Raw genomic sequence first — 144,179 nt, forward strand, 5'->3', positions numbered from 1 at the left:
TCCTAATCGCACACTCTAAGATGAAGAGCTCAGCAGTGCTTTGTTCAAATGGGGTTAAGCTCTAGATGTTGGGTATTATCTCCTTGCCCGTGGTCTTCTGGGTCCTTAGCTAGTCAGCCTTTCCTTTTCTAACAGCCGACCTCTTCACACTGTGGAATTTTCTGCTGCCTTGCACGTCATTTTTTATTGTGGATATTAATTTTGTTGACATTTCCTATCCCCAGATTTCAAAGCTCTTTGGAATGGAGACATGATTTGATTCAGATGTAGGAGCAGTGCCATTGAGGAACACTGCCGTTGGCAGCTCTACCTCTACTTCAGGAGTAGCTCGCGTTTTGCACCATCTTCCTCTCATAGAATGATACAGCACAGGAGGAGGCCATTCGGCCCATCGTGCCTGTGCCGGCTCTTTGAAAGAGCTCTCCATTTAGTCCCACTCCCCCCCCCCCCCCCCCTCCTGCTCTTTCCTCGTAGCCCTGCAAATGTTTCCCCATAACGTACAGATATTTTACTGTCTTAAACCTTTCACTACGAGGCTCGACGCTGATAAAGTTCCATGTATATTCAGGCAAACAAAATTGCTTCATTTTTACAAGACAAGCGATTTACCCACTAGCAAAGGGTGGGCAAAACAAAATGTTAGATAGGGGTCGAGAACGTTCTGGGGTAGTGCGCCAATGACGCTATATCAACTTATATTTGAAGGTAGTTTGAGATTGTTGATGCAGGGCAGGGTGTGTACATGCTGAGGAAAACATGTCCTTTCTTTCGAATATTGATCTTTCCCTAAAGTCAACATAATAAAGGCACAATACGGCAAGGGAAAAGCATCTCCAAACTTGCAACTGCAAGGATTAAAAAAAAAAAATCTGATCATATGTATTCAGACAGGTATACACTGAAATGGTGTTTCAATCAGTAAGGGTTTACTAAGGATCCAACTCATACAAGGTTTCGACTCTTGACTACTTCTTCTCTTTCCCTCTTGTGAATCACCGATTCTGGGAAACAGAGCAGGGATACAGAAGTTGAACACTCCCTCTTAGCCAGGTGTGGATTCATGCTTACTGACTTATAAAACTCTCGCGTACCTAACACAAGGTTCGCACCGAGGAAGGGCACCAGCCAAGAGTATTTTTTTGGGGGGTGGGAAGGGAATAATGGGGAAATTATTTCAGGTTCAGTACAAAATCTGGTAGAGTACTGGGGGAATGGGTAGTAACTGCACCAGAAAACACGGGGTGCTCCACAGGGGTGGCAAAATCTAGTCTCCGTGGACATCAAATGTGCGTGCAATCTTTCTTTCTCTGCCCTTCTGAATTTTCAATTTGACCAAGTTCTCCTAGTCTACAACCCCAAAATGATCGGAGTATTTTAGCTCTACCTCTTCCACCTAGAAGGACAAGGGCAGCAGGCGCATGGGAACACCACCTCCTCCAAGTTCCCCTCCAAGTCACACACCATCCTGACTTGGAAATATATCGGCCGATCCTTCATCGTCGCTGGGTCAAAATCCTGGAACTCCCTCCCTACCAGCACTGTGGGAGCAACTTCACCACACGGACTGCAGCGGTTCAAGGCGGCGGCTCACCACCACCTTCTCAAGGGCAACTAGGGATGGGCAATAAATGCCGGCCTTGCCAGCGACGCCCACATCCCAGGAAAGATTTTCTTTTTAAATCTACCAAAAGAAAAACCGGGTAAACATTTGGAATCCTACGTTTGGGCCTGTTTGAACTCTGTTCCCATTGGAATTCAAATCCCTGGAAAGAAAGAATGGAGCCTTTATGTTGGGCCTTTCATATCCTCAGGATATCCCAAAGGGCTTTACAGCCAATCAAATACTTCTAAAGTGTAGTCACTGTTGTAATGTGGCAACCAAATTGCGCACAGCAAGCTCCCACAAACAGCAATGTGATAAATAATTTTAGTGATGTTGATTGAAGGATAAATATTGGCCAGGACACCGGGGATAACTCCCCTGCGCTTCTTCAAAATAGTGTCATTGGATCTTTTACATCCACCTGAGAGGACAGACAGGGCCTCGTTTTAACGTCTCATCTGAAAGACAGCGCCTCTGACAATGCAGCACTCCCTCAGCAGTGCACTGGAGTGTCAAATTAGATTTTTGTGCTCAAGTCTCTGGAGTGGGACTCGAACTCACAACCTTCTGACTCAGAGGCGAGGGTGCTGCCCACTGAGCCACGGCGGACACATCAGAACCTTGGTTCTTATTAATATTTGATTGAAGGTCCATGTCTTTTTTTAATCCTCATTACTGAAAGCAAACAGCATGGAATCAGAAAACAAAGAAAAAGGCATAAAATGAGCTAAACTGTGAACAACTTTTTAAGGTTTAATCTCATAAGAAATTAAAATACATTATATATTTTATTACGGAATAGAGTCAATTGCCATTCCTCCATTGGCACAGAACTGCACTTAAACAAACTACATTCCAGTCGGTTTTAACCTGGATTTGTGTTTGTATAGCTCCCTAGATTTTATAGTTCGATTAAAAAAAAGTTACATTACATGGATGGGATTCCTTAAAGCAATGTTAACACAATGAATACAATATCTTATCTGTCACTACCAAATAAGACTAACATTCAGAAATTGCTTCAACAGACAGAACCTAATGCTACATCGACGTGACCAGAACGGACTGAATGAAAGGAGGGGGGGGGAGGAAATCTGAGCATACACACATTTATTTTTCACACAAAGGCACAGCAATTAAAAAGTGGAATACAAGGACAGCTCGTTATTGCTAGGTATACAGACTATTCGAATAAGATAATTACACTGGCGTTTTCGTATTTAGATAGGCATCTGAAGTACAGTACGTGCGCGGTGGACATCTGGTTTTCCCACGCGGGAGTATTGTAACATTCTCTGGTGGTCACGCTCGAGTCCCACCAGCGAAACGCTCGTTAGTGACATTCTTCCTTTCCGTCTGAGTGACGCTAATTACAGTCAGTCAGCGAGATCAGAGGGAGCCTTTGCGCAGCTCATCGCTTGGATTCAATGGGTGGTCATTTTGGTTGCACACAATGGGCTCATTATTCAAATAGCTACAAAGCTCAGAAACACAAGAGTCACCGAAACACACGTTTAAGTTAGTAGCCTGTCATCGTCATCACCACGGCAAGGTCTGTGGAAAGAAGTTATCCATCAATAACGGCACCTTTTAGCAAAGCACATCCACAGGTTAATAATGAGGCAGAAATACGATGCATCAGCTTCACTTAGTAAATACCAATCAGTACGTTTAAAGCATTGAGGATCTGGTTAAGTACATTTGTGTGGAGAGGATCAAAAGATTTTCTTGTAAAATTAGTCTTGGCCATCTTTAATGACATGAAAGGTTGTACACTATAACTGATTGGGCAAAGCGGATTACACATCATAGAATCATAGAATCTCACAACACAGGAGGCGGCCATTCGGCCCATCGTGCCTGTGGCGGCTCTTTGAAAGAGCTCTCCAATTAGTCCCACTCCCCCCCTGCTCTTCTCCCCAGAGCCCTGCAATTATTTCATAAGAACATAAGAAATAGGAGCAGGAGTAGGCCAATCGGCCCCTCGAGCCTGCTCCGCCATTCAATAAGATCATGGCTGATCTGATCCTAACTGCCAATCCACTATCACAGAACCATCTCCTGCATCTAACAGAATTAGACACACGAAATAGGAGCAGGATCAGGCTACACGGCCCCTGGGCCCGCTCCGCTACACACAAGGCCATGACCGATCCGAACCTAGACTCATGTCCAAATTCCTGCCTGCTCCCCGTAACCCTTAATTCCCTTTACTTCTAGGAAACTGTCTATTTCTGTTTTAAATTTATGTAATGATGTAGCTTCTACAGCTTTTTGGGGCAGCATATTCCATGGACCTACCACCCTCTGAGTGAAGTAGTTCCTCCTCATCTCAGTTTTGAAAGAGCAGCCCCTTATTCTAAGACTATGCCCCCTAGTTCTAGTTTCACCCATCATCGGGAACATCTTCCCCGCATCCACCCGATCCAACCCCTTCACAATCTTATATGTTTCAATAAGATCGCCTCTCATTCTTCTGAACTCCAATGAGTAGAGTCCCAATCTACTCAACCTCTCCTCATATGTCCATCCCCTCATCCCCGGGATTAACCGAGTGAACCTTCTTTGTACTGACTCGAGAGCAAGTATGTCCTTTCTTAAGTATGGACACCAAAACTGTACGCAGTATTCCAGGTGCGGTCTCACCAATACCTTGTACAACTGAAGCAATACCTCCCTATTTTTATATTCTATCCCCCTAGCAATGAAAGCCAACATTCCATTGGCCTTCTTAATCACTTGCTGCACCTGCATACTAACCTTTTGAGTTTCGTGCACCAGGACCCCCAGATCCCTTTGTACTTCAAATAGTCATCCAATTCCCTTTTGAAAGTTACTATTGAATCTGCTCCCACCGCCCTTTCAGGCAGCGCATTCCAGATCATGACAACTTGCTGCGGGAAAAAAAAAATGTTGCCTCTGGCTCTTTTGCCAAAACATTTTCAATCAGTGTCCCCTGGTTACCGACCCTTCTGCCACTGGAAACAGTTTCTCCTTATTTACTCTATAAACACCATTCATGATTTTGAACACCTCTATTAAATCTCTTCTCAACCTTCTCTGCTCTAAGGAGAACAGCCCCAGCTTCACGAGTGGCTCCGCACCACCGAAGTCCCTCATCCCTGGGACAATACCAGTAAATCTCTTCCGCACCCTCTCCAAGGCCTTGACATAAAGTTATATTTATCACCTCTAATTTTGTAACATTTTCTCGGCGTCTACTCCGGCAAACCCTCAATGAGAGGAATTTCCAGGATTTTTCCACCCCCCCCCCCCCCCCCGCCATGAATTAGCCCTGCGTATTTTTTTGGTCATTGCCTCGTCCGAAAGACAGCATGGCTGCTAGTGATTGGTTACATCATTACTGGATGGGACAGGCTCGATGGACCGAGGCGGTCAGTTCCTGTCCTACACTTGCGTGTGTTCTTGTAATATTCATGGCTTTCAAAAAAAAAATCTGGAATTTGAAACTAGTACTGTCATTTTATTTACCCTTCGTTACCTTACTGTGTGCAACATTATGTGCCTAATTGTGACTACACAGCTCTCCTCCCCACTGATTAGCTCTTCTGATTGCACTTTGGCTGTTTAAATGTTATGTTCCACAACAGCATGAAGAAGTGCCTGAATACAGCTTATTAATGGTGCTCATCGTCATAAGGCATTCTCTAATGTCTGTCAATCACAATCAGCCCGTACTGCCAATGCGAATCTGCAGCAAGACTGGAATTAAAATAGACGACTTAATCAATGTGAATTACGATAATGCCCAACAGCTCTCCAGCTCAAAATGACACTCGGTCTGAACCAGGTCAGTGGAAGCTGTCCAATTTGCAGAGCCCGGCTCTTCAAAGCCATTTGTGGAATCCAAACTGGGCCAATTCTGATTGCTTCCACAAATTGATCCTGTTCCTCCGCCTTTTCTGAAGGCAGGGTCTTAAGGCTGAGCCAGGGCTCTATTCGAGCCGATCACTCTGAAACGCGTGGCTATCCTTCATGTGCCAAGCTCGGAAGTGAGTGCCGGCAGCTGATCGCCCATCGAGTGCATCGCAGACCAACCTGATCCTGTTTTCACACACGTTCACACATGTGCGTACTTTCCAACAGGCACGAGGAGGAAGGACACCGACTGATTTTCCCGTTTCCTAGGGAGGGGGACGCTGATGGCAATTGTGAACCATCGCGCAGGCACCTTGGCCGAGATAAGCGAACACAGCACAGATTACAAGCCAAGGGGTGGGAACTTCTGCGAGTCATCTCCTCCCAAGGCACATCAAGGGTTTATATTACTAACTGCAGCCACAGCATCATAGACTGATACGGCTTTGATAGAGTAAATAAGGAGAAACTGTTTCCAGTGGAAGGAGGGTCGGTAAGCAGAGGACACAGAACCAGAGGGGAGATGAGGTACACACCCGTAGGGGCCTCGCAAGTGCCGGTTTCAGGTATGCCAAGCGCATGCACTAAAAACCGACATTTCCGATCTGTCGCGAATCCTCTTGACAGATCGGACGCCTGCCCTGGAGAAGGGCCTCTGGGGGTGGAGTGTTCCGCTTTCTGCACAACCTCTGCCCGTTGAAAACCTTTAAAAATCTTACGCCTGGTAAAAGTAGACATAAGGCCTGCTTTTACCAGCATAAGAGTTTAAAAAAGTAAAAAAAAAACGTTATTTTTCCACTCATTTGTTTTGACTCTTTGTTGGCCGGCGCGGACACGATGGGCCGAAATGGCCTCCTTCCGTGCTGTAACTTTCTATGATTCTATGGTTTATAATTTAAAAATACTTTTAAAAAAAAGCTGAGTTTATTTTTAGCCCCGTAAAAAACTTTAATAATTTTTTTCAAAAAATTAAATTTGTTTAAAATATTTAATTTAATGTAATCTTAACTAATTTTAAATACGTGATTTAAAAAAAAATGTATTTAATGTTTAACTTTTTTGAGCGATCCCTGTTCATACTTTTGACAGATCCGTGTGTAGAGACCCGTCAAAAGTGTCAAGGGGATTCCCTTCTTTGATTGGTTCCCCATGGCCCACGTGATCCCAGGGACACTTGCGAACCGCCTGCTCCCCTGGGATACCTGGGCTTCTGCACGCGTGGACCAGGAGAGGCCCAGGATCGGAAGTGTCGGGACCGCCGGAGCCAGCAGGTAAGTCCATAGATTTTTTCCAGATCGGAGGCCTCCGCCCGCAGGAAGCCTCCGATCGGAAAATCCGGCCCACTGCTTCTGATCTCACAGTTTTTTCCCTCTCGTGGACCGCAAGCTCAAGTGGCCAGAAGGTCACACCCGTCTGGCTGGATCTGCAAACCTCATCTCGCCCGACAGTACCTGCTCAACCTCGGTGTTATCCTGTAGGCTTTCAGAAAGCTCTGCAAACCGGTCTGTGGAAATCCATTCAGCTGGTATTTCTGTAACATGAAACCGGAGTGAGGAGTTAGCAAATGAGATCTTGCTCTTAAATATTTGCAGACGAAAATCACAGCACCGGTGGTCACAGAACAAGCAATCGTGTGGCGATTGTGCAGCACTTCCTAATCAGCACTCGGGCCTTAATGGGATCAGAGATGAAGAACTTCAGTTTTATGCGGAGATAGTCGAGAATTTTCGTTAGAGCAGAAAAGGTTCAGGGGAGATTTAAAGGGGGTGTTGAAAATCACGAGGGGTTTTGATCAGAATAAGTAAGGAGAGGCTGTTTCCACTGGCAGGAGGGTCAGTAACCGGAGGACACGGATTTAAGGTAATTGCCAAAGCAACCAGAGGGGGAGATGAGGAGAATTTATTTTTACGCAGCGAGTTGTTGTGATCTGGAATGCACTGCCTGAAAGGGCGGTGGAGGCAGACTCAAACGTGGCTTTCAAAAGGGAACTGGATAAATAGTTGAAGGGGTAATATTTACAGGGCTGTGGGGAAAGAGCGGGGAGTGGGACTAATTGGTTAGCTCATTCAAAGAGCCGGCACAGGCACGATGGGCCGAATGGCCTCCTCCAGTGCTGGATCATTCTATGATCGTCTAAAAAGAACAAGATGGTAATTAGATGCAGTTGAGCATAGAATACGGTCAGTCTCTTCTTCTATGAACTTTCACCTCTAATTCTGTGGGGGTGGGTGGAGGGGTTGCAGGGATGGGGCTCCTCTCTTGGCCCAATAAGGCAGTACACACCTGAGCGCTCCAGTCCAGGAAAACCCCAGCTTCGATACCTGGACTGTACCCAGTTAGATTGTTTGAGTCATGGTGCTGGGGAGGGGCACTGCAATTGGTATCAGCATTCTCGAGATATACCGGCCAGGTCTCCCCCTCCAGCCCGAGATATACCGGCCAGGTCTCCCCCCGCAGCCCGAAATATACCGGCCAGGTCTCCCCCTCCAGCCCGAGATATACTGGCCAGGTCTCCCCCTCCAGCCCGAGATACACCGGCCAGGTCTCCCCCTCCAGCCCGAGATACACCGGCCAGGTCTCCCCCTCCAGCCCGAGATATACCGGCCAGGTCTCCCCCCTCCAGCCCGAGATATACCGGCCAGGTCTCCCCCCCCAGCCCGAGATATACCGGCCAGGTCTCCCCCTCCAGCCCGAGATACACCGGCCAGGTCTCGCCCTCCAGCCCGAGATATACCGGCCAGGTCTCCCCCTCCAGCCCGAGATACACCGGCCAGGTCTCCCCCTCCAGCCCGAGATATACCGGCCAGGTCTCCCCCTCCAGCCCGAGATATACCAGCCAGGTCTCCCCCTCCAGCCCGAGATACACTGGCCAGGTCTCGCCCTCCAGCCCGAGATATACCGGCCAGGTCTCCCCCTCCAGCCCGAGATATACCGGCCAGGTCTCCCCCTCCAGCCCGAGATACACTGGCCAGGTCTCGCCCTCCAGCCCGAGATATACCGGCCAGGTCTCCCCCTCCAGCCCGAGATACACTGGCCAGGTCTCGCCCTCCAGCCCGAGATATACCGGCCAGGTCTCCCCCTCCAGCCCGAGATCACAGAATCACAGAATCACAGAAACCCCACAGTGCAGATAGAGGCCATTTTGGCCCATCGAGCCTGCACCGACACATATCCCACCCGATCCCCGTAACCCCTACACCAACACATATCCCACCCTAGCCCCGTAACCCCGCGTATTTAATCCCCCTAACACTAAGGGTCAATTTATCATAGCCAATCAACCTAACTCGCACATCTTTGGACTGTGGGAGGAAACCGGAGCACCCGGAGGAAACCCACGCAAACACGGGGAGAATGTGCAAACTCCACACAGACAGTCGCCCGAGGCCGGATTCGAACCCGGGTCCCTGGCGCTGTGAGGCTACAGTGCTAACCACTATGCCACCGTGCAGCCCGAGATACACTGGCCAGGTCTCCTCCTCCAGCCCGAGATACACTGGCCAGGTCTCCCCCTCCAGCCCGAGATATACCGGCCAGGTCTCCCCCTCCAGCCCGAGATATACCGGCCAGGTCTCCCCCTCCAGCCCGAGATACACTGGCCAGGTCTCCCCCTCCAGCCCGAGATATACTGGCCAGGTCTCCCCCTCCAGCCCTAGATATACCGGCCAGGTCTCCCCCTCCAGCCCGAGATACACTGGCCAGGTCTCCCCCTCCAGCCCGAGATATACTGGCCAGGTCTCCCCCTCCAGCCCGAGATATACCGGCCAGGTCTCGCCCTCCAGCCCGAGATATACCGGCCAGGTCTCCCCCTCCAGCCCGAGATATACCGGCCAGGTCTCCCCCTCCAGCCTGAGATACACTGGCCAGGTCTCCCCCTCCAGCCCGAGATATACCGGCCAGGTCTCCCCCTCCAGCCTGAGATACACTGGCCAGGTCTCCCCCTCCAGCCCGAGATATACCGGCCAGGTCTCCCCCTCCAGCCCGAGATATACTGGCCAGGACACCCTCTCCAGCCCGAGATATACCGGCCAGGGCTCCCCCTCCAGCCCGAGATATACCGGCCAGGTCTCCCCCTCCAGCCCGAGATACACTGGCCAGGTCTCCCCCTCCAGCCCGAGATATACCGGCCAGGTCTCCCCCTCCAGCCTGAGATACACTGGCCAGGTCTCCCCCTCCAGCCCGAGATATACCGGCCAGGTCTCCCCCTCCAGCCTGAGATACACTGGCCAGGTCTCCCCCTCCAGCCCGAGATATACCGGCCAGGTCTCCCCCTCCAGCCTGAGATACACTGGCCAGGTCTCCCCCTCCAGCCTGAGATACACTGGCCAGGACACCCTCTCCAGCCCGAGATATACCGGCCAGGTCTCCCCCTCCAGCCCAAGATATACCGGCCAGGTCTCCCCCTCCAGCCCGAGATACACTGGCCAGGTCTCCCCCTCCAGCCCGAGATATACCGGCCAGGTCTCCCCCTCCAGCCCGAGATATACCGGCCAGGTCTCCCCCTCCAGCCCGAGATACACTGGCCAGGTCTCCCCCTCCAGCCCGAGATACACTGGCCAGGTCTCCCCCTCCAGCCCGAGATACACTGGCCAGGTCTCCCCCTCCAGCCCGAGATACACTGGCCAGGTCTCCCCCTCCAGCCCGAGATACACTGGCCAGGTCTCCCCCTCCAGCCCGAGATACACTGGCCAGGTCTCCCCCTCCAGCCCGAGATATACCAGCCAGGTCTCCCTCTCCTGGTCAGTGTTCTATTGAATGCAAGATGAGGACAGGGTTGGGGTTGACTGTGCTGCCCCCACATGATCACTTTGCAGGATGACACTCTCCGTTTAGGCCTGTATGTGAAGAATGGACATTTGTGTGAGGTACCAGGGGCCACCTTCCAAATATACTCTAGCAAGAACAATACCTTTGGGAGAAGGTGGAGGGGCGGCGGGGGAGGGGAAGAGGAGGGGCGGCGGGGGAGGGGCGGCGGGGGAGGGGAGAGGAGGGACGGCGGGGGAGGGGAGAGGAGTGGGGGGTTGCGGAAAGAGGTGCGAGAGCCGGAATGAAGCCGTCGCAGGTGATTCGCTGGCTACAACTGGCTAGATAAGAATGGAATCAGGCACGGGCAGTCCCACCCAGCTGGACAATGGAGGAGAGACGTTGGAGGAGGATGGAGTGGTCAATCATGTCAAAGGCTGCAGACAGGTCGAGAGGGTCGAGGAGGGAAAGTTTACCACGGTCACCGTCACTCAGGATGTCATCTTTGATTTTGGCAAGTGCTGTGGCAGAGACGGAAACCTGATTGGAGGGATTCAAATATGGAGCTGTGGTAAAGATGGGCACGGATTTGGGAGGCGACAACACGTTCAAGGACTTTGGAGAGGAAAGGGAGGTTGGAGATTGGACGGTAGTTTGCAAGGACGGAGGGGTCAAAGGTGGGTTTTTTGAGGAGGGGGTGATGGTAGATTTGAAGGAGAGTGGGACAGTACCTGAGGAGAGGGAACAGTCTACAATATCAGCTGGCGTGGGGGGCAGACAGAGAATTGGGTGGTCAGCAATTTAGTAGGAATAGGGTTGAGGGAGCAGGAGGTGGGTCTCATGGACAAGATGAGCTCAGAGAGGGCATGAGGGGTGATGGGAGAGAAACTAGAGAAAGAGACGAGTTCCGGGCTAGGGCAGGGAGAACCTTTGAGGAAGTCTAGCTCGGTGGGCATGGGGAAGGGAAGGAAGCAGCAGAGGCAACTGACCGGATAGTCTCAAGCTTAGTGACATGAGCTCCTCGCACTTGTTGTTGGAGGTGGCGGCGGCAGGGGAGAGTGGTTTAAGAAGCCAGTCTGTAGTGGAGAGTTGGATTACCTTTGCATTTCAGAATGATCCTGGAATTCTCCTTCTTCTTAGGCAGTCCCTCAGAACCGAGGATGACTTTCCTGGAATAGTGAGCAGTTTTGGCAGAGAATGGCAGGACCCGACAGTGCTTTGTGTGATCCAGCCAGAGCTGGCGGTGAATGGTTAAACGAGTTGTCCACCATCAACGTTCAAGTCTGCGTCCCTTAGACTTAAAGGAAGCAGAGATGGGGGCCGTACCAGGGGGAGTGGCCAAGGTGAGAGAGTAATGGGGACAAGGTTCATCAAAGGTGAGTTTGTGACTGAGCACCTCCAGATTTGCAAAGTGGTGGTGGGGAGGGTGCGGGGGATACGGGGGGAGGAGGGAGAGTCACAGCAGAACTCAATCCTGAACTCATCAGGCTCCCTTTCCAGCAAGGATCAGCAATAGCAACCAACAGAGGGAATCTTGTCCCAATTTCCCTTTCCTAGCCCAGTGACATTGAGACCCGCTTTCTCAGCACAGATGGGGAATTGAACCTGCGACCCGACCGTCCGTATAGTTCACATACTAGCTTTACCAACTCGGCCACCAGGGAGCTTGCCCTGGGCTACTCTTGAGCAACACTCGGGGTAAGGTCGTCAACTCTCCAGGATTGGCCTGGAGTCTCCAGGAATTGAAGATTAATCTCCTGGACGATACCGCGAGCAAACCCAGGAGCCTGTTCACTTTCCGATTGGTGCGGAAAGGCGGTGCGCAGCCAGGATAGATGTGGTGGTGGGCCAATGGCGGGAGCGTGAGGGTGGAACGTTTGGCGGTGGGAGGTCGTGTGCGAAAACCTCCTGGAACACCTCCAACCGGTGTTGGCAACCCGGAACTCAGAGGCCGGCTCGACTGTTCGGCTGATTAAAAATAAGTCCGCTCAGAAGGTTGGCTGCCCTCTCGACTAAGGAATGGAACAGGTAAGACCCATGGGGCTGGTGATGAGAGTGTGGGGGGGGGGGGGGGGGGGGAGAGGGGGGAAACAAGTCAATTGTAAAAAGGCAAAAAAGCAGCATTTAACAAGTATCAGGGCAAGGGTTCATCCAGGAGAGCTTTCCACAACTTTTTAATATCTTTCTCCAGAGCTGGGAGCTAAATTCCTGAAGGTTTGAAAAATGCTACTTTGTAAAAAGGAACACAAGCGGAAGTTGTGAAAAGATAGTTTCCCTAACCCAAATTATTTTTAACGAGAAATGGCCCTTATTTGGTGAAACATGGTAGGATGCTGTGCAGTCCCCAAAGGCACTTCCTACTAGCACAGAGGGAACGATATGGCAAACAGTCAAGATACTTTACATAGAGTCAGAGCCCTGTTCCTGGGACTAGGGACAGGGTCACTGGCAAGGCTTGGAAGCTAAGCAGAGCCAGGCCTGGTTAGTACCTGGAGGGGTGACCATCAGGGAAGATCAGGTGCAGAAGGTTACGGAAGGAGCCCCAAGGAGGGGCGGTTGGTGAGAAGGTCACGGAAGGAGCCCCGGGAGGGGCGGCTGGTGAGCAGGCCCGGGCGTTGGGCTGAAGATTGTCGGACAGGAGGAATGGTGGAAATGGAATGGCGGCGCGCACAGACGCAGCGGCTTTGCTTCTCCCAGGACGGTGCTATTTACATTTAATGTTAATGTTATTTGTACTGGACTCATGGGAGCTTGCAAGATCACATTTCGTTGTGCATTGTACAATGAAAATAAAGTTGAATGATTATTATAACGGCACAGAAGGAGGCTATTCGGCCCATCAAGTCTGGCCGGCTCTCTGTAGAGCAATCCACTCAGTCCCATTCCCCCGCTCTATCCCCGTAGCCCTGCAAGTTTATTTCCCTCAAGTGCCTATCCCGTCTCCCCTTGAAAACATTCAGTGTCTCCGCTTCCACCACTTCCGTCGGCAGCGAGTTCCAGGTCCTCACCACTCACTGCGTAAAAAAGTTTTTCCTCACACCCTCCCTGTATCTCTTGCCCAAAACCTTAAATCTGTGTCCCCTAGTCCTTGTACCATCAACTAGTGGGAACAGCCTTTCCCCGTCTAGCCTATCCAAAACCCGTCATAATCTTGTACACCTCTATCAAATCAGCCCTCAGCCTCCTTTGCGCTAATGAAAACAAATCCAGCTTCTCCAACCTGTCCTTGTAGCCAAGATTCCCCATTCTGGTAAATCTCCTCTGCACCCTCTCAAGGGCTTTCACATCCTTCCTAAAGTGTGGAGACCAGAACTGGACAGAATACTCCAGTTGTGGCCGAACCAGCGCTTTATAAAGGTTCAGCATAACTTCTCTACTTTTGTACTCAATACCTCTATTTATGAAACCCAAGATCCCATTAACTTAAAAAGATTCCAATAACTTAAAGTAGAATAAAATGATTTTGCGCCAACAAAAAATGGAACACACTACTGGCCCACCATTGACCATTTGGTTTTATATTGGAGCACTTACCTTAATTGTTTCATAAGTGTCAGTAATGAGGGCAATAAAGAGGCTGAGCACCATGTAAATGAAGAGACTGATGAAGGAGTACAGGTAGATCCTGCTGAACAGCCACAGCAAGTTACTTTTCTCTTGGATTTCTGCGAATGTTGCAAACATGTCATCGCCGTTGATCAGAGAAAAAAGACATTCAGCGACAGCGCTCAAATTTTCAAACTGAAAGGGGAAAAAAAAAAATCATGAAACAAAACGGGCAATTTCAACACGACTCGCGTCCATTAATCAGGATGGGCGACTCTCAAGAGTACAGCAGACACACCCAGCCTGCTTTCCGATTGGTGTGTGCCAACCACAGGGTACGATTGGTTGCATGCCTGGCAGAGACGTCACAACAAACCCCGATTGGAAGCTCAAGTTAAATTAACTCAAGCTTACAGATTTAACTGGTTACAAAGATTAAGCTGAGCCAGCCAACGCAACGATAAACATGTTGAAAAATACATCATTTCAAACCTTAAATTCTAGCCAACAAGCTGATATCCTGAGTCCTGGGAGACGTCCAAGGCTGACGTTAAGAATGAATAGTCAGAGAACACTGCCAGATGATTACAGGTAATCTTTCTAACTGCCCTTTATCACACCTCAGCAGAGAGATAATCACAGCAATCAGAGGTGTGACTGGTGTCCAAACAGATCAGTCAGGAAAACATTACAGCTCCGAAAGCTTGTGATTTCAAATAAAGTTGTTGGACTATAACCTGGTGTTGTGTGACTTCTCACGTTAAGAATGAAGACCCATTTGGAGGAGTTGGCTGGCCTTGAGCAATGCCGCAGCAGGGCGAACTAGTTTCCCCCCCCTTCCCCCAAACCAACACATTCATTGGTACAGCTTACAACACTGCTCACGTTTCCCACATTCCAACAGTGACCACACTTCAAAAGTACTTCATTGGCTGTAAAGCGCTTTGGGACATCCCGAGGTAAATGCAAGTCTTTTCCATGAATCGCTAGCTTATTTCTGGCTGGATTTCTTTGCCGTGTTCTTACTTAAACGGTGAATACTGGATGTCGCTAAAGGAATTGGTCTTTCAACTCTTCAAGGACTTTCTCTGTGACTTCGACCCGTCACCCCTTCCCCCGGCACAGAGAGCTGCTACTCGCTGGGGAGTGAGCAGAAACAAATGTGGAAACGGGCGTGATTTATACCAATTTCTGGGCGCGAGGTCTCACACTTAATCTGTGTCGGAATCGCCGCCACGATATGGGTCCATATCCCTGGCGGCTGCCCGAAATCAGCATTGATCAATTTACAGGAAACTTTTGTTTAACCGGAGGTTAAAAGTCCGGAAAGCTCTATCTACCGGCAAAATTCAGGAGCCGTTTTCTATAAGTTTTTTTACTTCTCGTTGCTTTTTTTTTCCCCCTCAGTCAGGCTCTGCAAGGTCTGTAGCTAAGCAACAGCTTCAGCTAGAGATGCTTGCAGCTGCAGCCGACTGTTTTGAAGCTGTTGCTAAGCAACAGGGTTTGTTAATTCAAACGGAGCGGAAAAGCTCTATATGTTTCAACATTAGCGCTGGTTTATACGGCAGTTTTGATCTAACGGCACCAGCTCGGTCCCGTCAGTGCCGGATACCAGAAAGTTTCCTGTAAATAGCAAAGAAGGGTCTTGCACCTATTTCAGGACCCGTCTGCCTCAAAAACTAGGCGCAGCACACACATCGCTATCGCTAACTAGTTTCTGCAGTTCAAAGCAGCCTAAACAGCGATCCTCATAGGGACTGCCAAAGAAATGGTAGAGAAAGGTTTTTACTTCCCCTTCCGTGGAGTGTGAAGGAACAGATGTGCCCCTCCCAGCTCCACAGCACGACTGAAAGTCACTACTGGCCATATTTGGCCTTCCTGTATCTCACTCCGCAATGTGTTAGAGCTTGCGATGTAAATTCAGGGCATGCAGCTCCCTGCACACAATGAGAATTCTCGGCCTCAGTCCCTTTGTTCCATATTCGCCCACCAATGAAAAGGATCTTTCACTGTTTACCCACAATAAGGACCCTGGGTTTCACTCACCCCTTTACTGACTGCTCCTCCCTCAGTGCCGCTCCCACTCGCCCCTTTACTGACTGCTCCTCTCTCAGTGTCACTCCCACTCGCCCCTTTACTGACTGCTCCTCCCTCAGGGCCGCTCCCACTCGCCCCTTTACTGACTGCTCCTCCCTCAGTGCCTCTCCCACTCGGCCCTTTACTGACTGCTCCTCCCTCAGTGTCGCTCCCACTCGCCCCTTTACTGACTGCTCCTCTCTCAGTGTCAATCCCACTCGCCCCTTTACTGACTGCTCCTCCCTCAGGGCCGCTCCCACTCACCCCTTTACTGACTGCTCCTCCTTCAGGGCCGCTCCCACTCGCCCCTTTACTGACTGCTCCTCCCTCAGTGTCACTCCCACTCGCCCCTTTACTGACTGCTCCTCCCTCAGTGTCGCTCCCACTCGCCCCTTTACTGACTGCTCCTCCCTCAGTGTCAATCCCACTCGCCCCTTTACGGACTGCTCCTCCCTCAGTGTCACTCCCACTCGCCCCTTTACTGACTGCTCCTCCCTCAGGGCTGCTCCCACTCACCCCTTTACTGACTGCTCCTCCCTCAGGGCCGCTCCCACTCGCCCCTTTACTGACTGCTCCTCCTTCAGTGCCGCTCCCACTCTCCCCTTTACTGACTGCTCCTCCCTCAGTGTCGCTCCCACTCGCCCCTTTACTGACTGCTCCTCCCTCAGTGTCGCTCCCACTCGCCCCTTCACTGACTGCTCCTCCCTCAGTGTCGCTCCCACTCACCCCTTCACTGACTGCTCCTCCCTCAGTGTCACTCCCACTCGCCCCTTTACTGACTGCTCCTCCCTCAGTGTCGCTCCCACTCGCCCCTTTACTGACTGCTCCTCCCTCAGTGCCGCTCCCACTCGCCCCTTTACTGACTGCTCCTCCCTCAGTGTCACTCCCACTCGCCCCTTTACTGACTGCTCCTCCCTCAGTGTCTCTCCCACTCGCCCCTTTACTGACTGCTCCTCCCTCAGTGCCGCTCCCACTCGCCCCTTTACTGACTGCTCCTCTGTCACTCCCACTCGCCCCTTTACTGACTGCTCCTCCCTCAGTGCCACTCCCACTCGCCCCTTTACTGACTGCTCCTCTCAGTGTCGCTCCCACTCGCCCCTTTACTGTGTGGAAAATTCGACTGGCATGTTTGCCTACTTTACAACAAGTGACTGCACTTCGAAAGTAATTTATTGGCTGTGAAGTCCGGATTATATGGTTGGAGTCGCCAGGAACTGAGGATTTATCTCCAGGACACTGCTGGGAGCAAAAACCCAGGAGAAAAATCATAGGGGCATCAAAAATAAATGGTGTTTTTTTTTCATTTTCTAATAAACTTCTGTTTCTTAGCGATAAAAGTATTGGCGATGGGACCAAAAATACTGTTTGACTGACAGGCAAGAATCATCCAATTGGATAACAAAGAGTCTTCTCGCTTTCCAGTTGAGCCAGGATGGCGAGGTCGGGCAACCAATGGCGGGAGCCGGAGGCAGGAAGTCACCTGATGGAACCTCCAGGAATACGTCCAATCAGAGTTAGCGACCACTGCTCGAGGACGAGACAGGCGCGATATAAATGCAAGATTTTTCATCGCCCAAAGCTGTCTCTAAGCACAAAGCAACAGTAAAGTTTATTTTATATTCAAATAAGTAGGTATAAAAATGCTCCAAACTGTAAAACAAAATCGTAAACGTTTCTCTTAATGGCAACGATTCGTTGCCCTGTTGCTGCTAGACTTGAGGCCTCATTTCCTGTAACAACACTGTCCTCTGCTGGAGAGTCACACCATTTTCTTTCAGCATTATAGAATCACAGAATGATTCAGCACAGAAGGAAGCCCCATCTACCCTGGCCCACATGTATCCCTCAACTAAAATAGAATGAAAGAAATTGCATTTCTATAGCGCCTTTCACGACCTCAGGACATCCCAAAGCTCTTTACAGCCAATGAAATACTTTACAAGTGTAGTCACTGTTGTAATGTAGGAAACCCAGCAACCAATTTGCACACAGCAAGGCCCCACAAACAGCAATGAGATAATCGCCAGAGAATCTGTTTTAGTGATGTTGGTTGAGGGATCGATATTGGCCAGGTTATCGGGATAAATACCCTGCTCTTCTTCAAAGTAGTGGCCGTGGGATCCACAGCCCACAGAAGAATGCCTGTGGCGGCTCTTTGAACGAGCTCTCCAATTAGTCCCACTCTCTCCTGCTCTTTCCCCAGAGCCCCGCAAATGTTTCCCCTACAAGTATTTATCTAATTCCCTTTTTGAAAGTTATTATTGAATCTGCTTCCACCGCCCTTTCAGGCAGCGCGTTCCAGATCACAACAACTCACTGTGTCAAAAAAAAATTATCTTCACCTCCCCTCTGATTCTTTTGCCAATTACAGGAAACTTTCGTTTAAACAGCACCTAAATATCCAAGATTCTCTATTAACCGGCAAAATTCATACTCCGAAAAAAACACCTCAATAACCGGAAATGTTGCCGAGTCCGAGTCTCCCGCGGTGGCCGAGTTAGTCAGTGGGGGTAGTTCTCCAAACTGCCACGACTCGGCTTCTTGGCGCTGTCGGAAGTCGGAACACCTCAATACCCCTGTAACAGGAGTCTGACTCTCCTGCGGTGTAGGTGAGTACCCAATTACTGTATACTGCACATTTCTTGATTTTTGTTTGTTAAAAATAGCCTCGGTAGATAACCCTCTCCGTCATCCGGAATTTTTAATCAACCGGCACCATCCCGGTCCCGTCGGTGCCGGATACCAAAGAGTTTCCTGTATCTTCAATCTGTGTCCCTCTGGTTACCGACCCTCCTGCCACTGGAAACAGTTTCTCCTTATTTACTCGATCAAAACCCCTCACAATTTTGAACATCTCTATTAAATCTCCCCTTAACCTTCTCGGAGGAGAACAACCCCGGCTTCTCCAGTCTCGCTCCACTCTTGCAGCAAAGAGGTGGCCTGGTAGAACAATCCATTGTCTAGTCAACGTACTGTGACAAGGAAATAAAACCAGAGCATTCCAGAAATAAGCAGCAGCTCTCTCGAAAGAAATAAAGGAACGGATTTTAAATTCACCGCGATGTTACGTTGGCGGTGATTACCTTCGAGTGGTAAGGCCCCAATACGATCCAGCCACAGAACATGTAGCCCAGGTAAATCATGCCGGCACAGCAACAAAAGCGTAACACTTTCGGAAAAGCTGCTTGCATCGTTAAAATGAGCACCTGTGAACAGGTAAAAGCAGCATTAATCCAGGATTCATTCGGTCACCGGATAGAAATTTCCGCAACGTCACTGGGGTCCAGTTCCCGCCAGTAGCATCGGCGCAATCGGCCGGACCAGCACGAAAGATCGGGGAATTTTAAACGGGGAATTTTAAACGGGGAATTTTAAACGGGGAATTTTAAACGCGAGTCAGTCAGTTACAGCCAAAACCAACTTGCGTTCGTGTTTTCCCGCCATCTTTTCCATCTGGATCAAGATTTGATTTGCCCGGATCATGCCCCGCCCACAAAACTGGCAAGGCCCCGCATATGGAAATTGCGAGATTCCGCCGGTTCGGGAAGGCTCTTCAAATCGCGCTCATTTTCTGAGGCCCGCAGGCGCCAGTCGGCACCTTTCAAAGTTTCCTCATATCAAAAAATATTTAATTTACCAAGAAACTGACAAGTGCGCACCCGTGAAACTACTAAACGGTTCAGTATAAATGTTTTGTCATTCTCAGTGATTTTAAATCAGGTTACTCACAGGTGGAGGATTAGATGCTCTTATTAAAAATGGGTGGGGGCAAAATTCAGTTGCTTTGCGCCTCCCGTTAGCGCCCTGCCCTAAGAGGGCGCTAACGGGGCACGGTGCCGCTAATGCCTCCCGTGAAATTCAGCAGGAGGTTAGAGGCGGCGGTAACCGGTAGCACCCCACGGCGATGACGTCATCACCGTGCGCAGCGCCCCGGCTGCAAACTTGGGTAACACCCCGTCTTACCATCGGACACTATGTCCGACAGGGTCAGGGGGGCGTAGGTGCGGCAATAACTAAATGGGAGGTGCCGGGCGGCCATTTTTGTTGCTGGCCGCCTGCCAGCACCTGCCTCCTATGCTGACCGTTATTGACTGCCGGGCTCTTTTGCCGGCACCCTGACCCCTGGTGGCCCAGCAGAACCCCGGGTCATGCTACGCAAGGCCCCTCCCCTTTAATACTGCGATATTCCCTGGTAGCACCCCAAGAGGGAGGGGGAGTGCTTCCAGTAGCGCCCTGCCTCCCTCTTGGGCATGGGGATGCTAACTTTTTCAGGGCGTTAAAAGTAGCGCCCCGAGGGGGCACGACTTAATTTTTCCCCGTTATGTTTGGTAATAAACCCATTTTCAGCTCTATTAATAAACCTGCACCAGCTTATCGCTCTTAAACACATCAAGGAATACTTTTAATGGAAAGAAAAGAAACAATGTTGTCTCTTACCCTGCCCGACTGCACGTGGAGGGTTTTATGTTTGTGATTGTGCAAATGAATTTGAATCCTAACCTAAGCAGCACAATTTCCCGATTGTCCCCAAAGTGGAAACTCTACCCCATTGTTCTGTAGCGATCCTTACATTGTATTTCTGGAAATAGCCCAGGTATCTTATGACTCCAACCCAGGCAAACAGGGTAGAGGTGCCCAGGAAAATGCTGCAAACATCGTATGTTGTGAGGTTCTGAAATCAAAAAACAGGGAGTTATTTTACACCTGAGAAAAGAAACTAAATGGGGTAAGAAGAGCGACGGGATCTCGGGACACAGGTGAACAAATCATTAAACGCAGCAGCGCAGGTCAGCAAAGCAATTCAAAATACTAACCAAGCACTGGGATTTATTTCTAGGATTCAAAAGTAGGGAAGTTATGTTTAAGTTGTCTAGGACCCTGGTCAGGCCGCACTTGGAATACTGTGCACAGTTCTGGTCTCCACACTATAAGAAGCATCGGAGAAAGTGCAAAAAAGATTTACATGGATGACACCAGAACTGAGAGATTACAGCTATCGGGAAAGATTGAACAGGTCGGGGCTTTTTTCTTTAGAAAAGAGAAGACTTCGAGGTGAACTGATAGAGGTCTTTAAAGTCATGAATGGGTTGGACAGGCTAGATGCGGAGAGAATCCAAAATCAGGGGCCATAAATACAAAATAGTTACTAATAAATCCAATAAGGAGAAATGTCTTTACTCAGAGAGTGGTTAGAATGTGACACTCGCTACCACAGGACGCGGTTGAGGCAAATAGCTTAGATGCTTTCAAAATGAAACTAGGCAAGTACATGAGCAAAAAGGGAAAAGAAAGATATGCTGAAAGGCTGAGCTGAGGTCAATGGGATGGGAGGAGACTTGTGTGGATTATAAACAGAGTTGGGCCGAATGGCCTGATTCTGTGCTGTATATCCTATGCAATCTAAGTCATTCTATGTAATATACCGAGTCTTGTTCTGGTCACCAAGGAACAAGAGATATTCAAGCGCTGGGGGCAGTGCAGACAAGAGTCACAAGGCTGATCCCCAGCGTCAGTCGGCTGAGTTGTGTGGAGACACTTGGGCTCTTCAGCCTGGAGACGAGGCGTGCGCGAGGTGCTCTTGTAGAGGTGTACGAGATGGTCAAGGGTATAGAAAAAGTTAACTCAGAATGTTACTTCAAATCAAACTGCGGGGGCACAAGGGGACACCGGTTCGGACTAGTAAAAGACTGATATCAGGAAATACTTCAAACAAAAAGAAAAGTATTGCATTTATATAGCACCTTTCACGGCCACCGGACTTACAGCTTTACAGCCAATGAAGTACTTTTTGAAGTGTAGTTACTGTTGCAATGTAGGAAACGCGGCAGCCAATTTGTGCACAGCAAGCTCCCACAAACAGCAATGTGATAGTGAACAGATAATTAGGTTTAGTGATGTTGATTGAGGAATAAATATCGGCTGAATACTCGGAGATCCGGCACGGCAAGAGAGCCCCAGGTGGGCAGAGGAAACGCTTCAAGGACACCCTCAAAGCCTCCTTGAAAAAGTGTAACATCCCCACCGACACCTGGGAATCCCTGGCCCAAGACCGCACAAAGTGGAGGAGAAGCATCCGGCAAGGTACCGAACACCTCAAGTCTCTTCGCCGGGAGCAAGCAGAAGCCAAGCGCAAGGAGCGCACGTCAACCCAAGCACCCCACCCACCCACCCCTTCAACCACCGTCTGCCCCACCTGTGACAGAGACTAGGTCCTGAAATTGGACTCATCAGTCACCTGAGAACTCATTTTTAATGTGGAAGCAAGTCATCCTCGGTTCCGAGGGACTGCCTAAGAAGAAGAAATATCGGCCAGGACACCGGGGCTAACTCTCCTGCTCTTCTTCAAAATAGTGCAATGGAATCTTTTACGTCCATGACAGAGCAGACAGGGCCTCGGTTTAACATCGCATCTGAAAGACGGCACCTCTGACAGTGCAGCTCTCCCTCAGTACTGCCCCGCTCCCTCAGTACTGCCCCTCCGACAGTGCAGCACTCCCTCAGTACTGCCCCTCCGACAGTGCAGCACTCCCTCAGTACAGCCCCTCCGACAGTGCAGCACTCCCTCAGTACTGCCCCTCCGACAGTGCAGCACTCCCTCCGACAGTGCAGCACTCCCTCAGTACTGCCCCTCCGACAGTGCAGCACTCCCTCAGTGCTGCCCCTCCGACAGTGCAGCACTCCCTCAGTACTGCCCCTCCGACAGTGCAGCACTCCCTCAGTACTGCCCCTCCGACAGTGCAGCACTCCCTCAGTACAGCCCCTCCGACAGTGCAGCACTCCCTCAGTACTGCCCCTCCGACAGTGCAGCACTCCCTCCGACAGTGCAGCACTCCCTCAGTACTGCCCCTCCGACAGTGCAGCACTCCCTCAGTGCTGCCCCTCCGACAGTGCAGCACTCCCTCAGTACTGCCCCTCCGACAGTGCAGCACTCCCTCAGTACTGCCCCTCCGACAGTGCAGCACTCCCTCAGTACAGCCCCTCCGACAGTGCAGCACTCCCTCAGTACTGCCCCTCCGACAGTGCAGCACTCCCTCCGACAGTGCAGCACTCCCTCAGTACTGCCCCTCCGACAGTGCAGCACTCCCTCAGTACTGCCCCTCCGACAGTGCAGCACTCCCTCAGTACAGCCCCTCCGACAGTGCAGCACTCCCTCAGTACTGCCCCTCCGACAGTGCAGCACTCCCTCAGTACTGCCCCTCCGACAGTGCAGCACTCCCTCAGTACTGCGTTCATTTTTGTGCTGATGCCCCGGGAGTGGGACTTGAACCCACGACCTTCTGACTCCGAGGCGAGGTTGCAACAACTGAGCCACAGCTGACACCATGAGTGATTGTGTGGAATAAACTTCTAGATAGAGTAGCAGAAGCAAACACCCTGGAATCAGTTAACAATTGGACAAGCCACCCTTTGAGATCGATCACCATTTCGCTGAATCACTATGGAACATTTTATTGGCCGTGTGTGGAACCTACGCCTCAGTTCCGTTGGGGCTATCAGGTGACATACTGGGCAGAATTTCCAAAGAAGCCCGCGAACTCCTCCAGACACCTCCCCCCACTTAATGTGGGGGATGGAGCGGGCAGACAATCCATTCTCTCCTCCTCACTCCCACTGGAATTCCATAGCCTCCCCGCCACAGCCCCCCCCCCGCCATTTTCTAGCCTTCCCCACTCCCACAGGAGTTACATTGGAAAGGCATCTGTTCCCAGAGTGAAATTCTGCGTTTGGTCTCCCCAATGTAGAGGAGACCACATCGTGAGCAGCGAATACAGTATACTAGATTGCAAGTAGTACAAGTAAATCGCTGTTTCACCTGGAAGGGGTGTTTGGGGCCCTGGACAGTGGGAAGGGGGGAGGTATAGGGGCAGGTGTTGCATCTTTATCCACACTTTTGGTTTGTGCCTTTCCCTTGTTTCCCTCTCTCTCCCACATGGCAGCTGTCTCTCACTGCCAGCGCATTTCACACTTCATCTCGAGCCATTGTCTGTTTCTTTACCTGTCCTATTACCATCTCGTCTCACCTTGAATATCTCTTAATGTCTCTTCTTTCATCCCCTCCCCCATTTCCCAGCCCCCAAACTGGCCTTTGTTTCATTTCCTGCCTTTCCTCTCAGTCCTGACGAAGGGTTTCGACCCGAAACGTTGACTATTTCTCTCTCCACGGATGTTGCCTGGCCGGCTGAGTTTTTCCAGCATTTTCTGTTGTTACAATGTAAACTCAATCTACTTCTGCACTTGTTATTTATTTGGATTTTTTTTAAAACAGGCATTAAGCCTTTGACTTTATTCATATCCTTCACTGAGGGTGTGAGTGACTTAAATGAGCTGTGAACAAATATATAGTGTTGAAAAGATTTTTGTTGGAGCTCTCGAACTAATCATTGATGGCGGATCCCCCAGCTGCCCTTTCCCTGCTCTCCGGAACCCCTTCCTTAAACCCCCTTTGCCTCTCTCCATCTTTAAAAACCTTCTCAAAGCCCAATGTTTTGACCAGGCTTTTGGTTGTTCTAATCTCTCCCTCACGGTTCAGCATCAATTCCTATATCTATTTATATTCCTCTCCCACCCCCAGCCTCCCCCCCCTGTGAAACATCAATATCACAGAACCATACAGTACAGAAGGAGGCCATTCGGCCCATTGTGCTGTCCAATCAGTCCCACTCCCCCTGCCCTTTCCCCGTAGCCCTGCAAATTTTTCACTTTTAAGTATTTATCCAATTCCCTTTTGAAAGTTACTATTGAATCTGCTTCCACCGCCCTTTCAGGCAGCGCATTCCAGATCACAACAACTCGCTGCGTGAAAAAAAATTCTCCTCATCCCCTAGCTTTTTTGCCAATTATTTTAAATCTGTGTCCTATGATTACCGACCCTCCTGCCACTGGAAACAGTTTCTCCCGATCTACTCTATCAAAACCCCTCATAATTTTGAACAGCTCTATCAAATCTCCCCTTAACCTTCTCTGCTCTAAGGAGAACAATCCCAGCTTCTCCAGTCTCTCCACATAACTGAAGTCCCTCATCCCTGGTACCATTCTGGTAAATCTCCTCTGCACCCTCTCCAAGGCCTTGACATCCTTCCTAAAGTGCGGTGTCCAGAATTGGACACAATAACCTAGCTGAGGCCTAACCAGTGATTTATAAAGGTTCAGCATGACTTCCTTGCTTGTATAGGCTGTGCCCTGTGGCAATGGCAAGGTGTTGTTCATCTTCCGATTAGGCACTTTGCAGCCTTCCGGACTCAATATCGAGTTCAACAATTTCAGATCATAACCTCGGCCCCTATTACATTTTTACTTATATTTTTTTTCCCACCCCTTTTGTTTTGGGTCTTCCCTTCCACCCCCCCTTTTCCCTTTTTTTTCTCTCTCCCACATGGCAGCTGTCTCCCATCCTGCCAGTACACTTCACACCTAATCTGAGCTGTCTTTTGTCTCCACTAGTCCTATCACCATCTCGTCTGGTTTTGAATACCTCTTAATGTCTCTTTACTTCTTTTGTTCTCTCCCAGCCCTGCCTTCGATCTATTTCATTTCCTTTCCAGTTTTGAAAAAGGGTTCGACCCGAAACGTCGACTCTAATTTCTCTGCACGGATGTTGCCTGGCCTGCTGAGTTTTTCCAGCATTTTCTGTTGTTATTTCGGATTTCCAGCATCTGCAGTATTTTGCTATTGTGCTGTTGTTTATCCTTTTGCATATTTAAACAACGGAGGTCCAAGATGAGGCCATAACATCCTGTGCTTTTGAGAATTACAAAGTATCAGGACTGAGGTCTTCAACATTCCTGGCCTAATATGGTGCTTTAAGAAACAGGAGCAGGAGTCGGCCAATCAGCCCTTCGAGCCAATGAGATCAGGGCTGATCTTCGACCTCAACTCCACTTTCCTGCACTATCCCCATATCCCTTGGTTCCCTTAGTGCCCCAAAAATCTATCGATCTCAGCCTTGAATATACTCAACGACTGAGCCTCCACAGCCCTCTGGGGTAGAGAATTCCAAAGATTCACCACCCTCTGAGTGAAGAAATTTCACCTCAGCTCAGCCCTAAATGGCCAACCCCTTATCCAGAGTCTGTGACCCCTAGTTCTAGACTCTCCAGCCAGGGGGAAACAACGTCCCTGCATCTACCCTGTCAAGCAGCCCCTCATGAATTTTATACGTTTCAATCAGATCACCTCTCATTCTGCTAAAGTCTTTCTGACTCAGCGGAGCAGTGGAACTCTTTAGTTTCAAAGAAAAGACCAGTTTCGCAGGAGAATTTCTTGGCAGATCTGAAGAAATGGTGTTGCAGTTGAGGCAAGGATTTCTTTCAAACTACCTTTGTTACCTCTGTATCTGACTGACAGATGTTACATAGAAACATAGAAGATAGGAGCAGGAGTAGGCCATTCAGCCCCTCGAGCCTGCTCCGCCATTCAATGCGATCATGGCTGATTATCCAAATTCAGTACCCTGTCCCTGCCTTCTCCCCATATCCCTTGATCCCTTTAGCCTTAAGAAATATATCTAACTCCTTTTTGAATATATTTAATGAACTGGCCTCCACCGCCTTCTGTGGTAGAGAGTTCCACAGGTTCACCACTCTCTGGGTGAAGAAATTCCTCCTCATTTCTGTCCTAAATGGCCTACCCTTTATCCTTAGACTGTGTCCCCTGGTTCTGGACTCCCCAACCATCGGGAACATCCTTCCTGCATCTAGTCTGTCCAGTCCTGTTAGAATTTTATAAGTTTCAATGAGATCACCTCTCATTCTTCTAAACTTCAGCGACTTTAAGCCCAATCGACCCAATCTCTCCTCATACGTCATTCCTGCCACCCCAGGTATCAGCCTGGTGAATCTTCGCTGAACTCCTTCCATGGCAAGAACATCCTTCCTCAGATAAGGCGACCAAAATGGCACACAATACTCAAGATGTGGTCTCACCAAGGCCTTGTACAACTGCAGCAAGACATCCTTGTTCCTGTACTCAAACCCTCTCGCTACGAAGGCCAACATATCATTTGCCTTCTTAACCGCCTGCTGCACCTGCATGCTTACCTTCAGCGACTGGTGCACAAGGACACCCAGGTCTCGTTGCACTTCCCCTTCTCCCAATCTATTGCCATTTAGATAATAATCTGCCTTCCTGTTTTTGCCACCAAAGTGGATAACCTCACATTTATCCACGTTATAGTGCATCTGCCATGTTTCTGCCCAATCACTCAACCTGTCCAAATCATACTGGAGTTTCTCGACATCTTCTTAGAATCATAGAATCTCACAGCACAGAAGGAGGCCATTCGGCCCATTGTGCCTGCACTGGCTCTCTGAAAGAGCTCTCCAATTAGTCCCACTCCCCCCTGCCCTTTCCCCATTGCCTTGCAATTTTTTTCCCCTTTGAGTATTTATCCAATTCCCTTTTGAACGTTATTATTTGATCTGCTTCTTTCCCAAAACCAGGGAAAGGAATGACTGACACTCACTGCTGAAGTGTTATGACAGAGACACTCGAGAGTTAAGGCTTCTTCTGTCTGCCTTGCTGGAACCCCCCATTAGACCCAGCTAAAAAAAACACTAAAACAATCACTTTGACTTCGTGAAAGAAAATTTGTTTTGCCTTACTGGGTTAGCAGCCTGCCCCTTTAAGAACAATTCAGCACCTATGGACCATTTGGAGTGTTCATTTTAGGATACACTGAGCTTTTTTTTTCCCAGTGTTTCATCATCTCTTCAACTTATTCCCCAAAAGAGGACAAAACGGTTTAACCTGAGGTATCTCAAGAAGGCTTGAGATAGACACGAGTAAGTCTAGTTGGCAAAGGATAGGTGACAGAGAACCCTCCCCACATTAAAAGCATCTTTCAAGTAGTTTGATAGTCTGCCAGATACCATCCGCCAGTGGAAAGATGTTTGTCCAGACTTTGCTGGAGCGAGGCATCTCGCAGTGGGCCCGGTTAGTTAGACTGTTTCCTGCACCCTGCAGCTCAATTTTTTTTGCTCTGCAAATGCGATGCGAGCGGATAATGGTGCGGCACGAGCAATGGGGCATCTGGGACCTTGGTGAGCGACGGGATCGACAGCATATCGCCTGGGAGGAGAGGGTTGTCCTATGAGGAGAGATTGAGTCTGTACTCTCTGGAGTTTAGAAGAATGAGAGGTGATCTCATTGAAACATACAAGATTCTGAGGGGGATTGATGAGGGAAGATGCTGAGAGGTTGTTTCCCCCTGGCTGGAGAGTCTAGAACTAGGGGTCACAGTCTCAGGATAAGGGGTCGGCCATTTAAGACTGAGATGAGGAGGAATTTCTTCACTCAGAGAGTTGTGAATCTTTGGAATTCCCTGCCCCAGAGGGCAGTGAATGCTGAGTCTTTGAGTATATTCAAGGCTGAGATCGATAGATTTTTGGACTCTAGGGGAATCAAGGGATATGGGGATCGAGCAGGAAAGTGGAGTTGAGGTTGAAGATCAGCCATGATCTTATTGAATGGCGGAACAGGCTTGAGGGGCCATGTGGCCGACTCCTGCTCCTAATTCTTATGTTCTTAACCAATGAGACTCAAGCGATATAAACAGAAGGAGGACTGAGAACTGTTAGCGAAGGGTTAATCAAGTTGCTGGCTAATTTGCACATTAATAACGGCAAGCGTCCTTCAGAACATAAGAAACAGGAGCAGGAGTAGGCCATTCAGCCCATTCGAGCCTGCGCCGCCATTCAATGAGATCATGGCTGATCTTCTGCCTCAACTCCATTCACCGGCCCTATCGCCATATCCCTTGATGCCCTTACTAGTCAGAAATCTATCGACTTCCGTTTGGAATATACCCAATGACTGAGCCTCCACAGCAAATTCTGGCCCATGGTCTCTCACTGGAGCTTGGCCATCCGAGAAACTGATTGAAACTTGAGGCCAGAGCATATGGATACAGCGTACCCAATGTATCGCTACTTGTGAAGTACCCCAGAAAGACTATTCTCTTGCCCCAGTCATAGAAACATAGAAGATAGGAGCAGGAGTAGGCCATTCAACCCCTCGAGCCTGCTCTGCCATTCAATGCGATCATGGCTGATCATCCAATTTCAGTACCCGGTCCCTGCTTTCTCCCCATACCCCTTGATCCCTTTAGCCTTAAGAAATATATCCAACTCCTTCTTGAATATATTTAATGAATTGGCCTCTACTGCCTTCTGTGGTAGAGAATTCCACAGGTTCACCACTCTTCGGGTGAAGAAATTCCTCTCATTTCTGTCCTAAATGGCCTACCCCTTATCTTTAGACTGTAACCCCTGGTTCTGGACTCCCTGACCATCGGGAACATCCTTCCTGCATCTAGTCTGTCCAGTCCTGTCAGAATTTTATAAGTTTCAATAAGATCCCCTCTCATTCTTCTAAACTCCAGCGAGTATAAGCCCAATCGTCCCAATCTCTCCTTATACGTCATTCCTGCCATCCCAGGTATCAGCCTGGTGAATCTTCGCTGAACTCCTTCCATGGCAAGAACATCCTTCTTCAGATAAGGCGACCAAAACTGCACACAATACTCAAGATGTGGTCTCACCAAGGCCCTGTACAACTGCAGCAAGACATCCTTGTTCCTGTACTCGAACCCTCTCATTACGAAGGCCAACGTACCATTTGCCTTCTTAACTGCCTGCTGCACCTGCATGCTTACCTTCAGCGACTGGTGCGCAAGGACACCCAGGTCTCGTTGCACTTCCCCTTCTCCCAATCTATTGCCATTCAGATAATAAGTCATCCAATTCTGTACCTGAGCCACTGTCACGTTCCAGTTAGTGGCAATACCATCAGTAGAGCCATGAAATACCCTACCCTCTGGTCTCGGGCACAGGGTGGTGTGTGTGGCCCAGAGAACAGGGGTGAATTTAGAGACCCTCACAAAAAGACGGCAAATACTCCCAGGTGTCGGGTTAGTCTGAAGAAAGACGCCACCGGGAAAAGGTGCGCCGCCTCCTGTATAACCCGTGACATTATTCCGTTCCTACCTTTGACGTTATTTCCATTTTCATGATGGAGCCAGTGACAGTCATTAGGTCGCTGATGATGATCAGGATGTACCAGCCATTCAAAAACTCCAAATGATCAGATAAGCACACGCTCTGGTTGTATCTCTTCAGGAAGAAAGTGACAAATCTCTGCAACGATAAAACAAAAGTTACTGTCAATCCTCACTGCATCACAACAACAACTTGCACTTATATAGCACCTTCAGCGGGGTAAAACGGGAGCGATTATCAAACAAAATTTGACATCGAGCTTTTGGTCACCTGACCTAATAACTCAATGTGTTTTGGTGTAAAATTTTGTTTGATATCGCTCCTGTGAAGCGACTTGGGATGTTTTACTACATTCAAAGGGTGGTAGAAGTTTGGAACTTAAGGGATATGGGCCAAAGGCGGTTATATGGAGTTAGGTCACAGATCAGCCATGATCTCATTGAATGGTAGAACAGGCTCGAGGGGCTGAATGGCTTCCTCCTGTTCCTATGTTTCTATGCTCCTAAAGGAGCTATATAAATGCAGGTTATTGTTGTTGTTAATGGCGCTATATAAATGCACAAGTTGCTATTGCTAAAGGTGCTCGATAGCACCTAGAAGGGCAAGGGCAGCAGGCGCACAGGAACACTACCTTCGCCAAGCTCCCCTCCGAGTCACACACCAGCCTGACTTGGAAATATATCGGCCGTTCCTTCATCGTCGCTGGGTCAAAATCCTGGAACTCACGACCTGACAGCACTGTGGGAGCACCTTCACCACACGGACTGCAGCGGTTCAAGAAGGTGCTGGTGGGCCTTCGTCTTGAACTGCTGCTGCAGTCCGTGTGATGAGGTTGCTCCCACAGAGCAGCATTCTTGCTGCCAATTGCTGATCTTTGGTTTGTCAGCTCTACAGGCTGAAGAACTGAGTAACAACTCATTTCAAATCAGTCGGGAGTTTACAGTATGAAACAAACATAGAAACATAGGAGCAGGAGTCGGCCATTCGAGCCTGTTCCGCCATTCAATATCATCATGGCTGATCCTCTATCTCAATACCATATTCCCGCTCTCTCCCCATACCCCTTGATGCCTTTTGTGTCTAGAAATGTATCTATCTCCTTCTTTAATATATTCAGTGACTTGTCCTCCACAGCCTTCTGTGGTAGAGAATTCCACAGGTTCACCACTCTCTGAGTGAAGAAATTTCTCCTCATCTCAGTCCTAAATGTCCTATCCCGTATCCTGAGACTGTGACCCCTCGTTCTAGACCCCCCAGCCAGGGGAAACCTCCTCCCTGCATCCAGTCTGTCTAGCCCTGTCAGAATTTTATACGTTTCAATGAGATCCCCTCTCATTCTTCTAAACTCTAGTGAATACAGGCCTAGTCGACCCAATCTCTCCTCATTCGACAGTCCTGCCATCCCAGGAATCAGTCTGGTGAACCTTCGCTGCACTCCCTCTATGGCAAGTATATCCTTTCTTAGGTAAGGAGACCAAAACTGCACACAGTACTCCAGATGTGGTCCCACCAAGGTCCTGTACAACTGTAGTAAGACATCCTTGGCTCCTGTACTCAAATCCTCTTGCAATGAAGGCCAGACTAGATGCAGGAAGGATGTTCCCGATGGCGGGGGAGTCCAGAACCAGGGGTCACAGTCTAAAGATAAGGGGTAAGCCATTTAGGACTGAGATGAGGAGGAATTTCTTCACCCAGAGAGTGGTGAACCTGTGGAATTCTCTACCACAGAAGGCAGTTGAGGCCAATTCATTAAATATATTCAAGAAGGAGTTAGATATATTTCTTAAGGCTAAAGGGATCAAGGGATATGGGGAGAAGGCAGGGACAGGGTACTGAATTTGGATGATCAGCCATGATCTCATTAAATGGCGGAGCAGGCTCAAGGGGCCGAATGGCCTACTCCTGCTCCTATCTTCTATGCCATTTGCCTTCCTAACTGCTTGGCCCAATCAATGCCAACAGCCAGCTCCTTTGATCGTTTTATTCTACTGTACAGTATGTTGTGAAAACGTGGTGCAACTCCAAAGCCAGACACTAAAGGAAAACGCTACAGAACGGATTTGTCGGAACATTTAAGTCAACTAATAGTCAAAAGAAGCTTCTAAGGCAAAGAGCCGCTGTATATCAAAAGATGCAGGTCATACATACCTTATGCAGCCGCATGCCAAGGATAATAGATCGGGTACAAAGGACAAGCGACATCAAGCAGACCAGCATGACACAGGCATCGAAGATCAGGATGTAGTGAGTGTTCTTTGAGACTGGAAACAAAAACCCCAATATAAATGCCTCGCCATAAGATACTTGTGTGTTGAGGTTATACAACCCAAGGCTCTTTGAGGATTGCAGTGCTATTTTCATTCTCCGCCGTGTATGCTGCACAAGCTCTAAGAGTACAGTAGTGTAGTGGTTATGGTGCTCGACTAGCAGCCTAGAGGCTGCGAGTTCAAATCCCATCATGGCAGGACAGATCAGCAACTTGGCATAAACCGCCAACAGGATCACTAATGTCCTTCAGGAATAGGAACCTGCCAATTGTACTTGGTCTGCCCTGCACGTGACTCCAATGCATTTCACTCTTTATGCCCTCTGAGGCGGTCCTGCAAGTCAAGTCAACTAAGGCATCCAACATGACCTTGCCACATGACCTTGCCACATGACCCAGATCCCGAGCACAAACAAAACCAACATCAATCCAGCCCCAGCTTCCAAGGACCAACACAAGTATTTATGGACATTGTGGGAAACTTAACCTTGTCAAAGTAGCATCTGTGGGGATTTTTCCCCTAATGGCAGTTCCTGATGGCACACGAAGATGATGAACTCTTGGTGTCTTTGGTATCCAGCAGCCATAATCTAACCCTTTCAGCCCCGGTGTCATTCTGGTGAATCAGCGCCGCACCCCCTCCAATACAGGAAACTTTTTTTTAATCCGGCACCGACGGGACCGACGTGGTGCCGGATCATCAAAAATTCCGGATAACCGAAAGCTATAGTAAAAGATACGGAGCTAAGAGCTCCGTATAAAGCAACAAACCCTGTTAGGTTCAGAACAATGGCCACAAGTTCCAAGTGTCTCTGTAGCTTAGCAACAGCTGCAGCCACACCCTTGCACAGCAACAGATGGAGGAAGGCAAGTAATAAAACTTACCTGAACCTACTCCTGAATTTTGCCGGTTAACCGAGATTTCTGGTTATTTAGGTGCCGGTAAATCGAAAGTTTCCTGTATATCCTTCCTGAGGTGCGGGGCCCAGAACTGGACGCCATGCTCCAGATGGGGTCCAACCAGAACTCCGTACAGCTATAACATAACTAGCACCCCTTTATATTCCAGTCCTCTTGAGATAAAGGCCAACATTATATTAGCCTTTTTAATTATTTTGTACCTGTCCAATAGCTTTTAGTGATTTCTGCACTTGGACACCTAAATCTCTCTGCTCATCCACAGTTCCTAGCTTCTCGCCATTTAGAAAATATTCTGATCTATCTTTCTTAGGTCCAATGTGGATGGCCTCACATTGAACTCCATCTGCCACAGTTTTGCCCACACACTTAATCCATCAATGTCCCTTTGCAACTTCCTGCTCCCACCTACACTATTTACTGTGCCTCCTAACTTGGTGAGAGGGTTTCTTATCCCTTCCCCTCCCCTTCTTGTTTGGTAGCAGTTAAGTCAACTACTAATGAAACATTTGATGAATGAGAAACAGTTGTTGGAGTTTAAGCACTTCATTATGCTCCGACAAGGAATGGAAATAGTTCTGTATCGTTTGTGATGGATATTCTCATGGGCTAAGTGCAGCAGCTATTGGTATAAAGTGCATGATATACTGGTATACTAGCACTTCTGAAATGGGGCTTCCCCACCTCTTCTTCACTTTTACATTTTGGCCTCGGTTTTAACTGACCTGTGGAGTCGGGATTGGAGGCGTGCGGGGGGTTAAAGCCCCGAATTCGGGGGTCCCGACACCATCCCGCCCAAAACCCGCCTGCATGTAAGTTTCAAAGGAGGCGGGTACCCGCCCCACACTGGGACCCGCCTACCCGAGCGGGAAGGGGATTAGTGACAATTAACTGCCTGTTAACAGGTAGTTAACAGGCAGTTTTTAGCCTAATCCCTATTTTTAATCTTGAACTGTGGGATTCCCGACGGCTCCAAACCACGCCAAGTTGGAGGAGTCGGGCCGTCGGGTTGAAGGACTTGGAGGGGTCGAGATGTCAGTGTTCAGGTGAGTGATGGGTGCATGAGTGCAAAGGTAAGTGTGTTAGGTGTGTCTAAAGTGTGTAAAGAAGGTTAAATTACCTGTACTTACCTTTTCAACCTTCCTTCCTCTAAGTTTCCGGAGTCCATCATCTAACCGGCACAGAAAGCAGAATGGCTGCGAACTGTCAAAAGTGACAGCCTTCAGCTTTCTGTGCCGGAGAGATTTCTAACTGAGTCTGTGTAGAAAGACTCATGTTAGAAGTAAGACTGTCAGTGTTTGACAGCTTCAAACAGCTGTGAAACGCTGATATTTCATCTGTCAAAACCTCTTGACAGATGAAATTTCAGTCTGTGACGTCACCTGTCACCTGGGCGGGCTCAACAAGGTCAATAAAGTTTAAATCGCATGGATTGGCCACATCTCGATGGAGGCGGGACTACAAACCCGAAAGTTGTAGTCCCACCTCCTTCCTGACTTCCGAGTGAAAAATCACCCCCATGTGTTAGTTCCAGGACAGCAAAGCCAGAATGACCGCCGTACATCACTCTCCCACTTTGACATGGTCCCCTTGCTGCTTCTTCTCCTCCAGGCCCATTGGACTGAAACTCAGCAAATGGATGTCCATTCTCTGTGGTGACCTCCCACAGGCAGTGGAGGCAAACGATTCTCCTGGAGTTGTGGGTCTGTGGGCTAGGGGTTGCCAACTCTGCTTGGACGTATTCCTGGAGGTATCGTCACGTGACTCTCCCGCCTCCAGCCGCCCTGCCCCGCCCCCAACATTGGTGGCCTGACACAAGCATCCTCATTGGGCGCCATCTTCCCACAGCCAATCAGAAAACGAATAGACTCTTCATTACCTGATTGGCTGGCCATCAAGAAGCATCCAAACAGCCTTGTTTCCTCATCTCCAATATTTTTATAACTAATAAATCAAAGTGTTCAAAGAAAATGTAAAAAGAAAATGTTTTAATGCCCCTAGTAAATCTTTCTCCCGGGATGCTCCCAGCGGTGTCCTGGAGATTAAGTGGAGGAGAAGCATCTGGGAAGGTGTCGAACACCTCGAGTCTCTTCGCCGGGAGCAAGCGGAAGCCAAGCGCAGGCAGCGCAAGGAGCGCACGTCAACCCAAGCACCCCACCCACCCGCCCCTTCAACCACCATCTGCCCCACCTGTGACAAGAGACTGTAGGTCCCGCATTGGACTCATCAGTCACCTGAGAACTCATTTTTAATGTGGGAGCAAGTCATCCTCGGTTCCGAGGGACTGCCTAAGAAGACGAAGGAGGAGATTAAAGCACCACCGGGTTGCATTCATAACCTGGTAGTCAGTCTTTTGGTCAGAATTTCAACACAACTGAGAGATTATTCAAAGCAATCCACAACTAATCCCGCTGCCCCGCTCTCTCCCCATGGCTCGGGATCTTCCTCTGCTGCAAATATTTATCCAATTTTTCCCTTAAAAGATGCAAATGGTGTTGGATACGTAGGGCACTCACACACCGTTAACTACACACTAGATGGCCCCCTGATGGGAGGAAACACATTGTAGCAATGTTTCCAAAGGTCTTTCTTGTACTGCTTTTGTTGCCCTTTGACGGGAATATTCCAGAGGGTTATTATCATAACAGCTGGAGTGTGTCTTCAGACATAACTCTGCCCCAACCATTGCACGTGGCAAACCATTCCATGCTCCAACAAGCTTCAGATGTGCTGCAGACCCTCTCCCAACAGGAGGAGTTCAATAGGCTGCCAACCTTCACAGTTTGCTTTACAACTAACCTATGCCATACCTAGAACAAGTGATTCAACAAAGTATGACACCCAATAAACATCTACAGTTACCCCGTACAATTTTGGATCAGTATTCCCGAGGTCATCGACAGTTCCTGGGTTTGGAATGGATATCAGCGAAGACAAATTACTTGCCTTATCTTTGTCCAACTTCGGAGTGTTTGACACAGGTCATGTTTATATCCAAGTCCAAGTCCCTGGCTGGGGGAGTCTAGAACCAGGGGTCATAGTCTCAGAATCAGAGGTCGGATGAGGAGAAATTTCTTCACTCAGAGGGTGGTGAATCTTTGGAATTCTCTACCCCAGAGGGCTGTGGAGGCTCAGTCATTGAGTATATTCAAGGCTGAGACTGATAGATTTTTGAATATTAAGGGAATCAAGGGATATGGAGATCGGGCAGGAAAGTGGAGATGAGGAAGATCAACCATGATCTTATTGAATGGCGGAGCAGGCTCGAGGGGCCAAATGGCCGACTCCTGCTCCTAATTCTTATGCTCTTAAATCATGCCCACTGTATACTTAGTTTCCATCAAAATAATGTTACGTACGGGATCCAGTGATTGCCCAGTCTTTGCACTCCCTGATCGCAGTGTCACTGTCCAAACTTATTTTAATGATTCCACTGTGGGCTGCATTGTCGAAGGTAATCTGCAGTTGGGGGGAAAATAAGCTATTAGATATTACCAATTGCTTACTGATCACAACGATTTCAGAACATGGCTCCTGGGAAACCTTCTACCAAGCGCCCCCACTTATCCACAGGCAGTGTTTTGGGTGCACGAACAAGGAAGCATTGAAAGCAGAAAGTTCATTCGGCCCATTGAGCCTGTCCCTTCCACCCAATCATGGACTCTGTCCCATCTGCTTGATCTCCTGAGGCCAAGTTCTACCTGAAGTTAATTCAACAAAAACTCCAAATATTTATCCATCGCCCCACCCCCCCACACACCCAGTCCATCATCTCCAATACTTAACCCTGGTTGGATGCCCTTCACAGATATCCCTTCCCCCTCTCAGCCCCCAGTTCCACCAGCACAGGAGCCAACATGGCCCATGAAATTCTTTTCCTTCCTCCTGCTTCTTCTACCCTCGCCTGCTGAACGCAGCGACCTCTTCCCGGGGTACACTTTGACATGGGTCATCCTCCGGCACCCCTCCTGGGTGGCCATCTTTCAAGTGTTGAGCTTTGCCAGCAAGTTATCAGCAGGCTATTTGACCATGGGCATCTTTGAGACACCAATTCCATTCTCATCCTACGCACATTCAGCAGACACACGTGGCAGAGGGATAGGCCCATGATATATCTGATCGTTTCAGTCTCTACTAATCCCCACCAGCTACTTAATTTTTTGCAGGGGGTTGATTGACATATTATCATGGGCTCCACATCCGTTGCTTGGAGGGGAAGGGCTTTGATCACTGTGAACCTGTGTCCTCTATTTCTAGGCTCACATGGAGACTTCTTATTCTACTAAACTATTCAGAACGGGTGTCTAAATGCATCAGTAGATATACAGGAAACTCTCGTTTAAACGGCACCTAAATATCCGGAATTCTCTATTAACTGGCAAAATTCATACTCCAAAAACAACACCTCAATAACCGGCAATGTGTCCGAGTCCGAGTCTCCCGCGGTGGCAGAGTTAGTCAGTGGGGGTAGTTCTCCAAACTGCCACTGCTCGGCTTCTTGGCGCTGTCGGAAGTCCGAACACCTCAATAACAGGAGTCTGACTCTCCTGCGGTGTAGGTGAGTACCCAATTACTGTATACTACATATTTCTTGATTTTTTAAATTTTGTTTGTTAAAAATAGCCTCGGTAGTTAACCCTCTCCGGCATCCGGAATTTTTAATCAACCGGCACCATCCCGGTCCCGTCGGTGCCGGATACCAAAGAGTTTCCTGTAAGTATTTTTTAAAATTTGCTTTAAATATACGGAGCAAAACAGAGACAGGGAGATGGAGAGCAAAAGACTGTGGGAGATATAGATAGAGATAGAAATAGGTTGAGATGGAGAGATAACCTCTATTTAATTTTGCATAAACTAGAGCTAAACTGGCTCTAAATGGCACTAAAGTGTCATTTTCCAATTCCCTCATGGTTCAGAAGGTGAAGGCACCATGTACTGTGCTGTATTAAACTATAAACCAAAGGTCCCAGGTCTGTGCTGTTAGGTCTCAGCTAAGTGCTACAGTAAGACTTGGGTTAGGGAGGGGGAAATCAGCCAGTGTTTACACTACAATCACTATTCACTGGAAAGTGTCCACTTTGGACCTAAAAAGGATAGAAGAGCGTACTTTCTCAATGGTGCAAGGCTAAAAACAGTGGAGGTCCAAAGAGACTTCGGGGTCCTGGTACATAGATCATTAAAATATCATGAACAGGTACAGACAATTATCAAAAAGGCTAATGGAATGCTGGCCTTTATATCTAGAGGACTAGAATACAAGGGGGTAGAAGTTATGCTGCAGCTGTACAAAGCCCTGGTTAGACCACACCTGGAGCACTGTGAGCAGTTCTGGGCACCACACCTTAGGAAGGATATATTGGCCTTGGAGGGAGTGCAGCGTAGGTTTACCAGAATGATACCCGGACTCCAAGGGTTAAGTTACGAGGAGAGATTACACAAACTAGGGTTGTATTCCCTAGAATTTAGAAGGTTAAGAGGGGAGATCTGATCGAAGTTTTCAGGATATTAAGGGGAACAGGTAGGGTAGAGAGAGAGAAACTATTTCCGCTGGTTGAGAATTCTAGGACTGGGGGCATAGACTAAAAATTAGAGCCAGACCTTTCAGGAGTTAAATTAGGAAACACTGCTACACACAAAGGGTGGTAGAAGTTTGGAACTCTCTTCCGCAAAAGGCAATTGATGCTAGATCAATTGTTAACATTAAATCAGAGATTGATAGCTTTCTGTTAACCAAAAGTATTAAGGGATATGGGCCAAAGGCGGGTACATGGAGTTAGGTTGCAGATCAGCCACGATCTCATTGAATGGCGGAACAGGCTCGAGGGGCTGAATGGCCTCCTCCTGTTCCTATAAAAGTGGACATCAGGTGGAAGCAGGATCACAGTCAGCTGCGATGCCCTACCTGGGCAAATAGTTTGCTGTTAACTCACCATCCAGGCTTTCCAATGATGTTGGCTAGTTGGATGACGTACCAAAGGGCGGCAGGCAGCTGTGGAATTGTCCTTCTGGAAGGAGTCAACACCTTCTGTGGAGGAAAGGAAACTGAGGGGGAGAGGAGAGGTTGGAGGGGCTGAATTTGATTTCCATTCATTTTTAGGTTGATAGTTTGAAAAGTTTGGGCCAGAATTCGCTGAACAATAAAGGGCGTCTGAACAACGCTCGCCGGTATTGATGCACAAATCACTCAGCGACTTGTAGCGAGGAAGAGACACCCCGTGAATTGCGAATCGCCACAAGTTGCTGGACGATTTGCACCTCTCCGCCATCAGCTCATGTAAACAGCATCTCGCCCTCAACCTCCCCGTGAGTTTCATGAAGTTGCTGCATTTGCGCATTAATTGTCCATTAAACTCGCCACAGAGAGTTTAGTCTAGTAATTAACAGCGTAAGTACCCTTTTAGTGACATGATAATTGTTACTGACTACCGATCAACCTCTCTAGCCCAGAAAGTGAACAGTTACAAGTGTGGAGTCTCATTCCTTCAGGTTATGAATTGTTTTAGGAGATTTTTAAAATGTCAAATTTTTAATTTTTTAAATTTCTTTTCTTACTTTTCCTTTCTGTCTCTCTCTATTCTTTCTTTCCTTCTTTATTTCTCTTTCTATACCTGATTTGACTCCAATCCCCACCCCCCAATCTCAGTCCTTCCTGTGTTTATTTTTCAATCCTTTAATCTCATGGGTGAAGGAGATACACTGGTGGTCCCGTCGTTCACCAAGGTCCCAGATGCCCTCTTGCCCTCATTGTGCCGTTATCAGCTCGCACTTCCAGCAACTTTGTGGGCAAGACTTTTAAAAACCTAAATGTGCAATCATAAGTCTAACCAACGGGGCACATCGCGAGATGCCGCAGTCCAGCAAAAATCTGGGCCAATGTGTCCAAACAATTCAAAAAGGAAATTTGCACACATGGTCTCACCATTTCCTTTTCTAATGTTCAACAGCACTAATTTACACCTACATCACTCAGTTACATTTCCATCATACAACAGGAGCAGCAGAGAATTACTCACTGTAATCATAAACTCGTAGCAGTCTGGCAATTCATTGTTGCGAATGGTCTGTAGGTCAATTCCCTTCAGTTGAAATGAGATTTCTACAAGTATTAACCTTAAAAATATAAAGAAAACAAAATAATGCACAACTTGAACACAATTGCAACGTTATATAGGGTACGGTAGCTTAATGGTTATGTTACTAGGCTAGTAATCCAAAGGCCTGGACTAATGATCCAGAGACGCGAGTTCAAATCCGGGGAATTTAAATTCAGTTAATTAAATAAATCTGGAATAAAAAGCTAGTATCAGTAATGGTGACCATGAAACTACTGGATTGTCGTTAAAAACCCATCTGGTTCACTAATGTCCTTTAGCGAAGGAAATCTACCCTCCTTACCCGGTCTGGCCGATATGTAACTGCCCTCTGAACCTAGCAAGCCACTTGGTTGCATTCAAGAAGGCGTCTCGCCACCACCACAGTTAGGGATGGGCAATAAAGGTCCACATCCCGTGAATGATTAAAAAAACTTTATGTAGGTACAGATACCGAGTTGGACATTACACATACACCAGCAGGTGATAGAGTCCGACATTACGCATACTATGCTGTTATGATGCTATGCTACACCTACAGATAAATATTATATGTACACTACCTGTAAAATTCCAAATCAAAAAATACTGAATTGTTAATTTTCCATTCCTCCGGGACGTTACTTGTTGCAGCATCTGGTTCTATATTTAAGCAATCTGGCAATAAACAGATGAGTAATTACAATTCATCATTGAATAAAAACATGCATTGATTTTTCTCAAGGACAGAAAAATTCCACTGATGACACCTTGAGCTGTTCCTGACCCCTGGACAAGATGATCTGGTACCTTGTCCAACTCAAGTGGTCAAATTAACAGTTGGATTGGGTCCAGCTTAACAAACACCAGGTCCCAGGAACTGCTGTTGTTGTTCATTGATTATAGTTCAGCATTCAATACCATTATCCCCTCCAAGCTTGTCAACAAGCTCAGTGAGCTAGGACTTAACACCTCCCTATGCAACTGGATCCTGGACTTCCTGACGGGCAGACCCCAGGTGGTGAAAATAGGCAGTAACACCTCCTCAACACTGATCCTGAACACGGGAGCTCCCCAGGGTTGTGCGCTCAGCCCCCTTCTGTACTCCCTGTTTACTCACGATTGCGTGGCCACGCACAACTCCAACTCCATCATCAAGTTTGCTGATGACACTACCGTTGTAGGCCTGATCACAGATGGCGACGAGACAGGCTACAGGGAGGAGGTAAGAGCTCTAGCAGAATGGTGCAAGTACAACAGCCTCTCCCTCAACATCAGCAAAACAAAGGAGATGATCGTGGACTACAGGAAGTGGCAGGGGGAGGGACACACCCCAATCTACATCGAAGGGGCTGAGGTGGAGAGGGTCAGCAGCTTCAAATTCCTGGGTGTATTCATTACGGAGGACTTAACGTGGTCCCATCACATCGACGTCGTAACGAAGAAGGCATGCCAACGCCTGTTCTTCCTCAGGAGACTGAAGAAATTTGGAATGGCCCCCCAGATTCTCACCAACTTCTACCGGTGCACCATCGAGAGTATCCTGTCCGGCTGCATCACTACCTGGTATGGCAACTGCACCGCCATAGACCGCAAGGCTCTGCAGATGGTGGTGAAAGCTGCACAACATACTATAGGAATTAAACTACCTGCTGTGCAGGATATCTACCCCGAGAGGTGCCGGGGGAAGGCCCTGAGAATCATTAAAGACGCGAGCCACCCCAGCCACAACCTCTTCGCCCTGCTCCCATCCGGTAAGGGATACCGAAGCATACGGTCTCGTACCAGCAGGTTTCGAAACAGCTTCTACCCCCAGGCCATAAGACTCATGAACGTATAATTTATTATTATTTATTATTGTTGTTTTTATTTATTATTACTGTATTTCTATTAGTATTTTTATCATTGTTATGCCATATTTATTCCAATGTCGGGAGGACTCATAAAAATCAACATTTCATTGTGCAGTACACACGTATGCTGCATATATGACAAATAAAATTGAATTGAATTGCTGTACAATTTCGGTTTACGCAAGAAAAAATATATTTCTTCTTTTCAGTTTCTCTCTTTGCCTCTTCTGAAGGTGCTGGGAGACAGTTTCATAGAGATCTTCCAGCACCTTGCAGGAGTGTCCATTGTCCACGTGAGAGTATCAGCCGGTGATTCGATTGTGGGTGTACTGTGGACAGGCCGGAATTCCGACCTCGTGTTCACACACTTGCAGTTCCACCAGGGGTCACTAGGTAAACAGTAGGGGCAGGAAACGGGTCTGATTTTCACCCCGCCCCCCTCTCCCTGGCCTATGGGCACTGAAGGCAATTGTAGCCCCTTTACTGCCACTCCAGCAAGAATCAGCTAACTCAGCACAGATCAGGCGTGGTACCTTGCCCAAGATTCTAACGTGCTGAAGAACTATAGCATGTTAAACAAAGGTGTCTGTAAGTCGGACGTCTGCTGTAAAGACAGTACAGGAAACTCTTTGGTATCCGGCACTGACGGGACCGGCGTGTTGCCGGTTGATCAAAAATTCCGGATGACGGAGAGGGTTATCTACCGAGGCTATTTTTAACAAAGAAAAATAAAAAAATCAAGAAATGTGCAGTATACAGTAATTGGGTACTCACCTACAGAATGTTGTGTTAAATGGATGGTGGAAGATGCTTGATTAAGTACAGTACTGCCAGTTGAGGGTAATGCAATGCAATGACTACCAGCAGCGTGGGAGACACACAGTACCCCTGTAAAATGGCGGATCAGAAGAGACTCCCGGCAGTGCGGGAGAGTCAGACTCCTGTTACAGGGGTATTGAGGTGTTCCGACTCCCGACAGCGCCAAGAAGCCGAGTAGTGTCAGTTTGGAGAACTACCCCCACTGACTAACTCGGCCACCGCGGGAGACTCGGACTCGGCCACATTGCCGGTTATTGAGGTGTTGTTTTCGGAGTGAGAATTTTTCCGGTTAATAGAGAATTCCGGATATTTAGGTGCCGTTTAAACGAGAGTTTCCAAGGAAATAGCAAACTGAGCACAAAGTGCATTACAACAACTTGCATTAATATCGCGCCTTTAACTCTGGAACAGTACCCATGGATTGGAGGGTAGCTAATGTAACCCCACTATTTAAAAAAGGTGGTAGAGAAAAAGCGGGGAATTATAGACCGGTAAACCTGACATCGGTAGTGGGGAAAATGCTAGAGTCCATTATAAAAGATGTAATAGCAGAGCACTTGGAAAACAGTGACAGGATCGGACAAAGTCAACATGGTAAATCGTGCTTGACTAATCTACTGGAATTTTTTGAGGATGTAACTGGTAGAATAGATAAGGGAGAACCAGTGGATGTGGTATTTGGACTTTCAGAAGGCTTTCGATAAGGTCCTGCATAAGAGATTAGCGTGTAAAGTTAAAGCACATGGGATTGGGGGCAAGGTATTGACTTGAATAGAGAACTGGTTGGCAGACAGGAAGCAAAGAGTTGGAATAAACGGGTCTTTTTCCGAGTGGCAGGCAGTGACTAGTGGGGTACCGCAGGGATCGGTGCTAGGACCCCAGTTATTCACAATATATATTAATGATCTAGACGAGGGAACTAGATGTAATATCTTCAAGTTTGCAGACGACACAAAGCTGGGTGGGCGTGTGTGCTGTGAGGAGGATGCAGAGAAACTCCAGTATGATTTGGACAGGTTGGGCGATTGGGCAGATGCATGGCAGATGCAGTATAATGTGGATAAATGCGAGGTTATCCACTTTGGTGGCAAAAACAGGAAGGCAGATTATCTGAACGGCAATAGATTGGGAAAAGGGGAAGTGCAACGAGACCTGGGTGTCCTTGTGCACCAGTCGCTGAAGGTAAGCATGCAGGTACAGCAGGCGGTTAAGGCGGCAAATGGTATGCTGGCCTTCATAGCAAGAGGATTCGAGTACAGGAGCAAGGATGTCTTGCTGCAGTTGTACAGGGCCTTGGTGAGACCACATCTTGAGTATTGTGTGCAGTTTTGGTCGTCTTATCTGAGGAAGGATGTTCTTGCCATGGAGGGAGTGCAGCGAACATTCACCAGACTGATACCTGGAATGGCAGGAATGACGTATGAAGAGAGATTGGGTCGATTAGGCTTATATTCGCTAGAGTTTAGAAGAATTAGAGGGGCTCTCATTGAAATTTATAAAATTCTAACAGGACTAGACAGACTGGATGCAGGAAGGATGTTCCCGATGGCCGGGGAGTCCAGAACCAGGGGTCACAGTCTAAGGATAAGGGGTAAGCCATTTAGGACAGAGATGAGGAGGAATTTCTTCACCCAGAGAGTGGTGAACCTGTGGAATTCTTTACCACGGAAGACAGTTGAGGCCAATTCATTAAATATATTCAAGAAGGAGTTGGATATATTTCTTAAGGCTAAAGGGATCAAGGGCTATGGGGAGAAAGCAGGGACAGGGTACTGAATTTGGATGGTCAGCCATGATCTTGTAGGAATTGACGAATTCCTAACTAATAACTGAGGTCGACTCAGGAGATCAAACAGGTCTTTAATGTAAAACTAAACGAGTTCAAACAATTTGATGAGATCGATACAGGAGAACCACGAAAACAGGTCTTAACAAGATGGAGATTCCATGAGGACTGCTTCGGCAGTCACGTGGTTTGCGATGTGACGTCATCGCGTTTGCCCGCGTTTTCCCGCGCTCTTAAAGGGGCCACACCCCGTGCATACAAACACTATATACAAAACAAAGTAATGTCTAACACAATGGTACAGGCTTAGGCTGGTGTTAGAACATCATTAAAGGGAATTATATACAATTGCCCAGAGTCATTCAGTGGCTCCGCCACAATCTCACTGAATGGCGGAGCAGGCTTGAGGGGCTGAATGGCCGACTCCTGCTTCTATCTTCTATGTTAATGTAGGAAAACCTCTCAAGGCGCTTCACAAGAGCAATTATCAGTCACATGAGGAGGTATTAGGACAGGTGGTCAAAGATGTAGATTTTAAAGGAGAGAGAGGCGGAGAGGTTTAGGGAGGGAATTCCAGAGCTCGGGGCCCAGGCAACTGAAGGCACGGCCGCCAATGGTGGAGCGATTAAAATCGGGGATGTGCAAGAGGCCAGAATTTGGAGGAAGCCAGAGATCTCGGAGGGTTGTAGGGGGGTTACAGAGATAGGGAGGGGGTGAGGCATTGGAGAGATTTGAAATCAATGATGAGAATTTTAAAACTGAGGCGTTGCCAGACTGTGAGCCAAACGTAACACGTGAACAAACCAGTGTGTCTACTGCAGTAGCTATTAAATTATCTATCTCATTTATTGCGTCATTTACCTGCGGTGCTAATATAAAAAAAAAAACTTTATTACCAAGCAGTCTATTAAGGGATCTGGATGGTTTTACTCCACATTAGTTACATGATGAACTCTCAGCAAATACGCCAACTCTCTGCGTTCCCCCAGCGCGTCATCATTTGTGTTCCCCAGCACGTCATCCCTTGTGTTCCCCCAGCGCGTCATCGTTTCCGTTCCCCCAGCGCGTCATCATTTGTGCTCCCCAGCGCGTCATCCCTTGTGTTCCCCCAGCATGTCATCGTTTGCGTTCCCCCAGCGCGTCATCCCTTGCGTTCCCCCAGCGCGTCATCGTTTGCGTTCCCCCAGCGCGTCATCCCTTGCGTTCCCCCAGCGCGTCATCATTTGTGTTCCCCCAGCGCGTCATCATTTGTGTTCCCCCAGCGCATCATCATTTGTGTTCCCCCAGCGCATCATCCCTTGTGTTCCCCCAGCACGTCATCCCTTGTGTTCCCCCAGCGCGGCATCCTTTTTTGAGTCAAATCAGGTACAGGAAGAGAAAGAGAGAGAGAGAAAGAAAGATTAGATTGAGAAAGAGAGAGAGAAAAAAAGGGACAGAAAGAAAAAGTTTTAACATAAAATTTATTTATATTTTTAAAAAATCTAACAATAATTAAAAGCTGAAGGAATGAGACTCCACGGTTTCAATTGTTCCCTTTCTGAGGTTGAGCGGCATTGCAGGAACATAATTCTCCTCATTAAAAAGATCCTTTCGCTGTTAAGTACCAGCCCTAACTTTCCACGGCGAGTTTAATGGGTAATTAATGCGAAAATGCAGCAACTTCGTGAAACTCACGGGGAGGTTGGGGGCGAGATGCCGTTTTCGCGAGGCTAACGGCGGAGCGGCGCAAATCGTCCAGCGACTTGTGGCGATTTACAACTCACGCCGTATCTCTTCCCCGCCACATATTGTCAGGCGATTTACACAATAATAGTGGCGAGCACCGTTAAACTCGCCAATGTTGCCGGGGGGATGGTGGGGGGGTGGCCGGGTTGTAGGGAGGGGGTTGGAGGGGGAGGAGAAGGCAAGAGGGATCTGCAACTGAAGGGAGCTTTGCATGACCAGAGAATGCTTGGTACAAACGAGAGGCCCATTTACAGATAGCCCCTAAAACCATTCTGAACACCACCACTTCAACCAATGTACAAACAAAAAAATGTCAGAAACAAATATAATCGAGGGCCTCCCTTATAAGATTCTGAGGGGGATTGACAGGGTAGATGCTGAGGCTGTTTCCCCTGGCTGGAGAGTCTAGAACCAGGGGTCACAGTCTCAGGATAAGGGGTCGGCCATTTATGACTGAGTTGAGGAGAAATTTCTTCACTCAGAGGGTGGTGAATCTTTGGAATTCTCTGCCCCAGAGGGTTGTGGATGCTCAGTCATTGGATATATTCAAGGCTAAGATCGATAGATTTTTGGACTCATGGGGAATCAAGGGATATGGAGATCGGGCAGGAAAGTGGAGTTGATGTCGATGATCAGCCATGATCTTACTGAATGATAGAGCAGGCTCGAGGGGCCGAATGGCCGACTCCTGCTCCTAATTCTTATGTTCTTATATCCTCTACTGATAATAAATCTACAAGTAAATGAATGCTCTTCAGAACAATCCAATCTTTTTTTCCTCTTACCTGTTTCAACTTTTGGGTCGACTGTCAGTTTGCCACTTGAGGGCACAGGTATACCCTTCATATAAAGCTGCTTACAGATTTGCAACGCTGTCTTATTATTCTCATCTGGGTGGTAACCGTAATTCCCGATAGCCATCCTCTGTAACTGCAAGTACTTGGAGGGAAAGTGTACGTAATTAAATATTTATAGTGAACAGTGTATGACAAAATATTAAAAACCAGAATACAATGTTCTCCATTCTCTCCTGAAGGCACCTTCTCCTGATCACTCACACAAAATGACCATTCATATCAGCTCCCAGGCCGCGAGTGTCAGCAGGCTATTCCATGCAGATGGCACTGTTAGTGAAGGGTTAATCAAATGGGACTGCTATAAGAACATAAGAATTAGGAGCAGGGGTAGGCCATATGGCCCCTCGAGCCTGCTCCGCCATTCAATAAGATCATGGCTGATCTTCGACCTCAACTCCACTTTCCCGCCCCATCCCCATATCCCTTGATTCCCCTAGAGTCCAAAAATCTATCGATCTCAGCCTTGAACATACTCAACGATTCAGCATTCGCAGCCCTCTGGGGTAGAGAATTCCAAAGAGAAGTTATTGACCGCTCCTTATATTAAGTTCTCGTAGCTTTTCAATTGTAACTGATCTCACTAACAGTTTGATTATCCCTTTGATAGAGTGGGGAGGCCAGTGTCCTGGGGCCAATATTTGTCCCTCAAACAACATCGCTAAAAAAGACGATCTGGCCATTATCACGTTGCCGTTTGTGGGAGCTTGCTGTGCGCAGATTGGCTGCTACATTTCCAACATTACGACAGCGACTACACTTCAGAAAAGTACTTCATAGTCTGTAAAGCACTTTGGGACGTCCTGAGGTCGTGAAAGGCGCTTTCTTTTCTATTAGCCCCTTACTTGTCAGCGGATGTACGGATCATCAGCCCAGGCTTTTAGTCGCTAATCCCATGACCTTGGTTTGGTTGTCATATTACATATCTCAGAAGAAGTCCTGACAGCTTAACGCTGGTATTACACACCTCTAGATGGCGTTATAATTTTTCGGGTCCATGTTCAATCAACCATCTTTTTTAAACAACTGCGAAAACTGATTGAAATGCATCACACTTTAAACATTCGTTCCTTAGGAAGATCTTAAAGACATATAAAACAAGCGATGATTAGCACTGCGTTGAGCGAGTACCTGGTTAATAGCATAAAACATGCTGTCGTACACTTCCTGCTGAGTATATACGACAAAGGTGTCATCGTTATCATCTGAGCCTTGGTATCCATTGAGGAAGAGATGTTTAAAAGCAACAGAGTTTCCCTCTTTGAATGACACAACGAGTTGGTTACTCAGACCAAAGAGAATCAGCTGAAAGAGAGACCATGATCATTGTTCAAAGTGTCGAGACATTCATGGATTTGTTCAAGTTTGAAACTTAGACATTCCCTTAGCGCACCCCCCTTCCTCCTCCCAGCACTCCTTGCCCGCTTAGATAAGGTTCCATGGCAGTGTCTGCTCTCCAGAACCTTGACTAAGTTATTACTCATGATTTATAGAGTGATGTACTTGTTCTATAGAAACATAGAAACATAGAAGATAGGAGCAGGAGTAGGCCATTCGGCCCCTCGAGCCTGCTCCGCCATTCAATGAGATCATGGCTGATCATCCAAACTCAGTACCCTGTCCCTGCTTTCTCCCCATATCCCTTGATCCCTTTAGCCTTAAGAAATATATCCAACTCCTTCTTGAATATATTTAATGAATTGGCCTCTACTGCCTTCTGTGGTAGAGAATTCCACAGGTTCACCACTCTCTGGGTGAAGAAATTCCTCCTCATCTCTGTTCTAAATGGCTTACCCCTTATCCTTAGACTGTGACCCCTGGTTCTGGACTCCCCCGCCATCGGGAACATCCTTCCTGCATCTAGTCTGTCTAGTCCTGTTAGAATGTTATGTTTCAATGAGATCCCCCCTCATTCTTCTAAACTCCAGCGAGTATAAGCCCAATCGACCCAATCTCTCCTCATACGTCATTCCTGCCATCCCAGGTATCAGCCTGGTGAATCTTCGCTGCACTCCCTCCATGGCAAGAACATCCTTCCTCAGATAAGGCGACCAAAACTGCACACAATACTCAAGGTGTGGTCTCACCAAGGCCCTGTACAACTGCAGCAAGACATCCTTGTTCCTGTACTCGAATCCTCTCGTTACGAAGGCCAACATGCCATTTGCCTTCTTAACCGCCTGCTGCACCTGCATGCTTACCTTCAGCGACTGGTGCACAAGGACACCCAGGTCTCGTTGCACTTCCCCTTCTCCCAATCTATTGCCATTCAGGGATGAAAGTCTGGTAAGGGACAACAACACCAACTTGCCTTTCTATGGTGCCTGTAACGTAGTGAAACGTCCCAAGGTGCTTCACAGGAGCGATTATCACACTAGACACCGAGCCACACAAGGAAATACCAATACAGGAGGCCAAAAACTTGGTCAAAGAGGTAGGTCTTAAGGAGCGTCTTAAAAGAGGAGAGAGAGGCGGAGAGGTTTAGGGAGGGAACTCCAGAGCTTGGGGCCCAGGCAGCTGGAGGCACGGCCGCCAATGGTGGAGCGATTAAATCAGGAATTGGAGAAATGCAGAGATCTCGGGGGGTTGTAGGGCTGGAGGAGATTACAGAGATAGGGTGGGGCGAGGCCATAGAGGGATTTGAACACAATGAGAATTTTAAAATCATGACGTTGCTGGACCGGGAGCCAATGTAGGTCAGTGAGCATATGGGACCGAGGTGGGAGAGGGGGTGGGGGTGGGGGGAGTATCCTAGACTGGTCCAATCCTGTCCTTATCTGAGATACACACATGCACATTTCCAGCAGGAATAGTTGGATTATGATCTCAAATGAAGCGGATTCCCTCTCCTTCGTTATTCCTTGCCGAGTGACACTCAGGAGCAACCATATTGCCTTCTCTTCAACCCACGACAACATTAGGGACTTCGAAATGCTCACTAGGAACAGGAGCAGGCCATTCAGCCCTCCAGCCTGTTCCACCATTCAGTTAGATCACTGCTGATCTGTACCTCAACTCCATTTATCCACCTTTGTTCCACATCCCTTGATACCCATACCTAACAAAAACCTGCCGCTCTCAGTTTTGACATTTTCAATGGATGCAACATCCACATTTGGCGGTACCAGTTCTTCCTGATTTCGCTCCTTAAATGGTATCGCTGTAATTTTACGATTATGCGAGATTAGCCGGTGGTCGGGGAGTCTAGAACCAGGGGTCACAGTCTAAGGATAAGGGGTAAACCATTTAGGACAGAGATGAGGAGGAATTTCTTCACCCAGAGAGTGGTGAACCTGTGGAATTCTCTACCACAGAAGGCAGTAGAGGCCAATTCATTAAATATATTCAAGAAGGAGTTAGATATATTTCTTAAGGCTAAAGGGATCAAGGGATATGGAGAGAAGGCAGGGACAGGGTACTGAATTTGGATGATCAGCCATGATCTCATTGAATGGCAGAGCAGGCTCGAGGGGCCGAATGGCCTACTCCTGCTCCTATCTTCTATGCCCTCTAGTTCTGGATTCCCCCATCAGAGGAAATAATTTCTCTGTATCAACCCTACCGAATCCCTTAATCATTTTGAAGACCTTGATTAAATCACCCTTCAACCTTCCAGACTCAAGGGACGACAAGCCAGGTTATGCAACCTGTCCTCATAATTTAACCCTCTGTGATATCCGAGTAGTAAGGTCAGAAACTGAGAGAAGCGAGATCTTAGGAACAAAACCCAACTGTTTATTACACGGTGTAGCAGAGGAACATATTTTACAGGCTGCAGGCAAAGCACTCAATTTCTTACTGCACGATGGTAAGATGGAGGATTCACCTCTGAGTCATACCCATAATGCAATGCCACATTACCTTAATAACTGGTGTACCAGGACATTGAGTACATGACCCATTACCTTAAATACTGGTGAATGTGAAACCTTACTCTTTGGCTCCATCTGGTGGATAACTTAAACATTACATCCCAGATTACTATATCCCTTCCCTCTTAAGTTGAACATTAATTTCTTAACAACATTCTTAAAAAAGTCCCATAAGCAAACTCCTTTAACGATAGTCCATACTGAACGAATCTAGCAGGTCGTTATCAATCTCTCTGGCGGCTTGTGAGGCCTTGGTGAATGTCTTACAGTCAAGTCCCTGCTTGGTTGTGGTAGAGCCACCTGCTGCTCCTGAGCAGTACTCAGAGTATCTGACTCTGCTACGATGGTTTCCTCTTGACTAAGGGGTCCAGGTGGAACTGGCTCTGTTCGCGGTGGTGGTACCACCGATGCATTTGGATAACTGGGGGCCAACTTGTCCTCCAACATCTCCTCTGGGACCTCCATTTCGATTTCCCCTGGTCTGGACAGTATCTGATCTACATGTCTGCGTACTACCTGACCAGTTCCCACCATGACCGTATATGATACTGGACCGGTCATTGAGTCTATGACGCCAGGAATCCATTTTGGACCATAACTGAAATTCCTGGTAAGGACTGCATCTCCTTTTCCAAAACTGCGGCTCTTTGTCCTTCTGTCCTGGTTCTCCTTTTGTTTGATTTGTCGGTTTTCCACCTTCCTTTTTAGATCTGGGTGAACCAGGTCAAAAGTGGAGCGTAGTCGACGTCCTAACAACAGCTCAGCAGGAGAGAGTCCTGTGGTAGATTGAGGTGTTATTCTGTAGCTGAACAGAACTCGTGACACCTTGGTTGCCAAACTCCCTTCCGCACTTTTTGTCATCATCTCCTTAAATGTTTGTACGGCTCTCTCCGCAAGTCCATTTGAAGACGGATGATATGGAGCCGAGGTCACGTGCACTATGCCATTGTTTCTCATGAACTCTTTTGTTTCTGTACTCACAAAACACGTGGCATTGTCACTTACTACGATCTCCGGTAGCCCTTGATTACTAAAACTCCTACGCAGGCAGTCTATAGTAACAGTAGATGAAGCAGAATTTACAGGATACACATCCATCCATTTGGAATGTGCATCAATGATTATGAGGAACATCTTTCCCATGAATGGACCCGCATAATCTACATGTAATCTTCTCCATGGTTTATCTGGCCACTCCCAGGGGTGGAGAGGAGCCGCTGCTGGTGCCTTCCTGTGTACTTGACAAGTGCTGCATGTCTTGACTAGATTCTCTATCGCCTCATCTAGCTTTGGCTTACTCTTTGGCTCCATCTGGTGGATAACTTAAACATTACATCCCAGATTACTATACCCTCTAAGCCCCGGTAGCTTTCTGGTGAATCTTCGCCGAACCCCTTCCAAAGCCAAATATAGCTTTCCCGAGGCTCGGTGCCCAAAGCCGAACACGGTTGGGGAGTGAGGGACTGGCAGAGATAGTGAATAAGGATTTGGCCACAGTGTTCATAGGGAGTGGATATTGGGATGGTAGAACCACCAGAAGTAGATGTAAAACGGTTAGTGGAGGTTGTTATACAACGAGAGATGGTTCTAAAGTTACTCAAACTTACGATAGGCGGGATATTGCCAGGACTGGGGAATTTTAGCTATGAGGAAAGATTGGAGAGGCCGGGGTTGTTTTCTTTGGAACGGAGGAGGCTGAGGGGAGACTTAATTGAGGTGTATAAAATTATGAGGGGCCGAGATAGAGTGGATAGGAAGGACCGATTTCCCCCAGCAGAGAGGTCAATAACCAGGGGGCAGAGATTTAAAGTAATTGGTAGAAGGATTAGAGGGGAGTTGAGTAGAATTTTATTCACCCAGAGGGTGGTGGGGGTCTGGAACTCACTGCCTGAAAGGGTGGTCGAGGCAGAAACCCTCATCACATTTAAAAAGTATTTGGATATGCACTTGAAGTGCCGTAACCTACAGGGCTACGGACCAAGAGCTGGAAAGTGGGATTAGGCTGGGTAGCTCTTTGTCGGTCGGCGCAGACACGATGGGCCGAATGGCCTCCTTCTGTGCCGTAAATTTCTATGATTCTATGATAGAAATCACTGGGACCTGGTGAGAAAACCCTGAAAAAACAAGTTGGGAAGAAATAGTGGGAGCGCTGACCAAAAGTCTGGGGAAAGAGAAATTGTGCTGGAGGATGTGACTCCCTTCCTCGAAACAAAACGGAGGAAGTGACTATCCAACAAACTAGAGGCCAGTTAGTCTTACTTCTGTTGTTGATAAAGTACCAGGCTTGGAATTTGTGCAGAATTACGGCCCGTTGCTGGGCGGACAAGAAACAGTTCTGTCGGCCCCCAGGCTTTCACAGCATCATACAATCACAGAATGGTTACAGCACAGAAGGAGGCCATTCGGCCAGTCAAGCCCGTGCCGGCGCTCTGCAAGAGCACCTCAGCTACCGGAAGTGATGACGGATCAAACTTCTTTACCCAGAGAGAAGTGAGAATGTGGAACTCGCTACCACAGGGAGTGGTTGAGGTGAATAGCACAGATACATTTAAGGGGAACTGGATAAACACACGAGGGAGAAAGGAATAGAAGGATATGCTGATAGGGTCAGGGTCAGATGAAGAGGGGTGGGAGGAGGCTGGTGTGGAGCACAGACCCCGGCATGGACCAGTTGGGCCGAATGGCCTGTTTCTGTGCTGTACGTTCGATGTAAAATGAATAGGCTTAGTTTAACACCAGAAGCAGGGGAGGAAAAGGTCAGTGAAATTGTGACTGCGGTCACAGAGAAAAGCAGAAGTGATTAAGATTGGTCGCACAAAAGGAACTCATTCGTTTATGGAGAGCCAGTTGCTGAAGGAAACAGATGGCCAACAAAAATAGCGCATGGGGGGTGGAGGGGAGAGAAGGGGGGGTGGAGGGGAGAGAAGGGGGGGTGGAGGGGAGAGAAGGGGAGGTGCAGGGGAGAAGGGGGGAGAAAAACAACTTGCATTTCTATAGCGCCTTTCACGACCTCAGGACGTTTCAAAGTGCTTTACAGCCAATGAAGTGTAGTCACTGTTGTAATGTAGGAAATGCGGCAGCCAATCTGCGCCCAGCACAAAAAGGCATATGGGATCCTTGGCTTTATCAATAGAGGAATAGAATGCACTAACAAGGAAGTTCTGCTAAACCTTTATATAACACTGGTTAGGCCTCAGCTGGAGTATTGTGTCCAATTCACAGAAATCACAGAAACCCCACAATGCAGATAGAGGCCATTTCGGCCAATCGAGCCTGCACCGACACATATCCCACCCGATCCCCGTAACCCCTACACCAACACATATCCCACCCTATCCCTGGGCACCGCACTTTAGGAAGGATGTCAAGGCCTTGGAGAGGGTGCGGAGGGGATTTACTAGAATGTTTCCAGGGATGAGGGACTTCAGTTGTGTGGGGAGACTGGAGAAGCTGGGGTTGTTCTCCTTAGAGCAGAGAAGGTTAAGAGGAGATTTAATCGAGGCGTTCAAAAATCTTGAAGGATTTTGATAGAGTAAATAAGGAGAATCTGTTTTCACTGGCAGAAGGGTCGGTAACCAGAGGACACAGATTAAGATGATTGGCAAAAGAACCAGAGGGGAGATGAGGAGAATGTTTTTACAGCGAGTTGTTGTGATCTGGAATGCACGGCCTGAAAGGGCGGTGGAAGCAGATTCAATAAATTTGCAGGGCTCTGGGGAAAGAGCAGTGGGAATAATTGGATAGCTCTTTCAAAGAGGCACAATGGACCGAATGGCCTCCTTCTGTGCTGTATTGTACAGGGCCTTGGTGAGACCACATCTGGAGTACTGTGCACAGTTTCGGTCTCCTTATCGGAGGAAGGATATACTTGCCTTGGAGGCGGTGCAACGGAGTTTCACTTGATTAATTCCTGGGATGAGAGGGTTGTCCAATGAGGACAGATTGGGTCTACACTCACTGGAGTTTAGAAGAATGAGAGGTGATCTCATGGAAACACACAAGATTCTGAGGGGGATTGACAGGGTAGATGCTGAGAGGTTGTTTCCCCCTGGCTGGCGAGTCTAGAACTAGGGGGCAGAGTCTCAGGTTAAGGGGTTGGCCATTTAAGACTGAGATGAGGAGGAATTTCTTCACTCAGAGGGTGGTGAATCTTTGGAATTCTCTGCCCCAGAGGGCTGTGGATGTTGAATCTTTGAGTATATTCAAGGCTGAGATCGATAGATTTTTGGACACTAGAGGAATCAAGGGATATGGCGATCGGGCGGGAAAGTGGAGTTGAGGTCGAAGATCAGATCGGCCATGATCTTATTGAATGGCGGAGCAGGCTCGAGGGGCCGAATGGCCGAGTCCTGCTCCTAATTCTTATGCTCTTACGATTCTATGTAATCCAGTACTATAATTGAGAAAGCCCTTCAATCTTGCTCCTCAATAGTCAGCTGTGGCTCAGTTGGCAGCACACTCGCCTCTGAGTCAGAAGGTTGTGGGTTCAACTCCAGGGACTTGAGCACATAAAGCTAGGCTGACACTCCAGTGCAGTGCTGAGGGAGTGCTGCACTGTCGGAGGTGCCATCTTTTGGATGAGACGTCAAAACGAGGCCCCATCTGCCCTCTCAGGTGGATGTAAAAGATCCCATGGCACTATATCGAAGAGGAGCAGGGGAGTTATCCCTGGTGTCCTGGGGCCAATATTTATCCCTCACCCAACATAACAAAAACAGATTATCTGGTCATTATTACACTGCTGTTTGTGAGAGCTTGCTGTGCACAAATTGGCTGCCGCATTTCCTACATTACAACAGTGACCCCACTCCAAAAGTACTTAATTGACTGTAAAGCGCTTTGATGCAGCCGGTGGTTGTGAAAGGCGCTATAGAAATGCAAGTCTTTCTTTCAGTAGGAAAATAAAAGGCTGTAATCTAAAACCTATGCTTTTCTTTTATACGTAACTTTTGTGCACAGCGCTTCTTTTCTTGTCTTTCTTAGCGCTGCGGGAACTTTGCTAAATCGCAACTACATCTTTTGAAAATTCCAATCAGATTCTCGGATTCGAACAGCTACAGGCTATCAGGAAGGCCAATGGAATCTTGGCTTTTATTGCGAGGGGGATGGAGTATAAAAACAGGGAAGTCTTGCTGCAGTTATACAGGGTATTGGTGAGGCCACACCTGGAATACTGCGTGCAGTTTTGGTTTCCATATTTAAGAAAAGATATACTTGCTCTCGAGGCGGTTCAGAGAAGGTTCACTCGGTTGATTCCGGAGATGAGGGGGTTGACGTATGAGGAAAGGTTGAGTAGGTTGGGACTCTACTCATTGGAGTTCAGAAGAATGAGAGGCGATCTTATCGAAACATATAAGATTGTGAGGGGGCTTGATCGGGTGGATGCGGGGAGGATGTTTCCACTGATGGGTGAGTCTAGAACTAGGGGGCATAATCTAAGAATAAGGGGCTGCCCTTTCAAAACTGAGATGAGGAGAAACTTCTTCACTCAGAGGGTAGTAAACCTATGGAATTTGCTACCCCAGAAAGCTGCGGAAGCTGCAACATTAAATAAATTTAAAATGGAGATCGACAGTTTCCTAGCAGATAAGGGAATTAGGGGTTACGGGGAGAGGGCAGGGAAGTGGACGTGAGTCTAGATTCAGATCAGCCATGATCCTATTGAATGGCGGAGCAGGCCCGAGGGGCCGTATGGCCTACTCCTGCTCCTACTTCTTATGTTCTTATGTTCTTAACTGAAACTCCCAAAAGCAGTTACTGGGACTCCGCGGATTCGAATAACGATTGAGCACGTTTGAGAATAACTGGCCGTCATACCCGACATATCACACCATCCGTGCCTGAAAGCGGCTTGGCTCCTCCCTCAAGCTTTGTGGACAAAGACAAACCTTAGAGCATTCGTATCAAGTTAAGCTTGGGAGAAGATTTTGGCCATATCTAGTTTTCTTTTTAAATAAACAAAAACCTGCACCTGACTCGTGACCGAATGAAAGGAAACTCTCCAAAGCTAAAACAAGCAGAACCGCTTCATTTTTGACACAGTGTTTACCTCAAGTCCCAAGGCCCTGGTCCTCATGGGTGGCTATGGTGGTGTAGTCCTTATGTTACTGGACTAATAATCCAGAGATTGTCAGTTCAAATCCCACCATGGCAGTTTGAGAATTTGAAATCAGTTTTTTTTTTTAAAAACACCTGGAAATATACAAAGCTGGTCCCAGTAAAAGTGACCAGGAAGGTTGGCGTAATGTCCTTTAGGGAAGGAAACCTGCCGTTTTCACCCGGTCTGGCCTATGTGTGACTCCAATCCCACACCATCGTGGTTGACTCTTAACACCCCTCCTTAAACATTCACTCCCTCCACCACCGGCGCACCGTGGCTGCAGTGTGTACCATCTACAAGATGCACTGCAGCAACTCGCCAAAGCTTCTTCGGCAGCACCTCCCAAACCCGCAACCTCTAAAACCTAGAAGGACAAGGGCAGCAGGCGCATGGGAACGCCAGAACCTCCAAGTCACACACCATCCTGACTTGGAAGCATATCACCGATCCTTCATCGTCGCTGGGTCAAAATCCTGGAACTCCCTCCCTAACAGCACTGTGGGAGCAACTTCACCACACGGACTGCAGCGGTTCAAGAAGGCAGCTCACCACCACCTTCTCAAGGGCAATTAGGGATGGGCAATAAATGCTGGTCTTGCCAGCGACGCCCACATCCCAGGAACAAATCCCAATGCGTTAGAGAGGGTGCAGAAAAGATTTACGAGAATGGTTCCAGGGATGAGGGACTTCAGTTACGTGGATAGACTGGAGAAGCTGGGGTTGTTCTTGTAGTGTATGTACCTTTAAGAGAGAACTACTTTTACAGCTCCTGTATACTGTAGTACCGGCAGTGACCACACCTGTATATAAGCCCTGAGCAGGCATCTGTACTGTTAGTTATTAGACTACCCTCATCCAGTAAACACCTGTTGATTGTTGATCTGCAGTCTCCGTCTATTTATTGAAGAACACCATACCTTAAGATTCGCGGATTTAATAGTGGCGACGAGGTCGATTCAAACCTACCTGCAACTCTGCATTTCCTCCCAAGGATTCGCTCCTGGAGGACAGTGGAAGAAAGTCGAGGCCAGAAGCACGGGCGTCGACCACGAGCAACCGCCCAGTCATCCGGCAGAGAGTGAGCATCGCAGGGGAGGCTGTTGAGAGCTGGGCTTGGTTCTCCAGCCACGACGATCCAGCAACAGGCTGGCAACAGATACAGCGCAGACCCTTCCCGGACAGCGGCGGCTGGAGCCGACCGACGGCACAGAAAAGGCCGAGCAGCGTCGATGGGGTAAGAGAGAGGGTAAAGCGCACAGGGCGCAGCCGGGGGGTTGAAGACCGAGCGGCGTCGACGGAAAACAAAGAGAGAGGGTAAAGCACAGCCGGGGTTCTAGGGCTGAGCAGCATCCACGGGGGAAGAAAGGAAGTGCGGGAGACGCCATTTGAGCCACGGAGAAGAAGGGAGAGCGCGGGAGACGCCATTTTTGAAGCCACAGTGGAGAAGAAGGGCGAGTGCGGGAAGAAAGGGAAGCGCGGGAGACGCCATTTTAGCCAGTCTAACCACACCCAGGGATGCCGAAGAGTGGCAGTGTCACAGCGTTCGACAATGAAGTCGAAGATTGGGCGACATATGTGGAACGCATTGAGGTGTACTGCAAGGCGAATGAAGTGCCAGATGCCAGGAAAGCACTGGTTTTGTTGAATTCCATGGGTGCAAAAACGTATGGCTTACTGCGAAACCTAATAACCCCAGAGAAGCCAGTGGATAAGGATTTCGAAAACATAGTGAAAATCCTACAGGACCACTTAAACCCCACACCGCTGCTGATAGCAGAAAGATTTAAGTTTCACAAAAGGAACCAGCATAAAGACGAAAGTAATGCTGAGTATTTAACGGAACTGCGCAAGCTATCGAAACACTGCCAGTTTGGAATGGGACTAGCAGATACGTTAAGGGACAAGTTTGTGTGTGGGCTTCAAAGTGAAGGAACCCAGAAACGGCTTCTATCAGAAAAGGATCTTACGCTGGACAAGGCTTTCAGCATGGCAGTATCACACGAAGCAGCCGCACGGGGCGCTGCAGAGATACAACGGAGACCGCAAGAATATGGCACCAATGAAATGTCATATGGAGCAGGGAAGTGTTATCGCTGCGGCAGAACAACACACGACCAGAAGGATTGTTGGTTCAAGGACCAAGTGTGCAGACAGTGTGGAAAAGCAGGACACATAGCAAGAGTCTGCAGGTCGGGGAAGAAAACCAGCAGCAAGAAATCTCCACAGAAGTACAAAAAGGTACATAAGGTGACGGAGAGTAGTTCAGACGAACAGAAAAGTGATACAGACTCCGGAAGCAAGGCGCTGGGTTGTCTGAAACTACATAATGTAATCAAAATGGAGGATCACCAGACTATCTGGGTCACGCTCAAGATAGACGGAGTCCAAGTGAAAATGGAATTAGACACAGGATCAACCCTAACAGTCATAAACCGAAGGGACTACAAGCGGCTATTCTCACATATACCCTTGAGAGATACAGAGATTGTCTTGAAGACGTACACGGGGCAAAAAGTCTACCCCAAAGGAAAAATAAGGGTGAACGTGATATACAACGGCCAGGAAATACCAAAAATGGACCTATATGTATTGCCAGATGGAGGACCACCACTACTAGGACGTGAATGGATCCGGAAGATACAATTAGATTGGCATTCCACACAGGCACTGACGGTAGAGGCCAAAAAGAATGACGACGTCACACCTGGACGACTGTCGAAAATGCTAACTGACGCACAAGAAGTGTTCCAGGAGGGACTTGGAACACTAAAAGGCATAACAGCGACGATTAAAATAGAGGAAAATGCAAGCCCAAAGTTTTTTACGGCCAGACCGGTGCCTTATGCGATCCGCCCAGCCGTCGAAGCAGAGCTGAAAGGTTTGGAACGTTCAGGAGTACTGTCTAAAGTGGATTGGAGCGAGTGGGCTACACCCATCATTCCTGTAATGAAGAGGTCGTTGAGTAATACGCCTGGGGAACCAAAGAAGGTTCGCATCTGTGGGGACTTTAAGGTGACAGTGAACCCAGTCCTTCACACGGTACAATATCCGCTTCCGCGGATTGAAGATATTTTCGCCTCGCTATCTGGAGGAAAATGCTTCACTAAGATTGATCTGGCCCAGGCGTACCTGCAAATGGAGGTAGAAGAAGCCTCGAAACAATACCTCACGATCAACACTCACAAAGGTCTCTACCAATACAACCGGCTGGTGTTCGGGGTAGCATCGGCTCCGGCTATTTGGCAAAGGGCAATGGATCAAGTCCTGCAAGGGATTCCAGGGACCCAGTGTTATTTGGACGACATCCTGGTCACGGGCGAAAATGACAGTGATCACCTCGCCAATCTGGAGCAGGTGCTCATTAGATTGAAGGGATATGGGCCCCGAGCTAATCGCCACAAATGCGAGTTTTTCCAGAAGCAGATCTCGTATTGTGGCCACGTTATTGATGAAGAGAGGTTACATAAGTCCCCTGAAAAGATTGAGGCAGTAGTCAAGGCTCCAGCACCAGAAAATGTGTCACAACTGAGGTCGTTCCTCGGGCTGGTGAACTACTACCATAAGTTCTTACCAAATTTGTCTACAGTATTACACCCACTGAACACCCTACTGCAGACGGGGGTACCATGGAAGTGGAATGACGAATGTAAACGAGCTTTACAGAAGTGCAAAGAATTGATCACATCAAAAGAGGTGTTGGCCCATTTCAACCCAGCACTACCAATTCGGTTGGCGTGTGATGCATCACCCTATGGCATTGGAGCGGTGCTGTCGCACAAATTCCCAGACGGGTTGGAGAGGCCAGTAGCCTTTGCGTCTCGGTCACTAACCTCAGCCGAGCGCAACTACGCGCAGATTGACAGGGAGGCCCTCAGCCTAGTACGGGGAGTAAAAAAATTCAACCACTATCTGCATGGGCAGAAGTTCACCTTGTTGACTGACCACCAACCACTTGTCTCCATCTTTAATCCAAAGAAGGGCGTTCCGGTGATGACTGCGCAACGGCTACAAATATGGTCCCTTTTTCTAGGGGCGAACCAATATGAAATAGAGTATAAGGACACGAAACAGCATGGAAAGGCTGATGGGCTATCACGCCTGCCACTGCCTACTGCGGAGCAAGCACCAGCAGTGGACCCTGTCGAAATATTTTATTCGATAATTGAACGCTTGCCAGTAACTAACGCGGATATAGAGGAGACCCGAAATGATCCGACACTGTCTCGGGTATATGAGTTGACAGTGAAGGGATGGCCAACACATGGCGACTCACTGTTGCCAGCATTCTCATCCAGAAGAGAACAGCTGTCGGTATGCCAGGGGACCTTGATGTGTGGATCCCGAGTGGTAATTCCACCCAAGTTAAGGGAGAGAGTGCTCAATGAGCTTCACGAAGGCCATCTGGGAGGGGTGAAAATGAAAAGCCTTGCTAGGGCTTATGTGTGGTGGCCGGGAATCGATCAACAGATCGAGGACCTAACACAGAACTGCTCAGGATGCCAGAAGGTCCAAAATGCACCACCACATGCCCCTCTACACCCATGGGAGTAGCCCTCCTCTCCATGGCAACGGGTGCATATTGATTTTGCTGGTCCATTCATGGACTCAATGTTCTTAATAGCAGTGGATGCGCACTCGAAATGGCCTGAGGTGATCAAAATGTCCTCCACCACTACAGAGAAAACGATTGCAGTCCTATGGACCATATTTGCCAGGAACGGCTTGCCAGAGCAGATTTGCTCCGATAACGGACCACAGTTTGTGTCCAAAGAGTTTCAGAAATTTATGAGAAGGAATGGGGTAAGGCATTACACATCCGCCCCGTATCATCCAGCCACTAATGGATTGGCTGAGAGGTTCGTACAAACCTTTAAAAAGGCAGTAAGGGCCATGTGCGATGACGATATTCCACTGCAGCATAAGGTGGACAATTTCCTGTTAGTCTACAGAAATGCAACATATGCAGTTACCAACCAGACCCCGGCCATGATGTTCTTTAACCGAAGGTTGAGATCTCGTCTGGATTTGCTCAGACCAAATGTGCGAAGAAATGTTGAGAATAAGCAATTCCAGCACATCAATGAGAAGCCGACAAGGAGCTTCAATGTAGGACAACCAGTCTTGGCCCGCGACTACCGAACAGAGAAATGGCAACCCGGAACGATATGCACATGGCAGGGGCCACTAATGTACACAGTGGATGTCGGGGAGAACATTGTGAGACGCCATGTCGACCAGATCCTAGCGTCACAGGAACGAGTCAACCCCATGTCTCGCGTACCTGGTGATGAACCCGACATACCGGTAGCATCTACCCCAGAAACAGTAGCATCGGAAACTGATGAACTAACCGAAGACAGGGGGCCAGAATCGCCTCCGCACCAAGAACAAGACACTCAGGAAAGGCGCTATCCAGAAAGGATCAGGAAGCCGCCCCAAAGACTGAATCTATAAATGGACTATTTCAGTTAATGTGCATGTTAAAAGTGTTAACTGTTATTTGAATGTTATGGGTACTGTTAATCTAAAAGGGTTGTTCTTGTAGTGTATGTACCTTTAAAAGAGAACTGCTTTTACAGCTCCTGTATACTGTAGTACCGGCAGTGACCATACTTGTATATAAGCCCTGAGCAGGCATCTGTACTGTTAGTTTTTAGACTACCCTCATCCAGTAAACACCTGTTGATTGTTGATCTGCAGTCTCCGTCTATTTATTGAAGAACACCATACCTTAAGATTCACGGATTTAATAGTTCTCCTTGGAGCAGAGAAGGTTGAGAGGAGATTTGACAGAGGTGTTCAAAAATGGGTCTAGACAGAGTAAAACATAAAAAACATAGAAGATAGGAGCAGGAGTAGGCCATTCGGCCCCTCGAGCCTGCTCCGCCATTCAACGAGATCATGGCTGATCATCCAAACCCTAGCATCCGGTCCCTACACCGACAGCCATCCCACCCAAGCCCTATCCCCGTAACCCCACGTATTTAATCCCCCCTAACACTAAGGGTCAATTTTTTTTATCATGGCCAATCAACCTAACCCGCACATCTTTGGACTGTGGGAGGAAACCGGAGCACCCAGAGGAAACCCACGCAAACACGGGGAGAATGTGCAAACTCCACACAGACAGTCGCCCGAGGCCGGATTTGAACCCGGGTCCCTGGCGCTGTGAGGCAACAGTGCTAACCACTATGCCACCGTGCTGCCCTTAGATAGAGAGAAACTGTTCCTGTTGGCGAAAGGGTCGAGAACACAGAGGACACAGATTTAAGGTGATTGGCAGAAGAATTAAAGGCGACACGAGGAGAAACATTTTTACACAGCGAGTGGTTAGGATCTGGAATGCACTGCCTGAAAGGGTGGTGGAGACAGACTCAATCGTGGCTTTCAAAAGAGAATTGGACAAATACCTGAAGGAAAAAAAATTTGCAGGGCTATGGGGAAAGGGCGGGGGAGTGGGACTAACTGAAGTTCTCTCGCAGAGAGCCGGCACGGGCTCGACGGGCCTCCATGGGTGCTGTAACCATTCTATGACGATTTTAAAAAATGGTGCTGCGAAGCCATGGCTCAAGAAGAAGGTTCACCCCCACCTTTTCAGGAGCAACTAGGGATGAGCAATAAATGCCAACCTTGCCAGAATTGCCCACATCCTAAGAATATTTTTTTTTTAATCGTGTCATTTGCACTTCCTATATCAGGTGCTCATTGCAATGCTCTGACATTGAAGATTAGCAACAAGATCTCGGTTACCGATGACATCATTTGCATGATCACCTTCCCTGACATATTGCCAGTTCCTTCTTAAAAGGCCACAAGTGAATGAAAAGCAGGGGTGGGAAAACTTCTAACTGTTGCATCTGTAACAGGCGGTCAGGGGTAATTGAAAGGATTTAGGTGATTTGCTGTGCTCACTCTGGCCCAATAATTGCCCTACTTTCTTACAATCACTGTTCAGTACCAAGAAACTATGAAGTGAAGCAAGACAGCTCACATATATCCTCTTGGCTGTTTACAATCGCAGGGTCTGCGACTTGGCACTTCTGTCAGAGGTGTCGTCTTTCGTCAAACCGAGGGTCCCGTCTGCCCTCTCAGGTGGACATAAAAGATCTCAGCGCACTATTTCGAAGAGCAGGGGAGTCCTGGATAATATTTATCCCTCAAACAACATCACGAAAACAGATTATCTGGTCGTTATCACTTTGCTGTTTGTGGGAGCTTGCTGTGCCCAAATTGGCAGCCGCGTTTCTTACATAGAAACATAGAAGATAGGAACAGGAGTAGGCCATTCGGCCCCTCGAGCCTGCTCCACCATTCAATGAGATCATGGCTGATCATCCAAATTCAGTACCCTGTCCCTGCCTTCTCCCCATACCCCTTGATCCCTTTAGCCTTAAGAAATATATCTAACTCCTTCTTGAATATATTTAATGAATTGGCCTCTACTGCCTTCTGTGGTAGAGAATTCCACAGGTTCACCACTCTCTGGGTGAAGAAATTCCTCCTCATCTCTGTCCGAAATGGCCTACCCCTTATCCTTAGACTGTGACCCCTGCTTCTGGACTCCCCGACCATCGGGAACATCCTTCCCGCATCTAATCTGTCTAGTCATGTTAGAATTTTATAAGTTTCAATGAGATCCCCTCATTCTTCTAAACTCCAGCAAGTACAAGCCCAATCGACCCAATCTCTCCTCATACGTCATTCCTGTCATCCCAGGTATCAGCCTGGTGAATCTTCGCTGAACTCCTTCCATGGCAAGAACATCCTTCCTCAGGTAAGGTGACCAAAACTGCACACAATACTCAAGATGTGGTCTCACCAAGGCCCTGTACAACTGCAGCAAGACATCCTTGTTCCTGTACTCGAACCCTCTCGCTACGAAGGCCAACATACCATTTGCCTTCTTAACTGCCTGCTGCACCTGCATGCTTACCTTCAGCGACTGGTGCACAAGGACACCCAGGTCTCGTTGCACTTCCCCTTCTCCCAATCTATTGCCATTCAGATAATAATCTGCCTTCCTGTTTTTGACACCAAACTGGATAACCTCACATTTATCCACGTTATATTGCATCTGCCATGCTTCTGCCCAATCACCCAACCTGTCCAAATCATCCTGGAGTTTCTCGGCATCCTCCTCACAGCACACACGCCCACCCAGCTTTGTGTCGTCTGCAAATTTGGAGATATTACGTCTAGTTCCCTTGTCTAGATCATTAAAATATATTGTGAATAGCTGGGGTCCAAGGACCGATCCCTGCGGTACCCCACTAGTCACTGCCTGCCACTCGGAAAAAGACCCGTTTATTCCAACTCTCTGCTTTCTGTCTGCCAACCAGTTCTCTATCCAAGTTAATAACTTGCCCCCAATCCCATGTGCCTTAACTTTACACGCTAATCTCTTATGCGGGACCTTATCGAAAGCCTTCTACATTACAACAGCAGCTACACTTCAAAAGTACCTCATTGGCTGTAAAGCGCTTTGGGGCGTCCTGAGGTCGTGAAAGGCGCTACAGAAATGCAAGTCTGTCTTTCTTATAGGTAGGAACATGAAGTACAGTTATTGGAGTCAACAGTGTTTTTTGTTACCTGTGTCGTTACCATGACAATTTTCAAAATTTGCAAGCAAAGCTTCCAAGGAAATTGGCGCCTGGCTCTGTATTTTTCACACGGGCTCATGAAGAAATAGTTTAGGTCCTCTGTCAGGCTCCTCTCTTCATCTGTCGCGTCCGCACTCTGGATAGGAGTAAACTGAAAGTCCGTCGCCTGGTCCAAGGAGAAGTTGTTGGCCGACATGCCCAACTGTTCCCTGCGAAGAGTGTCAAAACAAAAGTGTCGGTAGGACCATAGAAACAGGAGTAGGCCCATTCAGCCCCTCTAGCCTGTTCCGCCACTCAATGAGATCATGGCTGATCTGTATCCTAACTCCATATACCCGCCTTGGCTCCTAGCAATGTTTCAGGTCACAGACCCGTTTCTCTCTCCACAGGTGCTGCCTGGCCCGTTGAGTGTTTCCAGCATTTTCTGTTGTTATTACTGTTCCATAACCCTTGGCTAGCAAAAATCTATCGATCTCAGATTATTAATTGAGCTGGAATCTACTTACTTTTCGTGGGAGGGAGTTCCAAACTTCTACCACCCTTTGTGTGAAGAAGTGTTTCCTAACTTCTCTCCTGAATAGCCTGGCTCGGATTTTAAGGTTAAGTCTCCTTGTCCGAGACTCCAACTCCCCCCCACCGACAACCTTTGTTTTAAACAGCTTTAAAATGAGGAGGAATGACTTGGGCTCCCTCAGAGCAGCTCGGAGACCAGCAATCTCCTGCAGGTCCGCTTTTTATTCTATGCAAAATTGCAAATGTGAGCTACGTGCGGTGAATGCTAAAATTTGCAGGATGTCGTGACTCATCAAGTCGCCGATTCTCAATATTCGTACTAAAAGCCAAAACACAGAGACCTTGAGCCTGACCCTTAAAAGATTTCTTTCACGTGCGGACTTTCACGTCTGCTTTCCCTCTAGAAATCCTCGCGCTCTGTTGACAAATGGCTTTTTTATTAAATTGAATATTCTCATTGAAACATACAAGATTCTGAGGGGGATTGACAGTGTAACATAGAAACATAGAAGATAGGAGCAGGAGTAGGCCATTCGGCCCCTCGAGCCTGCTCCGCCATTTAATGAGATCATGGCTGATCATCCAAATTCAGTACCCTGTCCCTGCCTTCTCCCCATATCCCTTGATCCCTTTAGCCTTAAGAAATATATCCAACTCTTTCTTGAATATATTTAATGAACTGGCCTCCACCGCCCTCTGTGGCAGAGAATTCCACAGGTTCACCACTCTCTGGGTGAAGAAATTCCTCCTCATTTCTGTCCTAAAAGGCTTACCCCTTATCCTTAGACTATGACCCCTGGTTCTGGACTCCCCGACCATCGGAAACATCCTTCCTGCATCTAGTCTGTCCAGGCCTGACAGAATTTTATAAGTTTCAATGAGATCCCCTCTCAATCTTCTAAACTCCAGTGAGTATAAGCTCAATCGACACAATCTCCCCTCATACGTCATTCCTGCCATCCCAGGTATCAGCCTGGTGAATCTTTGCTGCACTCCTTCCATGGCAAGAACGTCCTTCCTCAGGTAAGGCGACCAAAACTGCACACAATACTCAAGGTGCGGTCTCACCAAGGCCCTGTACAACTGTAGCAAGACATCCTTGTTCCTGTACTCAAACCCTCTTGCTATGAAGGCCAACATACCATTTGCCTTCTTAACCGCCTGCTGCACCTGCATGCTTACCTTCAGCGACTGGTGTACAAGAACACCCAGGTCTCTTTGCACTTCCCCTTCTCCCAATCTATTGCCATTCAAATAATAATCTGCCTTCCTGTTTTTGCCACCAAAGTGGATAACCTCACATTTATCCACATTGTAGTGCATTTGCCATGTTTCTGCCCAATCACCCAACCTGTCCAAATCGTGCTGGAGTTTCACGACATCCTCCTCACAGCATACCCTCCCACCCAGCTTTGTGTCGTCTGCAAATTTGGAGATATTACATCCAATTCCCTCGTCCAGATCATTAATATATATTGTGAACAGCTGGGGTCTTAGGACCGATCCTTGCGGTACCCCACTAGTCACTGCCTGCCACTTGGAAAAAGACCCGTTTATTCCAACTCTTTGCTTCCTGTCTGCCAACCAGTTCACTATCCAAGTCAGTACCTTACCCCCAATCCCATGTGCTTTAACTTTGCACGCTAATCTCTTATGCGCGACCTTATCGAAAGCCTTCTGAAAGTCCAAATACACCACATCCACTGGTTCTCCCTTATCTATTTCACCAGTTACATCCTCAAAAAATTCCAGTAGATTAGTCAAGCATGATTTACCTTTTGTAAATCCATGTTGACTTTGTCCGATCCTGTCACTGCTTTCCAAGTGCTCTGCTATTACATCTTTTATAATGGACTCTAGCATTTTCCCCACTACCGATGTCAGGCTTACCAGTCTATAATTCCCCGCTTTTTCTCTACCACCTTTTTTGAATAGTGGAGTAATATTAGCTACCCTCCAATCCATGGGTACTGTTCCAGAGTCTATCGAGTTCTGGAAGATGACCAGCAATGCATCTACTATTTCTAGGGCCACTTCCTTAAGTACCCTGGGATGTAGATTATCAGGCCCTGGGGATTTATCAGCCTTCAGTCCCATCAATTTTCCTAACACCATTTCCCTACAAATACTGATTTCTTTCAGTTCCACCCTTTCATCAGGCTCTATGTTCCCCGGCATCTCTGGGAGGTTATTTGTGTCCTCCTTTGTGAAGACAGAACCAAAATATGCATTTAGTTGGTCTGCCATTTCTTTGTTCCCCATTATAAATTCCCCTGATTCTGACTGCAAGGGACCTACGCTTGACTTCACCAATCTTTTTCTCTTCACATATCTATAGAAGCTTTTACAGTCAGTTTTTATGTTCCCTGATAGCTTACTCTCATATTCTATTTTCCCTTTCTTAATTAATCCCTTTGTCCTCCTTTGTTGAATCCTAAACTGCTCCCAATCCTCAGGATTATTGCTTTTTCTGGCCAATTTATATGTCCTCTCTTTGGATCTTATGCTATTCCTAATTTCCCTTGTTAGCCACGGTTGAGTCGCCTTTTTTGTTTTATTTTTATGCCAAACTGGGATGAACAAATTCTGTAGCTCATCCATTCGGTCTTTGAATGTTTGCCATTGCCTATCCACCGTCAACTCTTTGAGTGCCATTCCCCAATCAATCCTACCCAACTCGCTCCTCAGACCATCATAGTTTCCTTTATTTAAATTGAGGACCCTCGTCTCCGAGTCAACTACTTCATTCTCCATCTTAATGAAGAATTCGATCATATTATGATCGCTCCGACCCAAGGGGCCTTGTACAACAAGATTGCTAATGAATCCTTTCTCGTTACATAATACCCAGTCTAAGATGGCCTGATCTCTGGTTGGTTCCTCGACATATTGGTCCAGGAAACCATCCCGTAAACACTCCAGGAATTCCTCCTCCACAGTATTGTTACTAATTTGGTTGGCCCAATCTATATGTAGATTAAAGTCACCCATGATGACTGCTGTGCCCTTATTGCATGCTTCTTTAATTTCCCTTTTAATGCCATCCCCAACCTCCGCCTTACTGTTTGGAGGTCTATATACCTCTCCCACTAACGTTTTTTTCCCCTTGGTATTCCTCAATTCTACCCATACAGATTCCACATCATCAGAGCTAATATCCTTCATTACAATTGTGTTAATCCCTTCTTTAACCAGTAATGCTACCCCACCTCCCTTTCCTTTTTGCCTATCTTTCCTGAATATCGAATACCCCTGAATGTTGAGTTCCCAGTCTTGGCCATCCTTGAGCCATGTTTCAGTAATCCCAACCAAATCATATTCGTTTACCTCTATTTGCGCAGCCAATTCATCCACCTTATTACAAATGCTCCTCGCATTAAGACACAAAGCCTTCAGGCTTGTTTTTTTAACGCTCTTAGACCTATTAGAATTATTATTTACTGTGGCCATGTTTGATTTAAACCGTTGATTTCTCTGACTGCCACTTTTGTTTTTCTCCTTCCTATCTTTTGCTTTTATCCTCGTTTCCCTTTCCTCTGTCTCCCTGCTCAGGTTCCCAACCCCCTGCCATTTTAGTTTAAACCCTCCCCCACAGCACTAGCAAACACTCCCCCTAGGACATTGGTCCCAGCCCTGCCCAGGTGCAAACCGTCCAGTTTGAACTGGTCCCACCTCCCCCAGAACCGGTTCCAATGTCCCAGGAACTTGAATCCCTCCCCCTGGCACCATTCCTCTAGCCACGTATTCATCTGAAGTATCCTTCTATTTCTGCTCTGACTAGCACGTGGCACTGGTAGCAATCCTGAGATTACTACCTTTGAGGTCCTGTTTTTTAATTTATCTCCAACTCCCTATATTCCGCTTTTAGGACCTCATCCCGCTTTTTACCTATATCATTGGTGCCTATATGCACCACGACAACTGGCTGTTCACCCTCCCCTTCCAAGATGTTCTGCAGCCGCTCGGAGACATCCTTGACCCTTGCACCAGGGAGGCAACACACCATCCTGGAGTCTCGTTTGCGGCCGCAGAAACGCCTATCTATTCCCCTTACAATTGAATCCCCTATTACTATAGCTCTACCCCTCTTTTTCCTCCCATTCTGTGCAGCAGAGCCACCCCTGGTGCTGAGATGTTGTTTCCCCTGGCTGGAGTGTCTAGAACTAGGGGGCATAGTCTCAGGATAAGGGGTCGGCCATTTATGACCAAGATGATTTTGAGAAGGGAGCACCATCTGTGGCTAACTAAGGAAGTAAAGGATGGTATCAAATTGAAAACGAAGGCATACAATGTTGCCAAGATTGGTGGGAGGCCAGAGGATTGGGAAATTTTTTTAAACCAGCAAAGGATGACTAAAAAAATAAAGAGAGAGATAATGAACTATGAGATTAAGCTGGCAAGAAACATTAAAACAGATAGTAGGAGCTTCTACAGGTATATAAAAAGGAAGAGGGTAGCTAAAGTAAACATTGGTCCCTTAGAGGATGAGACTGGGGAATTAATAATGGGGAACGGGGAAATGGCAGAGACTCTGAACAAATATTTTGTATCTGTCTTCACGGTAGAAGACACTAACAACATCCCAATAATGGATCATCAAGGGGCCACAGGGAGGGGGGAGCTAAAGACAATCACTATCACTAAGGAAATAGTACTCAGTAAAATAATGGGACAAAAAGATGACAAGTCCCCTGGACCAGATGGCCTGCATCCCAGGGTCTTAAAAGAAGTGGCCGCAGAGATAGTGGACGCATCTGAGGAAGGATGTTCTTGCCATGGAGGGAGTGCAGCGAAGATTCACCAGACTGATACCTGGGATGGCAGGAATGACGTACGAGGAGAGATTGGGTCGATTGGGCTTGTACCCACTGGCGTTTAGAAGAATGAGAGGGGATCTCATTGAAACTTATAAAATTCTAACAGGACTAGACAGACTAGATGCAGGAAGGATGTTCCCGATGGTCGGGGCGTCCAGAACCAGGGGTCACAGTCTAAGGATAAGGGGCAAGCCATTTAGGACAGAGATGAGGAGGAATTTCTTCACCCAGAGAGTGGTGAACCTGTGGAATTCTCTTCCACAGAAGGCAGTAGAGGCCAATTCATTAAATATATTCAAGAAGGAGTTGGATATATTTCTTAAGGATCAAGGGATATGGGGAGAAAGCAGGGACAGGGTACTGAGTTTGGATGATCAGCCATGATCGCATTGAATGGTGGAGCAGGCTTGAGGGGCTGAATGGCCTACTCCTGCTCCTATCTTCTATGTTTCTATCGGTTGCAATATATCAAAATTCCCTGGACTCTGGAGCGGTCCCAGCAGATTGGAAAACCGCTAATGTAACACCCCTATTTAAGAAAGGAGGGAGACAGAAAGCAGGAAACTATAGACCAGTTAGCCTAACATCTGTTGTTGGGAAAATGCTGGAGTCCTTCCTTAAGGAAGCAGTAGCAGGGCATTTAGAAAAACGTACTGCAGTCAAACAGAGTCAGCATGGTTTTAGAAAGGGAAATCATGTTTAACAAATTTGCTGGAGTTCTTTGAGGATATAACAAGCAGGGTGGACAAGGGTGAGCTAGTGGATGTGGATTTCCAGAAGGCATTCAATAAGGTGCCACATAAAAGGTTACTGCATAAGATAAGAGCTCATGGAGTTGGGGGTAATAGTTAGCCAATTCTCTATCCATGCTAATATAACAGAAAGCAGAGAGTCGGGATAAATGGGTCATTTTCTGGTTGGCAAACAGTAACTAGTGGGGTGCCACAGGATCGGTGCTGGGGCCTCAACTATTTACAATCTACATTAATGACTTGGATGAAGGGACCGAGTGTAATGTAGCCAAGTTTGCGGATGATACAAAGATGGGTGGGAAAGCAAGTTGTGCAGAGGACTCAAAGAATCTGCAAAGGGATATAGACAGGCTAGGTGAGTGGGCAAACATTTGGCAGATGGAGTATAATGTGGGAAAGTGCGAGGTTATCCATTTTGGCAGGAAAAATAAAAAAACACATTATTATTTAAATGGAGAGAGATTACAAAATGCTACAGTTCAGAGGGACCTGGGGGTCCTTGTGCATGAAACACAAAAAGTTAGCATGCAGGTACAGCAAGTAATCAAAAAGGCAAATGGAATGTTGGCCTTTATTTCAAGGGGGTTGGAGTATAAAAGCAGGGAAGTCCTGCTACAACTGTACGGGGTATTGGTGAGACCACACCTTGAGTACTGCGTACAGTTTTGGTCTCCTTATTTAAGGAAGGATATACTCGCATTGGAGGCAGTTCAGAGACGATTCACTAGGTTAATTCCAGAGATGAGGGGTTTGACTTATGAGGAAAGGTTGAGCAGGCTGGGCCTATACTCATTGGAATTTAGAAGAATGAGAGGGGATCTTATTGAAACATATAAGATACTGAGGGGGCTCGACAAGGTAGGTGCAGCGAGGATGTTTCCCCTCATGGGGGAATCTAGAACTTGGGGACATAGTTTCCAGAATAAAGGGTCGCCCTTTTAGAACTGAGATGAGGAGGAATTTCTTCTCTCAGAGGGTCGTAAATCTGTGGAATTCTCTGCCCCAGAGAGCCATGGAGGCTGGGTCATTAAATACATTTAAGGTAGAGATAGACAAATTTTTGCAAGATAAGGGAGTGAAGGGTTATGGGGAGCGGGCAGGGAGGTGGCTTTGAGCCCAAGGTCAGCCATTATCTTATTGAATGGCGGAGCAGGCTCGAGGGGCCAAGTGGCCTATTCCTGCTCCTATTTCTTATTTTCTTATGTTATGAGGAGGAATTTCTTCACTCAGAGGGTGGTGAATCTTTGGAATTCTCTACCCCAGAGGGCTGTGCATGCTCAGTCGTTGAGGTTATTCAAGGCTGAGAGATAGAGTTTTTGGACTCGAGGGATACGGGGATCGGGCAGGAAAGCGGAGTTGAGGTCAAAGATCAGCCATGATCTTATTGAATGGCCGACTCCTGCTCCTAATTCTTCTGTTCTAACAAGTCTCTTCCAAACATTCCCAGGCCACTGTTTTGGAATGAGGAAAAAAAACAACCAGGCCGTTGCACCAGATATTCGGTAAAATACGACGGTAGCTTATCATGTACGTAAATACATAAAGGGTGATGAAAATGCTGCAGTTAAACATTTGTAACAGTCCTCTTTGTTAACAACAATAACTTTTATTTACATAGCGCCTTTAACATAGTAAAACATCCCAAGGTGCTTCACCGAAACAAAATTTGACACCGAGCCACATAAGATGATGTTAGGACAGGTGTCAAAAACTGGGTCAAAGAGGGAGGTTTTAAGGAGCGTCTTAAAGGAGGAGAGAGAGGCGGAGAGGTTTAGGGAGGGAATTCCAGAGCTTAGGGCCCAGGCGGCTGAAGGCACAGCCGCCAATGGTGGAGCGATTATAATCAGGGATGGTCAAGTGGTCAGAATTGGAGGAGCGCAGAGGCCTTGAAGGGTAATAGGGCTGGAGGAGGTTACAGAGATAGGGAGGGAGTGAAGCCATGGAGGGGATTTGAACACAAGGATGAGAATTTTAAAATCAAAGCATTGCCAGAACAGGAGTCAATGTAGATCAGTGGGCACATCTAGCTCTACATTTCCAGAGGCTAGTCACTAACTGATCCTTAAGCAACTTGCAAGCATTAGGTTTGAATTCGCTTTGAGGCAGTTTCATATTTGATTTTTCTATCTTTATGGTGTGGAAACCAGACATCCATCCCTGTGTTTACATTGTTAAAACAAACTTGCTGAGCCCGACAACAGGAAATGTCACACTGGGATACAGGGTTCGTTATAGCCAAGTAAAGGAAGGGAGTCAGTGCTCAGTCACTCGTGTTATCCTAAGATACAGGACAGCCACAAATAAACTCGCCAAGGCTTCTTCGGCAGCACCTCCCAAACCCGCGACCTCTACCAGCTAGACGGAAAAGGGCAGCAGGCGCATGGGAACACCACCACCTCCAAGTTCCCCTCACGCACCAATCCGAACTTGGAAATATATCGGCCGTTCCTTCATCGTCGCTGGTTATTGTTGTTGCTAATGGCGCTATATAAATGCAAGTTGTTATTGTTAAAGGTGCTCGACAGCACCTAGAAGGACAAGGGCAGCAGGCGTACGGGAACACTACCTTCACCAAGCTCCCCTCCGAGTCACACATCATCCTGACTTGGAAGTATATCGCCGATCCTTCATCGTCGCTGGGTCAAATTCCTGGAACTCCCTCCCTAACAGCACTGTGGGAGCACCTTCACCACAAGGACTGCAGCGGTTCAAGAAGGCGGCCCACCACCACATTCTCGAGGGCAACTAGGGATGGGCAATAAATGTCGGCCTTGCCAGCGACGCCCACATCCGCAGAATAAATTAAAAAAAATAAAGGTGCCTTAAATCAACTTCTCACACCAACCCCCTTATACCAAATTTTTTTTAAAAAGTGAAACTCTGAAATGAAGAGGAAATATCGGGAATACACAGCATCTGTAAAGAGGAAAACGGGTGTGGAGCTTCAGGAGCCGAGCAGCCAGTAGATCAGGCTTTCTGTCTCTTACCTGTTGTCCTCTGCCCTGGGGGGGGTTCGGCCCCAGTTAGGGGGTTTCTTTACCTTCCAGTCTGAGCCCAGGGTCTCCACCAGAAGCGTGAAGCAATCTTGCGCGCTGCGATTTACACAGGCTGGCGGGGGTTTTTTTCTGGCTGGGTATTTCCACCTGTGGAGGAAATGTTCTCAAAGCGGTTCGGGTTGAAGTTCGCCTGGACCTGGTCCTGGAGGAGCGGGGCTGTGGGGGTCAGTCACTGGCCGGCCAAAAGACTCGGGTTCCGCGTCTCAGTGACGCTCAGAGCCCCGGGGAATAAAGTCACTGCCCCTCCCGGGACAGCAACCCGGGGAAGGCGGGGCACAGGGAGCCGAGCTAAACCCAGCCGAGCCGGGCTAAACCCAGCCAGGGGACCGGGAGCCGGGCTAAACCCAGCCAGGGGACAGGGCTAAACCCAGCCAGGGGACCGGGAGCCGGGCTAAACCCAGCCAGGGGACCGGGAGCCGGGCTAAACCCAGCCAGGGGACCGGGAGCCGGGCTAAACCCAGCCAGGGGACAGGGCTAAACCCAGCCAGGGGACCGGGAGCCGGGCTAAACCCAGCCAGGGGACCGGGAGCCGGGCTAAACCCAGCGCCGAGCTAAACCCAGCCAGGGGACAGGGCTAAACCCAGCCAGGGGACCGGGAGCCGGGCTAAACCCAGCCAGGGGACCGGGAGCCGGGCTAAACCCAGCCAGGGGACCGGGAGCCGGGCTAAACTCAGCCAAGCTGGGCTAAACCCAGCCGAGCCGAGCTAAAGCCATCCGGGAGCCGGGCTAAACCCAGCCAGGGGACAGGGAGCCGGGCTAAACCCAGCCGAGCCGAGCTAAAGCCAGCCGGTGGACCCCGGCCCCCAGGCACTGGGTCAGTGAGTCAAGTGGGCGATTGGAGTCTCCCATTGTGTTGTGTGTGTCTGGGAATAGGTGAGACCAGGTAGAAAGTAGAGCAATCAATCCCTCCCTTCCCTGGAGTGTGTGCAGGGGTCTGTTAAAAATAAAACCCATGAGGATATAATCTGGGATCCTTCCCCTTGAATTGCCAACATCCCCCCCAATACCTGTTACTGATCCTGATCCACAGACCAACAGAAGGGATGGGAGGGACACCACTCTGTGAACCTGCCCACAAAGCTCAGGCACTGAGAACAACTTTCTGTGTGTGTGTTCTGTGTGCTTTTTCTAACCATGCTGTGATCTGGAACGCGCTGCCTGAAAAGGCGGTGGAAGCAGATTCAATAGTAACTTTCAAAAGGGGAATTGGAGAAATACGTGAAGCAGAGAAAATTTGGGGAAAAAAAGAAAAACTCACATTTCTATAGCGCCTTTCACGACCACCGGACGTCCCAAAGCACTTTGCGGCCACAGTGAGGTACTTTTGAAGTGTAGTCACTGTTGTAATGTAGGAAACGCGGCAGCCAATTTGTGCACAGCAAGCTCCCACAGACAGCAATGTGATAATGACCGGATAATCTGTTTTTTAGTGATGTTGATTGAGGGATAAATATTGGCCCCAAGACACTGGGGATAACTCCCCTGCTGTTCTTCGAAATGGTGCTGTGGGATCCTTTACATCCACCCGAGAGAGCAGACGGGGCCTCGGTTTAACATCTCATCCGAAAGACGGCCCCTCCGACAGTGCGGCACTCCCTCAGCACTGCACTGGAGTGTTAGCCTAGATTTTTGTGCAGGGCTACGGGGAAAGAGCTGAAGTGCTCTTGCAGGGAGCCGGCACCAGCTCGACGGGCCGAATGGCCTCCTCCTGTGCTGTCACCATTCTATGATTCTAAGGGGGAAAAAGTTCGGTTGCTTTGCGCCTCCCGTTTAACGGGACGCAAAGCCCCTAGCGCCCGGGTGCGGCGCTGCTAACGCCTCCTGTGAAATTCAGCAGCGGCAGTAGCCAGTAGCGCCCTTCGACGCTGCTCCTCCGCTGATGACATCATCGCCGTGTGCAGCGCCCCAGCCGCAAACCTGGCTCGTGCCCCCTGACCTACCGCCGGACGCTATGTCCCACAGGGTCAGGGGGACATTTTTGCGGCCGGGGCGGCGATAATTAAAGGGCAGGTGCCGGGCGGCCTTTTTTTTGGGCCGCCTGCCAGCACCTGCCCCCTCTGGCCTCCCCCTGCGGGGTGCCGGCCGCGATCAGTCAGCCCAGCACCCCTGAGTGCCGGGCTCTTTTGCCAGCACCCCGCTCCCCGCTGGTCCAGCAGGGCCCCGGTGCGTCCTGCACTAGGCCCCTCCCCTTGAATCAGGGGAGGGAGGGCTGCAGTACCGTGGCGCTACATGCCGGGCGCTGTTACACGTAGCGCCGCGATATTCAATGGGAGCGCCCCAGGAGGGAGGTGGAGCGCTTCCAGTAGCCCCGCCCTCTGCTTGGGGTGCTACCATTCAATATTGGGCATGGGGGCGCTAAAAGTAGCGCTCCAAAGATGGTGCAACCCAATTTTTCCCCCTAAGTCTCTGGAGTGGGACTTGAACCCACAACTTTCTGGACTCAGAGGCGAGAGTGCTGCCCACTTAGCCACAACTGGCACCTTGCAGGGCTATGGGGAAAGACAGGAATTAATTGGACAACTCCTTCAAAGAACTGGCACAGGCAGGATGGACCCAATGTTGCCCCAGTTTCATCAAATAAAAGTGTTCCCTTTTTAAAGGGGCACAACTAATGAGGAACCACACTGTCAAAAATACAAAGGAAACTAGGCAAACTAAATAATATTATGCCGAGTGTCGACTCCAGCCCCTGCAGTGCTCACCAGTCGGGGAAGGCCTCAAGCCTACTGGCAGATATCGCGCGCCCCTTCTCCAGGGCTACCCGGGCATGGACAAGTCCACGGGAGAGAGGCAGGCAGCCAGAGTGACCCCCACCAACCACGTCCAACCTGTGTGTGTGTGTGTGTGAGTTCCTTCTACGGGCTTTGTGTTTGCAACGAGCCTGAACAAACATTGGAAGAAAAATCTATTCTCATGGGGGGATGGGGGCGTCTTTCTTGATGGACCAATAAGGGTGCCCCAGGTTCACCAATCAAAGCTCATCACAACAAGTGCCGCTTTTAGGGCACCACCAATAATGGGACGGCCCAACCAAACCAAAAAGATGCCAAAATAAGCATCAGGTGCCACCAAAAGAGAAAAGGATACCTTCCCGACTCGATTGGGATTTTATTATTGATGTCTACAAGACACTCTACACCCTACGGTGCCCACAGGTGTGCAGGTTTCTTCCACTGGCTTTGTGTTTACAACAAGTCTGAACAAACAATGGAAGGAAAATTCTATTCCCATGAGTGGGATAAAAAGCTGTAAGACATTATATTAAATAGAATGTACAGCCCAGAAACAGGCCATTCGGCCCAACTGGTCCATGCCGGTGTTAATGCTCCACACCAGCCTCCTCCCACCCCTCTTCATCTCACCCTATCCTTCTATTCTTTTCTCCCTCATGTGTTTATCCAGCCTCCCCTCAAATGTATCCATACTATTCGCCTCAACCCACCCCCTGTGGTAGCGAGTTCCACGTTCTCACCACACTCTGGGTAAAGAAGATTCTCCTGAATTCCTCATTGGATTTATTAGTGACTGTCTTATATTGATGGGCTCTAGTTCTGGTCTCCCCCACAAGTGGAAACATTTTCTCCACCTCTACCCTATCAAATCCTTTCATAATTTTAAAGACCTCGATCATGTCACCCCTCTTTTCAGCTTCAGCATAAAAAATTACCAAAATAAATCTTCTAGTGAGCTTCTGACCTACATCTGAATCTTTTTTGGTATATAATATACCTACAGATGATCAAAACACACATTATAGTTTCAAGTTTTGCATGAAGAGTTAAATGCAAAACAAGCCTCGAGATCTCTGCAGTTCTCCAATTCTGGTCTCTTGCACACCCCTGATTTTCATCGCTCCGCCATTGGCGGCCGTGCCTTCAGCTGCCTGGGCCCTAAGCTCTGGAACTCCCTCCCTAAACACCTCTGCTGTGACAACAATAAACAAAGCATAGAAACCTAGAAGATAGGAGCAGGAGTAGGCCATTCGGCCCCTCGAGTTTAATGAGATCATGGCTGATCATCCAAATTCAGTACCCTGTCCCTGCCTTCTCCCCATACCCCTTGATCCCTTTAGCCTTAAGAAATATATCCAACTCCTTCTTGAATATATTTAATGAATTGACCCCTACTGCCTTCTGTAGTAGAGAATTCCACAGGTTCACCACTCTCTGGGTGAAGAAATTCCTCCTCATCTCAGTCCTAAATGGCTTACCCCTTATCCTTAGACTGTGACCCCTGGTTCTGGACTCCCCCGCCATCGGGAACATCCTTCCTGCATCTAGTCTGTCTGGTCCTGTTAGAATTTTATAAGTTTCAATGAGATCCCCTCTCATTCTTCTAAACTCCAGCGAATATTAGCCCAATCGACCCAATCTCTCCTCATACGTCATTCCTGCCATCCCAGGTATCAGTCTGGTGAATCTTCGCTGCACTCCCTCCATGGCAAGAACATCCTTCCTCAGATACACTGATTGCCAGCTATGGGGTGGGGGTGGGGGGCACAGTGCAGCCAGTGTCAGAGCAGTGAATGACTGACCGCAACTTCAGGATTTCCGTGTTTAGATGCGCACGCGCGCTACATCCTGAAGCTGTGGTCAGTTTCAAAGGTGTAATAACAGCAAACTCTGTTAGTTTGTGTTTTTACCAACTCCGGCCCATTATTTCCTGTTAGGATCACGATGCTCAAATGCACATATCCTACAGATAACAAGTTCATCTCAACCGTGACCAGTTAACAAAGCATATGTGGGGTGTTAATTTCCTTCAGCAGTTTCTCTACGAAACTTACAAAGTAGCTGGTGACATTCTCAAATGTCACAATATCCAATGTCAGTCAAACTGATTTCTGACCAGACTCTTCCATCCCATTACTAAAGATGATATTTAGTTTATTTCAATATTCAAAGACTTCAGATTGGGCAGAATCGTTTGCCCTTTAGTTCATCCAATATAAAAAAGTTGAGTGCCTGAAAAATCTTTTCGTCATTTAAATATAGAGTTGTCTGCACAAACGAAAAGCAAATATTTGGTCATGAACATTCTAGTTTATGATTTTTCAGTATCTAATCCTCAAAAATTTAACTATATGGGTGTGAAATTAGGCAAAGGCAGGGAGGCAAAACGGGTGGTATCATCTCGGTCAGTTGTTAAAAGGTAGGCCCAATATTCAGTTCTATTTATAACTGAATGCGGGGTTGGGCGTATCATAGAATCATAGACATTTACAGCAGAGAAGGAGGCCATTTGGCCCATCGTGTCTGTGTGAAGATCTCTGCCTCTTCCACCCTTTCAGGCAGTGAGTTCCAGACCCCCACCACCCTCTGGGTAAAAAAAGTTCTCCTCAACTCCCCTCTAAACCTCCGACCAATGACTTTAAATCTCTGCCCCCTGGTTATTGACCTCTCTGCAAAGGGAAATAGGTCCTTCCTCTCCACTCTATCTAGGCCCCTCATAATTTTAAACTTTTCTTTTCTTAGGCAGTCCCTCGGAACCGAGGATGACTTGCTTCCACATTAAAAATGAGTTCTCAGGTGACTGATGAGTCCAATGCGGGACCCACAGTCTCGGTCACAGGTGGGGCAGACGGTGGTTGAAGGGGCGGGTGGGTGGAGTGCTTGGGTTGACGTGCGCTCCTTCCACTGTTTGCGCGTGGCTTCCGCTTGCTCCCGGTGAAGAGACTCGAGGTGTTCGGCGCCTTCTCGGATGCTTCTCCTGCACTTTGTGCGGTCCTGGGCCAAGGAATTTCCAGGTGTCGGTGGGGATGTTGCACTTTTTTCAAGGAGGCTTTGAGGGTTTTTAATTTTGAACACCTCAACTAAGTCTCCCCTCTGCCTCCTCTGTTCCAAAGAAAACAACCCCAGCCTATCCAATCATCCCTCATAACTAAAATTCCCCAGCCCAGGTGCCGGGAGTGCGATGCGACGGCGGGAGCGTGATGCGACGGCGGGAGCGTGATGTGACAGCGGGAGTGCGATGCGACGGCAGGAGCGTGATGTGATACCGGGAGTGCGATGCGATGGCAGGAGCGTGATGTGATACCGGGCGTGCGATGCGACAGCGCAATGCGATACCGGGAGTGCGATGCGACAGCGGGAATGCGATGCGATACCGGGAGCACGATGTGACAGCGGGAGCACGATGCAATACCGCCTGTTTTGTGTCCCGCCCCGTCCAATTTCACGCCCATTTAAATATGTTTTAACAGTTTGAAGCAAATGGAGGATCATCCTATTTGTACCACCTTTTATTCATGGCTTCGTACTTCCCCGGAATATTAAGGTTTCAATTTCAGTTCACATATAAAGACTTTCTGAGATGTTCCGAACAATATATTGGCAGTGTCCTACTTCTGCAATGTTGCACTGTCTAATGATTAACTGGCGTTAAACCACAGTCAAATAAATTTGTCCGATACGTGTTATTTACTTTGCTGATAAAAGTAGGGAAAACGAGATTGGATGATAAAGCAGAACTGCCGCGTGTGTGTGTGTGTGTGTGTGTGTGTGTGAGCTACAAGAGAATCCAAACTTGTTTAGTTTGCTAAAGTATTTGAATTCCATTTTAAACAATCCAGGGTCTTTAAGTGCACAGGTTTGGTTTGGGCTGGTGTAATTAGATTTTGAAGAACTGTTAAAACTGTAACACTTGAGGGTAATGTGGCAAGAATGATGATGCTTAAGTGCATGCACATCAGAGATTACAGGTGTAACCTATACTGTAAAAGTACAAGAACAGGATTAAAGGTGAGCAGTGAAGTCAAAGTTCATGCGAATTGGGGGTTGTCTGCGTAAAACATGTAGGCTTGCACACATGGCGGAAGAGCATTGATGAACAATGTCTGATGTGTCTGGCTGATACTCGGTAGGATTAGTAAGCTGAAGGTAGGATGCACCTATGCTGTAGTTTGCTGTGATCTCAAAGTCCAAGGCTTGAGCTTGGCTGGCACTGCACAAAACTCCAAGTCGTCCACATTGGGGGGAAAAAAGTTCACACAAAACTACTGGTTAGAGTAACTTTCAACCTCATGTACCAGAGTTGAGCCCTGGACGTAGGTATTGCATACATAGAATTACATAGAGCCCACAGCACAGAAACAGGCCATTCGGCCCAACTGGTCCATGCCGGTGTTTATGCTCCACACCAGCCTCCTCCCACCCCTCCTCATCTCACCCCATCAGCATATCCTTCCATTCCTTTCTCCCTCATGTGTTTACCTAGTTTCCCTTGAAATGCATCTGCTATTCGCCTCAACCACTCCCTGTGGTAGCGAGAACACTTAAATATAAAAAGTGACATGAATCTTGTCATTCATGTGGAAATGACTTATGAAATAATACTGGGCGGCCTGCTGGTGGCGCTGTCCAGGGAGAGTATAAATACTCGGGCACGGGCCCAGCTTGCGCAGGACATTCTTTAACAGGAACTAGTGAAGGACACAACTCGATCTCCATGTTGAAAAACAGTTGATTAAAGCCTTGTTTAAAACTCAGACCAAGTGCCTCGTAGTTTTCTTACGTCAAAAAGTAAATTCCAAAAGTGTCAAAAATTTTAATTTTCTCGGGACCCCCCTAAGAAAATAAAATCCCATGAATGGTGTGCAATATATTCAGGAGCACTGAATATACTGCAATATCACAACAAAATATTTTAAATATAGCTTGTTAGCTGTTGAATAATGGTAGACCTGTTGCTGATTTGAAATCAAGATACTCATTGCTAAACTCCTGCACTCTTCTACTGCTTCTCAATACAAGAGAAATTACTGCTCAGGAGAGAGCAACATCCGTGTGTATGTCACACACCTTACGCACAAACATCAATTTTATTAATGGATCAAACTATATTATATTCCTTGGATAATGAGTGTCATCTGTGGCTCAGTGGGTAGCACTCTCTGAGTCAGAGCTTGTGGGTTCTAGTTCCACTCCAGGGACTGGAGTACAAAAATCTGGGCTAACACTCCAGTGCAGTACTGAGGGAGTGCTGCACTGTTGGAGGGGCAGTACTGAGGGAGCGCTGTATTGTCGGAAGAGCAGTACGGAGGGAGCGCTGCACTGTTGGAGAGGCAGTGCTGAGGGAGTGCTGTACTGTTGGAGAGGCAGTGCTGTGGGAGCGCTGTACTGTCAGCGAGGGAGTGCTGCACTGTTGGAGAGGCAGTGCTGTGGGAGCGCTGTACTGTCAGCGAGGGAGTGCTGCACTGTTGGAGGGGCAGTGCTGAGGGAGCGCTGCACTGTCGGAGAGGCAGTGTTGAGGGAGCGCTGCACTGTCGGAAGGGCAGTAATGAGGGAGCACTGTACTGTTGGAGAGGCAGTGCTGTGGGAGCGCTGTACTGTCAGCGAGGGAGTGCTGCACTGTCGGAGAGGCAGTGTTGAGGGAGCGCTGCACTGTCGGAGAGGCAGTGTTGAGGGAGCGCTGCACTGTTGGAGAGGCAGTGCTGAGGGAGCGCTGCACTGTCGGAGAGGCAGTGTTGAGGGAGCGCTGCACTGTCGGAAGGGCAGTAATGAGGGAGCACTGTACTGTTGGAGAGGCAGTGCTGTGGGAGCGCTGTACTGTCAGCGAGGGAGTGCTGCACTGTCGGAGAGGCAGTGTTGAGGGAGCGCTGCACTGTCGGAGAGGCAGTGTTGAGGGAGCGCTGCACTGTCGGAGAGGCAGTGCTGAGGGAGCGCTGCACTGTCGGAGAGGCAGTGTTGAGGGAGCGCTGCACTGTCGGAGAGGCAGTGTTGAGGGAGCGCTGCACTGTCGGAGAGGCAGTGTTGAGGGAGCGCTGCACTGTCGGAGAAGCAGTGTTGAGGGAGCGCTGCACTGTCGGAGAGGCAGTGCTGAGGGAGCGCTGCACTGTCGGAGAGGCAGTGTTGAGGGAGCGCTGCACTGTCGGAGAGGCAGTGTTGAGGGAGCGCTGCACTGTCGGAGTGGCAGTAATGAGGGAGCACTGCACTGTCGGAAGGGCAGTAATGAGGGAGCACTGCACTGTCGGAAGGGCAGTAATGAGGGAGCACTGTACTATCGGAGGGTCAGTACTGAGGAAGCGCTGCATTGTCGGAGTGGCAGTAATGAGGGAGCACTGCACTGTCGGAAGGGCAGTAATGAGGGAGCACTGTACTATCGGAGGGGCAGTAATGAGGGAGCACTGCACTGTCGGAGTGGCAGTAATGAGGGAGCACTGCACTGTCGGAAGGGCAGTAATGAGGGAGCACTGTACTATCGGAGGGTCAGTACTGAGGAAGCGCTGCATTGTCGGAGGTGCCGTCTTTCAGCCGAGACGTTAAACCAAGGCCCTGTTTGATCTTTCAGGTGGATATAAAAGATCACATTGCTGTTTGTGGGAGCTTGCTGTGCACAAACCGGTCAAAAAACGTGCTTTATAAATGCAAGTCTCTTTTTATATTGGCCAATTATGATTTCAGGTGGAGTAAGCAGTACCACCATAAGGCAGACGGGGCCTTAGTTTAACAAAGAATGAAAGACTTGCATTTCTATAGCGCATTTCACGATCTCAGGACATCCCAAAACACTTTACAGCCAATGAGGTACTTTTTGGAGTGTAGGCACTGTTGTAATGTAGGAAACGCGGCAGCCAATTTGCGCACAGCAAGCTCCCACAAACAGCAATGTGATAATGACCAGATAATCTGTTTTTAGTGATGTTGATTGAGGGATAACTCCCCTGCTCTTCTTCGAAATAGTGCCATGGGATCTTTTATGTCCACCCGAGAGAGCAGACGGGGCCTCGGTTTAACATCTCATCCGAAAGACAGCACCTCCGACAGGGCAGCACTCCCTCAGTACTGCACTGGGGTGTTGTGGTGTATGTGCCTTTAAGAGCCCCTGTGTACTGCAATGCCGGTAGTGGCCACTCAGACTATATAAGCCTGTATAGTGTCTTGTGTCTGTTAGTTCACCTCCAGACTTTGTCCAGTAAACGCCTGTAAACCAACTCCGTGTCTTCATTAACACACGGATACAACAGTGGCGACGAATTGGAAACGGACTTACCTGCAATTCGGCAGCACCTCAAGGAGATCGATTCCTCAGGCGAAGGAAGAAAAAAAGAAAAAACTGTGGTTTCACCAGCTAGCCGGGCTGGTGGCAGGTACTGCAATAATCCTTCCTGGGCGGCGGGCTGGGGCTCGATCGGCTGGCTCTACAGCAGGGCCAAGCAGTGAAGGCGCAGGCAAACAGAGATGAAGGGTGGAGCACTCGGGAGACGGCCAGCTCTGCAAAGCAGGTCTGCGTTCGGACGCGGAGGGAGGGGAAAGTCCCAGCGAGTCCGACGGGAACAAGCCTCCGACTATTAAAAATATTTGTATAATTAAAACCGCAGAGAACAGCGTTGTCAGCAGCAACAGCGGCGGGAAAGCGCGGGAGGCGCCATTTTTTTTCAGCGAGGAGGAAGGGAAAGCGCGGGAGGCGCCATTTTTTTTTCAGGATGCCTAAGACTGGAAATATTACTGCTTTCGATGGTGATGTGGAGGATTGGACCACATATGTAGAAAGAGTGGAGGTATATTGCATAGCAAATGAAATAGAGGATGATAAAAAAGCATCGATACTCCTGAATCTAATGGGCGCAAAGACATATGGGCTGTTACGAAACTTAATCACTCCAGCCAAACCGATGGACAAGAATTTTAAGGAAATTGTTGATACCCTACAGGAGCACTTAAACCCAACACCGCTGCTGATAGCGGAACGGTTCAAATTCTTCAGGAGGAATCAGCACAAGAATGAAAGTAACGCTGATTACCTCACCGAATTAAGGAAGCTATCAAAGCACTGCCAATTCGGAGCAGGACTGGCAGATTCTCTTAGGAGACCGCAGACGAATTTGTCTCGAAGTGAAGGAACACAGAAAAGGCTACTTTGAGAAAGATTTAACACTGGACAAGGCTTTCAGTATGGCTGTATCATACGAAGCAGCAGCGAGAGGAGCTGCAGAGATACAGCACAAGCCACAGGATTTCGGCACCCATGAAATGACACAGGGTTGAGAGAGATGTTATCGGTGCGGCAGATCCACCCATGACCAGAGGGACTGCTGGTTCAAGGACAAAGCATGCAGGCAATGCGGAAAGATGGGACACATTGCACGTGTATGCCGATCTGGAAAAAAAAAATCCACTGAAAAAAAAAATCAATAAAGTACAAAAAGGTACAAATGATGACGGACAGTAGCTCCGAAGACCAGTAGCTCCGAAGACCAGAAGAGGAGTGATAGCGACTCCGGAAACAAGAGACTAAGCTGTCTCAAATTACATAATGTAATTGCCAAAGAAGATTACCAGACCATTTGGGTTACCCTCACGATAGCAGGGTCCCCAGTTAAAATGGAGCTAGATACAGGATCAGCTCTGACCATCATAAGTCGACAGGATTACGAGCGGCTATTTCCGCACATACCCTTAAAAGACACATCCATTATCTTAAAAACATATACGGGGCAGAAAGGATACCCCAGAGGGAAAATAAGGGTGCCTGTTGTATACAACGGCAAGGAAATACAGAAGTTGTATTTATACGTTCTGCAAAATGGTGGTCCACCGCTGTTGGGACGTGAATGGATCAGAAAGATACGTTTAGACTGGCACTCCATTCAGGCACTGACGGTGACCAGTAAGAAAAAAAATGATGATGACGTCATACCTGAACGATTGAAAGACATCTTGGCCAACGCCAAAGAAGTGTTCCAACAGGAACTAGGAAACTTGAAAGGCGTCACCGCCTCAATAAAGGTGGCAGATGCGGCAATTCCCAAGTTTTTTAAGGCAAGGCCGGTGCCATACGCAATTCGTCCAGCAGTCAAGGCAGAGCTGGAGAATTTGGAAAGGACAGGCATGTTATCCAAGATAGATTGGAGCGAATGGGCAACACCCATCGTCCCGGTCATGAAGAAAACTTTGAATAATGATAAATCTGAAGAACAGAGAAAAATTTGCATCTGTGGGGACTTCAAGGTGACTGTAAACCCGATCCTTCACACGGTACAGTATCCTCTTCCGAGGATAGAAGATATTGTCGCCTCACTATCCGGAGGGAAACGTTTCACAAAAATTGACTTGGCACAGGCATATCTAGAGATGGAGGTTGAGGAGGCCTCTAAAAAGTATCTCACAATAAACACACACAAAGGCCTGTACCAGTACAATCGACTGGTTTTCGGAGTAGCATCAGCTCCAGCTGTCTGGCAAAGGGCTATGGAACAAGTCCTGCAAGGAATTCCTGGGACTCAATGCTACCTAGACGACATCCTTGTAACAGGACAAAACGACAACAAGCACCTTGCCAATTTGGAGCAGGTGCTCACTAGGCTGAGAGAACGGGGCCTACGAGCAAACCGCCCCAAGTGCGAATTTTTCCAGAAACAAATATATTGTGGCCACATAATTAACGAAGAAGGGTTGCATAAGTCCCCTGAAAAAATTGAAGCGGTCATAAAAGCCCCAGCACCTGAAAATGTCTCACAATTACGGTCGTTCCTGGGATTGATAAATTACTATCATAAATTTTTACTGAACTTGTCCACTGTTCGTTCTGCACCCTCTTAACGAGCTACTACAAACGGGAGTAATTTGGGAATGGAGCGAGGACTGTAAACGTGCCTTCCATAAATGTAAAGGCTTGATCACGTCCAAGGAAGTTTTGGCTCATTACAACCCATCACTGCCAATCAGACTGGCGTGCGATGCATCCCCTTACGGCGTAGGAGCGGTATTATCGCATAGATTCCCTGATGGCTCGGAGCGGCCGATAGCTTTTGCGTCACGCTCATTGAACTCAGCTGAGCGTAACTATGCCCAGATCGACAGGGAAGCACTCAGCCTCGTATGGGGAGTGAAGAAATTCAACCATTACCTACATGGACAAAAATTTACCCTGTTGACTGACCATCAACCCCTCGTCTCCATATTCAACCCTAAAAAGTGCGTTCCCATTATGACAGCACAAAGGCTAGAGGTGGTCCCTTTTCCTAGGGGCACACCGATATGACAGAATACAAAGGATCAAAACAGCATGGAAATGCTGACGGTTTATCGCGTCTACCGTTACCAACGGTAGAAGAAGCACCTACAGTGGACCCAGTGGAAATGTTCCACTCTACCATAGTAGATTGTCTACCAGTAACAAATGCTGCCATTGAAAAGGAAACGAGAAATGACCCGACTCTCTCACGAGTCTACGATTTAACGGTGAAGGGATGGCCAGCACATGGCGAACCACTGTTGCCAGCATTCTTGCAAAGAAGAGAACAGCTGTCAGTGTGCCGAGGAACCTTGATGTGTGGATCCAGAGTGGTGATTCCACCCAAACTCCAGGATAAAGTGCTAAAGGAGCTTCACGAGGGGCATCTGGGTGGAGTGAAAATGAAGAACCTAGCCAGAGCGTTTGTGTGGTGGCCAGGTATCGATGGAGACATCGAAGAAATGACCAAGGGCTGTCTAGGATGCCAGAAGGTCCAAAACGCCCCACCACAAGCCCCTCTACATCCATGGGAATGGCCCTCATCTCCATGGCAAAGGGTACACATCAACTTTGCTGGTCCATTTATGGACTCAATGTTCTTAATCGCGGTTGACACACACTCCAAGTGGCCGGAGGTAATAAAGATGTCCTCCACCACCACGGAAAAAACCATCACAGTATTAAAGGACCATATTTGTCAGGAATGGGCTGCCTGAACAGGTCTGTTCTGATGATGGACCACAATTTGTGTCCGAAGAATTCAGAAAGTTCTTAAAAAACAATGGGATTAAGCACTATACATCCACCCCATACCATCCCGCCACCAATGGATTGGCTGAAAGGTTTGTCCAGACCTTCAAGAAGGCCATAAAGGCTATGGGTAATGAAGGCATCAATCTACAGCATAAGGTAGATAACTTCTTGTTTGCCTACAGGAATGCAACACATATGGTTACAAACCAAACTCCTGCCATGATGTTTTTCAATAGAAGACTAAGATGCCGGCTGGATTTGATCAAGCCAAACATCAGAAGGGACGTAGAGAACCGGCAATTTCAAGGCATGAATGAAAGGCCAACTAGAACCTTCCAGATAGGTCAACAAGTTTTGGCCCGGGACTACCATACCGAGAAATGGCAGCCTGGAACTATTTGCACACGACTAGGACCGCTGATGTATACCGTGGACATTGGCGAAAGCATAATAAGGCGCCATGCTGACCAGATCATAGAGTCATCCGAAAAGGGACAACCTACACCACCACTCTATACGCCTAATGATGAAGTAGAGATACCCATAATATCTACCTCCGATCCGGCGATACTGGAACCAGATGAACCCGACACTGACATTCAAGCCGAATCGACCTTACCAAGAGAACCTACTACACCACCGAAAACTACTACACCACTGGAAACTACTACACCACCGAGGCGTTATCCGGACCAAGTCAGGAAGCCTCCAGAGAGACTGACTTATAATTGATTAACTGCAGCAAATGTGTAGATTATTGTTCTTGTACACGTTAATAACAATTACTTAAAATGTTATGTACTGGTTGTCTAAAAGGGGAGGAATTGTGGTGTATGTGCCTTTAAGAGCCCCTGTGTACTGTAATGCCGGTAGTGGCCACTCGGGCTATATAAGCCTGTATAGTGTCTTGTGTCTGTTAGTTCACCTCCAGACTTTGTCCAGTAAACCAACTCCTGCATTCCGTGTCTTCATTAACACACGGATACAAGTGTCAGCCTAGATTTTTGTGCTCAAGTCTCTGATGTGGGGCTTAAACCCACCACCTGTTGTGAAGCTATTATTGGTTCCCCACCTGGGTTAATTCCATAACTTTTCTAAAATTCTTGTTGAGTTGGATTTAATTTATACAAATTTCATCACAGCATGCAAGAGCTGTGACAATATGCTAAACCCCCCAAAATTACAATGGAAACAGGAATATGGCTTAATGTAATCTGAGACCACATCTGGCCTTGGAGACGGTGCAGAGGAGATTTACTGGAATGGTACCAGGGATGAGGAACCTCAGTTATGTGGAGAGACTGGAGAAGCTGGGATTGTTCTCCTTAGAGCAGAGAAGGTTAAGGGGAGAGTTAATAGAAGGGTTTCGATAGAGTGATTAAAGGAGAAATTAGGAACATGAGGAGGCCATTGAGCCCCTCGAGCCTGTTCCACCAGTCAATGAGATCATGGCTGGTCTGTGACCCAACTCCATCCACCCCCTTTTGCACCATATTCCTTAATGCCTTTGGCTAACAAAAAGCTATCAATCTCCGATTTATAATTAACAATTGACCTCGCATCAATTGCTGTTTGCGGAAGAGAGTTCCAAACTTCGACCACCCTTTGTGTGTAGAAGTGTTTCCTAATTTCACCTCTGAAAGGTCTGGCTCTAATTTTTAGACTTGTCCCCGAAATTGTTTCCAGTAGCAGAAAGGATCTTTCTTGCTGAACTGTAACCGTCGTTCATGAGTGTGGACAATGTGCCGTAGTGTGGGTGACCAGTTAGGCTGTGACTAGTAACTGAATACTTTGGCCAACAACTAACCCTCTAAAGAGTGTTAACACGCAGCAGATCGGAAAATCGCTTCCTCAATGCCCTTACTTGCTTCAACTCTCCTCATTGTAAATACCATAAAATGAATCAACAAACTTAGGATTAATGGTTGTAAGGTTAATGATTCTCTTGGTGCCCTTTACACCAATAAGCAAAAGAAAGCTCTCAGTTCCTTCCTTCTGGTTGCATTTCTCCAGGGCTGCAAGAAGTTAGTGACTGAGGTGCATTGACACAAAGTTACCTCACTTGACTTCTCTTTTGCAGCTTACACACACACGCGCGCGCGAAAAAAAAAAACTTCAAAAAGATGACATAGCCGACAGAAACAGCCCTGAGAGTGTAACACCAGTAGCAGGTGTTGCCTCAGAGCTTTCACTACCAGCGGGCTTTAACTGTGTCAGCCGTGGCTCAGTTGGCAGCACCCTCGCCTCGAAGTCAGAAGGTTGTGGGTTCAAAGTCCCACTCCAGGGACTTGAGCACAAAAATATCGGCTGACACTCCAGTGCAGTGCTGAGGGAGTGCTGTACTGTCGGAGGTGCCGTCTTTCGGATGAGACGTTAAACCCAGGCCCCCGCCTGCTCTCTCAGGCGGATGTAAAAGATCCCATGGCACTATTTCAAAGAAGAGCAGGAGGAGTTCTCCCCGGTGTCCTGGGCCAATATTTATCCCTCAATCAACATCATTAAAACAGATTATCTGGTCATTATCTCATTGCTGTTTGCAGGAGCTTGCAGTGCTGCCTCATTTCCTACATTACAACAGTGACTCCACTTCAAAAAGTACTTCATTGGCTGTAAAGTGCTTTTGGACGTCCGGTGGTCGTGAAAGGCGCTATAGAAATGCAAGTCTTTCTTTATACCAGAATGGTGAAGTAGCTCAGCAGTTGCAAAGTGTTAAAAAGGTCAAACTTTGCAGTTGAATTTGAAGAAACAAATCTTAGCACAGAGGAAAGAGATGCAGACACTTGCTCAAACATCCGACGTAACAAATGCACAAACCAGGATTCATTGTTGATTAATTGTTAAGGGGTATGGTAACATATTGGTCACGTTACTGGACTAATGATCCAGAGACGCGAGTTCAAATCCCACCACGGCAGCGGGGGAATTTAAATTCGGTTAATTAAATAAATCTGGAATAAAAAGCTAGTATCAGTAATGGTGACCATGAAACTACCGGATCGTCATAAAAACCCATCTGGTTCACTAGGGAAGGAAATCTGCCGTCCTTACCCGGTCTGGCCTATATGTGACTCCAGACCCACAGCAATGTGGTTGACTCTTAACTGTCCTCTGAAATGGTGGCTTGCCACCACCCTCTCCAGGGCAACTAGGGACGGGCAATAAACGTCGGCCTTGCCAGTGACGCCCACATCCCGAGAATGAATTAAAAAAATAGATGGTCATTGATAAAACTACAACAAATGTTAAACGACAAGAATGAAAAAATACCCATTTTAGAAGCCGAGACTGGGTTACAATCCTTCGCTCAGGATCCCATTTTAAAATACATTCTGCAGTTTATGGCTTCTGCCAGAGTAGGGTTATTTAAAAAAAATTCAGCAAATCAGTCATGCTGTTCCTAACCATCCAAACCCTCATGGCACATGTTCTATAATGATTAATAGTACTAACGGGGGAGGAGGCCGCCAGCTTACAGTTCAATACAAACTTCCCCAAAAGAGAGAGTCGTCAGAACTGAACTTTGAAACACAGGCAATGACTGCTGAAGCAAGCGATGGGATTTGATCGTGTTCAGCTCCAATGTACAAGGGGCAGCATTAGTAAATAGTGAGAGTCATCATATTGTATTTAAACGAGTGGTTACAGCAGATCTGTGCGCAGGAACGCAGTTCAGAGGTAAGCTTCTATCAGCCCTCCAGGATTGCCTTGGAGTCTTCAGGAATTAAAAACTAATCTCTAGGACAAACCCGGTAACGTAAGAAAACTACTGAGCACTTGGTTTGAGTATAAAACAAGGCTTTAATCAACTTTTTCACAACCATGAGATTCTAGTTACATCACTAGTTCCTGGTTACAGAAACATCCTGAGCAAGCTGGGCCTATGCCCGAGTATTTAGACTTTCCCTGGACGGCGCCACCAGCTGGCCGCCCAGTGTTATCTCATGAGCCATTTCTAGATGAATGGTAAGATTCGTGACACCCGGTAAACTCATAATGGCAATATTGGGCGCGAAATTTGGTCACGCCCAGCCGGGCATTTAGCGTCTGGCGAGGAAGTTTCCCCCCCCGCCGCTAAATTTGGCGGTGCTGGGCTGCACGATGGCGGCAAGGACCACCATGGAGGGCCGACCTGGTGTTTGGCCAAAAAAAGAAAACGGCGTCGTGGGTCGCGGCTGCACCTCCCCTTTAAATACCGCCCCACGAGCGGTCGTCGGCCCGGTTCCCGACCCGCGAGGCTAGCGCCGACATCGCCTGCAGCAGCCTCACGGGCGCAGCCGAATTTCTGTCACAGGGCGCTAAGGGGTCGTGGTGCACGGCGATGATGTCATCGCTGGCAGCGCGGCAGACCGCGGCGCCTCAGCCGTGCCCCACCGAATTTCTCGGGAGGCGATTTTTCCACCCCCACCCAATAAGCCCTTCGCGCCCCGTTAGCGCCCCCCGGAGGCATTAATGGCAGGCGCTAAGGAAACAAATTTTTAGCCCAAAGTGAAATTTTTAAACAATAATTCTTTGAACACTATTTGTAATAAAGATATCTGAGATAGGGGTAAAAAGGCTGTTTGACAGTCAAAATTCATCCAATTCTGATAACGAAGAGTCTGTTCGCTTTCCAATTGGCTGTGGGATGGCGGGGCACGTGAGGATGGGCGTGTCAGGTGACCAATGGCGAGAGGTTAGGGGCAGGGCTGTTGGAGGTGGGAGGAAGTACTTCATTGGCTGTAAAGCACCTTGGGACGTCCGGAGGTCGGGAAAGGCGCTATAGAAATGCAATGCTCAAGCGTGTGGCGTGGGACTTGAACCCACGACCTTCTTGAGATTGCGTGATTAGATCATGGCTGCTCGATATTATCTATACATCAAGGCTTTCTAATGTACTTTATACTGAAATAGGAAGCCTTATTTTGCATCAAAATGTTTTCTTGGGATTCTTATTGCAAATATTAGCAGAGTGTCTTAACTTGCCCGTGGGATCCTCCAGCTCACACCATGGCCCAGAAATTCGGGTTGGAGGCTTCCCACGGGTGCAAGCCTCCGACCTGCACTTACCTAGCGCGCCGGCCGTTGAGCTGTGGGCCCGCGTGGGATTCCGATCCTGAGCCTGCTCCAACTGCCGGCGCGCAGTGCTTGCGTATCCCAGGGGCGCAGTTAGTTCGCAGCATCCCCTGGGATCACGTGGGCCATGGAGAGCCAATGGTAGCAGGGAATGCTTCATTCATAAGTTTGACAGGAAGAGCTTTCAAACCTATAAATACTATAAGCCCCAAAACATGAAATAAATTTTTTAAAATCACAATTTTAAAATAACGATAAATTACATGAAATAACTATTTTAAACAATAATTTAAATTTTTGAAAAAATTAATTACATTTTCTAACGGCTAAAAGTAAACTTACATTTCTTTAAAGTATTTAAAAAATAATAAACCTGTGGAAAAAATGTTTTAATTTTAATTAATTCACCACTTACCTTGTTAAAAGCAGGCCTTGCGACTGCTTTTTAAAAGTGTAACTGCTGTAGACTTACCCTCCCGGAGAAACCTGTAAAAAAAACAGAAGTTCGATGCACACGCGCTGCCTCTCCGGTGCAAGCGTTCCACCCGTCAACCCCTTCTTTCAAGGGAACGGAAGTTCCGGTTTCCCGCGCATGTGCAGCGCATGCACGAAACCGGCACTTTTGTTGGGCCTACGCGTGAGTACCCAGCGCGTACTCATGTGTGGGGACCCGAATTTCTGGGCCATGCCTGTCTCCCCAGGTTCGAAGAGCTACAGCAACTTGCCATCTGTTACATCATGGCACCTCAGCCAGTGGAAAATTTAGTTTGTAATTTAATGTATTGTTTATGTGGCAGATCTAAAAAAAGGAAATTAAAATCGACATCTCGATATATTTGTGTAAATGGAAGGGTGTTTTTGATGCAATGTTAATACCAGCACACAGCAAGGAACAGTGGCACACACTAGGTCAAAAGATAGTCGAAGATGTAGGTTTTAAGGAACGTCTTAAAGAAGGAGGCGGAGAGGTTTGGGGAGGGAATTCCAGAGCTTAAGGCCTAGGCAGCTGAAGGAACGACCGTCAATGATGGGACGAAGGAAGTTGGCTGTGGGGGGTGTGTGATGGACAAGAGACCAGAATTGGAGGAACGCAGATTGGTGCTTGAGCGCCGATTCCCGCAACTCGTTAGAGTTCCACATATGTCACAAATGGGATATGGAAAGTATATGAATGTTCATTCCTTGAAATGCTTCAAAAATTTCAAAAAGATACAACAGAATGAGCAAGGGAGGACACCAAGCAGACGAGAAGATTATTCAATTTATTTCACTTCCAAAATAAATAAGCCTCTTTCTGTCTTACATCAGCAACATTCTTCATTTGCAATTAAGATTTATTGAGCATATATTACATTTTGATAATCTAAATGGTTAACCTATTAAAAAAGGTCTAATGCTGGCTGCAGATTAACTCACTTTTTAGCTAGTTCAGGCACAACATTTTGGTTCACGACATGATCGGGAGCAAATATTCAGACACAATTTCCTGAATCCGCCCCCCCCCCCCCACCCCACCCACCCACCCAATCAGCTTTATTTGAAGGCATTAAAATAATGCCCGTCAGAAAATCCAGGCTTCTGTGCGTGAATCAAATGACAGCCACAAACACGGGGAACAAGTGGAAATAAAAACAGAAACTGGTCAATGGAGGGCCTCCACCCAGCGTGGACCTGCCTCTGCTCTACTCGGACACTCGTGGGGGGCCTCCCAAGTATCTCCAGCGCCTGGATTTTATTTCCAACGTTAACTGTATTTTGCCTCACCTCTCCAAGTTGGAGATTAAATTTTAGGTGCAGACAGGTATTGAACCAAGTGGAACATCTTTTGCCACAAAGCCAGCTGCTGGCGATGCCTGAATAACTCCTGGCTACAGTTCTCGTGGAAGGGCCTGAATGACAACCGTAATTGTAGCTCTATGGCGTAATTACAGCTAGCCTAGAGGCAAGCTTGAATTCCCAAATGAAGGCCCATTGGATACGTCTGCTTTAAAAAAAGACCACAAAACGTACACATTTAGGCCAGAGTCGCAACAAAGTCCAGGTCTTAATGGCAGACTGGCTTGACGGTTGTACCTACAGGATGACACGGGGCCTATTATGACAATCATGGCACCTCTATACAGGCCTAGCCTTATAGGCCTAACTCTGTACCATTAGACAATCTTATCTGTAGTCTCAGACCTCTTATGTTACATAAAATGCAAATCCACAGAAATTGGTATTTCTCCCAGGCAGCACATCATATCTTCTCAGCTGAATATCCAGTCACAAATTAGACAGATTGTCCTCGTAGCAGACAAACAAGTCAGCCCCCGTCCAACTGAAATGAAGATAAACACCCGCAACCACCATTCCAATCCAATCAGTTATGTCGGCCACTCTCCATTTTGTCAGAACAGACTCAAGGGGCTGAAGGGCCTACACTCCTGTTCCTATGTCAAGACCTATAAAACAAAGAAATACAAACAAACAATCTTGAAGGAAAAACCAACACGCAATGGTACTTACATTTCAAATGTGCGGTCTACGTGGTGTCGTGAAACAGTCAGCATTGACCTACAGGATGCAGTCGTAAATTATTTACCATCATGCAAGTCTTGTAACATAGCGGCAGGAACAGGAGGCGACAACACTGTGTACAGCACAGAATGCCATCAAAGCCATATTCCTCGTCAACTCTAAAAAGTGGATCTGCAGGTTCTCAGTGGATCAAGACCTATAGACCTAATTTCCTCCCCCTAGTAGTGAACAACCTCACCAACCACCTTCGCACATCAGTGAATTATTACGACTTTCCAACATGTACTGGCAGCAACAACAACTTGCATTTATAGAGCATCTTTCACGCAGTACAACATCCCAAGGTGCTTCACAGGAGCGATTAAACATAGAAACATAGAAGATAGGAGCAGGAGTAGGCCATTCGGCCCCTCGAGCCTGCTCCGCCATTCAATGAGATCATGGCTGATCATCCAAATTCAGTACCCTGTTCCTGCTTTCTCCCCATACCCCTTGATCCCTTTAGCCTTAAGAAATATATCCAACTCCTTCTTGAATATATTTAATGAATTGGCCTCCACTGCCTTCTGTGGTAGAGAATTCCACAGGTTCACCACTCTCTGGGTGAAGAAATTCCTCATTTCTGTCCTAAAAGGCCTACCCCTTATCCTTAGACTATGACCCCTGGTTCTGGATTCCCTGACCATCGGGAACATCCTCCCTGCATCTAGTCTGTCCAGTCCTGCCAGAATTTTAAAAGTTTCAGTGAGATCCCCTCTCATTCTTCTAAATTCCAGAGAGTACAAGCCCAATCGACCCAATCTCTCCTCGTACGTCATTCCTGCCATCCCAGGTATCAGCCTGGTGGATCTTCGCTGAACTCCTTCCATGGCAAGAATATCCTTCCTCAGATAAGGCAACCAAAACTGCACACAACACTCAAGGTGTGGTCTCACCAAGGCCCTGTACAACTGTAGCAAGACATCTTTGTTCCTGTACTCAAACCCTCTCGCTATGAAGGCGAACATACCATTTGCCTTCTTAACCGCCTGCTGCACCTGCATGCTTACCTTCAGCGACTGGTGCACAAGGACACCCAGGTCTCATTGCACTTCCCCTTCTCCCAATCTATTGCCATTCAGATAATAATCTGCCCTCCTGTTTTTGACACCAAAGTGGATAACCTCACATTTATCCACGTTATATTGCATCTGCCATGCTTCTGCCCAATCACCCAACCTGTCCAAATCATACTGGAGTTTCTTGGCATCCTCCTCACAGCACACACGTCCACCCAGCTTTGTGTCATCTGCAAATTTGGAGATATTACATCTAGTTCCCTTGTCTAGATCATTAATATATATTGTGAATAGCTGGAGTCCAAGGACCGATATCAAACACAAGCTGACACCGAGCCACGTGAGATATTAGGACAGGTGAGGTAGGTTTTAAGGAGCGTCTTAAAAAGGAGGAGAGGTAGAGAGGCGGAGAGGTTTAGGGAGGGAATTCCAGAGCTTAGGGCCCAGGCAGCTGAAGGCACGGCCGCCGATGGTGGTGCGATTAAAATCGGGGATGGACAAGAGGCCAGAATTGGAGGAGCCCAGAGATCTCGGAGGGTTGCCGGGCTGAAGGAGAATTCCGCTGGGCAGAGGTTTCAGTACGCACTCAAGAAAATCACCCTTGCAGTTCCTTCTTAAACAACAGCCGCACAGATGTATCACGTTGCAATTTTGATGACAAGGTGCCATTTTTTAAGACTTAAATATTTTACATTTTATGCAACATGAGGTTTCTAGTAAACTTGGAAGGGGCTGTTTTTTTTAATGAGGTAAATTCTGAAGGAGTGTAGCTCAAACTAGGGCACTGGTGAAGTGGGTGGCGAGGGAGCTGTTGTCCAGAGACAAGACAGCAGGTGCCCCTCCCACAGAACCAAGGCCACTCTCTCCTGGGACGGCGCCTCCGCATTGCTGCTGCTCTGTGTGAGAGCAGTGTGGAGGAGTGATGTAATGCTCCGAAAGCCCCGGTCAACACTGGTCGCCAGGGCCAAGATGGTAGCCATTGTGCGAGCTGCCATCAGAGCTTTGAGCACAGGCTCCATCTTGGCAGGCGTCACTATCGCACTCATGTGGCTGACCACTCGCTCCATGTTGGAGCAGAATGGTCTCCATGCTTTGCACGAAGCCTCGACACAAGTTGGAGCTGGACTCGATGCTCGAACCGGTCCTCCCATCAGCCTCCTTTGGTAGCTTGGGCCCTCGGAGTCTGCGCCACAACTAAATACGCAAAGTCATCCTCCGGCACACTGGCACCTGTGGCATCTTATTCCCCCACCCCGCTCCTGCCCCCCCTTATCCTAGCTCCTGCACACTTGTGGCCGATGATTTATGACATGAAGACCAGCTCCTCTAGCCTTACCTCAGACGCGGTGCCAGTCTTTGCCCTGGTGCTTGCTAGGGTCAGACAGAGTGACAGTGTACCTTCAGCACGTGAACAGGTGCGTACACTGTGTACCCCTGCAATCAAATTTCTAGGACCGTCCCCCCTCCCCACCGGCCCTGCTCAAGTCATTTGAAGTATGAACCGGAGATGAGCTTCTGACCACACATCCTCTCCATCACCAAGACCGCCTACTTCCACCTCCGTAACATCGCCCGAATCCACCTCCTCACCTGCTGCCGAAACCCTCATCCATGCCCGTCACCTCTAGACTCATCTATGCCAATGTTCTCCTGGCCAACCGCCTATCTTCCACCCTCCATAAACTGAAGCTCATCCAAAACTCTGCTGCCCGTGTCCTAACTCGCACCGAGTCCCGTTCACCCATCACCCCATGCTTGCTGACCTACAGAAGCTCCCGGTCCGGCAACACCTAGATTTTAAAAGTTTCCTCCACATTTTCAAATCCCTCCCTATCTCGGTAACCTCCTCCAACCCTACAACCCTCCGAGATCTCTGCGCTCCTCCAATTCTAACCTCTTGCGCATCCCCGATTTTCATCATTCCACCATTGATGGCCATGCCTTCAGCTGTCTAGACCCCAAGCTCTGGAATTCCCTCCCTGAACCTCTCCGCCTCGATTTCCTCCTTTAAGATGCTCCTTTGACCTGTCCCAATATCTCCTTGTGTGACTCGGTGTCAAACTTTGTTTCATAATCGCCCCTGTGAAGCGCCTTGGGACATTTTACTTTGTGAAAGGTCCTATATAAATAGAAATGTTTGTTGTATGGGCTTTAAACCTCCAAGCCTGAATAAGTGGTTTGAGAAACAGCTCAAGGGTGTCCAACGAGCTCATGGTTCATTTTCCTGAAAAGGGTAAATCAAAGTTTCTCTTGTATTACCTTCTACCCCCAATCACCCACCCCACTCAACCCCATCCCCTGATTTTGCTGAGTTATATATTCAGAAGAAACTTCTTCACCCAGAGAGTGGTGAGAATGTGGAACTCGCTACCTGAGGGAGTGGTTGAGGCGAATAGCACAGATACGTTTAAGAGGAAGTTAGATAAACATGAGGGAGAAGGGAATAGAGGGTTATGCTGATTGATTTAGATGAGGAAAGACGGGAGGAGGCTCGTGTGGAGCATAAACGCCGGCATGGACTGGTTGGGCCGAATGGCCTGTTTCTGTGCCGTATATCCTGTGTATACGAATAAGTGCCTGGGCGGTGATCTGGACCTCACCTGAGATATAGAAGCCTCAATCGGCCCCAAGTGGCCTTGTTACCATGGAAGAAAAAAGTGATCTGCAGCAGGAAGCCTGGGTTTTGTTTTTCCTGGTTGGACTTCTGTTTTCTACCTGTGCAAAGTCTGATTCAAGTTGGCCTGCAAAATGTCACCCAATCTGCAGTCGCTTTGCTAGCTACCCTTACTGACCAAATTGGGTTCACTCTGCCTGGTTTACTGCAAGGCCCAGCTCCACAGGGCTTCGATCATTCACACATGTGTCCGCTGAGGTGGGTTCATGGAGTCATAAAGCACAGGAGGAGGCCATTCGGCCCATCGTGCCTGTGCCGGCTCTTTGAAAGAGTTCTCCAATTAGTCCCACTCCCCCTGCTCTTTCCCCATAGTCCTGAAATGTTTTCCCTTCAATTATTTATTAAATATTGAGTTATTAGAGTCTGCTTCCAGCACCCTTTCAGGCAGCGCATTCTGGATCCTAACTTGCTGCGTAAACATTTTTTTCTTGTCGCCTCTGGTTCTTTTGCCAATTCCCTTCAATCTGTGTCCTCTGGTTACCGACCTTCCTGCCACTGGACACAGTTTCCCCTTATTTACTCTATCAAAACCTATCATGATTTTGAACACCTCCATCAAATCTCCCCTTAACCTTCGCTGCTCAAAGGAGAACAACCCCTGCTTAGAATCATAGAATGGTTACAACATAGTAGGAGGCCATTTGGCCCGTGCCGGCTCTCTGCAATAGCACTTCAGCTAGTCCCACTCCCCCGTAGCCCTGCAAAAAATTCTCTTTCAGGTACTTATCCAACTCCCTTTTGAAAGCCGTGATTGAATCTGCCTCCACCACCCTTTCAGGCAGCGCATTCCAGATCTTAACCACTCGCTGTGTAAAAACGTTTTTCCTCATGTCGCCTTTGGTTCTTTTGCCAATCACCTTAAATCTGTGTCCTCTGGTTCTCGACCCTTCCGCCAATGGGGACAGTTTCTCTCTATCTAATCTGTCCAGACCCCTCATGATTTTGAACACCGCTATCAAATCTCCTCTCAATCTTCTCTGCTGTAAGGAAAACAATCCCAGCTTCTCCAGTCTATCCACGTAACCGAAGTCCCTCATTCCTGGAATCATTCTTGTAAATCTTTTCTGCACCCACGCTAAGGCCTTCACATCCTTTCTCAAGTGCGGTGTCCAGAATTGGATACAATATTCTAGTTGAGGCCGAACCAGTGTTTTATAAAGGTTCATCATAATTTCCACGCTTTTGTACTCTATTCATGAAGCCCAGGATCCCGTAAACTTTATTAACCGCTTTCTCAACCTGCCCTGCCACCTTCAACGATTTGTGCACATATACCCCCAGGTCTCTCTGTTCATGCACCCCCTTTAGAATTGTACTCTTTAGTTTATATTTCCTCTCCTCATTCTTTCTACCAAAATGTATCACTTCGCACTTTTCTGCGTTATATTTCATCTGCCACGTGTCCGCCCATTCCACCAGCCTGTCTATGTCTTCCTGAAGTCTCTCTCTCCTCCTCACTGTTCACTATACTTCCAAGTTTTGTCTCATCTGCAAATTTTGAAATTGTGCCCTGTACACCAAAGTCCAAATCATTAATACACAAAGAAAAGCAGTGGTCCTAGCACCGACCCCTGGGGAACACCACTGTATACCTTCCTCCAGTCCGAAAAACAACAGTTCACCACTACTCTCAGTTTCCTGTCCCTAATCGGCCCCACCCCTCCTCTTACTACCTATTTAACTATTTATATGCCTATCGAAGACTTTTGGATTACCTTTTATGTTGGCTGCCATTCTATTCTCATGTCCTCTCTATGCCCCTCTTATTTTCTTTTTCACTTTCTATATTCAGCATAGTTCTCAGCTGTATTCTCGACCTGACATCTCTCATATGCACTCTTTTTCTGCATCATTTACTTCCCACATTCAACAGTGACTACACGCCAAAAGTACTTCATTGGCTGTAAAGCGCTTTGAGACGCCCGTTGGTCATGAAAGGCGCTATAGAAATGCAAGTCTTTCTTTTTTCCTTTCTCTATCGCTTTTGTCATCCAGTCCCTCCACATAACTGAAGTCCCTCATCCCTGGAACCATTCTGGTAAATCTCCTCTGCACCCTCTCCAAGGCCTTGACATCCTTCCTAAAGTGGGGCACTCAACATAGGCCACAATACTCCAGCTGGGGCCTCACCAGTGATTTATAAAAGGTTCAGCGTTTATGTGCTAGGGTTGCTGTCTTTCAAATACTCACCTGCTGCAACAGCAGTAGAGAGATATTGACATCTCCTCCACTCTATACCTGCCAGAATCTGGCAAATCTTCACACTCGGCTATAAAAGCATGCAAGTCAGTCTGAGGGAAGCCATCCCGCTGATAAAGCTGAAGGAAAAAGCACAATAGTAAGCACTGTTCCGTATCGGGGTGTTCAGAACAATTTATTAGGCTCATTGTTGAACAAAAAAAAAAATTAATGGTTTCTTCAACCCAGAAGACAAGATAAATGAAAGAAGCTTCTCTTAAAACTCTGCTCCACTCCCACTCCGACCTCGGTCTTCCACGCTGTTCCAATGAAGCTCAACGTAGCCTTGAGAAATAGCAACTCATCTTTCGAATAGGCATTTTACAGCCTTCTGGACTCAACGCGGCATTCAACAATGGGTGCGCTAGCATAGTGGTAATGTCACTGGGCATTGGCCAGAGGCCTGGACTAATGATCCAGAGACGAGTTCAAATACTCGCCATGGCATGGCAGCTGGGGAATTTATGGCTAGAAATTCGGCTCTTTTGCACCTGCCGTTAGCGCCTCCGGGGGGGGGGGGGGGGGGTGCTAATGGGGCGCAAAGGGCTTATCGACCGTGACCCCTTAGTGCCCCGCCGCGGCAGTAATTCGGCTGCGCACCGTGAGGCTGACGCCCGTGGGGCAGTATTTAGAGGGGAGGTGCGGCCACAACCCAAGCCATCCTTCTCTTTTTTTTTGGCCGACCTCCAGGGCGGCCCTCCGTGGTGGGCCATGGCATGGCCCTGGCCGCCATCGGGCAGCTGGTGCACTGCGTCTTGGTGCTGCGCTGCGGCACCCCGCTGCCCTGGTGGCCTAGTTGCAGCCATTGGAGGCCCTGCAGCATGCGCAGCGGCTCCTCCCCTTTAACTGAAGGGGAAGGGTGTTGAAACATGGCGGCGTTCCACGGAACCTCCGCTGCCGAACGCGCCCCGACATCGCCTCGGTTACCGCCCCAGCAGGAAACGGAGCGCCCGAGATTGCGCTCCAATTCCTCTGCGGGGCAGTAAGCCGAATTTAGCGGTCAGTGCGGTACTTCCGTGCCGGGCCTTAACTAGAATATCACCCCAAACGGGTCGTTACCAAATTTCATGCCCTTAGATTCAGTTAATTAAATAAATCTGGAATAAAAAGCTAGTATCAGTAATGGGGACCATGATTGTGGTAAAAACCCATCTGGTTCACTAATGTCCTTTAGGGAAGGAAATCTGCCGTCCTTACCTGGTCTGGCCTATATTTGACTCCAGGCCCACAGCAGTGTGGTTGACTCTTAACTGCCCTCTGAAATGGCTCAGTGAGACACTCCGTTGTAACAAATCACTACAAGAGAAGTACTGCCTTCTCCAGGGCAATTATGGATGAGCAATAAATGCTGGCTTTGCGAGCGACACCCACATTGCATGAATGAATAATAAAAAAAAAATTCAGAACACAATCTCTGTCCCCATTTTTCTTGTTGATAATTCTGCCATTCCCATTTACACCTCATCTACACCCATCTTTTGTTTCTTTACTTGTCCCATTACCATCTCCTTCTGCCTCGCACCATCATCCCTTTTGTCATTTAATCTCTCCTGCCTTCCACCCCATCACAGACCTTCCCTTTGGTTCTTTCCTCGCCTCCCCCCTTTCCCTGCCCCTGCACTTACTTAAACCCTGTTACATCTCTAATTTTTTCCAGTTCTGACGAAAGGTCATCGACCTGAAACGTTAACTCGGTTTCTCGCTCCGTGGATGCTGCCTGACCTGCTGAGTCTTCCCAGCACTTTGTTTCTATTTCAGATTTCCAGCATCCGCAGCGTTTTACTTTTTTATTTCTCTTGATCCTTCCTGTCTATAATCAGATCAAATTCTTCCCGTCTATAATCAGATCAATCCAAAGAGCAGTCAAAGTGAAGTAATGTGGTTCAAGTGGTCTAGCTTGCAGAACGGATATTGACATGAATCTTGTCATTCATGTCGAAATGACTTATGAAATGATACTGGGCGGCCTGCTGGTGGCGCTGTCCAGGGAGAGTATAAATACTCCGGCATGGGCCCAGCTTGCTCAGGACATTCTTTAACAGGAACTCGTGAAGGACACAACTAGATCTCCATGTTGGAAAACAGTTGATTGAAGCCTTGTTTAATACTCAGACCAAGTGCCTCGTAGTTTTCTTATGTCAGATATAAAGACAGAACACATACATTGTTCTAAACCACAAAAGTTAAACTGAACAGTCCTCCAATGCGATAAGAACCCAAAAATGTTACAGCTGCAAACTCCTTATACAAAATGCCCAAGATAGAAGCTGCTTTAGGGAAGAAAAAACCCTGACTTTGGGATGTACACTCTTGCAAATCCCTCCACATAACCAGGGGGGTCACAAATTTAAATTGTACAAGCCTAGATCTAGATTAGATGTCAAGAGGTGGCTCTTTTCCCTGAGAATAGCAGATCTCTGGAACAGGCTGCCGTCTCGTGAGGGGGACGCGGACTCGCTGAATCCCTTCGAGCGAGAGCTGGGCCTGTTTCTGGCTGCGGCGGCGATCACCTCTTACAGAAGGTGATCTTGCAGGGAGTTCAGGGCCAGAGTGATCTCCTGGACTAGTTTCCACCACCCAGATGGGTTGGAGGGGAATTTCCCAGATTTTTTTCCCCCCAAATTGGCCTGGTTTTTTTTTTTTAAATCTGGTTTTTCGCCTCTCCCAGGAGATCACATGGTTTGGGGTGGGGTGGAGAATGTACATGTTGTGATACACAAGGTATTGGAATTGTGGGAGACAGGCTGGATGGACCAGAAGGTCTTTACCTGTTCGTCATTGTTCAAGAGCAGGTCAGAGGCTGGGTATTCTGTGGCGAGTGTCTCACCTCCTGACTCCCCAAAGCCTTTCCACCATCTGCAAGGCACAAGTAAGGAGTGTGATGGAATACTCTCCACTTGCCTGGATGAGTGCAGCTCCAACAACACGGTGGCATAGTGGTTAGCACTGTTGCCTCACAGCGCCAGGGACCCGGGTTCGAATCCGGCCTCGGGTGACTGTGTGGAGTTTGCACATTCTCCCCGTGTTTGCGTGGGTTTTCTCCAGGTGCTCCGGTTTCCTCCCACAGTCCAAAGATGTGCGGGTTAGGTTGATTGGCTATGATAAATTGACCCTTAGTGTTAGGGGGATTAAATACGTGGGGTTACGGGGATAGGGTGGGATATGTGTCGGTGCAGGCTCGATGGGCCGAAATGGCCTCTATCTGCATTGTGTGATTTCTGTGACTTTCTGTGAGAAGCTCGACGCCATCCAGGACAAAGCAGCCCACTTGATTGACACCCCATCCACTGTAATGTATGTACCTTTAAGGGAGGAGGGGGGGGGACTACTTTTTACAGCTCATATATACTGTAGTACCGGCAGTGACCACACCTGTATATAACACTGAGTACTGATCTGTGCAGTTCAGTTGCAGTTTGAGCCACGTTGAGTAAACACCTGTTGTACCATTCTCCACAGCCCGTTTCTTATTATATACACGGACGTAACATTGGCGACGAGGCAGGTTCGAACCTACCTGCAACTCTGCATCACCTCCCGGGGATTCGTTCCTGGAGATCAGTGGATTGGAGGTCAAGGCCAGAGACTCGGGCGTCGATCACGGGCAACCACCCAGTCATCCAGCAGAGACTCGAGAATTGCGGGGGAGGCTGTCGAGAGCCAGGCTTGGCTTTCCAGTCGAGGTGGTCCAGCGAAACGGGCTGGCAACAGGTAGTGCGCAGACCCTTCCCGGACGGCGGCGGGCTAGAGCCCGACCGAGCGGCACAGCAAAGGGCCGAGCAGCATCGACGAGGAGAGAGAGAGAGAGAGAGAGAGAGAGAGAGAGAGAGAGAGAGAGAGAGAGCAGAGCGCACAGGGCGCAGCCGGTGTTCAGGGGCCGAGCAGCGTCGGAGAGAGGGAGAGAGAGACGCGCAGAAACCCGCGAGGCGCCGCCATTGCCACGAGGACCGCCGAGAGTGGCGTTGGCAAAAGCGCAGGAGAATCGCGCAGAAACCCGCGAGGCGCCGCCATTGCCACGAGAACCGCCGGGAGCAGCGTCGGCAGCAGCGGGGGGGGGGGGGGGGGCGGGGAGGGAGGAAGGAAAGCGCGGGAGACGCCATTTTAAGCCATTGGGAGACGCCATTTTAAACCACACCCAAAATGCCGAAGAGTGGCAGTATCACCGCATTTGACAATGAAGTCGAAGATTGGACTACATATGTCGAACGAATAGAGGTGTACTGCAAGGCAAATGAGGTGTCAGATGACAAGAAAGCGTCAGTATTGTTAAATTTAATGGGTGCAAAGACGTATGGTTTATTATGAAATCTAGTAACCCCAACGAAGCCAATGGAAGAGAGTTTTGAAGTCATAGTAACGATACTACAGGAACATTTAAACCCCACACCGCTGCTGATAGCAGAAAGATTCAAGTTTCACAAACGGAACCAGCATAAGGATGAAAGCTGTTGTATCCGTGTGTTAATGAAGACACGGAATGCAGGAGTTGGTTTACAGGTGTTTACTGGACAAAGTCTGGAGGTGAACTAACAGACACAAGACACTATACAGGCTTATATAGCCCGAGTGGCCACTACCGGCATTACAGTACACAGGGGCTCTTAAAGGCACATACACCACAAAAGCAATGCTGATTATTTAACAGAACTGCGCAAACTATTGAAACATTGCCAGTTTGGAGCGGGACTGGCAGATACCTTAAGGGACAAGTTTGTGTGTGGGCTTCAAAGTGAAGGAACCCAGAAACGGCTTTTATCTGAAAAGGACCTTACGCTGGAAAAGGCTTTCAGCATTGCGGTATATGAAGCAGCAGCACGGGGCGCTGCAGAGATACAACAGAGACCGCAAGAATATGGCACAAACGAAATGTCATATGGAACAGAGAAGTGCTATCGCTGCGGCAGAACAACACACGACCAGAATGATTGCTGGTTCAAAGACAGTGTGCAGACAGTGTGGAAAAGTAGGACACATAGCACGAGTCTGCAGGTCGGGAAAGAAAACCAGCAATAAGAAACCGACCAAAGGGAAGTACAAGAAGGTACATAAAATAACGGAGAATAGTTCAGACGAACAAAAGAGTGATAACGACTCCGAAAGCAGGGAACTGAGTTGTCTGAAACTACATAATGTGATCACAACGGAGGATCACCGAACCATTTGGGTCACTCTCAAGATAGCAGGAGTCCAGGTAAAGATGGAATTGGACACAGGATCAGCTCTAACAGTCATAAACCGACGGGACTACGAGCGGCTATTCTCACACATACCCTTGAGAAACACAAAAATTATTTTGAAGACATACACGGGGCAAAAAGTCTACCCCAAAGGAAAAATAAGGGTGACCGTTATATAGAACGGTAAGGAAACACCAAAACTAGACCTGTATGTATTGAAAGATGGAGGACCACCATTACTGGGACATGAATGGATCCGGAAAATACAACTGGATTGGCATTCCATACAGGCACTGACTGTGGCCGACAAAAAGGATGACGACGTCACACCTGGGCAACTGTCAAAGATCCTAACTGACGCAAAAGAAGTGTTCCAGCAAGGACTCGGAACACTAAAAGGCATGACAGCGACGATTAAAATTGAAGAAAACGCAAGCCCAAAATTTTTTTAAGGCCAGACCGGTACCTTATGCGATCCACCCAGCCGTCGAAGCAGAGCTGGAGAGTCTGGAACGTTCAGGTGTACTGTCCAAGGTAGACTGGAGCGAGTGGGCTACACCCATCGTCCCTGTGATGAAAAAGTCGTTGAGCAGCACGCCTGGGGAACCAAGGAAGGTTCGCATCTGTGGGGACTTTAAGGTAACAGTGAACCCGGTCCTTCACACCGTGCAATATCCACTTCCGCGGATTGAAGATATTTTCGTCTCGCTATCTGGAGGGAAACGCTTCACTAAGATTGATCTGGCCCAGGCGTATCTGCAAATGGAGGTAGAAGAAGCATCAAAAAAATACCTCACAATCAACACCCATAAAGGTCTCTACCAATACAACCGGCTGGTATTCGGGGTAGCATCAGCTCCGGCTATTTGGCAGAAGGCAATGGAACAAGTCCTGCAAGGGATCCCAGGGACCCAGTGTTAATTGTAATTAGTTTGATATTTAATTGTTAAATGAGTGTTATGGTACTGTTAACCTAAAAGGGGAGGAATTGTAATGTATGTACCTTTAAGGGGGGAACTACTTCTTACAGCTCATGTATACTGTAGTACCGGCAGTGACCACACCTGTATATAACACTGAGTACTGATCTGTACAGTTCAGTTGCAGTTTGAGCCACGTTGAGTAAACACCTGTTGTACTGTTCTCCGCAGTCCGTTTCTTATTATACACGGACGTAACATCCACCACCTTAAACATTCACTCCCTCCACCACCGACGCACCGTGGCTGCAGTGTATACCATCTACAAGATACACTGCAGCAACTCGCCAAGGCTTCTTCGGCAGCACCTCCCAAACCTGCAACCTGTACCGCCTAGAAGGACAAGGGGCAGCAAGCGCATGGGAACACCACCACCTCCAAGTTCCCCTCCAAGTCACACACCATCCTGACTTGGAAATATATCGTCGATCCTTCATCGTCGCTGGGTCAAAATCCTCGAACTCCCTCCCTAACAGCACTGTGGGAGCACCTTCACCACACGGACTGCAGCGGTTCAAGAAGGCGGCTCACCGCCACCTTCTCAAGGGCAACTAGGGATGGGCAATAAATGCCGGTCATGCCAGCAACATCCAGATCCAAGGAACAAATTTTAAAAAATGTTCGTATGGTGTCACAGCAAGTCATGGGAGAAGATGCCATTATTTTACGCCTTTGGTGTATTATTGGGCCTTGTACTTGATGCTTTTGACAAAGTAAAATGTGTCATAAACTACATCACCAGGTAATGCACAAAATGGTCAGGGACACATTATTTTACTAATGTTTATTAAAAAATAAGGGGGTTAATGGGGAAACCTTTCTACCAATTCAGCTTCAGAAAGGTCTTGGCTCCGCCCCATTACCCACCACTCATGTAGCACCTTGAACATAAAGTGATGCCGCAAGGCATGTCACAGAAATACAAGCACCGATACTCTCTGGTTTCCCATTCAGATCTTTCACTGTAACAGTTGTGACAATGCCGAGTCTGTCCTTGCACCAAGGGAACAGTCTGTACAAAGCATTCTTCATTCTCGGGATGTGGGGGTCGCTGGCAAGGCCGGCATTTATTGCCCATCCCCAGTTGCCCTTGGTTTGATACGACTGTGTGGCTCGCTCGGCCACTTCATCAGGCAGTTCAGAGTCAGCCACGTTGGTGTGGGTTTGGAGTCACATATTGGCCCAGACCTGGTAAGGCTTCCTTCCCTAAAAGGACATGAGTGAACCAGTTGGGTTTTTAAAATATCAGACAGCTTCATGGTCACTTTTATTGATACCAGCTTTCTTTTTTATTTCTAGATTTTTATTTTTCATTGAATTCATAATTCTTAAACTGCCGTGGTGGGGATTTGAACCACCTACTACATGCATTTATATAGAGCCTTTAACTAGTAAAACATCCCAAGGAGCTTCACTGGAGCGATTATAAAACAAAATTTGTCATCGAGCCAAATAAGGAGACATTAGGACAGGTGGTTGGTCAAAGAGGTCAGTTTTAAGGAGTGAGTGTCTTAAAGGAGGAGAGAGAGAGAGAGAGAGAGAGAGAGAGAGAGAGAGAGAGAGAGAGAGAGAGAGAGAGAGAGAGAGGTTTAGGGAGGGAATTCCAGAGCTTGGGGCCCAGGCAGCTGAAGGCACGGCCACCAATGGTGGAGCGATCAAAATCGGGGATGCACAAGAGGCCAGAATTAGAGGAGCGCAGAGATCTCGGAGGGCTGGAGGAGTATAGTAATCTGGGATGTAATGTTTAAGTTATCCACCAGATGGAGACAAATATTAAGGGATCACATTTACCAGTATTAAGGTAATGTCCTGTTACTCCAGTTATTAAGGTAATGTGGCATTGTGGGTATGACTCGGAGGTGAATCCTCCATCTTGTGATTGCACAGTAAGAATTGTGTATCTTGCTGGCAGCCTGTAAGAGCTATGTTCTCTGCTACATCATATAACTAAACAGTTGAGTTTTGGTTCCTGAAGTCTCACTTATCTCAGTTCTTGACCTTACCACTTGGATATCACAAGGAGGTTACAGAGATAGGGAGGGGCGAGGCCATGGAGGGAGTTCAGTAGCATAACCACTGCACTACCGTACACCAGTATTCAGCAGTTGAGCTTCATGCAGCCTCCATACATCTAAATTCACTCAAAAAAAAAGTTTCCACTGATGCATTTAAACATACATCTCACTCAGCAGGTAAGCAAACTGACCATTGTGAATGGCTCTGTCCCAAAGAGTTGGTTCCAGCCACCGAGAACATCTACTGGCAGTAGGACTCCTTACCTTAATCGTTTCATAAGTGTCAGTAATGACGGCAATAAAGAGGCTGAGCACCATGTAAATGAAGAGACTGATGAAGGTGGACAGGTAGATCCTGCTGAACAGCCAGACCACGTAGCTTTTATCCTGCATTGCTGCAAAGGTTGCAAACATGTCATCACCGTTGATCAGGGAGAAGAGGCACTCCGAGACCACATTCAAAGATCGAAACTGGTGAGAGAGAGAGAAAGACCAGACGCACAGTTATTCTCGGTTTGTCGAGGCAGGATTGTTATGACCAAAGTTCCCTCTAATTCTTTTTGGCCCGTGCGAACCATTCAAAATTCCGCGCTTGCGCAGTTTGCCCATTTACAAGCCGGCTCACCGGCTGCTCGGGACCTGCAGAGCGCCACGAGGTCACGTAGCTTTAAGGGAAGGTTGGTTATTACCTTAAGAAAATCCCAACAATTCTGTCAGCCACAATTCCAGGGCATATAAGCGAGAGATTTGCTCCTGGTCATGGAAAGTGTAGATGAGCATTGAGACCTTGGTGTCCAGATACACAAATCCTTAAAGGTGGCAGGGCAAGTTGACGAGGTGGTTCAAATGGGTTACTTGGGTTTATGAATAGAGAGGCATAGAATATAAAATCCCCTTTTAAAATCCAAAGCCTTTCCACCATCTACAAGGCACAAGTCAGGAGTGTGATGGAATACTCTCCACTTGCCTGGATGAGTGCAGCTCCAACAACACTCAAGAAGCTCGACACCATCCAGGACAAAGCAGCCCACTTGTTTGGCACCCCATCCACCACCTTAAACGTTCACTCCCTCCACCACCGGCGCACCATGGCTGCAGTGTGTACCATCTACAAGGTGCACTGCAGCAACTCGCCAAGGCTTCTTCGGCAGCACCTCCCAAACCCGCGACCTCTTCCACCTAGAAGGACAAGGAGGATGAGGGCAGCAGACGCACGGGAACACCACCACCTCCAAGCCACACACCATCCTGACTTGGAAGCATATCGGCCGTTCCTTCATCGTCGCTGGGTCAAAATTCTGGAACTCCCTCCCTAACAGCACTGTGGGAGTACCTTCACCACACGGACTGCAGCGGTTCAAGGCGGCTCACCACCACCTTCTCAAGGGCAATTAGGGATGGGCAATAAATGCTGACCTCGCCAGCGACGCCCACATCCCGTGAACGAAAAAAATAAAATAAAAGCAGAGATCACGCTAGAACTTTATAATTCACTGGTTAGGCCTCAGCTGGAGTATTGTGGACAACTCTAGGCCACACGCTTCAGGACCGATGTAAAGGCCTTAGAAAGGGTACAGAGGAGGTTTGCCAGGATGTTCCCAGGGATGAGGCTGGAAAAGTTAGGACTGTTCTCCTTGGAACAGAGAAGGTTAGGAGGTGACCTAATCGAGGTTTTGATGGAGCTAAACTATTCCCTCTGGCGAGTGGGTCAATAACCGGAGGTCAGAGAATTTAAATCATTGGCACAAGGTCTAGAGGAGGAGAAATGTTTTCATAGAAACATAGAAGATAGGAGCAGGAGTAGGCCATTCGGCCCCTCAAGCCTGCTCCGCCATTCAATGCTATCATGGCTGATCATCCAAATTCAGTACCCGGTCCCTGCCTTCTCCCCATACCCCTTGACCCCTTTAGCCTTGAGAAATATATCACTCACGAGAGTTGTCGGGATCTGGAACGCTGGACCGGAAAAGGTGGTGGAAGCCGATTTCACAAATAAATTATTTTATAAAAGGGAGTTGGTCGGGTTCTTTGTGAATGAGGAACTTAGTTACGGACAAAAAGCAGGGGACGCGGGACTGAGCACCATTGCTCTTTCAAAGAGCCACAGCCGAGCTAGACCGGTTGAGTTTCCCCAAAGGTGCTCCTTTCTGCCCACCTTTTGATGGTAGGGTCCAAGCACAATCCACCCACAGAAGCAGTAGCCCAGGTAAATCATAGACGCACAGCAGCAAAATCGAATGACGTTGGGAAAGGCTGCTCGAAGTGTTAAAATAAGAACCTGCGAGAAAAAGAAAAAAAAAGTCAAAACTACAAAATAAAACCAGGCAGGAGATCTTCAAAAGAAAGCCAAAACGCCAGAGAACGTCGCCAATTCTTACGTTGTACTTTTCGAAAAAGCCCAAGTATCGGATGACTCCGACCCAAACCAGCAAGGTGGACGTTCCCAATAATATGCTGCAAACGTCGTAAGATGCTAAACTCTGCAAGAAAGGAAAACCAAAGTTTGATCTTGTGCAACTGTAGTTAGGGGCAGCTGTGGTGCAGCTGGACATTAAGCAACTCAAAGGTCAACCGCAAGGGAATGCCCGGGAGACTGGAGTTGAACAAATGGCACAATTTGGATGGGTCTGCAGAACAGAGGCGTTCGGCAAGAATTGCAATCTCATTCAGAGAAGCTACAGGATAGCTGGTGTGGGAACTGGCATTGAAGAAAAGCAGCACAACGGGCAATAGGGAGTGCTATTCTGAGCTGGGGACGGGGTTAAGGGGAGATTTAATAAAAGGCGTTCAAAATGGTAAAGGGTTTTGGTAGAGTAAATAAGGAGAAACTGTTTGCACGGACAGGTGGGGGAGGGGGGGGATAACCAGAGGACACAGATTTAAGATAATTTGGCAAAACGGTTTCAAATGGCTGAAGGGTCGATAACCAGAGGGCACAGATTTAAGGGGTTGGCAAAAGAACCAGAGGCGACATGAGGAAAAACTTTATTACGCAGCGAGTGGTTAGGATTTGGAACGCACTGCCTGATAGGGTGGTGGATACAGATTCAATAGAAGCTTCAAAAGGGAATTGGATAAATAGTTAAAGGAGATAAAATTGCAGGGATGTAGGGAAAGAGCGGGGGAGTGGGACTGACTGGATTGCTCTGTGAAAGAGCCAGCACAGACTCGATGGGCCAAATGGCCTCCTTCTGGGCTGTACTGTTCTATGAATGTTGGTGATGGGGGGGGGGGGGGGGGGGGGGGAAAAAAGTTTTTTATTTTTTTTATTTTTTTATAAACGCAGCGAGTTGTGATCTGGAACGCGCTGCCTGAAAGGGTGGTGGAAGCAGATTCAATAGTAACTTTCCAAAGGGCATTGGATAAATACTTGAAAAGGAAAAAAATTACAGGGCTGTGGGGAAAGAGCAGGGGGGAGTGGGACTGATTGGAGAGCTCTTTCAAAGAGCCGGCACAGACTCGATGGGCTGAATGGCCTCCTGTGCTGTGCTAGTATATGATTCTATGATCTGAGCTGTAACTCCCTCAGGAGCAGGTTTCAACAGACTGAAGTTTGTGAAAAGTGAATTTAGGCCAGATTTCAGGAGGATTTTCTCCAGGCACGATGTGGCCAACTGCTGGACAGGGGTTGCCAGGGTGAATGGCCTCCTTCTGTGCTGTGCTCTAGACGTGTTGCTCCACTTCAACAAACCGGCTGGTCAGCAGCTCTCGGTGGATTACACTTCAAATGTCGATCTCTGCTGACCAGAGGACTTTCTACAGATGGCAGCTCCGCCGCTCAATTTGGTTCCTCTCAAGGGGAGAGCAATGGGCATTTGCTGCAAGGCTTCTGCAAATACTTTAAGACACTATTCATTATATGTAGCATCAGATTAAGCCCCAGTAACGGTACAGGTCAAGAACACAATGGGGCAAAAATTGGGTGGCGGCCCTATTGGGGCGCTAATTTTAGCGCCCGAAAAAGTTAGCGCCCCTCCGCCGGGAATTCAGTAGTAGCGCCCCAAGTAGGAGGTGGGGAGCTACTGCAAGCACTCCACCTCCTTCTTGAGGCGTTACAACTAAAGATCGTGGCGCTACGTGCAACAGCGCCAGGCGCGTCGGCACGTAGCACCACGTCATTGCAGGCCACCCTCCCCTGATTAAAGAGAGGAGGGGCCTAGCGCAGTGCACACCGGGGCCCTGCTGGACCACCGGGGAGCAAGGTGCCGGGAATGCATCCCGACATTCAAGAGGAGCGCCGGGCTGAGCGATCAAGGCCGGCACCCCGAAGAAAAAAAAAGGGGAAGGGGGCAGGAGCTGGCAGTCGGCCAAAATAAAATGGCCGCCCGACACCTGCCCTTTAAACTAGCGCCGCCGCCGCGTAGACGCCCTCCTGACCCTGTCGCACATATCGTCCGGCGATAGATCAGGGGCGCAAGGGAAGTTTGCGGCTGGGGTGCGAGCGAGGCACTGCACACGGCAATGACGTCATCGGCGACGGCGCAGTGTCACAGGGCGCCACCAACCGCCTGCTGAATTTCAGGGGAGACGCCAGCGGCGCCACGCCCGCGTGCTAGGGGATTTGTGCCCAGTTAGTGTCCCCGGGGGGGCGCGCTAACGAGAGTAGCAAATCAACCCAATTCCCCCCCAACCCAAGAAATAGGAGCAGGAGTCGGCCATTCGGCCCCTCGAGCCTGCTGTCATTTAATAAGATCATGGCTGATCTTCGACCTCAACTCCACTTTCTCGCCCGATCCCCCATCTCTCTCAAGTATCCAAAAAACTATCGATCTCAGCCTTGAATATACAGGAAACTCTTTGGTATCCGGCACCGACGGGACCGGGATGGTGCTGGTTGATTAAAAATTCCGGATGACGGAGAGGGTTATCTACCGAGGCTATTTTTAACAAACAAAAATTTTAAAAAAATCAAGAAATGTGCAGTATACAGTAATTGGGTACTCACCTACAGAATGTTGTGTTAAATGGATGGTGGAAGATGGTGGCAGCGTGGGAGAGTCAGACTCCTGTTATTGAGGTGTTCGGACTTCCGACAGCGCCAAGAAGCAGAGTAGTGGCAGTTTGGAGAACTACCCCCACTGACTAACTCGGCCACCACGGGAGACTCGGACTCGGACTCTACAACATTGCCGGTTATTGAGGTGTTGTTTTCGGAGTATGAGTTTTGCCGGTTAATAGAGAATTCCAGATATTTAGGTGCCGTTTAAAACGAGAGTTTCCTGTACTCAACGATTGACCATCCACAGCCCTCTGGGGTAGAGAATTCCAAAGATTCATCACCCTAGGAGTGAAGGAATTTCTCCTCAGCTCAGTCCTAAATGGCCGACCCCTTATCCAGAGACTGTGACCCCCTGGTTCTAGACTCCCCAACCTGGGGATTGTCCCACATTCACTCACCACGCAGACTAAAGTGTCTGGTTCTGTTCCCTTACCTTGACTTCGATTTCCATTTTTAGGATAGATCCAGTGATCGTCAGCAAGTCGCTAATGATGATCAAGATATACCAGCCGTTCACAAACTCCAAGCGGTCGGACCAGGCCACACTTTTATTGTAGTGGTGTGAGAAAAAGCACACAAATTCCTAGAGAGAGTGGAAGCAGCAGCAATGACTGAAAAAGTTAGCTTTATCCGCAGAATTAAACAAAATAAAACCATCGCCTGTATTGAACACAATACATACATGTTGCAGCTTTGCTCCATTTACAACAGATCGGGTGCAGAGAATCAACGAGATCAAACAGATCGCAACAATAAGGCCGTCAAAGATCATCATGTAGTGAGTGTTCCTTTGTACTGGGAGAAAAAGAAAAGCAAATTTAAAAAAAATTTACCAAAGCAAATATTGTGTCAATTCAAAGTGAGTCACAGTTTGCAATTGACCTTTTCAGTTGTTGAGGGAAAGCAGTTCTCGTGCACCATCTAGTGGACACCTTGTCATTTTACAATCGGCACATTTACCATTCACAAGATGTTTACGTTACGAGGAAGGCCATTCGGACCACTGTAGCTCAACTATCCAGAAAGACCCTAAAGGCCCCCCCAGTTGTGATATTTAATGCTTTCTTAAAGGGCTCTATTGAGTTTCAATGGGTGCCACTGACAGAGAGACTGACAGCTCCACTTAAACTGGTCGTGGTCCATGTAGGAACCAATAATATAGGTAGAACTAGGAATGAGGTTCTGTTTAGTGAGTGTGAGGAGTTGGGGTTCCAAATTAAAAAGCAGAATCTCAAAAAAGGTAATAATCTCTGGATTGTTACCTGAGCCACGTGCCAATTAGCATAGGGACAAACAGATTAGAAGGTTAAATGTGTGGCTCAAAGAGTGGTGTGGGAGGCAGGGGTTTTGCTTCATGGGGCACTGGCACCAGTACTGGGGAAAGAGGGAGCTGTTCCGTTGGGACGGGCTTCACTTAAACCGGGCTGGAACCAGTGTCCTGGGGAAATCAATCACTAGGGCAGTAGACAAGGCTTTAAACTAATGAAGGGGGGATTGGGGGGGGGGGGGGGAGGATTCAGGAAAGAGTAAATTTAAAAGCAGCGAGAGAAATGTCAAGGCTCTAGAGCAGAGTAGAGTTTTGGGTAAAAATAAGCAGAGTGGGTCAGGAAGGGACAGAGAGAGTAACAAAGGTAATAGGGCATCAGTGACTAAGGTGACATCAGGGAAAAATAGAAATAAGTCAAAGCTAAAGGCACTATATCTGAATGCACGAAGCATTCGCAACAAAATAAATGAATTAATAGCGCAGATAGAAATGAACAGGTTTGAGCTAATAGCCATTAAGGAGACATGGCTGCAATGTGGCCAAGGTCCCGCATAGGAGACTGGTCAAGAAGGTAAGAGCCCATGGGATCCAGGGGGCCTTGGCGCGTTGGATCCTAAACTGGCTGAGTGGCAGGAGGCAGAGGGTGATGGTCGAAGGTTGCTTTTGTGACTGGAAGCCAGTGTCCAGTGGGGTACCTCAGGGATCGGTGCTGGGTCCCTTGCTGTTTGTGATCTACATTAATGATTTGGATGAGAATGTAAAGGGTATGATCAGTAAGTTCGCGGATGACACGAAAATTGGTGGGGTGGTAAATTGCGAGGAGGAAAGCCTCAGGCTACAGGACAATATTAACGGGTTGGTCAGATGGGCGGAAAAGTGGCAAATGGAATTTAACCCGGAAAAGTGCGAGGTGATGCATTTTGGACGGACAAATAAGGCAAGGGAATACACAATGAGTGGTAGGACCCTAGGAAGTACAGAGGGTCAGAGGGACCTTGGTGTACATGTACATAATTCCCTGAAGGCAGCGGAACAGGTAGATAAGGTGGTTAAAAAGGCTTATGGGATACTTGCCTTCATTAGCAGAGGCATAGAATATAAGAGCAGGGAGGTTATGATGGAGCTGTACAAAACGCTGGCGAGGCCACAGCTGGAGTACTGTGTGCAGTTCTGGTCACCTCACTATAGGAAGGATGTGATTGCTTTGGAGAGGGTGCAGAGAAGATTCACCAGGATGTTACCTGGGATGGAGCGCCTCAGCTATGAAGAGAGACTGGACAGGCTGGGGTTGTTTTCCTTGGAGCAAAGAAGGCTGAGGGGGGACCTGATTGAGGTGTACAAAATGATGAGGGGCATAGATAGGGTAGATAAAGAGGAACTTTTCCCCTTAGTAGGGGGGTCAATAACAAGGGGGCACAGATTCAGGGTAAGGGGCAGGAGATTTAGGGGGGATTTGAGGAGGAACTTTTTCACCCAGAGGGTGGTTGGAAGCTGGAACTCACTGCCTGAAAGGGTGGTAGAGGCAGGAACCCTCACAACATTCAAGAAGCATTTGGATGAGCACTTGAAATGCCATTGCATACAAGGCTATGGACCAAATGCTGGAAAATGGGATTAGACTGGACAGGGAGGGATGGGCGGCGCAGACACGATGGGCCGAAGGGCCTCTTTCTGTGCTGTAAAACTCTATGACTCTATGACTAAATATTCCAGGATACTTAACTTCTAGAAGAGATAGGCAAAGTGGAAAAGGAGGAGGGGTAGCCCTGATAATAAAGGATGGGATAAAGACAGGAGAGAGGAAGGATCTTAGCTCCGAAAATCAAGTAGAAGAATCAGTTTGGGTGGAGCTTAGAAACAGCAAGTGGCAGAAAACATTGGTGGGAGTTGTTTATAGGCCCCCAAACAGTAGTTGTAATGTAGGGCAGAGTATAAATCAGGAAATTAGAGGCGCATGTAACAAGGGCATAAAAATAAAACAAAAAAGGTGGCTCAACCGTGGCTAACAAGGGAAATTAGGGATAGCATAAGATCCAAGGAGAGGACATAGAAATTGGCTAGAAAAAGCAATAATCCTGAGGATTGGGAGCAGTTTAGGAGTCAACAAAGGAGGACAAAGGGACTAATTAAGAAAGGGAAAATAGAATGAGAGTAAGCTATCAGGGAACATAAAAACTGACTGTAAAAGCTTTTATAGAATGTGAAGAGAAAAAGATTGGTGAAGTCAAGCGTAGGTCCCTTACAGTCAGAATCAGGGGAAATTATAATGGGAAACAAGGAAATGGCAGACCAACTAAATACATATTTTGGTTCTGTCTTCACAAAGGAGGACACAAATAACCTCCCAGAGATGCCAGGGAACATAGGGTCTGATGGAAGGGAGGAACTGAAAGAAATCAGCATTTGTACGGAAATGGTGTTAGGAAAATTGATGGGACTGAAGGCCGATAAATCCCCAGGGCCTGATGGTCGACATCCCAGGGTACTTAAGGAAGTGGCCCTAGAGATAGTAGATGCATTGCTGGTCATCTTCCAGAACTCGATAGACTCTGGAACGGTACCCATGGATTGGAGGGTAGCTAATGTTACCCCACTATTCAAAAAAGGTGGTAGAGAAAAAGCGGGGAATTATAGACCGGTAAGCCTGACATCGGTAGTGGGGAAAATGCTAGAGTCTATTATAAAATATGTAATAGCAGAGCACTTGGAAAGCAGTGACAGGATCGGACAAAGTCAACATGGATTTACAAAAGGTAAATCATGCTTGACTAATCTACTGGAATTTTTTGAGGATGTAACTGGTAAAATAGATAAGGGAGAATCAGTGGATGTGGTGTATTTGGACTTTCAGAAGGCTTTCGATAAGGTCCCACATAAGAGATTAGCGTGCAAAATTAAGGCACATGGGATTGGGGGCAAGGTATTGACTTGGATAGAGAACTGGTTGACAGACAGAAAGCAAAGAGTTGGAATAAACGGGTCGTTTTCCGAGTGGCAGGCAGTGACTAGTGGGGTACCGCAAGGATCGGTCCTAGGACCCCAGCTGTTCACAATATATATTAATGATCTGGACGAGGGAATTGGATGTAATATCTCCAAATTTGCAGATGACACAAAGCTGGGTGGGAGGGTAAGCTGTGAGGAGGATGTCGTGAAACTCCAGTACGATTTGGACAGGTTGGGTGATTGGGCAGAAACATGGCAAATGCACTATAAATGTGAGGTTATCCACTTTGGTGGCAAAAACATGAAGGCAGATTATTATTTGAATGGCAATAGATTGGGAGAAGGGGAAGTGCAAAGAGACCTGGGTGTTATTGTGCACCAGTCGCTGAAGGTAAGCATGCAGGTGCAGCAGGCAGTTAAGAAGGCAAATGGTATGTTGGCCTTTGTAGCAAGAGGGTTCGAGTACAGGAACAAGGATGTCTTGCTACAGTTGTACAGGGCCTTGGTGAGACCGCACCTTGAGTATTGTGTGCAGTTTTGGTCGCCTTACCTGAGGAAGGACGTTCTTGCCATGGAGGGAGTGCAGCGAAGATTCACCAGGCTGATATCTGGGATGGCAGGAATGACGTATGAGGAGAGGTTGTGTCGATTGGGCTTATACTCGCTGGAGTTTAGAAGATTGAGAGGGGATCTCATCAAAACCTATAAAATTCTGTCAGGTCTGGACAGACTAGATGCAGGAAGGTTGTTTCGGATGGCCGGGGAGTCCAGAACCAGGCGTCATAGTCTAAGGATAAGGGGTAAGCCATTTAGGACTGAAATGAGGAGGAATTTCTTCACCCAGAGTGGTGAACCTGTGGAATTCTCTGCCACAGAGGGCGGTGGAGGCCAGTTCATTAAATATATTCAAGAAAGAGTTGGATATATTTCTTGAGGCTAAAGGGATCAAGGGATATGGGGAGAAGGCAGGGACAGGGTACTGTATTGAATGATCAGCCATGATCTCATTGAATGGCGGAGCGGGCTCGAGGGGCCGAATGGCCTACTCCTGCTCCTATCTTCTATGTTTCTATGTTAGTAGTTATGGGGGACTTTAATCTACATATAGACTGGGCAAACCAAATTTGCAGTAATAGTGTGGAGGACGAGTTCTTGGAATGTATGCAAGATAGTTTTCTAGATCAGTATGTTGAGGAACCAACTAGGGAACAGGCTATTTTAGATCTAGTATTGTGCAATGAGAAAGGGTTAATTAATAACCTTGTAGTAAAGGGGCCTTTAGGGAAGAGTGACCATAATATGATAGAATTTTATATTGAGTTTGAAAGTGATTTAGTTAAATCCGAAACTAGGGTCTTTTTGGCAACATTATAAGCCTCATCCTTTGATCTAATAGAATGACAGGACAGGAGGAGGCCATTCTGCCCATCGTGTGCCTGTGCCGGCTCTTTGAAAGAGCGCTCCAATTAGTCCCACTCCCTTTGCTCTTTCCCCATAGCCATGCAAATATTTCCCCTTTCAACTATTGTTTAAAAACCCAACTGCAGGAAATCTTGTGCTATCCAGCACCGACGGGACTGAGCTGCTGCCGTTCCCTCAAAACTGCCGTACGTCCAGAGCTAATGTTGAAACATACGGAGATTTTCATCTCCGTATGAATCAACAAACCCTGTTGCTTAGCAACAGCCTCTAACCAGTCGGCAAGCATCTCTGTAGCGTCTCTAGCTGAAGCTGTTGCTTAGCTACAGATGTTGCAGAGCTTGACTGTTCAAAAAAAGCAAAGAAACAAAAAGAATAAAAAACGGCTCCTGATTTTTGCCGGTGGCTCGAGCTTGCCGGACGGTTCGCCTCCGGATAACACAAAGTTTCCTGTGGTTCCACTAATGGTGCTTCAGGGAAGGAAACTTGCCATCCTTACCCGGTCTGGCCTATTACGTCACTCCAGTCCTGCACCAATGTGGTTGACTCGCAACTGCCCTCTGAAGTGGCCCAGCAAGCCACTCTGTTGTATCAAACCACGACAAAGAATATCCCTACCCAACAGCATTGTGAGAACACCTTGACCGCACGGGCTGCAGCGGTTCAACAACAACTTGTATTTATATAGCGCCTTTAACATAGTAAAACTTCCCAAGGTGCTTCACAGGAGTATTTGAAGACAAAAAAATTGACACCGATCCACATAAGGATAAATTAGGGCAGGTGACCAAAAGCTTGGTCAAAGAGGTAGGTTTTAAGGAGCATCTTAAAAGGAGGAAAGAGAGGTAAGTGAGGCAGACAGGTTTAGGCAGGGAATTCCAGAGCTTAGGGCCTAGGCTACAGAAGGCACGGCCACCAGAGGTTGAGCGATTATAATCAGGGATGGTCAAGAGGGCAGAATTAGAGGAGCGCAGATATCTCCGGGAGGTTGTGGGGCTGAAGGAGATTACAGAGATAGGGAGGGGAGGGGCCATGGAGGGATTTGAAAACAAGGATGAGAATTTTGAAATCGAGGCGCTGCTTAACCGGCAGCCAATGTAGGTCAGCGAGCACAGGGGCAGGTTCAAGCAGAAGGCAGCACACCCACCTTCTCGGGGCGACTAGGGAAGGGCAATAAATGCCAGCCTCGCCAGCAACGTCCTCATGCAGAGAACGAATTATAAAAAATCATATATGCACGTACTCCTCGTATAGCAACAGTGAGGGAACAGATGATAGGCAGTGGCCTCATGAAGAGAAACCGAGAACAACTTGTTGTTCCAACATATAGGACTTGTAAAAAAATGCTCCAAATGTCCCTGCAGGCATGAAAAAAAACTGAAATATACTTACTGCCCCCAGTTACATGCCAGCCTTTACATTCCCTAATGGAAACATCATTGTCCAAATGAATTTGAATTCTCCCACTGTGTGCTTTATTGTCAAAGGTAATCTAAAAAACAAAAATACCATAACTGTATAAAGAACCAATGACTCTTTAAGGTAGATTATCAGTCCCCGTACAAGGTAACCTTGCCATTGCGCAAGTCATGAAACATAGAAGATAGGAGCAGGAGTAGGCCATTTGGCCCCTTGAGCCTGCTCCGCCATTCAATGTGATCATGGCTGATCATCCAAACTCAGTTCCCTGTCCCTGCCTTCTCCCCATATCCCTTGATCCCTTTAACCTTAAGAAATGTATCTAACTCCTAACTTAATGAAAACTGCTCCCACAATACAATTATCTCCCCGTGCAGCTCATTACTTCTGTACCCATCTCCCAATCCTACACAAGCCATTTGCCTCGCAGCAAAACAGGAACTCTTCTGATGAAGATTTTGCGCTGTCGGAATCGTATGTACACAAAGGTTACACGGGGTCCTCTGCTCCGTCTGCCTGAAATCGTTGGCCGAAACAAAAAGTTTACCCAAAGCAATGGGCATTTCTGCTCATTCACACGGCAAAGCAATAGAACCAAATCGGTCGTCAAGAACCAATCGTGCAGTTAATGTAACTAGACCTTTATAAATCACTGGTTAGACCCCAGCTGGAGTATTACATCCAATTCTGGGCACCACACTTTAGGAAGGATGTCAAGGCCTTGGAGAGGGTGCAGAGGAGATTTACCAGAATGGTACCGGGGATGAGGGACTTCAGTTACATGGAGAGACTGGAGAAGCTGGGGTTGTTCTCCTCTAGAGCAGAGAAGGTTAAGAGGAGATTTAATAGAGACGTTCAAAATCATGAGGGGTTTTGATAGAGAGAAACTGATTCCACTGGCAGAAGGTCAGTAATCAGAGGACACAGTTTTAAAGGTCATTGGAAAAAGAACCAGAGGTGAGATGAGGAGAGGTTTTTTTTTTTTTTTTTTTTAAACGCACACTTGTGGTGATCTGGAGTGCGCTGCCTGAAAGGGCAGTGGAAGCAGATTCAATAACAACTTTCCCCAAGAGATTTGGGTAAATACTTGAACTGAAAAAACCTACAGGGCTGTGGAGAAAGAGGGTGGTGGAACTAATTGGATAATGCTTTCAAAGAGCCGAGTGACCTCCTCCTGTGCTGTGTGATTCTATGAACTGCAATTACTAACATCAATGTCCAACACTATTTAGCGATTGGCTGGGAGAGTAACCCTGCCAAAGACACTCACGGGCACCAATATTTCTGTGAGAACATCCAGCAAACCTTCACATTAATCAAAAGAAATGGAAGGTCACTCCTGTTTAGACAGTTTGGATGTACAGAGACAGGAGTAACTTAACTTTGCACTGAGCAAACACCTAACTCTTGGCTCGAGCCAACAAAAAGAATTCCGTTCAAAGGATATGGGGAATCGGGCGGGAAAGTGGAGTGGAGGTCGAAGTTCAGCCATGATCTTATTGAATGGTGGAGCAGGCTCGAGGGGCCGTATGGTCTGTGATATTATAGCTAATTTCCTTATTAATTATCTCACTGATTTGCTTATTAATAACTACTTTATATAAACACACAACGTAATCATCATTAACTCACAAAGCAAAGTAACCAATCATAACCAGCTTGCAGCAAGGGTAGATGGGAAAATGAGCTAACTTGACTGACTTTAATAAAGCAGCGGAGACAATGGAGCATTCAAACTAAACGACGCGAAGTCACAGACCTTGAAAAGATGGGAGTTATAATAACTCGAGGAAAACAAGGTGCAGCTGGGGTTGGTAACTATGCAACCATAGAAACTAGACTGATAAGGTAGTAAAACAGACAGACAAGGAAGATGTTTAAAAAAATTAATGTTTTATACTTTGTTTCGTTAAAAATAACTTAGTGGGAAAACACACAAGAATGAACCTGGGTAAGGTCAGGTGACACAGGAGACCCGATGGAAATAAAGAGACGGTTTAGGGTAAGTCAGCAATTGGTTCAGGAAGACTCCACAGGTTTGAATGGAAAGAACAGGTATAAAAAAAAGACCCCCCAGGAAGGGTTAATTGTAAAAGATTGGAACTTGACACCTGAAGGCAAGGATAGCGGACTCGGGGGAACGTGGCATAGGGGACAGACAACTCCAACTGCGACTTTTACCCAAGGCATAAGGGGGTAGTATGATGTATGCTTGATTACCGCTGCTTAAGACACCGTAAGGGATGTTGATCCTTGATTATACCTAATAAAAATCAAGAAATAAAGTTTTAATCTCGGCTACTAATTTGGGTCAACGTCGAATCTTTTGGAATAAAAGATCCCAAAAAGGAGGATCTTGGGGGCCTACTCCAGCTCCTAATTCTTATGCGTTAGGCCCATGAGTTAATACAAAACCTGGGAGGTGGAAACTCTATCCAGTTTTGTATTTATTAAACTTCTGGCTTGCCATCGACAATCCCCCCCCCCGCCCCAGGAAGGCAGGTGTAGGGCAAACTACTCACTGTAATATAAAAATCGTAACAATCTGGCAGCTCATGACGACGGATTGTTTGCAGGTTGATTGCTTTCAGTTTAAACTGAACTTGCACCATCACAAGCCTAATTAAAAAGGAGAAAAGGTAGAAAAAGATATATATAAAACACAAGTTTATTTTCTCCCAAGTTTAAAAAAAATGTAGAGACAAAAGTTCATTCCAAACGTCATCGGAAAAGCAGCAAACCTCACCTATGGAAATGCAGCGTCAAATTCAGCTTAGTGTCCGAGGTTCCACTGGGCAAGGGCATCATTGGCTCAATATCAAAGCAATCTGGGAGAGAGAAAATACTGCCAGGCTTTACATTAGTTAAACTGTCGGCATTATCCACAATTTTCATTAAAGTATTGATGTCATTGCTCCCCACTATAGTAAGCAGCTCCCCACTATAGTAAACAATGATATTTTCCCGTGAATTACAGGAAACTCTTTTTTATCCGGCATCGACAGGACCGGCGTGGTGCCGGTTGATCAAAAAGTCCGGATTACAGAGAGGTATACTTACTAAGGTACGAGAGCCCCGTACACGGCCACAGGTGCAGGAGCCCCGGTTACACGGCCACAGGTGCAGGAGCCCCGGTTACACGGCCACAGATCCAGGAGTCCCAGTTACACGGCCACAGGTGCAGGAACCCCGGTTACACGGCCACAGGTGCAGGAACCCCGGTTACACGGCCACAGGTGCAGGAACCCCGGTTACATGGCCACAGGTGCAGGAGTCCCTGTTGCACGGCCACAGGTGCAGGAGCCCCGGTTACATGGCCACTAATACAGTAAATCTTACCTGAACCTACTCCTGAATTTTGCCGGTTAAGAGAGATTTCCAGATATTTAGGTGCCGGTTAAAAAAGAATTTCCCCTGTATATCTTACTTGGTTGATAATGGTGGAGGTAGGAATGTTGGCAAGGACATGGGGGAGAACATTCTCTGCTCGTCTTCAAATAGCGCCACCAGATTTTTAGCCTCCGCTTGAACGGGCAGATGGGACTTCCATTTGAACGTCCCCCTTGGCAGAATGCTATCTCGTACAATGCAGCACCAGTGCAGCACTGCACTGGAGCGTCAGCCCTGGTTGGGAGCTCAGTTTCTATTCTTGGGAGCGGGTCCTGAACGCACCACCTCCTAACCCAGAGAGCGAACAGAGCCAAGCTGACAAATAACATTCACCTACTCAAGATGCTGACAGGATGTTCCCCCCTAGGCTGGAGAGTCTAGAACCAGGGGTCACAGTCTCAGGATAAGGGGTCGGCCATTTAGGACCGAGATGAGGAGAAATTTCTTCACTCAGAGGGTGGTGAACCTGTGGAATTCTCTGCCCCAGAGGGCTGTGGAGGCTGAATCATTGAGTATATTCAAGGCTGAGATCGATAGATTTTTGGACTCCAGGGGAATCAAGGGATATGGGGATCGGGCGGGAAAGTGGAGTTGAGGTCGATGATCAGCCATGATCTTATTGAATGGCAGAGCAGGCGCGAGGGGCTGTATGGCCGACTCCTGCTCCTATTTCTTATGTTTAACAATCTTCAAAAGTAATTAACTAATGTGGAGCTCTATTTCAGAGAGCTGTGATAAAGGTGCTGAATACACACAAGCCTGTAGGGTGGAAATTGGACGTCTTTCAGGCACAACCAGTTATCGGGTCGGGCAACTTTTCAGGCATGGCGAACAGCTGCCTAAAATAGGCATTGGGCCTCATTTATATATAAGCAAGGGCCTAATGCCCGTTGTAGCCTCCCCCACCACCCCCCACCCCGTTCTGGGACATTGGAAAGTGACGAGCAGGGCAGCAGGCAGGTCAGGCTTCTTCAGCGGCTACTGCAGCCTAAGGTTTTACAAAAAACAAGAAATGTTCCCGTGGAGCCAGAGGCAGCAGGAGTGCTCTTGTGACTCTACAGTGCTCACGATCGCCTCTCCCCCCCCTCACCCCTCAAGATGGCAGCCAGAAAAAAAAATGTTGTAGCATGGATCAGTGGAAGGTTCAGTGTATTTAAAATAAAACATACAAAGCTGCCTCACTGATCATTTGTCCCCCTTAGGAGTTCTGGTAATGAAGAGCTCCCCCTTTTTCCAATCGTTCAAAGCAAGATTGGACATTGGTCCTGAATGGTTAGAATCGGGCAATATTTAGCGAGGGGGAATTTTAATAGACATGTTTTATAAGGAATAACAACAGAAAATGCTGGAAATACTCAGCAGGCCAGGCAGCATCCGTGGAGAGAGAAACAGAGTTAACGTTTCAGGTCTGGTGGTTCTTCCTCTTTGAGGAAAAGAACATGAGAATTAGGAGCAGGAGTCGGCCATTCGGCCCCGCGAGCCTGCTCCGCCATTCAATGAGATCATGGCTGATCTTCGACCTCAACTCCACTTTCCCGCCCTAGCCCCATATCCCTTAGATTCCATTAGTGTCCAGAACGACGATGTGATCTCAATTATCAATCCCCCTTATCCAAATGATAGCACTCGTCGCACATACCCACCTGTCTCGATCTTTGGGTCAATGATGAAAGACTCATTCCCAGGGCTGATGCTCCCCCGCTTGTAAAAATACTGACACACGGTCAACGGTGTTAAATCACTCCCTCTCCTCTCATAGGCGTGATTGCCAACAGAAATCCTATGCAGTTGCACATACTAGAAGAGCAAAACAAATTTGTTTGAGAGAGAAATTGTAGTCGTTACACTTCAAGAGGATAAATTCAAGTTAGATTTCAGCATGGCCTTCTCCTGAATTCCCTAAGAGAGGTTTGTTAGAATGTGGAACTCACTACCCCATGGAATTGTTGAGGTGAAGAGCATAAATGCATTTAAGAGGAAGCGAGATAAACACCAGATGGAGAAGGAATAGAATGATATGCTAATGGGATTAGATGAAGAGGGGTGGGAGGGGGCTCGTGTGGAGCAGATACCAGTGGAGCCGAATGGTCCGTTTCTGTGCTGTAGATTCGATGCAATATCTAACTATGCAACACAATATATACATAAAGGATAAACTAACACCGACACTGGTTCACCTTCTGCTTGGATTCAGAAAATAAAGAAAGAAAGTTGTAGGAAAAAGGTAGAACCTATTCATCACTTATAGCATCGTGTAAGAACAGAAATAGTAATCAACGCACCTTCCTTGGAAGCAAAATCGTAATGAATGAAGGTACAATTGTCTTAAAGAGCAGCCTCTCATGTTGGCCACCAAGATGGCCACAGCCCAACTGAAATGGACTTTTACTTCACCTGGTAGACCTTGACCTGCTAACTGATGACATACATTCCACAACCCATATATTCCTAACAAATGGGTCTAGCCTAAAAGCTGCCCCACCCGTTTAAAAACTTAATAGTCCTTACTTTCTTTCAATCCTTCCTCCTCATGTCTCTTACAAGTCCAATCAGCAGCTACCACCTCATACGTTTGATGGCTCCACCCTTAAACTTACCTCATCGTCATCTCCTCCTCTGATCGGCAATGGAATTCCTACTTCCCCTCCACTGATAAAACAGCCTCCAAGAAGCTCGGAATCCTTTTAGTTGTCTCAAATATTTATTTTTGCTTCGAAAGTCTTAATTCCCTATAAAACCCAATTGGATAATCCCACATCTCAGACTCTTGGACGGGAGACAACACAGGCATGATGGGCCGAATAGCCTTCTTCTGTGCTGTATCATTCTGTGATACAAAGATATTCACTTCTGGCATTCAACTTTCCAGTCTCTTATCGATTTTATTGATATTACAATGGTCAGTGCCGCTCAGAATTTTCCTCTCCTGTATCTTCTGAACTTCAAATATGCAACACTGCAGACTCTTCCCCCTCCCCGAATCCTTACCGTGTTGAAGTCGAGACTCAAGTCTTCTGTTCGAATTCATTCCATCCTGGGACCGCAAAAAACGAGCCTCTCGTTACCTTCGGTCTACAATTTCCAGGACTTTTAAAGCCCAATCTTTCTACCTGCTCAATATCTCTCAATTACCTAATCACCACCACCTCGATATTTTTCAACCTTGTGTGTTGTCTTGCATCAGGGGCCATGGAGCAAAAAAAAAATCAAGAAACCTATGGACCAGAATTTTCTGTCGAAGTCACGGTGAAGTTAATGACGTCGCTGTTATTTATGCGCAAATCGCACAGCAACTTCAGGCGAGGGGCAGAGGCGCGGTTAAACGAGAATATCCACAAGTCGAGGAGAGAGTTGCGCCGCTCTGCAGTTAGCCTCGTGAAAACGGTATCTCAGTCTGCCTCACCGGTGACCGTACTGAACGGCGTAACGTTGCTATACCTGGGTGGTAGCTACAGACTAAACTCGCCACAGAAATTTAGGGCCTGTCCATTCCAGTCCAAGTACTCTTTTTAATGGTATATTAAGTGTTAATTACTGCCAGACAACCTCTCTGACACTGAAAATTAACTATTTCAAGTGTGGAGTCTCATTCATTCAGCTTTTAACTGTTGTAGATTTAAACAAAAAGAAAATAAATTTAAATTACTTTTTCTGTCTCTTTTTTCTCTCTCTCTCTTAATCCAGTCTTTCCTTCCCTCTATTATTTCACTTTCTATACCTGATTAAATATTCTAACTGACACTTCCTGGTTCAGACTCTGCGCTGCTCAGTAACGATTTTTCAATCGGATTGGTTAAGGAGAGAGTCGCTTTCCCAGTTCACACATGTCCCAGATGCCCTGTAGAGGGCGCTGTGCTGTTTGGATCTCCCACTAAACAGCAACTTGCCGTACAAGATCTCATGGAATTTCAGCGGGCAAGGGCAAGTCTAACAAACATTCGCCAGCTACAGCAAGTTCCGGCCCTTTAAAATTACTCTTTTATCATCCAAAAATGCCAAGCTGGTGTTTCTGTTGAATTTACAAATATGTAAAATCTCAACAAGGAACACGTTGATCAGCATGTTATGGGATCGCTTTCTTGCCAGGTGGGGAAGGGAGGAAAGAAAAAGGGAGGGGGGAGAAAAGAAGAAAAAAAACAGACAGAGACAGAGGCGAGAGAGAGAGTATGAAGGAAACGTGAATGAAGGGAGTTTTAAGAGACAATTGTACGAGGCTCAATCAACTGCCAGCATGAAGCCTCGCTGGATGGGAGCACAGTGTGGGGGGGGGGGGGGGGGGGGGAACTACTTTTTACAGCTCATGTATACTGTAGTACCGGCAGTGACCACACCTGTATATAGCACTGAGTAGTAATCTGTACAGTTCAGTTCCAGAGTGAGCCACGTTGAGTAAACACCTGTTGTACCGTTCTCCTGCAGTCTGTGTCTTACTACTGACGGACACAACATTGGCGACGAGGCAAATTTGATCCTACCTGCAACTCTGCATCACCTCCCAGGGATTTGTTCCTGGAGACCAGTAGATTGGAGGTCAAGGCCAGAGACACGGGCGTCAACCACGGGCAACCGCCCAGTCATCCAGCAGAGACTCGAGAATTGCGGGGGAGGCTGTTGAGAGCCAACATTGGCTTTCCAGTCGCGGTGGGCCAGCGAAACGGGCTGGCAACAGGTAGTGCGCAGACAACTTCCCGGACATCGGCGGGCTAGAGGCCGACCGAGCGACACAGCAAAGGGCCGAGCAGCGTCGACGGGAGAGAGAGAGAGAGAGAGAGAGAGAGAGAGAGAGAGAGAGGGCAGAGCGCACAGGGCGCAGCCGGTGTTCAGGGGCCGAGCAGCGTCGAGGAGAGGGAGAGAGACGCGCAGAAACCCGCGAGGCGCCGCCATTGCCACGAGGACAGCCGAGAGCGGTGTTGGCAGCAGCGCAGGAGAAGCGCGCGAAACCTACAGGGTGCCGCCATTGCCACGAGGACCGCCGAGAGCGGCGTTGGCAGCAGCACAGGTGAAGCGCGCGAAACCTACAGGGCGCCGCCATTGCCATGAGGACCGCCGAGAGCGGCGTTGGCAGCAGCGGGGGAGGAAGGAAAGCGCGGGAGACGCCATTTTAAACCATACCCAAAATGCCGAAGAGTGGCAGTATCACCGCATTTGACAATGAAGTCGAAGATTGGACTACATATGTCGAACGAATAGAGGTATACTGCAAGGCAAATGAGGTGTCAGATGACAAGAAAGCGCCGGTATTGTTAAATTTAATGCGTGCAAAGACGTATGGTTTATTACGAAATCTAGTAACCCCAGCGAAGCCAGTGGAAGAGAGTTTTGGAGACATAGTGCCGATACTACAAGAACATTTAAATCCCACACCGCTGCCGATAGTAGAAAGATTCAAGTTTCACAAACAGAACCAGCATAAGGATGAAAGCAATGCTGAATATTTAACAGAACTGCGCAAACTATCGAAACACTGCCAATTTGGAACGGGACTGGCAGATAACTTAAGGGACAAGTTTGTGTGTGGGCTTCAAAGTGAAGGAACCCAGAAACGGCTTTTATCTGAAAAGGACCTTACGCTGGACAAGGCTTTCAGTATTGCGGTATCATATGAAGCAGCAGCACGGGGCGCTGCAGAGATACAACAGAGACCGCAAGAATATGGCACAAATGAAATGTCATACAGAACAGAGAAGTGCTATCGCTGCAGCAGAACAACACACGACCACAATGATTGCTGGTTCAAAGACAGTGTGCAGACAGTGTGGAAAAGTAGGACACATAGCACGAGTCTGCAGGTCGGGAAAGAAAACCAGCAATAAGAAATCTCCAAAAGAAAAGTACAAGGTGGTGCATAAGGTGACGGAGAATAGTTCAGACGAACAAAAGAGTGATACCGACTCCGAAAGCAGGGAGCTGAGTTGTCTGAAACTACATAATGTGATCAAAACGGAGGATCACCGAACCATTTGGGTCACTCTCAAGATAGCAGGAGTCCAGGTAAAAATGGAATTGGACACAGGATCAGCCCTAACAGTCATAAACCGACGGGACTACAAGCGGCTATTCTCACACATACCCTTGAGAAACACAAAAATTATTTTGAAGAGGTACACGGGGCAAAAAGTCTACCCCAAAGGAAAAATAAGGGTGACCGTTATATATAACGGTAAGGAAACACCAAAACTAGACCTGTATGTATTGCAAGATGGAGGACCACCATTACTGGGACGTGAATGGATCCGGAAAATACAGCTGGATTGGCATTCCATACAAGCACTGACTGCGGCTGCCAAAAAGGATGACGATGTCACACCTGGGCGACTGTCAAAGATCCTAACCGACGCGCAAGAAGTGTTCCAGCAAGGACTCGGAACACTAAAAGGCATGACAGCGACAATTAAAATTGAAGAAAACGCAAGCCCAAAATTTTTTAAGGCCAGACCGGTACCTTATGCGATCCGCCCAGCTGTCGAAGCAGAGCTGGAGAGTTTTGAACATTCAGGAGTACTGTCCAAGGTAGACTGGAGCGAGTGGGCTACACCCATCGTCCCTGTGATGAAAAAGTCGTTGAGCAACACACCTGGGGAACCAAGGAAGGTTCGCATCTGTGGGGACTTTAAGGTAACAGTGAACCAAGTCCTTCACACCGTGCAATATCCACTTCCGCGGATTGAAGATATTTTGGCCTCGCTATCTGGAGGGAAACGCTTCACTAAGATTGATCTGGCCCAGGCGTATCTGCAAATGGAGGTAGAAGAAGCATCAAAAAAATACCTCACAATCAACACCCATAAAGGTCTCTAACAATACAACCGGCTGGTATTCGGGGTAGCATCAGCTCCGGCTATTTGGCAAAGGGCAATGGAACAAGTCCTGCAAGGGATCCCAGGGACCCAGTGTTATTTGGACGACATCCTGGTAACGGGTGAAAATGACAGTGATCACCTCACCAACCTGGAGCAGGTGCTCACTAGATTGAAGGAATGTGGGCTCCGAGCTAACCACCCCAAATGCGAGTTTTTTAAAAAACAGATCTCGTATTGTGGCCACGTTATCAATAGAGGGGTTACATAAGTCCCCAGAAAAGATTGAGGCAGTAGTCAAGGCTCCAGCAGCGGAAAACGTGTCACAACTGAGGTCGTTCCTCGGGCTGGTAAACTACTACCATTTGCCAATTTGTCTACAATACTACACCCACTGAACACCCTACTGCAAACTGGAGTGCCATGGAAGTGGAGTGACGAATGTAAATGAGCTTTCCAGAAGAGCAAAACACTAATCACATCGAAAGAGGTATTGACCCATTTCAACTCAGCACTGCCAATTCAGTTGGCGTGTGATGCGTCACCCTACGGCATTGGAGCGGTGCTGTCGCACAAATTCTCGAACGGCTCAGAGAGAGGCCAATATCCTTTGCGTCACGATCACTAACCTCAGCCGAGCGTAACTACACCCAGATTGACAGGGAGGCCCTCAGCTTTAGTGTGGGGAGTGAAAAAGTTCAATCACTATCTGCACAGGCAGAAATTCACCTTGCTGACTGACCACCAGCCTCTTGTCTCCATTTTTAATCCGAAGAAGGGCGTTCCGGTGATGACTGCGCAACGACTACAAAGATGGTCACTCTTTCTAGGGGCGCACCACTATGAGATTGAATATAAGGGCACGAAACTACATGGAAATGCTGATGGGCTATCACGCCTGCCACTGCCTACTGCAGAGGAAGCACCAGCAGTGGATCCTGTCGAAATATTTCATTCAACTATAGTTGAATACCTACCGGTAACTAACGCTCGTATAGAAAAGGAGACCCGAAATGACCCGACACTGTCTCGGGTATATGATTTGATGAAGGGATGGCCAGCACATAGCGACTCACTGTTGCCAGCATTCTCGACAAGAGGAGAACAGCTGTCAATCTGCCGGGGGACCTTGATGTGTGGATCCCGAGTGGTAATTCCACCCAAGTTAAGGGATAGAGTGCTCAATGAGCTTCATGAGGGTCATCTGGGAGGGGTAAAAATGAAAAGCCTGGCAAGGCTTTGTGTGTGGTGGCCGGGAATCGGTAAACAAATCGAGGACCTGACTAAGAGCTGCTCAGGATGCCAGCAAGTCCAAAATGCACCACATGCCCCTCTACACCCATGGGAGTGGCCCTGATCTCCATGGCAACGGGTGCATATTGATTTTGCTGGTCCATTCATGGACACAATGTTTTTAATAGCCATGGATGCGCACTCGAAATGGCCTGAGGTCATCAAAATGTCCTCCACCACCACGGAGAAAACTATTGCAGTCCTACGGACCATTTTTGCCAGGAACGGCTTGCCAGAACAGATTTGCTCCGATAACGGACCACAGTTTGTGTCCGAAGAGTTCCGGAGGTTTATGAAGAAGAATGGGGTAAGGCATTACACATCCGCCCCGTATCATCCAGCCACAAATGGATTGGCTGAGAGGTTCGTACAAACCTTTAAGAAGGCAATAAAGGCTATGTACAATGACAACATTCCGCTGCAGCATAAGGTGGACAATTTCCTGTTCGCCTACCGGAATGCAGCACATGCAGTCACCAACCAGGCCCCGGCCATGATGTTCTTTAACCGAAGGTTAAGATCTCGCCTGGATTTGCTCAGACCAAACGTATGAAGAGATGTTGAGTGTAAGCAATTCCAGCACATCCATGAGAAGCCAACAAGGAGCTTCAATGTAGGGCAACCAGTCTTGGCCCGCGACTACCGAACAGAAAAATGGCAGCCAGGAACGATATGCACACGGCAGGGCCCACTAATGTACACAGTGGATGTTGGGGAGAACATCGTGAGACGCCATGCTGACCAGATCCTAGAGTCACAGGAACAAGTCAACCCCATGCCTCGCCCATACGTACCTGGTGAGGAACCCGATGTACAGGTCGCATCTACCCCAGAAACAGTAGCATCGGAAGCTGATGACCCAACCGACGACAGGGTGCCAGAATCGCCTCCGCACCAAAAGCGAGACACTCGGGAAAGGCGCTATCCAGAAAGGATCAGAAAGCCTCCCCAAAGACTGAATATATAAATGGACTATTTTCAGCTAACGTTGTATGTTAAAAGTGTTAATTGTAATTAGTTTGATATTTAATTGTTAAATGAGTGTTATGGTATTGTTAATCTAAAAGGGGAGGAATTGTAATGTATATACCTTTAAGGGGGGAACTACTTTTTACAGCTCATGTATACTGTAGTACCAGCAGTGACCACACCTGTATATAGCACCGAGTAGTAATCTGTACAGTTCAGTTCCAGAGTGAGCCACGTTGAGTAAACACCTGTTGTACCGTTCTCCTGCAGTCTGTGTCTTACTACTGACGGACACAACAGAGGGGGGGGGGGGGGAGGGTATTGTAGCATCAACTCTACACGAGACCATAAGAAATAGGAGCAGGAGTAGGCCATACGGCCCCTCGGGTTTGCTCCGCCATTCAAGATGATCACGTCGGAACTTTTACATCAACTCCACTTTCCCGCCCGATCCCCATATCCCTGGATTCCCTCAGTGCCCAAAAATCTAACGTTCCCAGTCTTGACTATACTCAATGACTGAGCATCTACAGCCTTCTGGGGTAGAGAATTCCGAAGATTCACCACCCTCAGTGGAGAAATTCCTCCTCCTCTCAGGGGCCGACCCCTTTTCCTGAGACTATGCCCCCTAGTTCTAGACATTCCAGCCAGGGGAAACAACCTCTCAGCATCTACCCTGTCAATATCCCTCAGAATCTTATGTTTCAATAAGTTCACCTTTCATTCTTCTAAACTCCAGAGAGTATCGGCCCATTCTACTCAATCTCTCCTCATAGGACAACCCTCTCATCCCAGGAATCAATCTAGTGAACCTTTGTTGCACCGCCTCCAAGGCAAGCATATCCTTCCTCAGATAAGGAGACCAGAACTGTGCACAGTACTCCAGGTGTGGTCTCACCAGGGCCCTGTATAATTGCAGCAAAACTTCCTTACTCTTATACTCCAGCCCCTTTGCAATAAAGGCCAACATACCAGTTGCTTTCCTAATGGTTTGCTGTACCTGCGTGTTAGCTTTCAGTGATTCATGTACAAGGATCCCCAAATCCCTCTGAACACCAACATTTCCCAATCTCTCACCTTTTTATAAAAAAAAAAAAAAAAAAAATTCTGCTTTTCCATTCTTCCTACCAAAGTGAATAATTTCACACTTCCCCACGTTATAGTCCATCTGCCACCTTCTTGTCCTACAAGTGCTCGATTTCCGACCTGCTCGCCCATCTAGGAGACTCCAGAGTGGGAGCAGTCATTTCAAAAAGGATGAATCGCATTGTCCAATGGCGGAGGAAGTATTATCTAAGAAATATGTGACATTTTCTATAATCATAGAATCACAGAAATTTACGGCACAGAGGGAGGCCATTCGGCCCATCGTGTCTGTGCCGGCCGACAAAGAGCTCTCCAGCCTAATCCCACTTTCCAGCTCTTGCTCCGTAGCCCTGAAGGTTACGGCACTTCCAGTGCATATCCAAGTACTCTTTAAATGTGATGAGGGTTTCTGCCTCTACCACCCCCCTTTCAGGCAGTGAGTTCCAGACCCCCACCACCCTCTGGGTGAAAACATTTCTCCTCAAATTCCCTCTAATCCTTCTACCAACTACTTTAAATCCAAGCCAAGGTTATTGACCTCTCTGCTAGGGGAAATAGGTCCTTCCTATCCACTCTATCTAGGCCCCTCAATTTTATACACCTCAATTAGGCCTCCCCTCAGCCTCCTCTTTTCCCAAAAAAACAACCCCAGCCTATCCAATCTTTCCTCATAGCTAAAATTCTCCAGTCCTGGCAACATCCTCGTAAATCTCCTCTGTACCCTCTCCAGTGCAATCACATCTTTCCTGTAATGTGGTGACCAGAACTGCACACAGTACTCTAGCCAATGCCTAACTAGTGCTTTATTCAGTTCAAGCATAACCTCCCTGCTCTTGTACTCTATGCCTCAGCTAATAAAAGGAAAGTATCCCGTATGCTTCACTTCATTCATTTAAAAGATAATTGGACTGCTGTCATGAAAGACTACAGCTGTTAAAGATACTCAGCACTGCGATGCTAGTTTACAAACACGAGCAGCACAAGTTACTGACGTCCTATTCTGAGTCACTCAAAAGGGGACAGAATTTCTCAGGCAGCTGCTGTCGCAAGACAACATGATCAACGTCCAATTTTCCGCTCATCAATTATACAGCAGGAAAACTTCACCCAATGCATTCTCGACCTGGGTTGTAACGTATTAGTAAATTGGAAATAAGCTTGATGTAGACACGAGGAAACAGGAAAGTTTAAAACAGTCTGGTTCAGGAGTTTAATTGAAAAAAGTTTCTGCCATGACATTTTGAAGCAGATCTATAATAAATACAACATTGGGCTTTTCATGAAATCTCAGAAAGACAGCTAACCCACACTCAAATCATAAAGGTCAGCGAGAAAGAAGAAACAGCTTGCATTTAGATCGCGCCTTACATGATCTCAGGACGTCCCAAAGAGCTACACAGCTAATTAAGTACTGTCGCTGCTGTAATGAAGGGCAACTCCACAGTCAATTTGCGCACAGCAAGCTCCCACAAACAGCAAAGGAGATAAATGGCCAAATAAAGCTACCGCGGGTGATGTTGCTTGAGGAATAAGTGTTGGCCAGGGCACCGGAGAATTACCCTGCTTTTCTTCAAAAAGTGCCATGGGATCTTTTAGGTCTCCCCAATAGGGTAATGTCTCATTTGAAAGAGGGCACCTCCGGCAGTGCAGCACTCCCTCAGTACTGCACTGAGCTGTCAGCTTAGATTATGTGCCAAGTCTCCAGACAGTTGAGGGACACCCTTCAACCCACTCATCTTATTACTTCATAGAAACCTACAATACCTTTTAATCGCAGCATCGAACGGCCTCTTGAAACTTTGCTTCTATTACCCTAGCCAGACGGTCATTCTAGGTAGGTTTGTGAAGACGTGCTTCACGGTATATTTGATAACTTGCTCTCTCGAGAGGGTCTTTTCAAAATAAAAACTTTGGGAAATTATCTATTCTCTTGAACTGGAAGTTAGCTGTGTGCGTGCCGTATATATTTCAAAATAAAGGTTGTGATGAAATATTCCATTCCCCACTGCCTGTGACTGAGATCGGTTTCAGTGTCATTTCCCTTCCCCCAGACCTCATTGTATTGTGTACTGGAATGTGCTGTATTGTATACTGGAATGTGCTGTGTGTAGGGCTCCGCCCATACCTGGCCCCGTTTGTAAGCTAGCTTCAGTCTGGCCTCAGTCTTCAGAAGGAAGACATCTCTCTCTCTTACGTGTTACTTTCTAAGTTAATAAAAGCCTTGTTTTTGTTCTGCTAACTTCGAGTCTCAGAATTATTGAGGCACATCAAAGGTACAATTAAAAAAACCACAATAGGATTAAAGCCTGACCATCATCGCATACCAAGAAGTGAGGTGAAGGAACATTAGATGAACGAACAATGATTCACTTACCTGACTGAATATAAAAGAGAGATACTCATAGACCTCACTTTGGGTGTAGATCGCAAAGTCATTATCAGCACTATCAGTTTGATCCACATAGTTTTTAATAAAGAGATGTTTAAAAGCTATAGTATTCTCCTCTTTGAAGAGGACCACCATCTGATTGCTCAGCCCAAACAGAACTAGCTGGAAGAACAGAAAAACAATGGTGTTACCACGAGCTGGAGATGAAGAAAATTACATATATCCTTTGTAACGCGAGTAACAGTTACTTCCATTTTTCTTCTCCAAGTTCTAAACCTTCAAGGCAACATTTCCCCATATTTCAGTTCGATCTGTACAGATTGACTTTGGTCCAGAGAGATATGGACTGTAATTGAATGTCTATAAACGCCAAGGCCAAGATTGTCCACTCTGGTGGAAGAGCGACAGGGCAGGACCTCTGCCTGACCCACTGCCGGCTTTGGCAATCTTTTGAGGTCACCTTCATTTCAACCTCCATTGTTGGGGAGCTTGGCGCGGAGGAGGGAGGGTGGGGGGCTGGAAATGGTCACTACTGCAGGAGTCGGACAACTGCAGAATCGTAAAGGGGCAGGATGATGAGAATTCCTGGTATGGGTGAAGTGGTGAAATCTACTGGTGTTGATTTCTCACTCCATTCTGCAGAACAGAAATCAGTTGGTTGTCCTGCCTTGTACATTTTTCATCTCCCTTAGCCACACTAGGCATTTATTGAATGTCGGTGTTCCGTACATTCACCATCGGCACTGACGGAAAATGTGACGTATTTAACGCCTAGTGGAAGCGAGGCTGGAAAGTCCTCACGACGTACAAATGGGCAAGGAGTCAGTAGACCGGATCCCTGCTCAATGCTGGATAACTGGTCTAACTTTTGGGGAGGATCATGTTTGCTTCGAATGGAAAGTCGAAGCTCGATAGCCTTCAGCCCACATCTAGATCGCTGAAGGACGTACAAACCTAATTCGGACCGAAAAATCTTTTGACGCAGTTTGGTATAGTTGTCCGCAGGCGCAGGTCACAAGCTTTTACCTGGAGGGTGACCATCGCTATTTTCAGGATCTGCACGCCCAGTTTCCATGGTTTGCGACCACGAGCTTGGAATTTTTCACATGGATTCATAAAGAAGAATTTGAGCTTTCTTCGGAGTTGATCTGCAGTATCTGGGTCTTGCACAAATCCGCCATTCTTCCCCAGTGATTTGATGTCTGCAGGAGCTCCACAACTACTGTTGATGATCAGCTCAGGACTCTCCATACCTGTTGTTTGGCGAAAGCAGAAAAATAATGTCTTGTCTAGACCCATCTTTTGTTTCTTTACTCGTCCCATTACCACCCCCTTCTGCCTTGCACCATCAGCCCTTTTGTCATTTAAGCATTTCCTGCCTTCCATCCTATCCTTTTGCTCTCCGCCCCCGCGCCCCCCCCACCCTCCGTACTTGCTTAAAACCTGTTACATCTCTAACTTCTTCCAGTTCTGACAAAAGGTCATCGACTTGAAACGTTGGGGTAGATTTTCCTGAAGCTGTTGGGAAGGAGGTGGGACTTTCGGGTTTTAGTCCCGCCTACATCGATGTCCAGCCAATCCACACGATTTTCCCTTGATTGACCTTGTTAAGCCCGCCCAGTGGGCTCAGCGGGCCAAATAAGGGCCACCCGGCAACAGGTGACGTCACAGACTGCAATTTCATCTGTCAAGAGTTCTTGACAGATGAAATATCAGTGTTTCACAGCTGTTTGAAGCTGTCAAACACTGACAGTCTGACTTCTAACCTGAGTCCTTCTACACAGACTCAGTTAGAACTGCCACCGGTAATGAAAGCTGAAGGCGGTCACTTTTGACAGATCGCAGCCATTTTGCTTTGTGCCGGCCGAGTGATGGACTCCCGAAACCTAGAGGAAGGAAGGCTGAAAAGGTAAGTACAGGTAATTTAAACTTCTTTACACACTTTAGACACACCAAACACACTTACCTTTGCACTTATGCATCCATCACTCACCTGAACACCGACATCGCGACCCCTCCAAGTCCTTCAACCCGACGGCCCACCTGCTCTAACCTGCCGTGGTTTGGAGCCGTCGGGAATCCCACACGACACCCCTCAAAATAGGGATTAGGCTAAAAACTGCCCGTTAACTACCTGCTAACAGGCAGTTAATTGGCACTAATCCCTTCCCGCCTCGGGTCGGCGGGTCCCAGTGCGGGGCGGGTACCCGCCTCCTGTGAAACTTATGTGGAGGCGGGTTTTGGGCGGGATGGTGTCGGGACCCCCGAATTCAGGATTTTCTCCCCCCACACGCCTGAAACCCCGCCTGACGGCTCCAGGAAAATCTACCCCGTTAACTCTCTATCTCGCTCCATAGAAGCTGCCTGACCTGTTGAGTGTTTCCAGCATTTTGTTTTTATTTCAGATTTCCAGCATCCGCAGTATTTGCGAAAATAAAGTCTCAGTTGGGGAGAAAATGTCCAATTTTTCTTAACCTGACACCACAAGTATGGGACAGACCACATACAGCGTGCACTTTGGTGTATTAGTATGTGCCAAGGAAGGGTGATAGCAGGACAGAACAGTGGCATTGTGGTTGTGTTACTGGGCTAATGATCCAGAGACGGGAGATCAAATCACACCACGGCAGCTGGGAAATTAAATTCAGTTACTAAAAGCTAGCATCAGTAAAGGTGCCCATCTGGTTCACTAATGTCCTTTAAGGAAGGAAATCTACCGCCCTTACCTGGTCTGGCCTATGTGACAGCAATGTGTGTGACAGCAATGTGGTTGACTCTTAACTGCCCCTCGGAAACACCTATATCTACCTCCCTCTCCATCAATGCCCACTCAGATACAGTCCTCTCTCTACCTCCCTCAGTTGTCAAGGTGGCTCATCACCACCTTCTCAAGGGGCAATGAGGGCTGGGCAATTAGGCCAGAGACACCCACATCCTGTGCATGAATTAAAAAAACACCACTTTCTCTCCCTTTTAATCAGCCAGAGCAGCTCGAATTTATTCAATCCTAATTCCGGTCTTGCTTCCCAAGTTAAGTATCCATCAAACACCTCAATTGATTCTGCATTTATGGATTTCTGTTAAGAGCATTCCAAATTCTTACAATCCTTTTGCATGAAGTTTTTGAAAAAAATATTTGTATCTAACAAGCTGAATTTGAATTGTAAGATAATGTGCCCATTGTTCTGGGTTCCCCTACCACAGCAAAGAATCATTCCCCATCTACCCAGTCAATTCCCTCCCATTATTTTAAATCACAGGTAAAGCTCCCAGGGCAAGAAATTTCACCCCAACTCCCAAAGCTATTGACATAATGGCCCAGAAATTCGGGTCCCCATGGGTGAGTACGCGCTGGGTACTCACCCGTAGGCCCAACGAAAGTGCCGGTTTCGTGCATGCACTGCGCATGCGCGGGAAACCGGAACTTCCATTCCCATAAAAAGGAAGGGGTTCAGAGGTCGAACGCGTGCGCCGGAGAGGCAGCGCGCACGCCTGGAACTTCCGTTTTTTGCCCCAGGTTTCTCCGGGAGGGTAAGTCTCCAGGAGTTACACACATAAAAAGCAGGCGCAAGGCCTGTTTTTTACAAGGTAAGTGGTGAATTAATTAAAATTAAAACATTTTTTCCACAGGTTTATTATTTTTAAATACTTTAAAGAAAGGTAAGTTTATTTTTAGCCCCGTTAGAAAATGTAATTAATTTTTTCAAAAATTTAAATTATTGTTTAAAATAGTTATTTCATGTCATTTATAGTTATTTTAAAAATGTGATTTTTAAAAAATTTATTTGAAGTTTTAGTTATGTTTTGGGGCTTATAGTATTTATAGTTTTGACAGCTCTTCCTGTCAATTTTATGAATGGGCATTTCCCTGCTACCATTGGCTCTCCATGGCCCACATGATCCCAGGGGACGCATCGAACTAACTGCGCCCCTGGAATACGCAAGCACTGCGCGCCGGCAGCTGGAGGAGGCCTAGGATTGGAATCCCACACGGGCCCACAGTACAACGGCCGGCGCGCTAGATAAGTGCAGGTCGGAGGCTTGCACCAGCGGGAAGCCTCTGACCCGAATTTCTGGGCCATTATTTCAATTATATTATTCAACCATTTGATATTTTCCATTCTAAATTCCATCATAAGGTCAGAAATGGGGATGTTCGCTGATGACTGCACAGTGTTCAGCGCCATTCATAACTCCTCAGATAATGAAGCAGTCCATGCCGGCATGCAACAAGGCCTGGACGACATTCAGGCTTGGGCTTATAAGTGGCAAGTAACATTCGCGCCACACAAGTGCCAGGCAATGACTATCTCCAAGAGAGAGTCTAACCACCGCCCCTTGACTTTCAATGGCATTGCCATCGCCAAATCCCCCATCAACATCCTAGGGGTCACTATTGGCCAGAAACAATACTGGACCAGCCACATAAATACTGTGGCAACAAGAGCAGGTCAGAGGCTGGGTATTCTGTGGCGAGTGTCTCACCTCCTGACTCCCCAAAGCCATTCCACCATCTACAAGGCACAAGTAAGGAGTGTTATGGAATACTCTCCCCTTGCCTGGATGAGTGCAGCTCCAACAACACTCAAGAAGTTCAACACCATCCAGGAAAGAGCAGCCTGCTTGATTGGCAACCCATCCACCACCTTTAACATTCACTCCCTCCACCACCGGCGCACCGTGGCTGCAGTGTGTACCATCTACAAGATGCACTGCAGCAACTCGCCAAGGCTTCTTCGGCAGCACCTCCCAAACCCGCGACCTCTTCAACCTAGAAGGACAAGGGCAGCAGGCACATGGGAACACCACTACCTCCAAGTTCCCCTCCAAGTCACACACCATCCTGATTTGGAAGTATATCGGCCGATCCTTCATCGTCACTGGGTCAAAATCCTGGAACTCCCTCCCTAACAGCACTGTGGGAGTACCTTCACCACACGGACTGCAGCGGTTCAAGGCGGCGGCTCACTACAACCTTCTCAAGGGCAATTAGGGATGGACAATAAATGCTGGCCTTGCCAGAGATATCCACATCCCATGAACGAATAAAAAAAGCCAATTGTTGACATTATGGTTGTGGATTAAGATGCATTCTGAAATCTGAACCAAGGTAATATCCGTAAAAAAAAAAAACCCCCCGACTCCGTCCTTGCCTCAGCTCCGGAAACCCTCATCCCTGCCTTGATTACCTCTAGACTCGACTATTCCAAACGCTCTTCTGGCCGCCCGCCATAAACATCAGCTCATCCAAAACTCTGCTGCCCGTGTCCTAACTCGCACCAAGTCCCGTTCACCCATCCCTCCCACTCCGTGCTCGCTGACCTACATTGGCTCCCGGTCGAGTAAAGCCTCCATTTTTAGGTTCTCATCCCAGTGTTCAAATCCCTCCGTGGTCTCACCCCTCCCTATCTCTAACATCCTACAGCCTTACAACCCTCAGAGAGCTCTGCGTTCCTCCAATTCTGCCCTTTTGTGGATCCCCCCCACTTCCTCCGCACTACCATTGGCGGCCGTGCCTTCAGCTGCCTAGGCCCTAGCAATGTTCCTTCTAATTCTTTTTTGTACGAAGGTCACAAACTCCTTTGAGTGCAATCTTTTCGTCTGTGGGCAAATTTTACAACAACCACCACTTGAAAGCATATATAGTAATGGAATATTGCCACCTCAAATCATGAGACAATCAGACAAGGTTCTATACACGTATAACATAACTTCTCTGCTTTTGAATTCTATTCCTCTAGTAATGAGCCCCAGTGCTTTATTTGCACTTTTATGGGTTTTTTAGCCAGCGTTGCTACTTTTAGTGATTTGTGAATCTACACCCCTAGATCTCTTTCCACCTCTACTCCATTTAATCTCTTATTTTCCAAGGAGTGGGTCGCCTCCTTATTCCTCCTACCACAATGCACCACCTCACACTTACCGATATTAAAAATCACTTG

At 47.7% G+C, this 144,179-nt stretch overlaps 2 protein-coding genes across 11 annotated transcripts in view; both read right to left on the reverse strand.

The window, feature by feature from the left end:
- Positions 1 to 2,333: 2,333 nt before the first annotated feature.
- Positions 2,334 to 75,284, reverse strand: LOC147122401 (mucolipin-2-like). 3 transcript variants are annotated; one of them, XM_085983530.1, is made up of 14 exons: positions 74,774 to 75,282; positions 65,694 to 65,913; positions 48,264 to 48,437; positions 47,064 to 47,217; positions 40,680 to 40,773; positions 40,039 to 40,135; positions 36,385 to 36,484; positions 31,990 to 32,102; positions 29,830 to 29,979; positions 20,418 to 20,519; positions 18,931 to 19,053; positions 13,760 to 13,966; positions 6,934 to 7,013; positions 2,334 to 3,157 (listed from the first exon to the last, which is right to left on the reverse strand). In XM_085983530.1, exons 2-14 carry the CDS (start codon positions 65,898 to 65,900, stop codon positions 3,118 to 3,120), a joined length of 1,641 nt encoding a protein of 546 aa, XP_085839656.1. In that variant the 5' UTR covers positions 65,901 to 65,913; positions 74,774 to 75,282; the 3' UTR covers positions 2,334 to 3,117. The 3 variants fall into 3 exon arrangements, with proteins under 3 accessions (XP_085839656.1, XP_085839658.1, XP_085839657.1); XM_085983532.1 differs by lacking the exon at positions 65,694 to 65,913 and having other exon boundaries at positions 74,774 to 75,277; XM_085983531.1 differs by lacking the exons at positions 18,931 to 19,053; positions 20,418 to 20,519 and having other exon boundaries at positions 74,774 to 75,284.
- A 19,560-nt stretch (positions 75,285 to 94,844) lies between these two features.
- LOC147122402 (mucolipin-3-like) overlaps positions 94,845 to 144,179 on the reverse strand; it is an 88,500-nt gene continuing 39,165 nt past the window's right edge. For 2 of the 8 annotated variants that reach the window (XM_085983538.1, XM_085983537.1), the window contains exons 2-14: positions 139,264 to 139,490; positions 138,223 to 138,399; positions 127,347 to 127,500; positions 125,060 to 125,141; positions 124,836 to 124,932; positions 122,287 to 122,386; positions 115,945 to 116,057; positions 115,696 to 115,845; positions 112,642 to 112,743; positions 112,419 to 112,541; positions 110,528 to 110,734; positions 102,044 to 102,171; positions 94,845 to 96,045 (exon numbers count right to left, since the gene is read on the reverse strand). In XM_085983538.1, the coding sequence (XP_085839664.1) occupies positions 96,039 to 96,045; positions 102,044 to 102,171; positions 110,528 to 110,734; positions 112,419 to 112,541; positions 112,642 to 112,743; positions 115,696 to 115,845; positions 115,945 to 116,057; positions 122,287 to 122,386; positions 124,836 to 124,932; positions 125,060 to 125,141; positions 127,347 to 127,500; positions 138,223 to 138,399; positions 139,264 to 139,488 (1,665 nt within the window). In that variant the 5' untranslated portion in view covers positions 139,489 to 139,490 and the 3' untranslated portion in view covers positions 94,845 to 96,038. The other 6 variants (XM_085983540.1, XM_085983539.1, XM_085983533.1 and 3 more) reach the window with 6 other exon arrangements.

Source organism: Somniosus microcephalus, chromosome 3 (assembly GCF_052327205.1).
Source record: "Somniosus microcephalus isolate GS21.2 chromosome 3, FLI_Smic_1.0, whole genome shotgun sequence".
In the NCBI taxonomy this organism is placed as follows: Eukaryota; Metazoa; Chordata; class Chondrichthyes; order Squaliformes; family Somniosidae; genus Somniosus; species Somniosus microcephalus.

Coding starts and splice junctions, on each gene's coding strand:
- LOC147122401 (XM_085983530.1), bottom strand. CDS start 65,900: ATGTCGGCCAACAACTTCTCCTTGGACCAGGCGACGGACTTTCAGTTT. Junction 40,774..47,063: donor CGACCCAAAAGTTGAAACAG/GTAAGAGGAAAA, acceptor GTTTATTGCCAG/ATTGCTTAAATATAGAACCA. Junction 19,054..20,417: donor GCTATTTCCAGAAATACAAT/GTAAGGATCGCT, acceptor ACCTGTTCACAG/GTGCTCATTTTAACGATGCA.